Below are 128,232 nucleotides of genomic sequence, written 5' to 3' on the forward strand. Positions count from 1 at the left end.
TTACACTGAAATGACAGGCACTGTGTCAGACCAACAGCATCCCTAAAATCTAAATTGGCATCAATTTATAGCAGGTGAGGATCTCACTATCCCAAAGGTTTCATTCATTCTGATAGCACTACTGAGAAAATGACCCAGTGTCTGTGTTGGAACATGTTTTGAATTCTAAGGTAGTTTGAAAGCCATTTGCTTGTGGGCCTTTAACACATGCAAAAAACATAACAAAACAACAAAAAAAAACCAACACACGAACCTCCATCCCCACTGAATGTTCTGGACTTATATTTGCTTAGATCTTTTGAAAGGTTTTCACTGCTTTCTGCAGCATGCAGGTTATCTGATATTGTCCAATACTTCAAGTAATCTAGTTTCAAAACCGAGCAAAACAAAAAGGAAAATATCATAGTCTGGCAAAAGCTTTGCACACTGGACTAGCAAAAAAAATCTTTGGAGAAACATCATATTATTATTAGTTATTTCTTCTAATTATTATTTCTATCCTTTCACATCATCATTTGTGTTTCTCTAATTCTAAACAATAAAAAGATTTGGTTTCCAGTTGTATAAAACCCTTCTCTTCAGTTCTCCTATCATATGTAAACAGGGAAGTAAATCACCTCAAAGCACAGAGGATCCTGCCATTGTTCCTTACATGGAGCCCCAAGCACCATAGCTGGGAACCTGAAAAATCAGTTGGCTGAGCAGAAAAATAAGACTAAATAAAACCATCACAATTCTATTTGAAGTAAAGGAAATTATGTGTTTTTGGTAGTGGTGGCTGCAGTTTTTTGGGGGAGGGGAGAAGGTGGAGTTTGGTAGGGAGAGTGTTAAGTCCTGACCAAAACTTGAAAACAAAAACACAATCCTTTTGTCTCTCAGTGGTCATTTTTCCTGAAATAAGTAAATACAACTGGTTTTAGTCATAGTTTAAGAAATTCCAAAAGGAAACATTTTTTTAAAGTAAAAACTTCTAGTACTTGTTTCCAAATGACCAAATCCTACTCAAAAAAAAAAAAAAATCATGCTCTCCTTGAACAAAATAAATAATAATTAAAAAAAAATCCATGCAAAGAGTCCAAAATATACTTTTCCACCCAGAAATCTGAGCTCTGGTTAAGAACTTTTCTGATGCAACCCTTCACACGACTAGTACTCTTAAGAAAGTAGTACTCATCAAGTACTCATCAAGTCCAACCACAACCTAAGCACACTACCCTAACTAACAATGCACCACTAAATCATGTCCCTGAACACCACATCCAAACCGTTTTTAATCACATCCAGGGATGGTGACTCACCCACTTCCCTGGGAAGCCTATTTCAGTGCTTAACAACCCTGTCTGTAAAGAAGTTTTTCCTGATATCCGGATTAAACCTCCCCTAGCTCAACTTGATGCCATTTGGGGCTGTCCAATGCTCGTGGAGGTCATTCCTGCTTGTGTTTTATTAAAGCAAACACACACAAAACACCCACCCACACTACCTCACTTAGGCTTTGAGGTGCTTTTAGAGATGTGCTTCACAGCACATGGGACCTTCCTGTTGAGTCCAGCTTTATATATACCAAAACATGGTGGCAGATGATGGTCAAGACACTTCACATCTTCCTCTTCCCTGTTACATATGTTCAGTGTGGGCAGTGCCAATCAGGAGTCTGGAGACGTCACCACTTTTTGTGATACAATATATATGCTAGGATGAGTTTGACCTTGCAAATCTTATCTCTATTTCCATCTATCTCCTTACATATTTGCCCATGAAGCACAGCTTCCATGCATTCAAAAAGCAGCAAGAAATAGAAACAAATGATTCTGTGAGAAAGTTACACACGGGGAAAGACTTAAGAGAGAGCACCACCGAAGATAAGGAGAACTTTTGAAGCTTTCTCTTAAGGTTATCATTGCCCAGAACATCAATTTAAGTCCTTCGTGCTTCTTGACATGGACCAACCAGCAGCATTCCTTGCGTCAGAAGAAATGTCTTTGCCATTGGCACATCTGTTTTCACTCTCACATCGAAGCATATGTTGTGATCACTACTGGAGATGAGTCAACAACCATGGTTTCCTAAATAGTAACATCTCCCATTCTGTCTGATTACAATCAGCTGTCTCTGTTTTATGGGCCTTACTGACTCTGGCTGGACCAACAAACGTAACACTGAAAACATTCCCCTTTACTAATGAAGGGTCCAAGAACTTCTTTTAAAGGGTAATCTTCTTTTTGGACAAAGATGGCAACTCTTTGAGGCTACTTGATAACCCCTTTTGTGGCGCTCTAAGACATTTAATTTTCCCAAAACCTAGATTTAAAATAAATCCTGTTATAGACTACAAACATCAACCAATATAATCAGAACCCAGATAGAATACGTTCTCTGTATTTCACCCCCTAGCAAGTGCTGTCAAAGCTAAGACAGTAACATTATGCTTAATTTGCCAATAATTAATACAGAGACACCATAAAATGTGCTTAATCCTCAAAGAGATTCAGTTGCTCGACTCCAGATTTCAAAGAAAAGCATGCAAATGCAGTAATAAAATGCATTCCATTTAATCAACTAAACACATAACAGACCAATTCACATTGTTTTATGGCATCAAATAACAGATTCTAATATGATTCCATGTGGGAGAAAAGAGGGAGGTTGCTGTAAGTACTAGAACAGGTCACAGACAGATGATTTCTTAATGAAAGGCTTCCAAAATTTACCTCTCATGGGAAAATAAAAACTTCCCCTTCCTGCTATGTCTTTAACCAAAAGAAAAGACCACAAAGGTCACCAAAATATGCCAGTTTTAACTGGCTTAACTGTAGAAAATGCAGATTTTTTATTCTGAAGTCAATAAAGTCCGTATTATTTGTTTGTATCTCATTATGTTATCACTGCATCAGCTACACTATAAAGTTCCCTGGAAGAATTTTGAACAATGACAAACCTTTTGGAAGCAGAGCTGCAAACGGTCATCCAGCAAAGTCTATCAGAGCGAACAAAAAATAGCCACTTTCTGCTTGATTCAGAAAACAAAAGGGAAGGAGAAAAGGAACCAAACGAACCTGTGCTATTATGAAAAATGAAGTACAGCTCAGAAACATTAAGGCATTTTTACACAGCAGATATCTGAAAGAAAAAATGTTGTTCTAGAGAATGCACTGCAATATGGGTTGGAAAACATAAGAAATTAGAAGGGGAAAGAAAAAGAGATGTTGACTCATGCAATTTGGTGGTAGCAAAAAGGTCCATCACTACTGCAGACTGCAAATGGTCAGAAAAGGCTTTAGTTCCATCAAATATCTCAAGTCCAAAATTTCAAATATATTTTCACTTTATTTTATGAATGCCCATCAGATATATATCTTTGATGCTACAGCACACCAGTTGAATAAAAACCAACATAAAAACCCCTTTCATAAAAGATCCAAGAAGTGAAATCCCAAAGCCATAGCGAATTACTCCGTGAGCATATCATCTTTGACAACCATATATAAATGACATCATGACGACAAATACAATGTACAATAAGTGTGCCATGGTACAAAATATACAAAAAAGAATGCGTATTTAATATACATTCAACAATACCCCATAAAAATCTTTGTTGGGAAAGTGAAGTGCCTTCCCAAGAAGAACAAAAAATGTACACCACTTCTGTAAAGATGCCTGAAGTATCTCCCATCAAAAGAGCAATGCCTGTGTTCCGTGACAGGAGATATTAAATAACTGAGCTGAATTTTCCCTAAAGAAACAAAAAATCTAAACTTCATAAATTTTTGTCCACGCTTGTAGCATAATAAAGTATTCAGAGTGCAGAAAATTCAATTTAATTTAAATTTTACTTAAAAGCGGGCCCTCTTTTACAGATATAGCTCAGTCATATAAAACCGAAAAATCTATATTCCCTATAATACAAAGACCTTTTCTGCCCATGTGTCTCTTCTGGCTTTGATGCATTCCACAATTTACGTAATTTTAATGGAATGGAAATACGAGTCTGACCAGAGGTCAGGACAAAACTGGTTCCTCATTTTCTCCTGGCTCTATACAAGCCTTGCATATTTTTTCTTAAGTATTTTTTGCCTTATTTTCAGACTCCTTCCAGTTCGACTTCAATGAGAATTCCAGGACATGATTGGGGTGGGCTCTAAGAAGAACTCATGCTTACAAAGTGACTGATTTCATGAAGAAGTCCATCTAGCTTCCAGTTTTCAAGGAACCCTTTGTGCCCTTCTTTCAAAGAAGGTACTTGTATTGACAGTAGAAAACATTTAGATGCTGAGCTGCCTAAGTGCACAACCACACACTCAGCTTCCCTGGGCATTCATCCTCATCCCTTGCCTGGGGCCAGAAACAGATGCAGCTGAGTGTCTCTAATAAGTCTATCAACTGATAAAGATGATGCCTGATCTCCAAAAGTGGAGATTTCATGCTTTATTTCCACAGTTCAGGCTTTGCTGGCTTGCACTTGAGGGGAAGGCGGCATATTGGCAGCCCAAGGGAAGGGAATGAAACTGCCACCAACTTCTCTTTAAAGGACAAGTTCCCACAGAGAGTGATGAGTGCAAACTGTAGCTATCACTTTCCCTGTCTTTAAAGAGCTCGTTCTTACCACTGCCTATAAACTCATGAGCCCAGATCTGCAATTTACACAGCAGCAGTTAGCATGTCTAAACTCAATAACATCAACTTTTACCTCAGCCCTGTTTGCCATGAACTAGGCAACAGAATGGGTTCAACTTACAGGTACAGAAGCATTCCTCTTGCATTAGATGCCAAGGGCAGACCACCAAGCTCTCCAAACCACTAAAATCAAAAGCATCCTCTTAAGCTCAGAACTGATCTGAAGCTTGTTCCCTGTATCATTCACAACTTTGATTTTAAGAGAACTCACACGTATGCAAGTAAAGGACTACACACAACCTTGGCAGGAGGATTCAGGCCTGTCTGAAAATCATTTCCTACGAATATGTGCAGAAGGAGAGATAGGAAATGAAAGGTACCTATAAATCACATGGCATGCCTGAGCAATGCCCAGGTGAATGCAAAAAAAATTATGTTATTTGCAGTATGTATATCTCTTCCTGAGTTAAATTTCATTCCCAGTATGGAATCCAAGCATCTGTTTGGTTTTTTTTTGGCAAGGTACTCAATCACTTGGTAAGGCAATCCAATTTTATGGTTTGCTTCCTGTCTTCTTTCTTCCTAAATGGCTGAGCATTTCTCACCGAGATCACTACTGCAATGTGTGCCAGAATATGTTTAAAATATGGTCCTGTAAAAATAGAAATCAGGTTTCTTTCTTTGAAGGCAGCATTAATTCTTCATATATTCTGGGATCTTGAGGATTTCAGCTGAACAGATTCAAAGTGATCTTCTTTTTCCTGCAATGGAAAAGACAGGTTCGCATCAGCTGGGAATCTCAAATTCACTGCACCAGTTGCTGCAGTCACTTCTCTTAACAACTTCAGAGCAGCCTTTGATAAAGACTTTGTTTCTACCACAGTAATGAAGAGCACAGTTTGACTACTGTTTAATAACACCACTAATTCTGTAAAAAAAAAAAAAAAAAAAAAAAGCAAAATAATCAAAATTATGTGAAGAAGAGAAAAGCCAAAAAAATTGTCAGGAAGAGAAAATTTTCCATGGTACTTTCTTTAGAGGGTGCAGGGAAGGTTTGCATTTTGTATTCATGGCATGGCATAGTTAGCCAGAGCTAAGGAATTGTAAGATAACCATATCTATGTTTACGATTATTTAGTAATTTGTTTGTTACTTTAAAGAAAATGTTTAGAGTAAAGCCTGTGAATGTGAACGCTACTGCCCTGCTCCTGCATCACCATTCCTAATCCTCTTCTGGAAAAGACAAAAAGCCTGCAAACTCTCTGCCATCCAAAAATCAGGGGCATTAGATTGATTTCTTCCTATCTTTTTCCTGCTGGGTGACAGCCCAGCCTATCTGTCAGCAGGTATTAGGGTGCAAAGTCAGGACAACCTGACAATCCACACTGGAGCTACTGAAAATCCCAAAGCTACTCACTGGGAAGTGCTGGCTCTTGCATCATGTACCTATCTTCATGTACATCTTTGATGTACACAAACACAATGGGAACTACATTAACTCATGTTCTGGTCCTTAAAGGAGTCTCCATCAGAGATCAGGACAGTCTGGTGCACATGTGAGGAAGAGCAGGAGAAAATTGTCCTGCATTTGCCTACAGCAGAGAATATATTTCTTCTTCTGAAGGACTCGGAATTGTTATGCTACAGACAACAGATGAAACTAGAACAGCCTCCATCCTCAGGCAGTTTCATGACTCTTTAACTTCCATATTCTCATTAAAAATAATAGTTATTTCTTACTATATTACAGTCCTAGCCCTAAATTGCTTGGATTCTCAGAGCCATTAATAGCTTCATTAGATATTTTGTCTCATAGAAATGCCATTGCCAGTAGCTTGAACATATAGTTAGGATAGTTATTTCTTTGTTTTTCCATTTAAATTTCTTCTCTTTTTCTCCTCTGCTTTTCTCTATTATTTTTCTTTATTTTACATGCAAATATATCAGGAGATAATTTCCTCATCCTTTCCATAAATGAAAAATAATGCCTATAACATTTGTTTTGGGGAAATATATATTAAATTCCAGTTATCTGCAGGGATACAGGACACAGATTTCAGTAAGCTAATGAGGTACTGTAAGCTGACTTTGCCAGCTATGATTATCTAGCAGGAAAAAAGGGAATCAGCTTAGAAATATCTGACAGGCTTGTTTAAAAAGGAGAGAATACTCAGGGAGCCTGCTACAATGGATACAGAAACTTTAAAAAACTCTTTTGGAGTTTCTTTCCATTTGAGTGGTCTAATACTATAGCACTAATGCTTACTTTTAAGAAAAAAAAAGAAAAAAAAAAAGAAAAAAAAAAGAAAAAAACCCCAACATTTCTCTCACACTCTCATCTCTATACTTCTAATCAGGCAGAAACCAGTGGTTGGTGCTGCAAATTGAGTCAGCAGAGCTTTTACAGTTATCAAGCATACAGCAAAACATAACCCTCGGCAGCACTGGTCATCACGCCCAGCCACATCCAGCCAAGCCATTTCATGTCCAAAAATATACCATCCTATATCCTACAAAGTTCTACTGGAAAATTATTCCCGTAGGATTCAAAATTGAATCCATATCCATTGTTGTGAAAGCTGCATAAAATTTGATGTGCTTTCACTTTATTTACATTTTCAAAATCCTTAGGATTACATTTTTTCACCTTTCCACAAGGAAAGAGACTGACTTTACAAGACAAATAGTCAAGGCAGAGGCAAAAGGAAGTTCTGCACATTAGCTGTGTACCGTGTCCTAGGAGGGAGATCTGGGGAACAGTTATGTGGAAAGAGGAAAGCGCTCTAATAAAAATATAAGACAACCAAGAGAAAGGAAAAATAAGAGAAAAGAAAGGACACACGGTTACATTGCATTGCATTCAATAACAGAAAGGAAAACAAAGAACATGGGAAAAAAATCTCAAAATTCAACTTTCTGAAATACTACTTAGACAAGAAACAAAAAAGCCACTTTTCAAAAGATTCTATGTATTATTATTGTTGAAGAAACCTTATTTTGAAACAACCCTAAATTCAGCAGAACTGTGTGAAAGGGAAAATGTCATTCACCTTTTTCCTGTAATAACAGATTCCCCAGCTGGACTCCCTTAAAGACAACACCAACTTTCCCACTGACTGCAAAGCATTTGGAAAAAGATCAAAATGCTTGTGGGATCTACCATGACAGCTTTCTGTTGTCCCTATAGAAATAATCAAAGGACATAAAAGACCTCTGTGCTAGGAATTCAAACATACAACAACACTGCATCACATGCTGCAAAAAAATGCTTAGTGCTATTGCTCTCCAACAAAATGGAGGAGGTTGCTGTACTGGTGATGGGCTTTAGCTGATGCTTCTCTTCATCTGAATACTATAATCCTGAAAATTATGGCTCTCAAGTTAGCCGTGAAATCAGCCCAGGTGAGGCGCAAGCAGCTGACTGATGGCTGTTCCTGATATTAATTTCCTGTATCTATAATAGCTGTGTTTGCTTCAGTGGAGGTATCTGGTAGGAATCCAGGCAGAGAGGTTTCCCATGCCTCTTTTTAGGCACAGCCCTTACAATAAAGAATGCTTCAGAAAGCTCCCTGCAGAAGAGAAAGCATTTCTTGAATTCCCTGAAACACTTATCATTACTCACATTGTGGGTTTCAGCAGGTCGAGAGCAAACTGGGTGATGTGTGTGCCAGAGGCTACACAAAGCACGGTGCAAATTGGCATCACAGCCTCATCGCATCCAGTGATAAATAATGGTAATAATTATTTTTGGTATTAATAGTACTAATTACCACTTACCTTTGTTGCCAAGGACTTCAGCTTCCCCAGCAGTGACTGCTTATTTGAATATACTATTTCTTCTTCATTATCTTCGCCCTCCATTATAGCACAACTGTCAGCAGCTGGCAGCTCACACTCTTTTGAGTTCGCTGTCATCACTAATTTGGAATATTTATACTCCAGCCTGAAGACAGGAAGCCATACAGGTATTCTTTTAGTTGGGTTTTTCTTGTTGTTTTGTTTTTTTGTTTGTTTTTTTTTTACAAATGTCTCCTATTCAAATATTTTATAATTTAGATTATCTGAAGTCCTGCTGAAAGGTATGAGTTAGACTCAAGAAAAACCCTTTTGGTCTTCATACCTTGAGAAAACCATGTTGCTTCAGGACTTAGTCAACCTCAAACTCTTAGGGGTTAAAAAGACACCTCCTGTAAGGAAATCATCCCATAAAAAATTATTGGGGATTTTCTATATTTTTCATTCTAGCATTTTTGAAAACCATTGCCAGCAGAAAACTCAGCCTAGTCGATCAATAGACTGATTGAGCATGGTATTTTTCATCAACATTGTCATAAGGTCAGATCCATGACAAGTCTTTTTGTTTAATACATCAAGTTTACTTTTATATGCAACACAACTTGCAGCACTTACTTCTGGTTCTTCTTCCAAAAATAGCAGGTCAAAGCTATCAGCAGCACAGCAGTGAAAGCACCAACACCAGCTCCAACCTTTAGCCAAAAATCCACCGTTTCACAAGTGCTGGTCCTTTTCTCTGGCAAGGGAACCCCCCTAATGCAATGCTTTGGCTCATTCCATACATATAAGGTTTCCTTTCAAATAGAAATCATAGAACACCAGAAAATGAGCTGTGCATAGGAAAACAGAGAACTATTTAAAGTTGAAATAAACAAGCTGTTTTTTAGTAAATGGGTTAGACATCTTTTCAATAAAAGAAAACCAAAGCAAATGCTTGGTTTTCAGTCATACTGTCAACTCAGTCGTCGCCTTGATTGTAGTTGTAGATTCAAACATGGCAAAAGGGTTTCCTCTTCTTTACTTGATATGCTTTGGTTTGGACAGGTATTGTAAATTGGCTGTGCCTGCTTTGGAAATGTTTGTCAACAGGGCAGTTCTGAACAAGTAAAAGGATTTCCTAATATTTTATTAGAAGAGGCAGTAACAAAAACACTGCAAACAAGAAAAGATGAATTTCTAAACTGAAATCCGTCTAGTCTGCCACGATGATTATGGCTATATAAGGACTGATGTCCTTTAGGCATTCCATTCTGCAAACAGCTTGCTTGCATGTAGGAATGTATCTAGAGTTTAGGTCTTACCCATACAGACACAGGCTTGAGGAGAGCTGCTATGGGCACAAATATTCCTGAGTCTCAACACAGCCGGAGATCCCCAACTCTCCATGCACTTAACATGTCCACTTGCACAAAGAATGTCAATAGCTTTCACGTTTTACCCAAATGCACACACAACTCGGAGCTGGGGGTGCTGTACCTGAAATCCTTTTTTGCAGGCTCCCTCAATCTCATGGTAGTCTTGCTCTGTGCACAGAGGGCAAGCTTCTGCACTTTCCCACACAAAGTAGAAAGTGCATCCATCGCAGGTGCCAGCAGGGCATGAGCTAGGGGGAGAGCAAAGCATCATTATTATTTATTAAACACTCTGGAGTTTGCATCTTCACTCTATATTCTGTTGGTAATGGTAAGTACAACCAGTACAAGTAGATAAATATCCATCAAGTCAGTACATGGATAAATCTGGGGGGAAGAATTTTTCCCAGTTTACAAAATGCTCTCTCAAATAAAAATAGATGTTGCGCTGTCAAAAGTCTAAAGAAACAGTTCAGTTCCTAGCAGTGTGTGCTACCTACGCACCTACAATGAAGAGAAGAAGTCCTGGGGCAGCAGAGCTACTCTAACATTTCACCAACATGAGCTAGACTGGTGCACACCTCTCACTTTCTCCTGCACTGGATGACTGTTTCCTATTGAATGCCACAAGTTGGTTCCTGCTCTTGTTAAAATGATGCCTGGGTGATGTCGTCCATACGGAATGGACTTGTCCTGTCATGGTTAATTACTAGGAAGATGTTCACCAGTTAATGAAGAGATAACAGTTTTTCTTTGCTTAAGAGAGACTAAAGAGTTTATTATACACTCAACTGGAAGAACAAAGTTGTATTGGCAATGCTAGGGCACTCGTGCAGTAATAACAGCAGTAGTGACACATAGGCCATACAAGAAGTTGGGTTGTTTAACTGATATATGCCCATGCAGAAAAATTGATGTAAATGCGTTCCTTGTACCATCCGGGAATCTGTTATTTTGATCTAAAGGACTAAAAATCTGTTATTCTGATCTAAATAACTAAAAGCCAATTCTGGCTTACCTTAATTTGAATAACTGGTAACTATCGTCTCTGGATAATGTAATACTTTTTGCCAAACATGATCATTGACTGATCTTTTTCCTCTTTTATATCTTTCACCTTGTACTGCAACTTCATGTGATACTAAATGCTGTGTCTGTGAGATCAAAGAGGTACATGCAATACTACTTGACATTTATCAGCTACCTCACTAGTTATTTGAAAATAGCTGCCTGACTGCTGAGTTAATCAAAGTGGGGCAAAGAAGGGACATGTCAACAGGAAATGAAAGAAGGTACGTCATGTCAGCGTCAGTTGTGTGATGTTTCACATAGATGTGTCTATGCCCACGCTGTTAAAAGCAGAATTGTTTACTCTTCTCACTACTGGTGAGTTATCACAGCTCACACTGTGTTAAACACAAAATGCTAGAAAGCAAGGATTCACACCTGAAGGAGATTCACACAGCATTTGATAGATGGTAACATGTTGCCCAGCATAATTTGCAGATTGTCAAGGCCTTAAGAAACTGGATAAACATCTCCAAACATCAGTCACTCTTCTGTCACATGTGAAGCAGCTGCCTCTTTGGCTTTGTTCAGGTGGGCATGAATAACCCATCCCAAAGAGGATCCCACACATCTCAAAAGGTTAACTTTTAGGAAGGAGGATGAATGAGGGTATGTATGATCAATACAATAGTAATATCCAGACAGACATTACTGTAAATATAGTGTATAATAAAAATATCATATAAAGATAGTGTATCATATTATATATGACAGGCTTTGACAGATCTGGAGGAGAAATGAGTGAGACTTCCCAGAAGGTTAAATGAGGGAGAACAGCACTTTTCATTACTTTTAAGTATAAACTTCCTAATGAATTTTCAGGCACTACTGGGACACAAACATTTAAATACCTGGGCACTGAAAGCTCTCCCTGATCTGGCTTGTTGGGGTTGCATCTCACTGTCACAACAGTTGCACGACCATCTTCACAAGAGGTTGTTGCTGTTGAAGATCTAATAAGAAACAGGAAGAAAAATGTTTCCACTACAGTAAATACATGCTGCTGTTTCATATGTCTACATCATTCATCAACCTGCAATAATAATGTAATACTGTTTGCTATGGCACTTTTGCCATTGTCAGCTGGAAGAACAAGGAGGAGGAATAGAAGCTTCTTAGGCTTCATCACATCATTCAAATCTCAAAGTACTCTGAGATGACACTTGGGGAACTGCTCTGTTTGTCTAGCTAGCTTGATTTCTGCTGAGCAAAGAAATAAACCTGACCACCAAATAAGAAAGATTAAAAAAACAGAATTACAGACACTGTTGTGCTTGCTGTGTTACTCTGACAGAGTTCACAATAGCTTTTTCCTTGTCCAGGAACTCTATATTACACTGTTCTGAAACAGCAGGATGTAAGGAGGATGTTATTCCAAAAAAACTAACGCTGTTAGTCAAGTTTATAATATTCTCAAAGTAGGGTCACTACTGTAGGGTTTGGTCTGCAATATCTGTCAAGAAAATGTATTTGAGTATTCATGAAGTGTTGAAACCTAAAGTGGTATAGCAAATTAAGATCTATCACTGAAGTCAACATTGAGAGCCAATTGGTACAGCAAATGTAGGTATGTGCCTTAGGATAACCTGCATAGCCCCACAGCTCCAAAAAGCAAACACAGAAACTCAGTTCACATGTCTACCAGCACATAGACATCTTAATAGAGGTGATTTTTGAGCTAACTATTACCCAAATTCTTGTTATGGAGGACAGTGAGTAATAAGAAAAGTATGCTAACAACTGAGCAACTTGGAACAATTTTTTTTTATCATTAATGCATTCATTTTTATAACATCAAAAAATACAAATGATTGTGAAAGAAAATATACAATGAGAAGTGAACACACCAAAGTCACATACAAGAAATTATGGGAAAGTAACATGACAGAGGAAGTGGCACTTGGATTAATCAAAGTTCTGCTATCGCCATCTATCCATCAATTATAATTTAGACTTAAGCAAACAGTGTAGGCTGATTTCATAAAATATTCTTCAACACATCAACCCATATCTGCCAATTGTTGACTACAGCAATAAAGATTAAAGGTGCATTAAAGATCTTCCCTTAGAGCTTTAGTTTCCTTTAAACAAAAGAAAGCTGAGGTACTGGTTAGCAGGACTCTTTACCTACTTGTAAAAGAAATGTACATCAGGTACTTTGCTTGGAGAGAGAGGGAACATGTCTGTCTTGACACTGATATTTTCCAGCGTTGTTTCAACAGTAGCTCCTAAAATTTAGGAAGATAAAAATGAAAGGAATAAGATAGGGATGGATTTTCTGAGGGGCTCGTGTGCAATATTTTCTACCTGCAATGGTTCTCACTTAACATAGCATTTAGTGACATAGTTGTATATTCATTTTCCTTTATTCTAATTGAGATTGCAGATTTGTATGTTCCTCATGCTGTCTGATTTTGTCATACCGAAAATATTAATAAAAACAGTGTACATTAATTATACTCTTTTTGTCTGAATTTACATCTATCAGGAGATATCACAGAATAATAAAATAACTCAGTTTGGCAAAGGACTTCTGGAAATCATCTGATATTATCAACTGCTAAAACCATACGTCTTGCATGTGATGTTTTTGTGTATAACTGTAACACAACATAATCAAAACATCTAGAGCAATCTGTACTATCACAGGAAGAAAACTTCAATGAAAAGATTCAGAAGGATTATGGATTCGTAGGAAAGTCTTGATGGCACATTTTGGAACAAACAGGTGGGTGCATGGAATAACAAAGGTTACACAGGTCTGCATGGACTTTGGAGAAGACCTAAGAAAGAGGAAAACTCAAGTAATGCAAATTCTGAGATCCTTTTTATCCCATGAATCAGAGAAGATGGATCCTGCACCACAACATTTCAGAAGTGGGAGCTGTACAAATGGGGCAGGTGGCATCCTTCTAGTGCGGTGAAAAACTGCTAGAACTGTAAAAAGAAAAGTGGTAGCAACCAGCAACTGATGGGAAGACTGAAGACAAGAGTTTTCCCCTTGTTCTTCCAACAGTTCAGACACTCTGGCTGCATTCTTTAGTCTGTCCAAGCCTGTGATCATGTAAGTATCATGAGCATCAATGTGCTCAGTAACACTGCCTAGTCATGCAGGTGAGGGATCGCTACAGAGCATCACATCAGCACAAAGAAAAAGCAAAGAACCTTGTTGCAACAGCCATGGGGAGCATATGCAGAGAGACATCATAGTTGTGGAGGAGTCTGAGAACACAGGCTGGAGTCCCTTTAATAATAATATTTCCTCTAATCAAAGATACCATGTCTAACACAGGGCATCTTAAATTTGGATCTCAACCAAACATTCGTTACTCAATAGACAGGAAGATGTAGCTCCTAGGGACTTTAATATATTCAAGAGGCAATGAGAGAATATTCCTATCCCATACGCTGTACTGCAAAGCTGGCATCCCAAAGTGCCATTTCCAAAAATAATAACACTGGAAGCAAAATCAAGTGTGAGGAAAAAAGATGGCATTTCTCAGAAGATATTAACTAGATAGCCAAAAAGCCACAACAGTCTCTCTTGAATGACAACTGTTTTGATTAATAGTCCATTTTGGAATAAAGTAGCAGGAAAGGAGCCTTTAAAAAAAAAAAATGGCAAAATTTTCACAGAGAAGGAATAGAGAATCAGATAGCAATCTATTTAAATCAGAAGTTTCAGTTACAAAAAAAGTGATAATGGATGCTAATGACTTCAGGGAAAAGCTCATGTTTGGCAGCACCAGAAAAATTCTAAGTCTGAGAACTGTTAAAAAATACTAGAAATAAAATATTCCTTATGGATGTCAAAGGCAAACTTTGAGCATTTTAAAATGTAAATGTTTTTAAAGTACAGAAAATGCAGAAGATCTTGATACGTTTACTCTGTTCAAAGAGAAAAATCACGATTACCTGTGTCCTTTCCAAGATAATGCTTGTACACCTTATTTTTTCACTAGGAAGAGAGGATTTTGGCAACTACCTGGGATTCACACATAAATTAGTAAACCTGTATGTAAGAGTAAATCAGGCCAACAGGATTTCCCACTTAGAAATATCTGTCTTATATATCTTAATAGAACATTAATATATCTTAATAGAACATTTAACGATAGTGAAATGTCTGAAGACTGATGGAGAGGGAATACAGTGTAGAAATTCAGAATGGACAAAACTGAACCACAGATGAAAATGTGGCTAACACGATGTGGCAGATCAAAAGGAATGGGAAGTGGAAGACGACTTCAGTTAATGCACAGATACATTTAAAAAAGCAGACAACATAAATTAGTGCAGAACAGCTTCTGTTCAATAAATCTTATTTCACTCCTTGAGTGCTGATGAATTTGGTTGCTAAAAAAAATTATGTACATTTATCAAGTATTGCACTAATTAATATGAGATTTTAATTAAAGAGTTGGCAGTGTACTATCAATTAAGTGTATACTCTGAATTAAAATTTATTTAGCTAATCAATTACAAAATTATCTGTCCATGGCAAATTGTCATCAAAAGGGGTATGGCCCCAGGTTTCTCTAGGCATTGACCCAAAATGTCCAAAATGCAAGGTTTTCATCAGTGATCTGCAAGTAACAACGCAATCACTACTGGTAAAGTGCAGATGAGACAAAGATCAAGAGGAATAGAAATAAAAAACAGGGTGACTTCATTCACTTGGTAAGCTGGTCCCACTGAAACATAACATATGTTAGTGCAGCACTGCACTGCAGGAGATGAAGGCCAGTCCTAAAAAAGAGAGATTGTCTCTTGAAAATTGTAACTCTGAAAAAGAACTTGGTCTGGACAACAGAACCAAGAGGATATCACGAAATCCCATGAGTTCGGAAGGGCTCAAAGATTCAATTGTTGCACGTAAATACAAACATGAAAGTGATTCTCATTGTCTTTATAGTGAATGACATGCTGTAGTAGTATCCCAGTCTGATGCCCAAACTTTAAGAAAAGATAATAACAAGAGGCCACAGAAAGAGCCTCAAAATGTATTTGGATGCTTGAGAGAAATACCTGTTAGCAAGAGACTTTGAAGAATTTGGTCTGCTTAGTTTATCAGAAGAGCAGATGGGCAAGGTGTGATTGTGTGAGGAGGTGTGATGATCCCAGTGTACAAAAAAATTCCCCAGACAGGAGAAAGTAGTAAGTGCTGAAAATTGAAGCCAGGCAAATTCGAACAGGAAAAAAAAGCTGCTTTAATACAAAATATGGAGATGGTGTTTGTCAGTGAAATGTATAATAATAACAACTACTAAAAAACTTTCATTTCCGTTAGTCTTAGAAGTTCAGGTTTGGAATGCTCTTGCAAAGATGTGCTTCTGTCAAAAACAGGTTTCTGGGCTTACTGCCAGGGAGCAAGTACAAACATTCTGTGCCTGTAATGGACAGGTGAGCAGACTAGATGACTTCATTGTCTGCTCTGGCCTTAGACTCTGTGAACTTGTGAGGCAGAGCAATGAAAGACATAATGGTGTACACTGCCTCATGCTGCCCTCACCTAATTATGCCCCAGTAACACCTGAAATTGCCTGAGTGGGGACTTGGCATGGGCAGGAATACTTGGACTAATGGGACTGCTACAGTGACTGGTCTTGCTCTACACAAGATGGGCAGGAAACATGACAGCAGAAGAAATCCTTTTAATTACATTCTCCAGATTTTTATGCTGAAATTTTATGCACCACGGGACCCACAAGACCAAACACAGGAAAGAAATACTAATACAGACAAGAGCTGACCAGCGCTAGGATAACTCATTTGCAGCAGTATGCGAAACACAAACCACATACCTAAGAACCTGTCAGCAAGGCTATTGGACTGAAGAGCCAGGGCTGTTCGGAAGCCCTTGCTGTCTGATGGGATGATGGTGGACTGACAGACAAAAGCTCCCACAAAGTTGGAAAAATCTTCTGATTCTGCAACCATGTCCTTCAGGGTAACATCTGTGATATTGTCAGTGCAAATAGCCATCTTTTTACCCTGCAGACAATCAGGAAAAATAGGGAAGCTGTTGGTTGTTGATAGGATGTGGAAAAGCTTGGGAGGCATTGCATACTGTATGAGCTTCATTCGTCTTAGAAATAACTCAATGTTTCCATCACAAGAGAAACAAATTGCAGCAATAAACTGTGTCATCCTGAAGGTTGCGATTAAAGCCTCGTTTAGACTCAGAAACAAGATGTCACCTCCAGTATGTGTCTTATCAGAAACTTGTGCTACGAAGCACTTTTCTCTGTTTATCTTGACAGCACAGTGCTTACTTGCAGAGCATAATAAAATGGCTTGTACAAAAAAAACATATTGCCTGTAAATAATGCACTGTAGAATACCTCTTTATTTGGAATTTAAACCAGATAAAATATTCTCAAAGCACGACTACATTAAATCCATAAGCAGATACACAGCCTTCAAGACTGCATTAATGTCACATACTGAGACCAATGTAAGAATCTCAGAACAGCAGCAGTGAAAGCCTAATCAAGGAATTTGGCAGGCTTGCCCCTCCAAAATGCCTGACACAGACACCTGGTCCTCTGGGTCTGACAGTACTGTAGTACCAGGAAAAACTGCTTGAGAAATGAAGACGAGATCTACAGGGCAGTATCTTTATGGATCTGTCATCAGCTGTAATCCAGATAGGTATGTACACATTTAAGCCCAAAATTATGCAAAATTCTTTAAAGAAATATGATTACTGGTTTATCTCATCTCATGCAAACCTTTTGGTATATGGAGATTTCCTAACTTTACAGGGATAAACACTGATGTAAACTGTATGCACTGACATTCAAGGGATAATCATCTGGTACTGCTCCAAAATGTCAACTGCTGTATATGACAATACGCTCTGCAACACTCCAAATCTGACTGGGGGCAAGGTACAGAGGAAAGCATCTGCACAGTGATGATGCACACTGCCTCAGTGCGATCCCACCAAGAATTAACATGGACTGCACACTGGTTAACTCAACCCTCAACACCCACTGAGCTCACCTCATTTCCACACAGGCTGATGTTAAAGAAGTGGAAGAACTTGGTCCCACGGGAAGTGAAGCTCGGCCCACTCATCAAGGAGCCCACCTGGCTGAGGTTGCTAAAATCGTAACTCAGGGTCTGGTTATCCTTGACGTATGACACCAAGCAGTCACTGAAGCAGGCAGAGTGGTCCTTCAGAGATGAAGAGGAATTCATAAATGAGAAATTATGGAGGACCAGCAGCAAACAATATAGCTGGCAACTGTGCATTAAAGCAAGGAGGAGCAGACAGGACTGTTTTCCTTGCTAAGGACAAAAGGGAATTTGTCCTGTTTCTGTGATTCATTTTTCCCCTGAGGAAATTCCCATCCTTGCTTCAGTTCCTTGCAACCAAATCTCAGTAGGGCTTTGATGTTCCTTAACCTTGCCTTTCTGCTATCCAAGAAAATGTAGAGTTGCTTTGTTTTGTAGTGGGCATATTTACGATCTCAATGTCCAAGCTTAAAACCCTGTAGATACACCAGAACGACAGCCTTTCTTACACTTGGATCTTGCCAACCCAAGAAGCAGAACTTAAGAAACAGTAACAAAATATGAACCCAACTGAAAACAGGAAGAATATGAACAGAATGGATCTGTTCAAATACCCGTGCAATTCCTTGCTGAACAATACTCACATGGTAAACATTTATCTAGGCTTACAGGCAAGTTCTAAAGGGAAGGTAACATCATCCAGCTGGTGAAGTCCCTGAGTTTAAAATAGCAAGAGTTTGGGACAGTTTGAGGTTCAAGTAACTTAAATGTTTACTTTATTCATACACTATCCCAATGTAGCTTCTTGAAATGGATCATTTTTTGAGCCAATGTGGTCGATGCTATCATTTTATCATACATGTAGAAACAAAAATTAGACTAAGGATGTAACTGGAAGAATGAGTTCATTGGTTACAATAATACTCCCATGCTAACAAGGCACATACCTGCAGTAAAAGCAGCCAAGCTGGCCCTCTGAATGCTTATGTTCCAACCTACCCAGTCTGCCCTTCACTGAGACAATCACAGCTTCCATACCTTGGTGCTCTTGCTGCCAGGCCCGCATGGGATGCAGGCCTCTCTGCCGTAGACCTGGTGGATGGACAGGAAGGTGTTGGCTGGACACTCCTTGCACTGGCTGGTCTCCTTCTCGATGTAGTGTCCCACTGGGCAGGGCACACAGGATGAGCCAGACTGCTCAGAGCCCAGCGCGCAGGCCCGGCAAGAGGAGGCGACTCCATCCACTGCGTTAGTCACTGTGATGGAGTAGATCTTTGCCACATCATTGATGAACTGCCTGCTCTAGAACGAGACCCAAAGAAACCACCCTGGTGCCACCACACCATTGCACATGGACATTGACTTATGCATGCACTTCCAGCATGGGTGGTTTACCCACAACTCCTTCCTGAGTTACCCTATGTCTTAGTTTCAGCTGGGATGCAGTTTTTTCTTCAGAGTGTCTGGTGTTCTGCTATGTTTTGGCTCTAGGAGAAAAATAATGCTGCTAACACACTGATGTTTATAGTTGCTGCTAAGTAGTTGTTGTACAGAGCCAAGGCCATTCTCAGCAAAAGGCCCAAGGAGCAGGGAGGGAACAAAATTAGGACAGCTGACTTCAGCTGGATATTCCATGCCATATGCCACCATGAAGAAGGCATTTTGAAGTGGATAGGAGTTCACCTTTCTCTCTTTCACTGCTCAGGGGGCTGGCTGGGCACCAATCAGGGGGCAGTGAGCAACTACCTGTGCATCACTGATTATATACATTCACACAAACACACACACACACACACACACACACACACACACACACACACTAATCATAACTATTATCCTATTTCTTTTCTCTAACTGGATCAATAGTTATATCTCAGTCCAGGAGTTCTACTTCTTTTTATTCCCGATTCTCTCCCCATCTCACTGGGAAGGGCAGGAAGGGAGTGAGCAAATGACTGTGTAGTGCTGAGCCACCTGTCCACTTTAACCACAACAACCTATATGGTAACAGCCACTCACCCTTACAAGAAGCCTGTGAGCTTTAACAGAACGTAAGAGCACAGACAGTGAGTGTCCAAAGGAAGCTGTGCTGTAAAACAATACTTACATCTTGGCCTTCATTTATTCTCTGAAAGGCCCAAGTAAAGGTGAAGGAAGCGTTTTTGGAGATTACATGAGTGTAGGATTGCTTCTCTTTACTTCTTTCCCATGACTCCACCACATTAGTATTTTTTCGATTAATATCCTATAAAAGTCATAATAATTTATTTTAAGAAAACCACAAAAGTGGAGTCATACTATACTAAATATTAGCATTTTATAATATAGTCATTAATATATATAAAGGATTTTACAATTGCATTTAACATTTAATAAAAAGAAGGAAACATATTTATTCCCCAAGTCACTGACTGGACCAAGACTAAATTTCCTGATTTCCCTTTTCTTATCATCCCTTCCCACACACAACGCTTTGGAATTGATAGAGGAAAACATGACCATCCAAGAGCTACTGAGACATTTATCAGTTAGTCTAAGAAGGGAAATTTGGCTTTTTGGTGACAAATAGTCTCTTCTCAAACAAACAATCAACAACAGCTCACAATTCTAGTAGTGGAGGGATTTTGCTGGGCTATTAATTAAATCCTTTCTCCAAGGGCACCCCAGATATAAAACTAATATCATGCTTAATCTTAGTCATAATAAACCAAGTGCAACTAATCACACCTATGCAGAGGTATTAAAGTGACATGTGAAATACCAGGCTCAGTCATCAGTCATGGAGAGAGGGGTCTCACTTACCGCCATGAAATACAGCACACAATCTGCTGAACAGATGGTCTCAAAAACAAAAGTGATCCGTCCTAGTTCTGACCCAGATGCTCCTGTCACTGACGTCGGAGGTCTATTTGAGAGGAAGAATAAAACATTTACAAGGTGCTCTCCAGACACACGGCAGTCAATCCTTACAATTGCTTTCTATACAGCAGGGGAACTACCAAAATACTATCACATAAAACCTGCCCTTACAGAACTATGGAGGATAGGCCTGCACTGCAGCTCTGCTCTGCATTATTGAGCTCAGCAGGACTACTTTAAAGTGTGTGATTTTTTTATGGTACAGTTCCCTCACTATCATCAATACCCAAATTTGAATGTATTGGTAGAGAATGTTATTACTTAAATGTGTTACACAGGAGTAGCTTTAAGTGACTTTTTGCACTGATTCAACTGCATCTACTGGTGGAAGATGCAATCAGGAGTTTCATTAAACAACCAGGGTGCTCTCGTGCTATCTATTAAACACTTTAAAATACCCTTGACACTCCTAGCACTCAGCAGCAGGGACCACTTTGGAGAATTTCACATGATTACACTGGAACAATACTCAGAAACACCTGCAATGGAAATGACTACAGCTCACTAATTACTTCAGTAGAGCAATTCTGGGACACACTGAGCTTTTCCATGAGTATGTTTCTTGCTTCTTTTTTATCTATTTTGTTGTGTGGACATATTGTAAAATAAAAATTAGGGTTTGCTCATCTGTTATAAAAAGTAGCAACTTCCTTCAGCTGAGATACAGCATACCTTGCCTATCTAAGTCAGAGAATCATAGAATCATCTATTCCACTTGTTGATCATCAAAATCATCAAGCACAACTACCAACCTGACCTACCAAGTCCCATCACTAAACCATATCCCCTTGTGCTGTGTCCACTTAAATACTTCCACATGTAACTTAAATACATCCAAGGATGGGGACTCCACTGCTTCCCTGGACAGCTCATTCCAATGCTTGACATTCCCCTCCAAGTAGAATTTCTTCTTAATGCCTAATCAAAACCTCTCTTGGTGCAGCTTGAAACCATTTCCTTGCATCCTATCAATTGTCACCTGAGAAAAGAGATTAACAATCTCCTTGCTACAACTTCGTTACAGGTAGCTGTAGAGAGTGATGGGGTCTCCTCTCAGCTTCCTCTTCTCCCAGTTCCCTCTGCTCTCAATTCCATCTGCTCCTCATAACTCTTGTTTTACAGTCCCTCCATCAGCTTTACTGATCTTCTCTGAACATGCTTCAGCAACTCAATATGCTTCTTCTAGTGAGGGGACCAAAGCTGAACACAATATTCAAGGTGTGATATGTAACATTATAGTAATACAATAATAATAAAAAATAAACAATGATAATAATCATTTATGATAACAATAATATTAGGCACCTGGTCTGAGCTAGGAGCCTACGGTCAGTCATTTGAAAAAGAAGAGATACGAGCACATCCAGCAGTTAATTCATCCTATCTGTGAGTCCAGGAGAGGTGTGATGCCCTGTCCTCCTGAGGTTCCTGCATCTCTCCATTGACTCCAGGAGAAGCATAAACATTGCAGCCTAGCTAGAATAGCAAAGTCATGTGGGATCAGCATCCATTCCATGGCATGTTTAGCTTGTTTATTCACAGTGGAAAACTGAAAACTTTATTCATTCCTAGGTTAACGTGACACAGGTGTAAGACACAGAGATAAGTGAAAAATAAATTGAATAAAATCCTGTTTCTTACTTAAATCCCGGGATGTGCAAGTTCAAGATAAGATAGTCATTGTCAGAGCCTCCAGCTCCACTCTGGATGTGATCACCAGCCACTTCCCAACCTTCACAGGACAAAAAAAAAAAGGTATTTAAGAAATGGGTCACATAACAACAACAACAAAAATCTGCATTACTATACGTTTTTAATCAGTTCAGTGCTTTCATACCAGATGTCTTGTGAAAACTGTAGGATGGTATAATAATGCTTTTGAAGGAAAAATTGTAATAATTATATTAGCTGCTGACTTCATAGGCAAATGTCAATTTGGAATCAGCAAAGTAATCAAAATTCCTTGACCTGTGCTGATCATTCCATCAGATGAGATGATCCATCTGACCTCTTCCAGCCTTAAAATTGATGAATAAATCTATGCATTAAACATAAAGCACATACTTCAGTACATCTCTGCTTAACACGTATAATTCAAAGCTTGAATTGCATCAGACTGACAAGGCAGATCAAACTGAGTGAAATTTCTCAGTGAAGACTAGAGGTGAGAGAAGCCCAGAACAGAACCATTTTCACAAGTGAGCTGTCACTGCTCTCTGCTGTAATCTTAGCAGATGTGCAAAGAGAAAGCTCTGAGAACAAAATGAACAATGACCATACACTTCAATTATGTTTTCCAAAACAGTTATGTGTGTCTTTTAAAGTCACAGTTATCACAAAACATGAAAGGACATAAATTAGAGAGAAGTCAAATAGTGTTTTTATCAATGGGGATATTCAGATGCTTCAAAGTATCACAGAATCATAAAATCATTTAGGTTGGAAGGAAGCCTTATAGGTCACCCAGTCCAACTCCCCTACAATGAACTGGGACACCTACAGTTACATCAGGTTGTTCAGAGCCCTGTCCAGCCTGACACTGAATGTCTCCAGGGATGGTGCAACCACCACTTCTCTGGACAACCTGTTCCAGTGCATCACCAACCTTACTATAAAAAACCTTTTTCTTACATCCAGTCTAAATCTCTCCTGTTACAGTTTGAAACCATTTCCACTTGTCTTATCACAACAGACCCTGCTAAAGAGCCTGACCTGTTTTTTCTTAAAGACTCCCTTCAGAAACTGAAAGTCTGCTACCAAGTGCATATGGTAGTATAAATTTTTTGCTGAGGAACCTGATATAAACTGTATCTTCTGCCCTTTTCTGTAAAAGAGATATTTAGTGACTGCTTCCTGCAGGAATTATCAAGTCTGGTGAAATTAAAGGAGGAAAACTCTGTGTTGCGATTCACAGCAAAGAGGATATCCATTTTGATGGCTGCTCCACTACAACAGCAACTAGTACAGGAGAAAGGCACTTAACAGTGAAGGGAGTTTGGCTCACCATTCATTCCATCGCATTTTGAGTTGCCAACATTAAAGCAAGAAGTCTTCATGTTGCTCGGTAGGATGTTCCACCACTTGTACTCAAAGACAAGAGCAGGTTCGGTCCCAGCAGGGCAGGCTTTGCACTCTAAAGGGAGAGAGGATAGGAAAAAGGAAATCACACAGTGTAAACAAATCTCAAATAATAAGCATATAATGAGCAAATAATGTCATTAAATAATGAAAGACGTATCACAGAATCTTTTCAGTTAGAAGGAACCTTTAAATGTCATCTAGTCCAACTCAGCTGCAAAGAACAGGGACACCTAGAGCTGGATCAGGTTGTCCTGAGCCTGGTCCAGCCTGACCTTGAATGTCTCTGGGCATGGGACACTCACCACCTCTCTGGGCAAACTGTTCCAGTGCCTCACCATCAGGATTAGAAGAGTAGAAAAGAGACCCACGCCACACTACCTTTTTAGTGGCTTAAGTTGAAAGACTGAGCATGCTGGTGAACACAAGACCCCATAAAATTCTGCAGGTGACCACTGGGTCAATACATCTTAGAACCAATGGCCCAGAATTTGTGCTCAGAAAATGCTGGCTGAATATTCATTTAACAGTGCTTGAAATGAGATTTGCACAGGGAAGATCACAGCATGGACAGAAGTACGGATGAAGAGTTACCCCTAGGATATTTAAACCAGCTGAGAAACGTATCCAGAACACAACAGGTCAATTTAGAGCAGCAAACTCCAAAAAAAGGTTTCAGAGGAAAAATAGACAGTCAGTATACTCTCACTACTGGCAAATACTAAGAACTTTAAAGAAAATAAACTCTGGCTTATGACGATGTGTCATTAAACTCAGTCACATGCAAATAGACAGTTACTTCTGGAGACACAAGCCATTTTTTCAGGACTCCTACCCTGCGTCCCGTCTGAAAATGTGCCCTGTGGGCAAGGAGTACAGGAAGATGAGGCATTGCTGTAAAAGCCAGGATTGCAGGGTGGACATTCCTTCCTCTCTCCAGAAGGAGGTAGAGTCAATGCATCAGGGAGATCCTCTCTGCAGATCTTGGGTTCAATCCATTTGTACATGATCTGAGTCTGGAATGAGAAGACATGGAGCTCACATCATGTGTTAGAAAGCTTTAGGACTGCATGCACCATACAAGGGTGCATGTATATTGTATATTGAATTAGGGTATTCCCAATGTTTTATGCCAAATACAGACCTTGCACATCTGGGACAATAAGGACAAAAACAGGGAAACACAAATGACTGGATTCACAAGCAGTTTCAAGATCTCAGGTCTTAAAGAGCAAAGGAAAAAATGTGAAGCCTAAAACAATTACTACAGTGCATTACTATTTATCTTGTGAATTTTCCCACAGAAATGTTTCTGTGGAATGCTATGTAATTAATTCTAACAAGTTAATAAATAATCTGTACATTTTGGCCATAGCAACCTTAGGCATAACTTTTCCACTATAAAGTTCCTTTATCTGGAAGGCATTTGTTAGCAGAAAATGATAAGCTTTGCATTTTCTGCAAAGTGGCCTATTCTTTGCAAAGAACCCAAGTTCACAATGGTCATCTTCATCCAATTAGCAAAAGGCAAAAACAAACAGGAACTTCCCCAACTCCTCTCTAGTCCCTCTGCTTTACTTAAGGAGTAATTTATGAACACTGATACGAGTAAGTCTGTACCATTACCTATATAATGATGCTGCCTCACCATCTTCTCTTGTTGGCAACATAAGTGAGATGAATCACTGAGTTGAGTTTCAAATTTTCGTCTGACTTTAGGCCTATCCCTAAAAGGGTTTAATATCTCAAGATGAATATTAGCTGAGTTTCAGAGAAATCCAAGTGTTAATAATTTAACCTGTTCAGAGGTCACACTCTGCCTTCTTCCACTCTTCAGACTCAGCAGCTCAACCAGGAATCCTTGAGGCCAGAAGTGTGAGAACATGGTGCAGTGGGAATGCTCCCAGTGTCAGAGCATCCCAGTGTCAGCCTCTCTGCTTGCCTTGCTGTCCTCCTCAGCTCCTGTCTCCTCATTCCTTGTTGATCAGTCTTCCCTTGCTGCTCCCAAATACTCAAGGGATTTTCTGGAATATTGCTGTCTATTTTAGCAGCATCACGAGTGTCCATCCGCATTTAAAATAAAAAAGGACTAGAAGCTAGCAAAGTACCTGTGTGGTTGCCCAGAACCCAGACCCACTATATTCATTAAAATAAAACTACTGCAACTGAGCAGAGAGAAAGGGGTCAGACAGGGCCTGCAGTCACAGTGGTGAGGGTTTCTAAGACTGGGACTAAAGTGACCACCACAGGATTTTCAAAGCAGAAGATGAGTGAAAATCAATAGGAGACAAGTGCATGAATCTCCCAAGGCCACTTCCACACATGCTGTGCAGACAACAATCAAACATCCAGTGAAAAACACGGATGGTTATAGAAAGCCATGGGTCGATAAGCCTTTAGGCTGATGCTTCACAGCCACTGCTGACCTGCAGATGGCTGCAGAATCAAGCCCTCGTTGGACTCCATCATAAAGAGAAAAAGCTGGGGAGTAAAGCAAACTTTGCCAAAAACTGTAGACCACTATACCATTGCAATGCCATTGCCATTGGTATGTTCCTATTCTAACCATGAAGATGAAGAGTGTTTGCTGAAAGACCCACTTTGCATTCTGATGATGTTCAGTGAAGGGAAGGGCCACTGAGGAGACACTAAGAGAGCCAATGGTGGAAGTTTGCTCATTGCCTAGGAGCCTTGAATTGCCCATGGCAGTTACAGGGTAATGTGTAGGAGGCTGCACTTAAATACTGTTGCAAGAAGTTCAAAGAGCAAGAATCAGTGAGACAAGAACAGGTTGGAGAGTCTGCCAGAACTGGGACTAAATTCACAGATGCTTTCTTTATTAAAGCATATCATCTCAGCTGCATTTTAGAACTGCCTGACCAGGAGACCTCAAAATAGTCCACAATGGCAGCAAATATTAGGCCAACAACCCATAGGTGCTACAGGTTTTGTGTACTTCCTGTCTCATGCAGATCTGAGAAAGATGGGAACATGAAGAGGTAAAACAGGCTTGACCACGTGCCCATGTGGGCATATCCCAAAGTGGCAGTTTCTTTTCCAAATTCCTCCTAAATCTCTATGAAACTGCTGGAACAAAGGGCAGGAGAGCTACAAAGCCAGGCTGCTCCACCAACAGGACTTCCTATGAGAGACTCATTAGATTCTGAGGGAAGTAACCTACTGAGAGTTCAGGCTTTTCGAGGCATTCCATATTGCAAGCACATTACCTGCAGTTAGGCTGTGCCACAGTACATGAACACAATAACTAGCTTATGTCTATACTGTTATTCAAACAGATTGTGGACTCTTCTTTGACCCTAAAACCAAGGGGCATGTCACATATTAAACACCCTTCCACTCAAAACTGATGTGGACACATCCAGTGCTCCTGTGCCATGCCAGCACCTGAATTATGCCTAAACACTGCTGGGACAGAACATATTAACGGAAGCCTAAATTTTTCCAGGAAAGACAACAACAACATTAGGTTTTAGGGAATATTAGGATTTAGGACACCACTTCAGCCTGTGCTCCAAACTTTAGTTTTATGAGCACACAGGCAGCACCAAGGACCCAGTCAGACTGATCACAAAAGCAAGGAGCTTAGCATTTCATTACAGCAGATCTTTTAAGCAGACATGAGACAAGCAAATTCTTACAGAAGGATAAAATGGAAATGGATGCAGATGGAGAAAGCAGCTAAAGGGCACACCAGCAGCCTCAGAGAGATTCAGTTCTGGAAGCAAAATTGAGATAGCAAACCTTGTTTTCAAATCCAGACATCACAGAAAGCTCAATGAGATTATAAATAATATCAGGCTTTTTACTTACTTTTCCTTCCTTATCACACGGAGTGTGGATCTGGAAAAAGTCCTTGTTTGTGCATGGAGGACGCTCTATACATGCACTGGATCCCTCTTCTAAAAAGAAAAATACTCTTATAGCAGGTGCTATGGTTGGTAACTGATTCTTCAACAACTTTCTTATAACTGCAAGAAAGGAAACTGGAGACATTTTGACCATGAAAAAATGGATTTTGCTCATGTTGTTTCATGATCAGCAGCTAACCACAGCTGGGAAGACTTGAGATACCACATCATCCAACCACAAGAGAGGAAGGAATGGGCCAGGAGATTATTTGGCAATGAGGTTCCTAGAAACACAAGCCTGAAGGCAGCGATGGAGTCAGTAGAGGAACCACCGACCAGTAACACAAGTTACCACGAGAGGGCACAGCACACCTTCAGAAAGTGGGCTCCCTTAGAGATCGAAAAAGGTCTCCATCCATTCATGTTAGCATTTGTTGCTTTGCCCAAGATTGTAGCCTGTTTTGTCCTCTGCAGCTTTTGGGAAGCTCCACATTGATTTCCATTCTTCAGATCAACTGGACACTAAATTTCGTTGTTGGATAATTCTCACAGCTGTATACAGAAACACACCTTACATATTCACTCACTCAATATCATTTGATTTATGTACCTGCATAATAGATTTCTTCTTTACATTTGGTGCACTCTTTAGCTCCTTTCTCAGAATAAGTATTTCTTGGGCACTCTTGGCAGCCAGATGAACCAGGTTTGTCACTGTAAGTACCAGGCTTGCATGGGAAGCATTCAGATGTATATGCAACTCCTGTAAGGTAATTTGCAGGTAAAACAATAAAATACGGAGAGGTGTGCTCTACCAACTACTAACAGCCTGTGTATCTGGGAACAAGCCATTATATAGATTAAAAATCACAATCTGTAAGTACTCTAAAAACTTTGGTTGTGCTGAATCTTGATATCAATCTTTGCTCAGTGCAAGTCTTGACCCATGTGAGAACCTTACAAAGAACTCCAAGCTTGATTACCCTTAGAGAAAGGCACCAAAGAGCAATTCCAGATTAAACGAATTATTTAAACAGTAATTTAACCATCCTTGCTATGATAAAAGTGTCAGCCTATTTTTCACTATTGAGAGGCTCACCAATATGCATAGCCTTTTTTATAACAGAAAATCTCTTTGCTCCTTCCCTTTCTTTTTTATGATAGAAAACCTCCCTGCTCCTTTCCTCTCTGCTTGCCAAGCTAGTCTTCTCCAGTAGATGGCCTCGTGTACCAGCTAAATTCATTGTTCAGCCTTTTCCCTGATAGTGAAGTTTTCATGCTTCGTTTTTGCACATTAAAATAAGAGGAAGGGGACAAGGGGGATAAAAAAGCCACTTTGGTGTTAAGGGCACACAAGTAGCACTTATCAAGCACCATGACAAAAGAGTGAGATAATACCTAAAAGGCAAATATCTCTTACCTTCAATTGTGATGTTTTTCACCAGAACTGGCTTTACCACTTTGGACCCCATAAGAATCCCTGTTGTTCTCCAGTATAGTATATTACTACCTGATTTCAAGGTTACCTGCAACAATATGTACAACTGTTAGTTTGCATCCCCTCTCCAAGAAACATCTTATTTCTCTCTTCTGTTGCTCCGTTTTTGTGCATCCAAGCAGTATCTCAAGCTTTTCCTAAGCTGCTTAGTGAGACAAGAAGTAATGGAGAGACAATTAGGCAGATGCTGTGGAAACATATTTAAAAAATGCTAAAGTGGGTGTAATAAAAAAGCTGTTTGACGCTCCAGTTTTATGGAAAAACACCAAGAGCTGCTTCTGACTGTGTTGCAAATAGAACTGGGAAAAGTTCTACCATACTTACCACTACTCTACAGGTTGCTTTCTGCCAGCGCAAGTGTTGGCTTGAAGGTGCTGTATCTTTGTATGACAATCCTCACCCAAGAGAAGGGATAAACTCTACCAGCACAAGGGTCTGGGATACTGAGATTTATAGCAGTGCAGTGCACTCCTATCAGGACAGTTTTTTTCACTCAGTCCAAAAACTCAGCAAAAGAAGACACAGCACATTGTATCTCCCACTCCCCAGGCAACTTCAATCCAGGGGAGAGCTAGGTTACCCAGGTAACAGCCAAAGTTGGACCACATGAACCAAACATCATGCTGTGTGGTATAGAGATGTTGAGATGTAACAGACCTAGCATGCTGAAAACAAAGGCTGCAGTGAATGGAATACTGTGTCCAGAGAAGCTGGCAGGATTTGCAGCACAGACAAAACCTCAAGCCTCAAGGGGAGCCAGAACAGCCATCTCATCTGGCTCACGTCTACATTTCAGCCAGGCATTCAAGCCACCCTCACAGTCAGTGGAGGCATGTGCACGTTCTAGACAGTGAGCTCAAACAGCACCATCTCCCATTCAGATTCAGTCTATATCTTCTGGTTCACTTAAGCCAATGGCCTGGCCCCCGACCCACTCCTCAGTCTGTGTCACTCACCCCTTCTGATCCAGCTTTCTCACTTCCAAACATGACTCATGGGAGGCTTGCACCTGAGGTACCAGGCGCTGCCAACTAGAGCTGGCTCAGGAACACAGTTTATCCTCCAGGAAGATAAGCAGACAACAGAAAACAGAGCAGAGTGTTCTCCACGCCAATAAAAAGCCCTCTTGTTCTGGCATCACGTCATCTACAATGTGCCTTTGCTATCATGGCTCTGGGAATTGGGCTATGAGGGTCTAGTGAAAATCAGGCATTAGTATGAGCTACTAAGTCTGCACGTGGTCTGTGCACTAAGCGAGCTCAGCTGGCTGGGCCTTAGGCCAAGGAAAAGGCTGCTGTTCCCAACGTGGGCACTCATGTTTGCTACAGGAGCCACCTCAGTGTTTGCAGCTTGCTTTTTAGCAGGGTAAGTTGGAAAGCACAAGCTGGCTGCATGCACTTAGGAACAAAAAGCCAGCCCTGCCTGGCTGTGCGTATGGCTGCATGGCAGGGTCTTATGAGCAAACAAATGTTGCACAAGATTTCAATTACCATCATGTCAAGTGACCACGGCATGTGGATTTGCAAAAATCTGTTCAGCTTCATAAATACAGCACTTGATTAAGGGAAATCAATAGAAATTCTTGCACGTCTATCCTTTGCTTCGGGATCAGCTCCTTAGAGATCGTAGTGGCCTTGCCCTCAGTAGCAGACAAGTTGTGCTTCACATGTATTAACAGGATCTGATCCTTGCATGTTCAAAATAAATTACAGTCATTGATAAATGAAAAAAATATATATTTGTCAACAAATTTTTACTTACAGAATGAGAGCCCCATTCCCCATTGTCTGTCAGCTTCACCCATTTGTCTGCTGTGGATTCCATCTCTTTGCACTGGTCATTCTGTATCTGTTAATTAAAAACACAAGATCAGTGACGACAATCAGATATGTCTCTCAGTCAGCCTAATGATTGCTGGCTGGGAATGATAAGATTCAGCTTTGCTCCTGTTGCTACATATTTAGGACAGCAGCTGCATTATTTACAGGGGGAAAAAAACTCAAAACTTGCTATCAGCCTCCACTGATAGCATTCCTGATGCAGATGAAAAAAAGGGCAGGAGAGCCATACCCTCTCACCGTCTGGTCAGATTTGGATGCTGTTCATATTGTCTTGGCTGCTTCCAAGCCCTAAAAGTCCCAAGTTCTCTGAAATCTAGTGGCTGTGGGTCCCCAAATCCAGGCAGGATAACAACAGGGATTGGCATGCGGCCTCAAAGCTTTCCACTCATTTCTTCTCATAGCTATCTTCTCTAAAAGGTACTAAGTGCCTTTTAGGCATGAGTTCAAATACTCAGCCTTTCTTCCAGCAGGGAGAAAGGTCATTTCAATACTTTCAGCTGAAATTCAGTAGGTCTGAGGTCAAGACTCTTCCTCAAAGTTACTCCACATCTTGCCTGAAGTAAGTCATATAACTCCATATCTTCACACTTAATTCTCATCTAGACCCACTGCACTGAAGCAAAATGGGGAGAAGCACCTAAATAGAAGGCAGAGATCCAATTATCTTACACAGTCTCAGCATTTTGTGTCTGACTTCCTATATGGAAAATGGACATAATACATTATCTTTTTACAAGAATCAAAGGGCTTTATTATGTAGAAAGGCCTGGAAAGGGAAGCACCGAGTATTTAACAAGAAGTATTCACACTTGCATTCCATATTGGAGGACATCTCCTTTTACCCTCAGACCAGAAGTGCAGGCACCTTTCCAGTCTACTCATCACCCAGTTTGTACTTATGCTTGGGACTGCCCTGATCCAGATGCAGAACATTGTACTTGGCTTTGAGGTTTGCACAGGCCCACCTCTCAAGCCAGCCAGTCACTTAAGGATGTTGAAGGATGATGATCTGGATCTAGAATTCATGATCTTGTCATATTCATCTGACAACAGAATGCATATTTGTTACTTCCTCCCCATGAAGAAGGGCAGACTGGGGCAACTACACTGCACCACATAGCCCAGTGCTACGAACCTCCTGGTTTCCCATACCCCAACCAGTCCATCCACATGGGAAGAGCAGGATGCCTTTCCCACACAGGTCCCACCAGATTATTTCAGTAATTTGGATCCAGCACGGTGGAAGCCCAGCCAGGCTGCTCCTATTTTAGAACTATGAAAAAGCTAGTTTTGCTGCTCTTTTCCAGATTGAAAAATGCAAGGTTGGGTTCATCATAAAAAAGGTCTTACGAAAAATTCAAAGAAGATGTTGTTGTCAATGTATTGATACTCAAAGAAGACAGAACCAGACTTCTTCAGGTGCACGGCGTAGATGAGAGAAACAGTACAATCATCCCTGTTTGACTCGATGTAATTCCCTCGTGGTGTCCATGAAGAACTGATAAGTACAAACAAAACAAGCCTCAGCTCAGATCATAGGCACCGAGGAGACTTTTCTTACAATACAATACAAAAATGTATTAACACAATAAAGAACCCCAAGTCCCACTGTAGCTAAATGCAGTGGATTTATAGCTTTATTACTGAGGAGTCTTTTATTTTTCACTTTAAAATAATATTTATCATTAAAACTGTGTATGGGGACAGGTATGCCATTGAAATTTAGGACCCAATCTGCACAGAAAAGGTTTTTTAGCAAGCAGTCCAACACACTTTCAGTCATGTTCAGAAACAGCCTTCTGCAGCAATTGTGGGTCTCTAAATAGGCTGTGAAAGTACCTTTTAGCCACATTTACTATACCATAGCTTTGGAGCTTTCCAGCTACAAAAGAGCAAATCCCCAGGCTGGTCTTAGGCTCACGATTTGCTGATGAGTCCAAGGAGACCATAATTACAGCAAAAAAATGGCTAAAAATTTTCCTTCACAGTCTTGACATTACTGGGGCTGTTTGCCCTCTTGGAGAGCTTAGGCAAATCATTTAGCTGACTTCGTGCAGCTGAGAGGGACAAGGTAACCAGAGCAGGACTTTGCAGTGTCTGCAGAATTCCCTACACCTATCCTTCCCACTGCATTGTGTGGTTTGGTATGGATTTTCACTTCAGATAGACAAATAATTTCCCTGTGTGTTTATGGAGCTGAGCTTTCCAAATCTTCAGGACTCTAAATACCGTTCTCAAGAGAACACCTTGAAAAGGTCACACCACTTCACTAGTGGATCAACCGCTTACTACAGGATAAATGACATTTAAAGCACTCCCAAAATTCATGCAAGGCAAAATCCTCTCTCACACCAGCTGTGTCTACACCGCACCTGCACCCAAGGTAGGACCCCTCTTCCAAATGCACACTAAGAGCTGAGAAAAGACCTGCAGCATGTGGGCCTTATTTTAAGCACAGGCTCATCATTGCTGCATAACCCAGGCACTCACAGAACTTCTTACTTGTTGCAGCTGTTGGCTTTATTCTCAACTGAGCCCACTGCTGTATCCATGAATGTCGCCACATTGGAAAATCCTGCTGGCAGCTCGTCCCACTCATCAAACTTGATCCCACTGCCCAGCGAATAGGTTCCCTCAGCACATTTGCTGCACACCTGGTTCTTCATCTCCAAGTATTCGCCAGAGGCACAGGAGAAAGCTAGGGAGACAATCATTACCAACATATTAACGGAAAAAAAAAAAAAAATCCCAATTAATTTCCATTAGTTCTTTGCCACTTAATTAATTAAGAGTGAACTGATGGGAAGCAAATGAGAATGTCCAGATCTCAGGAACACAATAGGTGAATCCTCAACAAAGGCTACAAAATTCAGATGCTCTCCCGTGCCTACTTTTTCACCAGTATGGTGGCACTGGAACCAAATCTCCTTATGGCTCAAAGCTTATGGCACAGCTCCTTATGATTCACAGCTTGTCTCCACTGGCAAAACAAGATTTAGAAATGAAATCTCTAGCCACAAACTGTTCTCAAAAGCAATTTGTGAAAGTGAAGGCTTGTAATAGAGTTTTTCTCACTCTCATTCACTTACTTGCTACACTTTGAACTCAGTTAAAATTACTGGCACCTGAGAGACAGAGCAGACTCATATTACCCACCTTTATGGTAGCTAAGAAACACAGCATCTCATTGAGCATAACATGACACTACAAATGTAGGCTGAGAGCTGAAAACCTAATCCACAACTCTCTGCATTTCTCACGGACTGCAAAGAAACCCTTGAACATCCTGCCTGATCATAGAATCTTTAAGGATGGAAAAGAGCAGTAGAGTCATCTAGCCCAACCAACCCATTACCACCAACCATGCCCACTAAACCGTGTCACTCAATGCAACATCTACTCCTTTCTTGAACACCTCCATGGGTAGGACTCCATCACGTCCCTGGGCAGCCTGTTCCAATGCCTCACCATTCTTTCTGAGAATATATCCAACCTGAACCACCCCTACTGCAACTTAAAGCCATTACCTTTCATCCTATAGATCAGTCAAGACCACCAAATAACCCACATCTAAGAAATTAGGTTGACTGTGGTGCTATTAGGATGCTGAGAAAACATATACTTGTTACCAGGATAGCAAAGAGAGTAGTTAAACATATGTAACTAGGGAAGTATAATTTAGAAAACATATTCACAAAGTGATAATCCCACTCTTTTCCAGCCCTGCACTGCATCACATCCTCTCTGAGACTGAATGCCCTGGATGGAAACCAAATGAGCACTTTCTGCAGCATTTATCTCTTGTGTTGCTGGGTTTATAAACTCAACTCTGCCAGTCTAGCCAAAGTGGGACTCAGAGCAAATCACAAAACTCAGCCCAAGAAATGCTGGGAACTCTTACTGAATATTTCATGTGTGCTACATTGTGCAGTGGCAGACGTTCCATAAACTCACTTTACGAGACACAAAACTCACAGTCTGAGAAGCTGTCGGACTGCTAGCCGAAGTGGTGAAACTGTCCCAAAACAACTCACACCAGCTGAAGCTGCAGCATATGTGGTTTTATGGATGTGCTGACGTTTATCTAACTGCAGAAAAACTTGTTTGACTGTTAAGTACTCTGATAAAGATGTGGCTGCATAACAGCAATTTCTACCCAAATCCAACCTCCAGCTCAGGCTCCTGTTTCTGAGCTGGTTCCCAATGCATTTCTTTGTGTAATTGCCCTTGACAGGCAACAGTGGAATGCAGATAAAAGGTCCATTTTGATTGAAAGCTCTGCCAAAGGGCCATTATCTCTTCTTGGTCATATTGACATGCTCTCAATCTCAACTAGTGAAAATCAAGTCAACAAACCTGTTCTCCTAACCCATCACTCATGAGTGACACACCAAGAAGGAAAGAGCCAGCAGAGCTGGTGCTGGGATGTATGCATTCTTCAGGCACCCAGAGAAAAGCAGCAAGCACTTTCCTACATGTCTGTCTGAAGTGAGACCACCGTCTGTACAGCTTTTTACATTTGCATTTGGTGTCCCTACTCACTGCTTTAGCACTGTTGATAAATCCTGCCTTATTTTTCTCTTGAAGGTTCCAGAAAGAAACTATTAGGAAGGGAAATAAAAAAGCAAGCTCTTTTATGACATTCAGATCCTTGAACAGCTCCAGCGTTTTTTAAAGAAAGTTCAATTGCAAGGAACTGAGTGCTGCATAACCACACATCCAGATTTGTGAATTTTGAATAAGAAGACAGTAATCAAGAGAATCTTGCTACCATGAAGAAGGTGCAGCAGGCAGCAGAGCCTCCTCAATTGTACTGATGTAGATCAGAGATTATTACTTTAGCTGAACGAAGATCTTTTAACTCCTTGCAGCTTGATCATTTTAGAGAGAGTAAAAAAGTGTTCAAGAAATCAAACTGGCTGCTGCAGACTACACTGCCTATCCATGGCTCACCTCCCATGTGAGAGATGAGCCTTTTTAGGTGGGAAATTACCTTCTTTATATTTTCTAAGCATCACATTTCAAAGGCTGCAGCGCTTCCTGTCAAAACACGTACATCTGCAAGCAAACTAGCTCTGAGCATGCCAGCTGGTTGCCAGGTTCAATCTGGGGCTGAACGTGGTTAATAGCAACAAGAACCACTTTCGACATTGAAACAGATGCACCACTTGGTCCCATTCCAGGTGGTTGGTAGCAGGGGGGTGGGGAGGAAAGACTCCGTGGGCCAAGCACTGAGATGTTCTCTTCTACAGCTTGCACTTCCAGCAGGCAGGGAGACCAAGAGCTGTCTCAGCAACATCATTTCAGGAGTCTATCTCAGCTGGAGGAGAGCACACTGTACCCTTGCCAAGAGGGATCCCAGAGATTAGATGCCACTCACAATGGCTTCAGTGAGTTGGAAACAACGGTGGAAACATTAAGCATCACAGTTTGTGTCAAGTGGGTCCCATGAGTCCTCATATAGGAGCAGAAAGAACACCATACACAACTTTGTCAGGACTTATGAGGCTGCAAGTGACAGTGCCCCCGATCACATAATTACTGGTGAGAAGTTGTGGTGTCACCACTGCAAGCAAGAGTCCAAACTGCTGTTCACAGAGGGGTGATATGTGAATTCCTCATCAAAGAAGAAGTTCAAGATGCAGCCCTCAACGGGTAAAGTGATGTGCATTGTCTTTTGGGATAGAAAAGGGGGAAAGGGGTAATCCTGCTGTATTTCCTGGAACTCAAACAAACCATCCACTCTGACCACTACGTCACAACACTGACTAAGCTGGAGGCTCAAACTTCCACAGTCAGACCAGAGAAGAAGACAGTCTTTCTCTTGCAACACAATAAAACACCAGATCCCATTTCAATTTGAAGACTATGGAGCACATTGCCAATCTTGTCTGGACTGTCATCTACATCCACCATATAGTCTGGATTTGGCACCTTCTGACTTCCATCTGTTTAAGCCAATGAAAGATGGACTGGGTGGGCAACATTTTCCTAGCAATGATGCAATCATAGCAGCCGTGTAACAGAGGGACACATCTGCTGGTGCAGATTATTATGAGCATGACATGCAAGCTCTTTTTCATTGCTGATTAAAATGCATAGCTAATAGTGTGACTATGTCGAAAAATGTTTTGTGGCTGAGAATTTGCTCTATCAAATAGTGTTATGCTCTTTCCACCTGTTGTAGTTTCCAAAGAAAAAACTGAAGGCATTACTTTTAGAGCAACCTAACTGTTTTGAGTGTACCGTTTCACTTGTCATCCTCTCTTGCTTCAGAGATTAATCCTCCTGCTTAGATGTACCCTTGGTGACCACCACCCAGCCCTGGCCTCAGGGACACTTTGTTTAAGCATTTGATACTTTCTTTTTGGAGACAATATCTCTATTGAATAGTTCCTTAGATGTATATACTTTTTTGGAAAATAAAACTATGGCTGTTGAATCACATCGGCAATTTTCAAAATTTTTTTCCACAATCAATTGATCAGTTTTGGACATCGCTGCCATAAAGCACATCCTTGCAACCCTCTCCAACTGCAAGCTGTCATGGAATCATAGAATCATAGAATCATAGGATCAGAGAATCATAGAATGGCCCAGGTTGAAAGGGAACACAATGCTCATCCAGTTCCAACCCCCTGCTGTGTGCAGGGTCACCAACCAGCAGACCAGGCTGCCCAGAGCCACATCCAGCCTGGCCTTGAATGCCTCCAGGGATGGGGCATCCACAGACTCCTTGGGCAACCTGTTCCAGTGTGTCATCACCCTCTGGGTGAAATACTTCCCCCTAATATCTAACCTAAACCTCCCTTATCTTAGTTTAAAACCATTCTCCCTTGTCCTATCACTGTCCACTCTATTAAACAGCCGTTCCCCATCCTGTTTATGTGCTCCCTTCAGGTACTGGAAGGCCACAATGAGGTCTCCCTGGAGCCTTCTCTTCTCCAAGCTAAACAAGCCCAGTTCCCTCAACCATTCCTCACAGGAGAGGTGCTCCAGCCCTCTGATCATCTTAGTGCCCTCCTCTGGATCCTCTCCAAAAGCTCCACACTCTTCCTGAGCTGGGAGCCCCAGGCCTGGATGCAGTACTGCAGATGAGGCCTCAAAAGAGCTGAGTAGAGGGGGACAATCACCTCCTGCTCCCTGATATTAATGCCTCCCTGTCCTATTAACCCTTTCAAATAGCAGCTTGGGTGTAACACACCGACTGACAAAGCAATGCACATTGGAAAGAACATATTTGATCTTTTGCCTGTCTGTGAAAAAAAAAAAAAATTGAAGAAGTTTTGTTGTGGGTTGTATAGGGAACCAGCCTCAGTCACAAAGGGTGTTGCAATGTACTGTTAGGTAGACACATGCAGCTGCATACATCCATACATCTATGCAATAAAGCTGACACAAATTCGTTTCATGAAAAATTAAAGAGAGCTACAGTACTAATACCAAAACCATTGTGTAAGTCTGGGCAAACAGACCTCACTCCATTCTTTAAAAGGATTACAAGTCACCTGATAAAGGTGACTGTGTGGGTATAATAGACTTCAGCTTTCCAAAACAATTAACTAAGTTTGGCATGTCGTTCTGACAAAAAGAAAAAAAAGGTAGCACCACACAATACCAGTAAAGCACAGCTTAAACGGATTAAGAAATGCGTGAGAAACTGATCTCAAACAGAGCTGTCAGTGGGAGATCACCGCCAAGCAGGGGAGATGGAAGCAGTTCTGCCTGCCACGGCACTGAGTCACGTTTTTATCAGCAATCTGCAGAAAAGAAACAGTATTAAAATTGGCTTATGAGACTGAGTGGTAAGCCTGGAAGCAGCACAAGTGGGTCTGCTGGTGATCCCAAGCCAACTCCAAGTCAAGGAGCTCCAGCACTGCTTTCAAAAGGTAGAAATGTGTCCCAAAGAGAAGAAATCTGAAGGCTGGAGTGGACCCACCATTTATCAGGAGCTTCCACTATGTGCAAAAAGGTGCTAATAAAGTCTGCAGGCAGATGGATTTACAGGTGAAAGTAATGTGTAGAATGAAACCTGTGTATCAGAGGCAAGAAGGTTGTTCCAATACTAAATACAGTCCTGCTTTTGCATTTTTCATTCATGGAAAAAAAAGAAAAGAAAAAACAAACAAGCAAATAAAATTTTAAATGCTTTCAAAATTAGGGATAATGTGTTGCAGTGCAAAATCTGAAATAGTTAGTCTGTTTAGTTTATCACGAGATGATTGAAAGTCAATTTGATAAACATATAAATAACTCTAGAGGGAGAAGGCATAGGACCCCACCAGACTCTTTAATCAATGAGAGGACTGTATAGGGAGAGCTACCTTCTGGAAGCTAAAGTCAGACAAATTCAAAGTGGAAACACCCTAGAATGCACATTTTTAATAGCAAGAGTAACTGATCACTCTAACAGTCTGTCATGGTATGTGATGGACCCTCTGTCTTTCGAGTACTTTATACCATAACTGGACATCATGAGGAAGAAAAATTCACACCAAATTATCTTCCACACTTTCGGCATAACAGGATGCATTTGTATGACCTGCGAGGTCAAACTACTGAAACTAGTTAATCCCCCTCCTCCTAAGCTCTGTGAGTCAAGAGTGATGGTACTGTACCCCTCCTGGAACATAACATGAACATAGGAAATGCTGAGTTGGGAGCCCTGCCCCCTGCATAACTGCTTCCAAGGAGTGCATGCAATACACTATTTTTTCAGATCTGAAAGAACATTAGAATCATTTTGCAAACGTGGAAACGATTCCCCAGAGGGCAAAAGAAACCGTAAGCAGGCTTGCCTCACTTGCTCTTTGACTGCCAGGCTCCAGGGTCACGTTCTACATTTTAGTACAGCTGCAGCCCTCCCAGTGATTTCAATGGACTAAGTCAAATTTGCTTGGCATGTTTCTGTTCTAGTGAGTGATGCTAACAATTTCACATTGCTTAGTCTTCTGATGCTAGTCATTGAACAAAGCTGGACTAACAAGAGTAGATGCTCACATATATATTGCTCCTCCTGAGGTCTGAAACCTGCCTCTGTAGTGTTTTCTCATGTCAGTATCTCTCAGACACTGCTATGCTGTAAGAGGAATTGTGGGGATTTCAAGGTAAATCAAAGCTGTCTCAATGGCCGATATTCTCCAACACCAAATCCACAACATAACTCAACTGCTTCCCTCCCCTATGCAGCCCTGTGTCCCCCTTCCCTCAGCAAGTTTGACCCCATACCACTCAGGTCCAGTAATTCCCTCTCCATTGGCCTTCTCAGCAGACTTCCCCTTCAGACATTTCTTAGTTGTGATACTTAAAATTATTGCAGCTATTCTGAGCGAGGGCATGTTTGCATGCTTTCCTTCCCCTGGCTCACAATACATTCCATTAAAAAACAAAAACAACATGGGACTGGATTTTACCTGATTATAACATTAGAAAGGGTGGCAGTGGAGCTGCAGAGAGTACCTAAATCAGTGAAAGTACACACAAAGATAACCTCGAACTCTGGCTTTCTAGCTCTCTCCCTCCATTTATTTGTTCTTCATTCAGAACCCAAACCCCTGGGCTTAAGGTGCAATGCTGTCACCTCCTGCAGCCAGAGCTCAGTTATCTTAGACTCCCATAGGCAAAAGAAAAAACTGTAGGTGAGAAAAACAATATAAGGTTGGCAGCAGTTGTCCCTCCAAACAGCTGCTGGCTTCAACAGATGCATGCCACAAACCTAGAAGGGAAGACGTGACCAAAGGAAAGCAAACTGAGCCATCTGTTCAGTGCCACTTTAGGACACTGTAATCCACAATACATGGAACCAACACCCAACCACAGTACAGGAAGAGTAGAAAAAAAACAAAGGAAGAAACAACTCATTGTTTTATTATTAATGTTTCCTATAATCTCAGCCAGCTTCAGAATGTCTTCCGTGAATAATTTATATGAGGCTTCTCCAATAGACTGTGAATAATTGATGTTGGTTTTCTTCAGTCATTATATCCCAATGTTATCAGGAACCAGGCCGAATCTTTATTTAAAGAAAAACTCTGTCAAGCCTTCTTTGGCTTGAAATGTGATCACACTGAAATCAGAGGTACCCTGGAAAAGAGCAACTTCTGTGGAAGGGACGCTTCCTTTTCTTAAGTGTAAATATTTTTTCCTTTTATCCAAGAAATGACAAAATGAATCAATGTTCTCTCCAGTTCTTCTCTTTGACAGGAACAATACCACTTTCCCGAGCTGGCTTGGCATATGGGAATTTATTTTTTTTATTTACTTTTATTTCATTGGATGGGTACTTAAAGCTGTGGTTTTGGAATTGGAATATTCAGCTAATTCATGGAGTAGAACATTGAAGGAAGACAGTTATGCCCAGGAAGTTAGCAAACAGAGCTGCTGTTACAACAGTCACCCTTATGGCTCAGCACTGGAGAAGTTGGGGAACAGAGGAGGAAATGTACCTAGAGGTGAGTAACCCTCCATTCCTTACTGACTGATGCCACTTGGCCTATTTCAATTGCTCAAATTGATGGTTGGTGCAAATGACTTCTCACAACGTTTGAACTGTCTTCTGCAGTGGACTAGCAAACACAATCCAAGTATGAAAGGAAATTTATGTCTTTCTGGTGTAGCAACTGTAAACCAGATAGGAAACACTAAGAAATCTCAACAAATCCTAAACAGCTATATTTGAGCAATTGCATTGAACTTGAGGTATCCAGGGACTGGATTACAACTGGGCCTCAAATACTGACTCACATGAAAATGTCTACACTCAACTATCTCCATCCTATTCAGCTGATGTGTCAAAATTTTCAGTGTGATCACAGTCTCTCCCTCACACACCCGGTCTGTTTGCCTCTCATACCTCAACCATAGCAAATCTTAAGGTCTTACTAGTTTCCTTCCATTTAAAATAGAAATCAGATTCAGTAGGTTATGTGTCTAACTTATTGAATTGTACTGTGTACACAAATAGAGCAAAAGAAGTCAGAAGACTCTAAGGCAAATCTTCCCCTTGGAAGCCTCAATACGCACACCAACACACAGCTCTCAGTAATTCTTCCCTGGGAATTAAACTCTATGAGTTCAGTGCAAACTTTTAAAACATTTATCTAAAAGGATCTTTGAAAAGTCAACAATGTGACTTCTTACCCAAAGATACTCTATTGCTCATGCACAGAGGTAATTAACTCATTAACAGTGATGCTTAAAAAGAAATAAAAATACACATCTGTTGGAGGCTTTCAGTAGCAGCTCTCAAGCTGCCATGCACGCCACTGCCAATTCAACATCTTCAATTCATGGCATTGTTGCATTAATTCCTTGCTGTTCATATCAGAGTTAGATGTAGAGCCAGAATCTGTACTGTCTTACTCTCTCATACATCTTTAACTGCTAGATAGAACATAACAGGAAAAGGGACAAATCTAAAGCAAACAGAAAAATACCCAAATTCCCTCAGTAATCATGCCCATAAATAATCCATATTTTTGGCTTTCAGGTTTGAGAGAGCAACCTTCCATATGCAAGGATGGACTCCTATATGTTGACAAGCAGCTTCATGAAGGCTGTTCAGCTGAGAGGGGAGAAGAGGTTAAAGTGATCCCAAAGATGGAGGAATGAGAGAATTTCTGAATACTTCTCTTGAACACTGCCTCAAAATAGCACTTTCCTACAGCTCAGGGTACCCAACAACATCTGTCACCACATATAAGTATCTAAGTGCATATGTCAGATCTAAATGACATGGTTAAACACCAGCAGCTATTAATAGCTTGACCTCATTATTTCTTCCAAGGTGAATACCAAAAGCAGCAATATCTGAATGACATGAAAAATGAAGAAAAAAAAATTAGTGCATCAAGGTTGATGAAGGCGAGATCTAGTGCTTTGAAGCCATGAGAAAAAATGAGGATATATGCCTAGTCCTCAGAGCTATGCTGATGTCACCATATTTGCTCTTCACAGCTGAAAAAAAAGATATCCCAGTCATTTCAAATATCTTTAATGAGACCAAAAACTAATCCTCAATTAATATTAAATAAGCAAATAACCTCTCTGATGATTTGTGGGATATACACATTTGCTTCAAGAGGTCCTAACTCCAGATTTCCTCAAGCCTTTCAAAAAGTATGTATTATATTCATATATTAAGACAAAAAAAACTCTGTGGTGATAATTAATTTTTCGATTCCATAATAAATGATTTTGACATAACATAAATACACTTTATTTGTTAATCAAAAAATAACATTGGCACTGTTGCCCAGAGAAGCTGTGGATGCCCCATCCCTGGAGGCATTCAAGGCCAGTTTGGATGGAGCCCTCAGAAACTTGATGTGACGCGAGGTGTCCTTGCTCATGGCAGGGAGGTAGAAGCAGACGATCTTTAAAATCCTTTCTAACACAATCCATTTAATTGTTCTATGATCTATATGTACAATAATGTAAAAAATAGAGAAACTACTACAACTTCTTGTTGCTATTTTCAAGGCTTCATCAGCCAAATTTCAAAATTCTAGCTAAAAACCTGGAAGTACAAATTATGTACCATGAAGACTATATACAATTTGCTTGAATACAAGCACAAGTTGACATTGAACAGATACAAACCAACACTTTACATCAGAAGGCTGTAACACAAGCACGCTGGTATTGCCAGATGTATCCAGTTCATATTATTCATCACATTACACACAGATGTGTACGTGCGTACATCATACATAATAAAATTCACAGATGCCCAATGATTTCAAGGGAATAAGGATCTGGCTCACACCTTACTTGCTCAGGATACCAAATCTTAACAAAGATGGAAAGGATATCAAACTTTAAATGTTTTTATGAAGTTTAAACTTCTACTACATTTCTATTGTAAGAGCGGAATGGTAAAATAAAAATTTCTGCAGATCTCAGTTGCCTTAAAGAGTTACAAAACTTGCAAGTCTTAAAAAGGTCACTTGCCCTAATGGTGTTTAAAGTACACTGTAATTAGCAGAAAGATCCATATCTCCTCCTGTGTTTCCTAGAAGCAAATTACACAAGTTTGAATAAACTCAACAAACAGCACAGTAGCAATAAATCAGGACAAAATTTGCTCTTAGGCCCCAGTAAAAGTCCATTGTAATTAAGGATATTGTTTCTCCCAAAGTCAGTGGAGCTTTCCACATGATTACCATTCAGTGCACACTTACACACCTTGCCTTAAAATGGAAACACATTTCTGATTTCAAGTTTCTTTTCCTTTAGCAGTACCAAGTAAGAGTGGAATTTTCTAAGCCTTAATAACTGCATGGCATTGTATATCACTGAGTTCTTCCATATTATCAATGATTTTGTGCCTCTTTTCATATGAAAGCATTGTAATGCACACGGCATTTGGATGCTGACTCTGACAGTGACCTTAACAATCCTTTTATCCCTTGAACACAGCAAATTCAACTCCTTTTGAAATTGTTCTTTTTGTTTTCGGCACATTTTCATTACTATGCACAAAGCACTGCTAAAATTAACAGGTATTTAGGAAATGACTTCTTTTTGTTTAGGCTGGGGGAAAAGAAAAACAAAGAACAACTCATCATTTTGTGCAATAAGAGGGTTAATATTAAAAAGAATTTGAGATCAAAATGTGAACCCTGTAAGCCCTTTTTGCTGATGAAAACAGCTCTGAAGAGTGAATCAGTGCACCAGTACACAGTAAGGGCACTGTCTGAACCAGATATTTGGGTTGTACTGGAGTGAAAGGAGACAAAGAGACGTAGGGAAGGAGGCCAGGAGAAAAGGAAGACTCTGAGTTCAGACAGTTAATTTGAGTGTAAACATGCAGCATACAGTCAGGCTGGCAGAAAAGCACAACTGTGACACACTATAGCATAGAGTCAGTGGGAACACAATACCAAATTCTGCTCCTATCATCAGGCCCCAGAAGGTCCTTATTAAAAACTACATCAGCCCACACACCATAATGAACCACTTTCCAAGATACCAGCCTTATGGGTCTTCAGACTTAGCCCCAAAAGCAAACTCCTCCCATTGACTGTCACAAAGGTTTTCCATTTAAAAAGCCAAGTACACTGCTCTGATGGCAGTGATCTTTATCAGTTAAATTCTTTTGCTGCTATCAGATCCACAAGGAGATTAGAGTGAGAGCTCTGGTAATTAAAAATGAGCGAGACCAAATTAGTTAAGCACATTGCCAATCATCAAGAAGTAACGGATTCAGACTCCAAACCTCACCGACAGAAGAAGGCTCTCTGTTCTTCCACTTTCTTCTACAGAACCGAAAAGGTTGGAAAAGACCATTAAGATCATCTACTTCAACCGTCAGTCAAACACCAGCACGACCACTGAACCATGGAATCATCCGAAAGGCCCTCAATAAGGTGCTTGCAGAGGATACGTTAAGCATGAGGCAGAGATCCACGAAGACCAGCTTCAGGAGTAACACATATTGCCTTCTAACCTAGCCAAAACCTTCATTACACATTTCATTTGTATCTTTCCAGAGTTTCTTGCAACTGTGACGGGTTGTTGTCAGAAGTATGAGTCATCTCTGAACAAGCATGAGCATGGAGGGAAGAAAGAGCAAAGCTCTGGGAGAGGTGGCTGAGCAGTCTAACGTGGTCGTGCCTGGAGGTAACACAGGTGTGCTGAATGTCAAAAAGCAGGCTGGTCCCAACACGGAATCTGAAAACAGCAATGACTGCAGCCTCACAGGGCAAGGAAGTCAGAAAGAAAGAGGGGAAGGTTTCTTGCCAGGCAGGAATGAATTTCAGAAAGGTCATGTTGTCCCAGCACGTTATTGCAAGTGAGATTCTGTCCTGCAGAGCTTCTCCTGCATCATCAATCTCATATCTGGGTCATGGCACAGCAGCACCTCCTACAGCACTACAAACACCTTGTGCACAAGGGTCCTTTCTCCTTTCTACCTGAGTGTAAAGATGAAGAAGAAAGGATGGCCAGAGAGGAAGGTGGGTTATTATGCTTCTCACAGCAAGAAAAAAAGGCTAAAAATCCTTCATCCAATACTGAGATCATAAAGCAGTCAAAATATAACAGTCCTTCCTACTCAAAAGCCTGTGACTAATTCTCAGAGGGCCCCATCTTCTCTGCAGCTAAGTGTCACTGATCAGTTTCTGAAAACCCAAAAAAAGTCTCAATCCTGACATGATTTGGTGACAATAGCCACACGAGGATATGCTGGCAGGCACTCTGAGTGGGTCACCATCCACGGGTTAGCATACACTTCACAACGCAGCAGAGCTTGGAGACACCCAACCTAATTTTAAACGGGTTCATTTGAATGAAAAGCAGTAAAGCACAACATCCTGAAAATGAGCACATCCTGAGACAGCAGCTGAGCTCTGTGCCACAGTTAGATTGCTCCAGATACACGGAACACCTGAGCTAATACGTTTTTAGCGATCTCAAAGAGTCTTTGCACTCCACTGGAGACCACAGTCTAGACATATTTACGAAGATGATAGGAGATGTTTAACATATTGGTGTATCACCTTTCCGGTTCCTGGTTCAGGCACAATTTAAACAAAATGACTGCTGAGCATTTGGAAGCTAGACAGGTTTATGCAGTATTCCCCAAATTAACGACAGCTATTCCCCAAAATAACGACAGTCAGTTCTGTTTCCAGGGAGCAGCAAAGATCAACGGAAGATATTCTTAAGTGGCGAGCATTTCCAAATAGAAGAAAACAACAGCAAACAAAACATCGTGAAATCAGCAGCAACAGCAGATGTGTTCGGAAAAAAAAACCACATTCCCATTCACATTCCTCTATATCCACTGTGTCATAACACCAGCAGGGACCACTGAGGGCTTTGCCAGCCTCAAGGAGACCAAAAAAAAAAAAGGCCCTCAGAACTCATGCTACTATACAACTGCAATCCTTTCTGTAGTAGGATAGTTGGCTCAACTATATCTTAGGACTAATAGATCCTATATAGTTTCCTTCCCAGCTAACCGTGATAGGCCAGGGGAGGTTCAGGTTGGATATTAGGAAAAGCTTCTTCACCATCCCTGGAGGTGTTCAGGAAATGGGTAGATGTGGCACTGAGGGACATGATCTAGAGCAGTCACAGGCATAGGTTGACAGTTGGACTAGATAATCTTAGTGGTCTTTTCAACCCTGATGATTCTATGATTTCACATCTTCTAAAGATAATGGATATCCAAAGCTGGATCTTACCTGTGGTGATTATACTGCAGACCTTCGGTCTGTAGGCTGAAGGAAAGATAAAGTACCTAAGGGGGCCCAGGACTCTACCAAAAGTCAGGAGGAGACCCAGTCAGGACACTCAGGCATAGGGGAGAATCTATAAGATGCATCAGAATCTGAAGGATGCAGAAAGGCCAGAAAGACTCATCTTAAAGGGCATGCCAAACTTACAGCATTTCTTGAAATGCTCTGGGACAAAACACCTCTAGGCCTATGAGAAAAGGTTCAGACATCTTGCAATACAACCCATCAGGTTAGCCAAGCCAAATGGGAGGGATATTCCAAGTGTACTCTGGCAGTAACTATCTGCTGCTGGTGGAACCATATTTTCAGCCAGGAAGATTAGCTGCCCTTAAAGCAAAAGGTGAAAGACTAAGAGATGTGAAATCTAAAATGACTTTTGCAATCAGGATATAGCCAGACATCTCCGGAAGCTATAATATACTACAAGGAAAAGAGGGGGGAAAAAAAAAGAGCTACATTAATTCTGCTGCACTCCCAAAAGCCCTGAAAGCAGACAGCTCAGTTAAAAAAAAAAAATAAAATTAAAAAAAAAAAAATTCAACTATCCAATTGCTTCTCAAACCAGCTGAATTGCCATGAGACTTAAAAGCAACACTACAGGGAGGAAAAGCATCTACTGAGTTTTCCAGTGTACTGAACAGAATCCTGTATTTTGTATATTACATCACAGTCGATCAACATAGTAAAGATCTCCTCTGTCAAACAGGGAAAGATAAAACAGCCAAAGATTCATCCATGATTATAAAACAACTGAATTTTCTCTCGAGCTGATATAAGAGCAGCAACACACACAAATTAAAGAAGACAAAACAAAGTATACGAACCTTTTGTTGAAAGTTGTACCAGAAAGCTGTGAAGAATGTAATGCTTCTAGACCTTAAATCATTTTTCAAAAGCTTTACGAAGAAAGAGTGTACATCAGAAAAAATGAGCTATGCCCACATACTTCAGCATACACCAGAAGTGACTGTGCATCAAGAGGGATAACACTAACTGCTCCTTACTGCACAAAATAAAATCAAAAAGTGAAAGGCTTGAAGTTCAGCAAGGGAAATTCAAAAGCAGAAAAAAAACTGTAACTGAAGGGAAAATGAATGAACAAAATATATGAGTAAATATCTGGAGAGTTAGTGGGCATTTCATCATCAGAGGACCCTGGCAACAGCCCAGCCAAACATCAGCCACAAATTACAGTCGCAGGTATTACAGCTGTTTGGGCTGAAGGATGAATTATGGGATCCCCTGAAGCGCTACCTACTTCTACAGTTCTGTAATGGAATAACACATCCCTTAGGTTTACAGAGATCCCACACTTAAAACCTCAGAAACAAAACCCAAGCACCAGGAATGACACATGCAACTTTTCAGCCGATGCTTGCAGGCAGTCAGAAATCTTACTGTGTTCAACAGTGCTACAAAAAACATTTATGTGCCCAATGCTGGAGCACACTGTGCAATGAAACAAGCAATAAACCATTACAGGAAGAGTCAGAAGTGAATAAAAAGTCATCTCTGCTACAGCAGAACTGAAAGGACACTGCCATCATTCTTCCCGTTTGTCAGACACAGTGTTTTACAGCCCCTGTTAGAAATTACTGAGAAAATAAAGTTCTGCTAGGATTTGTTGTGAAGAGAATTGCTAGAGCAAGGATGTGAGATGGGAAAGGGCATTCAGCTTGGGAAGCTGCAAATAGCAAGGAATAGTTCACATGTACTTGCAGAGCACCAGTTCATTTATGTACCCAGGTGCAAAGATGAAGTGTTTTAACCTATTGGAAAAGGAAGAGAACCGAGTGATATGCAAACCCTCTGGCTTGTTATAAATAAACAGATAAAAATGCAAGAGCTTCAGCATGAAAATAACACTGGAAAATAGGACATTTACCATTACTTGCATTTAGCTTATTGTCAGTTAAATAATGCAGGTGATGAGAACATGGACACTACGCAAATGCAATTTGGCCACTGTTGGTCACCATTTTGGCTGCTATTACAAATAAACAGGAGAGCTGCAGCAGTTAAAAGTATAGCAGTCTCAAGACAAGCAACAACAACTCTTCAATGGATGTTGTGGTTTTTCTGTAAATTAGCATACAGGGGTACCTATGGCAGGTATTCATGAGGGTAAAACTGCACTGCAAGGACAGTCCCTGCTCTACAGCTCCAAGATACAAGGGGAAGGGTTGGAAGAGCATACAGGGTGGCCTAGAAGGGAAGGACTAACTCATGACACTGGTGACAGAGTTAAGTAGAATTATGAGTTAAAAGCTCTTCTAAAGGGCTTTGTTGGCATCACTGCCGTGTAAGGTAATCAGCACAAACAGACAAGAGATCTGTAATATGGAAAGTGCCAACATACTGCATTCCTTCCCTTTCACGGGGTCAGGTAGTCCAGAGCACTCTGCCGACGGATTCGGGACAGCCACCCTCCATCTGGAACCACTGCTGTCACACTCCGTGTACTCAAAGTGGTAATCTGTCTGCAAGCAATTACAAAGAGTTTCAGTTTCATCATAGCATTTGCATATTAAGATCATTAATCAAGACTGTGATTAGCAAATTCAGTTATAATTAAACCAGAAAGGAAGTAGCTGCCACATGAAGAACTATTACCGCTTTGATGATCACTGTGGATCATTGCAGAGCAAGCACAAAGCACAAGTGCAAAAGCAGAAGGTGGGATTTGCAAAAGAAAGGGGGCACAATTTCCAGTACAGTTTTGTTTCCTAGCAGGATTGGTCCCAGTCCTCTGTCTCTGACCTACAGCAGTCACACAGCCTTCCTCCTTGGTCAGTTTAGGCTAAGGGGAAGTCTGTGCTGGCTCTGGCTCAGGTTAGTGCATCCTTGCAAATATTTTGCTAGCTCACAAAGAGAGCACTTTTAATTCTCTTCAACAATGGAATTAATATTTCTCCTACTGCTAACCATAGCTCTCCATTTGGATGTTAATAAAGTCCTAGCTAAAAATCATTAAAGCCTTTGCTATTTTGCATGGAATTGTAAGTAACATTTTGATTGCACTGGAATTAATATCCTCATGGTTCAAAAAACGTCTTTATGGCTTAACTTGTGGTTTAGAAGCCCAACTAACAGAACACTAGAAAGAAAAACTACTGGTCTTAGAAATACAGCAAACTGTAAGAAGATTCAACCTAATCCACAGCTATACATGAAATATAACACATTATCAATATACTCAATTAAATTTGTGTTTTCCCCTCTTCACCTCATTACACAATCTTCAAAGAACAAAAAAAAAAAGTCATTAATTACTGTCATGTTGAAATCCACCTATAAAGCAACCAGAATATAAATAACAAATCTGTAGCAGATCCATCCCATCATTCATATCACATAAGATAAAAATTATCTATTATCTACTCAAGACTGGAAGAAAACAAAGCAAAGAACACTGAAACCCTCTGAAGCTGAGGGTTCACGTGCAGAACTTTTTATTTCTATTTTGTATCAGGACAAATGATTGAAATTATAGAGCGCAGATTGGTGTCAACAATTCAGGTTGCTCTCACACCCACCCTCTCAAAATACACTTGAGAGATGTGCCCCAGCATGAAACCCTTTTGCAGGCAGGAAGGGGACAGAGGGGTCCTCAAAAGTAGTAGTTTTGTTCTCTCCTTCTGCATTTGGGTAGAAGACTCAAGTCTCCATCTCCCCTTTTTCTTCTGTAAATCTTTCCAGCTTTAACCAGCCAGACGAAGTTTCCAGGAGAGATGGATCCAATAGGTGTCCTTTCCCCTGGATGCCCTAACCCTGTGTGTGGGTAGCCATGTCAACAGAGGAGTTTCAAGGTTCACAAGGGGGTTATGCAGCATGGCCTTGCTCTTGAACAGGCTTTTTCCATTGTCTTTGTCCATACTATGCTCAGTTCCTTCGTGGAAGAGATGGATTTATTTATTTTTAATTTCTTCTCTACCTGACTTTCAATTCTACTGTACAACTGAAAAGCATGGCATGGAATTTGTCACTTTTTCTGTTATTTGCTTGTAATGAAGAATCTACAGATGGATTTTTGCACATGGTCACACATATACACCCCCAAGCTCTGCTAGACACACCACCAACATCCTCTCCCCTGTAACACAGTTCTACCAAGGAACAAACACAGTTCTTGGTAGCTGTATTGCAGACATCCACTGCAGCTCACAGCTTCATCTGCGCCATTGGCCAGCTAGTAGGCTGGGTTACTTGTAGAAGGTGAATATACCTGCATAGAGCTCAGGTTCAACCAAATAATCCAGCATCATGAGATGCTTTAGCTTCCATCCTCGGCACCCAGGGTAGCTCAGATACATCCCTACAAGCTGGAAGCACACCTCAGCTATAGGGGAAACATCCCCGAAGCCAATGTGACATAGGTGAGGGCTGGAAATCTCCCATTAGCAATGGCTTACCAGGCTCAGAGTTTCTAATCTGCCTCAGCAATCTGAGCTTCCAAATATAGCAGGTTGATAAAGGAGGCCGCCCAGCACCATGGGGTGCTTACAGCTCCTTTGCATCCCTCTGAAAATCACAGCTCTGCTATGCTGTGATTTCTTCTCCTCTCTAATTGAGAAATTTCTTCCCACCAGTTCTCTGAAAATCATTTCACAGCAAAGCCATTGCCAGAAGTTATCTGCTGCCACCTATTAATCTGTTTTTGCTTTCAATGCTTTTTTTTTTTCCCCCACTATCACCCAGACATAGAGTATCTTTAAGTTTGGCCACTGTTCTGTTTTAATTCTAACAAGTCTGACTGCTTTATTACTTTTCTGGGCTTGCCCTTAATGATTTAACTTGTCCCTCCTCCAGTTCAGCTGTTTTTTCTGATAACATTTCTGGTTTATTGCTTAGAATTCCTGGGATATGAGAAATAGGCTTGAATTTCAGGCCCAAAGAATTCATTTCCATAGGAAAATCTCTCTCTGAACACTCCATACAGGGTTAAGGTAAAAATAAATAAATTAATAAATACATCATAATTTTTAAAAAAGGATAATTTTCTAAATGGAAAATTGATGCTCTTCCAAGAAGCCACTCAGAATCAATTTGTAGTCCTGAGCATTAAATTTCAAATAAAAGGTTAATAGCAACCTGAAAAATGTCTCCAAATCAGACAGGAACATTTATTTCACTCTGTGCTGAATTTCGCCTCATTGTTTTTGGAGAATCAGTGAAATCACATGTGCACTACTGCACACCAAGCTGTAAGAAAAAGCCCTCTGACGTATGTATGCTCCCTCTGAAGGACACTACATCCAAAATAGATGCCCTTGTGAATGCACACGACGTCAAAGGGGTGATGCACTGACCACAGCTCTTCCAAGGGGAGAAAAAAACAGCAGAATTGGTCCAATGAGGTATGTCCATAACTCATCAATACCAGATCAATGGCTGGGCCTGCCACCCTCCCATGCTTCCCATGCAAAAGTCCTGCAGCCAGGGCACCCACACCCCCTGCTTTGCAGGTTTAGCTCCAAGGCTCTCTTCTGGCCACCAGCTTCCAGGAGCTCTCTGAGTGACACATCAATGCAGTACCTCTCTGTGTGCAACCCCACTTCACTGCCCCCCATGTTGTACAATGCTGAGCTTAACTTGGTGAGGGGCACCTGGGACCTGGTGTACGCATCTTACAAGTCTCCAGCGCACACCTCCACATGTGGGCTTGTCACCTCACAGTCCTTTATGACAGCTGACAGATTCCCCTGTTCTAAAAGCAAAAGTCTGTTTCAGCGTATTTTTGAGACTCTAGAAGTATTGGTTTCCTCTCCATGGACTGAGTCTGCTCTCATGGGGACTGAGGCCCTACCTGCGGTACCACGTCCAGGACTGGGGACCCAGCACAAGAAAGATGAGGAGCTGTTGGAGGGGGTACAGAAAAGGCCATGAAGATTATTCAAAGGGTGGTGAGGCACTGGCACTGCTGTCCAGAGAAGCTGTGGATGCCACATCCCTGGAGGTGCTCAAGGCTAGGTTGGATGGGACCCTGGGCAGTCTAAGCTGGTAGGGGATAATCAACCAACAGCAGGGGTTGGAGTTGGATGAGCTTTGAGGTCCCTTCCAACCTGAGCCTTCTGCAGAATGAGCAGAAACACTCATTTCAATGCATCTCCTATTTTTCTGCACCAATTTTCTAATTCCATCCTTTCAACTACATAGGAGCTGTCCTGTAGCCTTTTCCACTTAACCAAAATTGAAGCACAAAGAGGGCACAGACCCTTCTAAGCAGTTCCTGATGCACCAAACATTTGATCTGGGTACAAAGAGTGGATGAAGACCAGGAGCTGTTATGAAATAACAGCAAAAGTCTCTTGTAATGTAACAGCTTGCTCTGCTCATGTTGCTTTACAAACACAGACGTCAATAAGCCAAGGAAAAAAAAAAAGACTGAAAAAAAGCCTTCTACAATGCCTGCCATAATATTACCAAGTAAGTGAACAACTGCTCTCAGGTCTATCATTTATTCCTTCCTTCCCTGAACTTGCAGTGCTTGTTCCACTGATACGTTTCCTTAAACCGATTAACTGCACACAATGCTATTAAAAGATATTGTTTGCCAAAAGGAGCACCCATAATCTTTACAGACCCATATGCTATCTATATTTACATGTGCAATAAAGATTAACTGTGGTTTTTTTTTTGTTTGTTTGTTTTTTTAAAGGGGGAAAAAAAGCAACATCATACAAATAAAAGCCTCTTTAGCAACAGAATGAAGTCAGGAGAAGGGAGTACACTAGAACATGATATCCCAAAAGATACAGAAACATGGTACTTGTAGTTCCCAAGCTATGCTTCCCCACATCTAGCCTCCATAATGTCACCACCACCACCATTCAAGGATAAAACCTTCAACACATTGAGACTACTCCAGTGTTCAAAGGGTTGCCCATCAGTCACCTTTCCTAATTCAGGTTTTGAAAGAGGAGATGTAAGTTTCTTATTAGTTTCAGGCATCGAGCCCATCCTCCTCTTTTACTGCAGTCATTATTTCTAAGTATATCCTCTGGCAGTAATGAATATTCCCACCTTCCCCCATGCTCCTACCATCCCGAGCCCATCAGTGAGCAGCACACATCAGCAGGGCTCTGGTTTACCTCATTCAGATTTCATGTCCAGCTCTAAGTTTCTCCTTCATTAATCTCTTTTGAAATTATTTATATTGGTGTTTTTCAGCTGAAAACTTGAGTTGGGCTTTAATTATTTCCTCCTTTATTCCTAAATCCCAAAATTCCTAGTCATTTCTGTGTGTTCTGCTGCACTTCTCTTTCCACAATCCCAATTTATTTGTGGCTTTTTTGGCAGGGAGAAGCCCAGCCCTAATTGCATTACTTAGAACCCCACAAGGCAGCTGTGGAGATTCAGACTTTCTGAAAATCAGGTTATTTGCATCTTGAGCCTAATTGAAGAACCAGGTTTCTACAACCAGAAGCTTAGGTTGAAATCCTGCCAAAGCCATCTGCAAATTAAAGACGAACTGAAGAGATTTACTGAATAAAAGCCAAAATTCAGTAAAAATATATCATCAATATTTGTGAGCAATCAGAATAAATGATACACTAGGTAAATTTTTATTTAATTTGTTTAAACACCATTTCTAGGATTCCAGCCCAAAACCGTTAATACAAATGGCTAGTCCTAGGCCAGTGAGTATAGTGACATGTTATCTATATTTACAGATAGACAGACCTCTGCACAACATCAGGGTACATTCAAAGAACCACAAGCAGCTCTGTCAGCAGAACAGGGACAACTCTTACCAATGTTTAGAAACAAACAGTTGATAGAAAAATGTTTGGATGAATACTTTGTCCTAGATGAAATGAGAAATGTACTGAGCTCTCACACCAACCAGGACAAAGGAATTGCCTTGCTCTTGGCCAAGATACTGCACCATGGAGTGATGTGATGATCACCAGACAGACGTGGTGCTTCCTACACATTTCTGATGTCTGGATCTGGAGAATCATAGATTCACAGACTGCCCCAAATTGGAAGGAACTCATAAGGATCATCAAATCCAACTTCTGCCTCCACACAAGACTACCCAAAATTAACTAATCTGAGAGTGTTGTACAAGCACATGTTGAATTCCAGTCAGCTTCGTGCCGAGACCACCGCCTGGGGAAGCTTGTGCCACTGTCCAGCCACGCTCCCTGTGAAACTCAGCTAGATTTGGAGGAGTTAATTGCCTAACTTAGACACATGTGTATCCACAAAGCTTCTGAAGCCAGGTGAGACAAGTTCTTCCTTAGATACTTATTGACTCAGCTGTTACATGTTGGATCACCATTTCAGTTCTGGATGCATTGGTGCAGCCTTTGGCCAACCTTTAGTCCAAGAGACATCCGCTCCTTCACTGAGCTTCCTAGAAACACTTGCCATGGAAATAGTGTGATTTTACTATTGCAGAGCTTTAAACAAGAGACAGTAAGGCTTGAAGGGTATTTTCAAAGCTGTTTAGTCAATCTTTTTATCATATCTAAACTATTCCTGATAGAAGTTTGTCTAACCTGACAGAGAACCTCCAGTGGTGGATATTTAGGAACCTCCCAGAATAAAGCTCCCAATTACCATTCAGATAAAATGGTGCTAATGTGCATGGGTCATTCATCAGGCAGCTACTCAGTTATCATCATCCAAGAGGTTGAACACAAAAGTGAGGAGACAGATATGAAAGCAAAGGATTTATTTGCTGAAAAGCACACACCTGAAGGTAGGCAGCACCATCTCAACACATAAACAGACTCAGCGAGCATGGCTGGCACCGAAGGCTGGCTGTGCTCCTCCTTGAAGCTCCATCTACTACATTCTGTACATGGTTTGTTGAGGACAGTGCATATCCATATAACACAGTGCCATTTCTTCAGCCTTTGCCAAATCCCTTTCAGTATCAGCCCAGTAATGACTAAGAAAGTTTTTATTATCATTATCTTATTTATCCTTTCAGTGATCATTTGCAGCATGTAAAGGTCAGGTCAGCCAGCAGCCCTTTGACTGGAAAACATTATTTTCCCTTTAAACAAGACTTCACAAGCAAGCTGTGTAGCGCCTGTCCAGCCATTTTACATGCATCTGGGATTGCTTGTTTTTGAATCCTAGAGATACAAGCAGTTCTTAGTAAAAGAGTGGCTCTTTGATCCAAGCTTCATCTGTTGCCCAGCTAAGCCAATAAAAGGTATTCACTGACTCTAAAGGACAACAGGATGAGTCACAGTCGATCAGTTCATGTACTCACAACACCAACTATTACATAGCAGACAACAAGCATTGCCATCTTTGCAAATAAAACTCTAGAAAAAGTAAAACATTTGCTACCTTTTAAGATCATCTCACTGCATTTCATGGGTGGTGATACCACAGACTTCTACAGTATGGTGGAAAATCACCCTAGAAAAGGTTATCTTCAGCCAGATAAAATGTATGTGTGAAAGATACTCCAGTGATAGCTTATTGACAGTAACAGGGATAGAGCAGTTTTTCTCTCTCAACACTCCTGCCCGGTGCCAGCACTACCATTTGTGCTTAGGAAAAACATTATCCATCAGAAAATCACTCTTTTTCAATAGTTTTCAGCCAGCGTAAGTTCCCTCAACCCATTCCCTCAACAGGATGGGGTGATATACCCTGTGGTAAAGAACACAGTCCCCTTCATACAAGATGCAAAGAGAAGGAAGGGAATTGCAATTTCTGGTTGTGAGCAGTCTAAGAATGTGCAAGAAGAGAACAAAGTGCAGCAGAAGAAATATGTCACAGACACGTAAGTGCGTGTCATCTGTGACTCCCTCATTCTTTCCAACATGAAACCTCATTTCCTCACACATCTTCTGTGAGACATGGCTACCCCGCCATCTGGTGCTACATATGACTGAAGATCCTATTGCTAAGGCAGTAAAACCCTAAATATTAAAGCTTCAGGGTGTATAGGAATTCTGGTTTCAGTCTCTCACAGACACAGAACAGTTTAATAAATATGGAAATTAAAATAGTCTTTGGGGGTACTTATCTCCACAGCCAGTCAAAAGAATTTCCAAATTGATATTCTGGTTTATAGCAACAAAACCATACAAATCTTCATCAAAGAGAGTCTTGTTCGTGCCAATTGGGTGATAAAACTAGCAGCTTAAAGAATAATCTCATATTTTGACTGCATTTTTTGTGAAATTCACTCTTCCTTAATTATTTTCCCTCCTTCTTTATGTAAAGCAACTCTCAGGAAAGCCTTTTCCAAGAATTCAAACATGATGATATGTGCTTGCACGACATCTTAAGACCTAAGATATTTGTTTCCTAATGGAGAAAGTACAAGTTAAACTCCCACACCGTATTCCATTGCCTCCCTGTACCTTGACTTGGATCATTCAGAGGTGCAGGAATAAAGATTGTAGGCACATCCCAGATGAAGAACATGAGATGAGGGTAGTAAGCAATACCCTCGAGGAACAGTAGGATTTATAAGCCCTAGCACAGAACAGGATTACAGATCTTTTATAAGGCATACACTGGTTACTTTGGACCAAAGGTCTGAGTTCTCTATATCAACTACTGGCTTGCTGTGGAGTCACAAAGAAATTACCTCACTTACTTGCCCCACAAGTCTAACCTCATTTTGCACATTTGCAGATGATACACTTCTCTACAGATCACTCTGGGAGCCAGACTACAATTTTGAGTGCCTTCCTTAAAGTCAATTTATGAAACAAGTCAGGAGTAGCATGCAAGGGTTGAGTTCTTGAACAGGTAATACTTTTTACTCTACAATTTAAGAGCAAAATCACAACACATCTGAATTAGCTAATACAATGCCACTGCATTTTACCCACTGTTGGCATAGCTTCAGAAGAGTGAAAGGCTTGAAACATTTATTCTCTTAACATTAAATGCTCTATAACAGTTCAGCTACAAGAGCCTTCAACAGGACATCTCTGTCAAATTGTATCTTGTGAAACAAGTAGGCTAATAACCGTGGGTGATGCCACATATGAGACTTGCCAAACACCCAACAGAAAGAGGACATAAACTGTCAAACAGTATAGCATAGAAAGCAGGAGAAGCTTCCTGCTCTGTTTCTTCACCAACACATCTCTGTCCCAGTCTGACACCAGAATTCACATCTGTAGACTGAGGGACTTTCCTTGCAGCCATTCACTTTTGGACTCCACTGCCTTGGACTATGAAAAATAGAGCTGATTAACACTCGTGGAATACTCTGGTTTTACAATGAGGTGCCAGTCATAGAACCACAGAATCACAGAATGACCTGGGAGTGATCTCAAAGATCATCTAGTACCAACCACCTGGCATGGGCAGGGTTGCCAACCACTAGATCAGGCAGTAGATCACGTTGCCCAGGGTCCCATACAGCCTAGCCTTGAACACCTCCAGGAATGGGGCATCCACAACTTCTCTGGGTAGCCTGTATCAGTAAATTAAGAGTAGATCAAAGATCAAGAAAAGAAATGAACCCAGCTCTCAGTGGTGATGGTTTGATAATTCCCTAACTTTAAGGATTCTATGACTCTCAGGTGACAACTGTTGATGCAGGACCAGATCAAGTTCCACTTTCTCATCAGAAAACTTTTTGTAATATCCAACTCCACACGTCCATACAATGTCACCAAACTTTTTAGTCAGAAGCTAACTGTCTCAAGGGTAACACAACATTCTCAGGTCATAAATACATTTAAATGATGGTACAAAACTGCCTGGAATGTTTCCAACAGCAAGGGTAGATGAGAGAAGAGAGAAACGTGTTCAATACTCAGAGCTTCTGCTGGGAGGAAAATCTGCTAGACATGAACAATTAATTCATTGCAGTAAAGAGCACTGTAACCTGCTATCGATCATTTTTGTCCTAGGCTTTGCATTGGATAGATTTCTAACACATGCATGTGCCAAGGGACTGGAAGGAATATTACTCAGCGAGTCTTTTAATTGGCTTTTTTAACTACAAACCATGAGGTTATTTTGTGAACAAGTTGGGGACATGTTAACGATCAGATGACATTACGTTTATGACATTAGGCAGGGCCTCCAAGGTGCACTAAGTACAAACAGATAAATAAACAGTTACCTTTAACTTGTGTGTGGACATTTTCATTGGCACACACAAAACTAACATGAAGGTAATTCTGTGAGCAAACAACTTTTGCATTCCATCTCTCCCTAGCCAATAAAATTGAGTAGAGCTCCACCACATCCAATAGAGCTCCACTGATTTCTGCCAGAGGAGACTAAAGCTTCTTGCTTATCTCCAAACAGAAAGAGGTCGTTAAAGATAACACACAGGTCTTGGGTGAAACAGGCTACATCTCACAATAGGATTCCCTGAACGTACAGTCAGAACTGCAAGGTTTTGTCTCTGTTTTCTAATCCTTGCAGCAATACCAGCTAATTAGATGCTGAAGAATTAGCTTTTCTCTTCCACCTGTGTGCTGTTGACTAATTGCATTCAGAAAGCAATTCCAAGCAGGCCAGTAAATCCTACCATGGACCAGCATGAGGAGACACTCGAATAACCAGACAGGATGGGATTGCTCCCACAGGGACATGGATGGCGAGGACAGCAGAGCATGGACTCGTTTACCTATCTTGGAATAAAAAGAAAAGCTCTAAAGCAGAAATTGCTCCTTCCACGATGAGAAGTGGAGTAAGAACGAGCTTACTCCAGTTGGTACCACGGCACAAATGCTGCTCCTGTAAGGCATCCCATCATGGTTCCTAAAAGTTTGTGGCACGTCACATCAAGGCAATGCCTACAAGTGCTCCAACTGAGGGCTACAACAAAATTCTGCCTTCTTCACTTGCTCACAGCAAAGTCCACAGCTGGATTTCCTCCCAACACCTGACAAACACATTTCCCTTATCCCTTCTTTCCCCAGATGATTCTATGCTGTGTTACATATTATGGAAGTGCTGGGGCTCCAGGAGGAAATTTAACATTAAATATAAACATAAGCATAACAACCAAATCCATCTGTTCTCTCTTGATTACAAATTTTTTCTCCCCATCCTACACTAACCTAGCTTCCTATTTTCCACCTGTAGCCTCTGTCAGAGCTGCCTCTGTGGCACTCCGATATATAGCACAAAAAAATAAGATAAATATAAACACAAATTTGTTGGACTCCCATTACTTTTGCCAAGGGATTACAAACAGCAAGGAAATAGCTATCCAAGCATTTAGGGTCTGCAGGGCTGGGTGTGGAGCATCCTGATGGACACTGAGGTGAGAACACATCACTGCGGCACCCTGAGTACCTCAGTTTGTGCTCAACAAGGTTAAAAGCACGCTCTGAGTTAAGTGTGTGCTGCCATGAACTCAGTTTGCCAGCAGAACAATACCTTACCCTGTCCCAAGACAAAATCAGGTATTTGAAGAGCTGAAAGGGACACAGGTGCTCCAGAAACATAACTCAGAGCAAGGTAGAAAGGCATTTAGACCTGCAAGTGAAACTGGGAGCCAAGGACAGAAGGAGCAACCAAAATCTCATCCTCTTCCTTTAAGGTCAGTAACCTAAAGCTCCAGCTAAAACAGCTGCAGTAACACTTAAATATGTAATTGTTTTGCCCCTCTCGTTATTTATTTATTTTTTAAAATATTTACACTAAAAACTCCCAGAGGAGGTCACAAAAGATTTGGACAGAGATTTCAGCAAGCAGAGCGGGAAGAACAACATTACAAGCATTTGTCTGAGCTGGTAGTGACTTTCTTCCCCCCTCCTCCATACCCAAGATACCAGTCACTTCCCAACCCTGTGTCCCTGACACCCAGACCAGCCTCATGCTCCAGCATGGTAAAGGTCACAGCCTCCCCACCGTGCCCCTTGCTGTGATCACCTCTGTGGGGTGATCCAGCAGCTGGATCTGCCACCACACAGCAACAATAGTGAAAGAAAACTGCTTGCTCCCCCAGTTCCTCCCCAGGTAGCACTGAGGAAGAGCTGAAATCCAGCCCTTGGCAAATAAAGTTCAGTCAGTCAAGGCTCTAAATAGAAACAAGACTGCATGGACCGTTGCAGTAAAACACATGCCTGACGTCATGCAGAGCTGAAACAGTCATATTTGGTCCTGAAATTGCAGAATTTTCATCTGATTCCCTCTAAGTTTTTGAAGCATTTTCAATGCATAAGAAGGTAAATTAACACTACTTACTCTAAATCAAAGCCATAAAATTTCTTGCTTTGTAAGAATTTACAAGGTTAAAGGTTTGGTCTTGGACCAGGTCACTGATGATGGATGCTTAGACTCAATGCCTTCACTGTCACAGGGAACAGCTGTGGAAGGAACTGCAGAGCCAACACCTCGACAACAAAACATACAAGAACCAACCCAAAAAAGAACCACAGAATCAGAGAATCATTAAGGTTGGAGAAGACTACTATGATCACCTTGTCCAACCATCAACCCATCCCCACCATGCCCACTGACCACGGCTCAGTGCCTTATCTCACAAGTTAAGATAAACAGTCAAGCTCTTAACCAGCTCACAGCACATATATTGATGTTCCTCTAGGCTGCTGCAATTTCCCATCCTACTCTAATCCTTGACATCAATACCTGCCTTTTACTGCTCTTCTCAGTTCCTAGATCTGAAATTTAAAGTGAAAAATTATGAAAAATCTTTTAATTCAGTATTTTGTGTGCATGTTTCCTTATGATAGAGAATATCAAAGCACACCTTAGCACTGGCACAGGCTGCCCAGAGAAGCTGTGTGCTCAAGGCCAGGTTGGATGGGGCCCTGAGCAGCCTGATCTGGGTGGGCAGCCACCAGCCCCAGAGTTGTAAATGCATGGGCTTTAAGGCTCCTTTCAATCCAAGCCATACTATGGTTCTAAGATTCTAAGACATCTCATTCTAAGATAGTCTCATAGCACCTTCCTGGGGAAAGGGAGTGTTGTTATTCCTAATTTAATGCCACACACAGAGGCTCAGGCCCAGGACTTTAAGACTCATATTTGAAAACGTACTTAAAAGCTTTGCTCCTTACCCAGGCAACAACTGTCACTGCAGCTTGGCTCCTCACCTGCTTTCAGGTATGCCCCAAGTAAGGTGGCACAAAAGGAAATTGAATGCAAGGCTTCTGAGGATCTAAATATTGGGTTAGTCTCTTCCTCAAGACCATTCTAAATCTGCAGAGAGGAAGAGGGGTGCTTCCCCAGCAGAAGAAAATCTCATGGAACAGTCCCTGCTATAGCAATCCTACCAGCACTTTAGCAGTGCTCCAAGGAGTAAACTCTGAGCATTTAGCTCCATTTTTGCAGCTCTGTGAAGCTTTCCTGATAAACAATCTGTCTTCTCACTGAGGCAAACTCACCACATAAAACCAGGGGCATGATCTTATCCAACCAATTAGGAATATGGTGCTGCTCAACGTGCTTGCATTATGCTGACAGATTCCCTCCCTTAGAAGGCAGCAGAGGTTGCTGGACGGCAACTTGGCATGCAGACCACCGTCCCCGGCCACTGCAGCATCTATCTCATGTCATCTGGTGTGATGAAGCCAGCACAAGGTTAATGTAAGCTGGATGTGGGAGAAAAAACATACACCAAAATGCAGCATGCACAGAAAGTAACTGATTTCCACACACTCTGCATTTCTCTGACTAATGCTGACCTCAGTTTCCATATCATTTTCCCACCACCAAACACAGGGCACTTCACAAGCACTGGAGTCATACAAGACTCAGCACTCAAGGAAGGAAAGTGGGAATGAAGCACTGTTCTATGGGCATCAGATGTTTCTCAGACGGCAACCAAATACATTCTTATTTGGCTTTGAAAAACAGAATTAAGCACAGGCAGACCATACTCATGTTTGCATCTTTTTTTTAAACACAATCTGTACCTACTTCAACAGTATAAAATCTACCCTGATCTGGGAGTCTGAAATATTGCTGTCTTCATTTAAATAAGACTAAATATCTCTTCTCACAGTCCACAGAGAGAGGCAAGGCTTCCTGAGGACAGTACATGTCCCTTCAGATTGGTCTCTGCCATGCTAAGTTTTGTAAGGTGAAACCACTCTGAGTGTCATTCACTATGAAGACTGGAAAGAGAGACAGAGACAGGAAAGAAGGGAGGAGATGGAGGATTGTGAACGTTGCTGTTTTTTTTCTGTTGAAAAGCAAAGGATAATATTTCATTCTGAAATATAAATTCAACAGGAGATGGTTTGTTTTCCAGATAAAAATGCGCTCGCCAAAATGCATCAGAAAACATTCCTTTTGATGTGGAAGACACCCAACAAAGAGAGAACCTCCTGTAGTTTCCTGGGAATGCCAAGGAGGGCAGCCCCAGCCCGGGCAAGTCACTGAAAGGTACCCCATGCTTCCCAGCCTGCCACCTTCCATATGCCTTTCTTTGTGCAATCCCTGTTCTACCTGTCCATGATTGTCAAACACCAAACATCTGACTGCCCAGTGCTTGACATGCCCTGCCGTAACTCAGCATTCACAATGAATTGCTGTAATTAGCCTGCTACAGCAAAGCAATAACCAACCATGCACCACAAGGCACAAAGGAAGATAATTATGACACCGCTGCTGGCTGAGTATTTTCATATAATTACAGAATCGCCAAATCATCGAGGTTACAAAAGGCCTTCAGCATCAAGTCCAACCATCAACTTGTCCTACTTCATCCAATCACTAAACCACGTCCCTCAGTGCCATGTCCTCACATCTCTTAAATACCTCTAGAGACTCTGATGGAGACAGCCTGCATCATGCTGCAGTCATGCTTGACCATGCTCTCCTTGAAGAAATTTTTCCTGATATCCAATGTATACGTCTAAACTGAAGACACTTTTTGAGAGTTTTTTTGGCAAAAACACACAAGTACATAGTAAAAGAAAAAAATCATATGCCAGCAAGTTACCTTGAAGGGAAGGAGGTTGCTTCCCTTTTCAAAACAGTATTTTCCCTCTCCTGCATTGTCCTTTCATATGAGAGATGCTTGAGCGAAACAAACTGCTGCAGCCAAGTTTCATATCCCAAGAAAATTGTTGCTTCTGATGGAAAACACCAGCAAGCAGTGAGCTACAGCTGCTCTGTCAGGAGGCATTACAATGAAGGATTACAAGCACAGGCCATCTGCCTGAGCTTGGGGCTTTGGTTTGCTTTTTTTTTTTTTTTTTTTTTTTAAACTATGTGATGCTGCAGTAAAGCACAGTGAAATTAAAGGCAGGAACAGCCAATCCCTTCAGGGCTTAGCTGAGATGCCAGGAAGTATGGCCATCCCAATGACAAGACAGGGAGCTTGAAATTTAAAAAAAAAAAAAAAAAAAGATCTGACCAGGTGATTTATGAACAGTGATTCAGCACAACACAAACTGCATGGCCGATAGGATCCCAATAAAAAAGCATCAACGCTGTCAAACAGAAAGGAGGGCTAAATCAATAGCTGTGATTTGCACCACATTAATTCCAAATCCCTTCTGCCCTTCTTATATGTTGTGGTGATTCACAGAGACAGCCTTAAAGAAATAAGTGCCTCTGTGTTATTACGCAGCAAAACATTAGGAGCTCGGGAGTCATCGAGGCAGACAGATGATTGCATTAAGCCATTTAATTGACCCTTGCAGACAAAAACGCACATGAGGAATGGCACTGCACTCACATACTCTGCGTACTTTTAAGGAAGAAAAAACCAATGTAAATAATGCTGCCAATTGCAAATTCTTTTTCTTTTTTCTCCCCAAAAACAGGCTACTCATATTGTAAATGTTAGATGATGACCAACAGAAGAAGAAAGCATTTTTTTTTCCAAGTGTTTCCTCACCCATGGGGAACTCAGCAAAAGGCCCTACCTTTGGGTCAGCAGGGAGAAACCCACAGCCTACATGACACAGTCAAGAGCACAGCTGATTAAGAATCACAGAACAACAGAATCATCTTAGTTGGAAAAGACCTTTACAGAATCATCAACCTGTCCTACAGAATCCCATCACTAAGCCATGTTTCTTAGTGCCACATCTCTCAAATACCTCCAGGGATGAGGACTCCACCACCTTTCTGGGCAGCCCATTCCAATGCTCAAACTTCATCTCCATAAAGAAATGCTGACTAATATCAGACCTAAACCTCTTCTAGCACAATTTAAGATCATTTCTTTGCATCTGGTGACTTACCACCTGAGAAAAGACATTTATGCCCTCCTTGTCGCAACCTCCCCTCAGGTAGTTGTGGCTATTTAGGGTATGCCTACTCCTAGATGCTTCACAAGCCTTGGTCCTATAGCTGCAGTAGGGCTTCTCGAGGGGGAAATCATCTAAAGACAACTCATGTAGTAAGAAGGTGAATCTGCAGCTGTTCAGCAAACAAGAAAGTAGTGCACTTAGGAAAAGCAGACAAAACTCGTCCATCGTATGTTATGCATCGGTGTAGTTGCAGGATGGTGTGAATGCATGGAAGAAGGTACACAGGGCCTTGGGAAGGCGAACTGGGAGGCTGCAGGTACAACTGCAGGGGAAAAAGTTGCCTACACAGCTATACTTGGGGTTACAGACTGAATCTGTACAGGCTCTCTAAGGAAGGCATGATGGCAATTCTGCACCCACAATTGGAGCATTTGATTTGTAATTGCCTGTGATTGGAGCTCATGTTCTTCATACAACCCTAACTGGGTGGCTCAGGGAGGAAAACGTCTGATCTAATCGGAAAATCTGAAAAGTACAAAGATTTCCTGGTACTTGCATGCAAGGCCAATTTGTCCTTTTACCGAGCAGAATCTCACATATAATTCTTCTTGCTACAAACAGTCTCATCATTCAATATTGCAATTCACAGAACCTCAATCCTTTCATCCTTAGGGGAAAAAAGAAAAATAAAAATAATAAAAAAAAAGAGCTCTTTGTAAGTATGTTCAGTCACACTTAACTAACCTTCCCCTGCAGTCCCAACAAATCAGAGTGGAAATTATCACGAGCCCAAACAGCTAAAACCGTATTCTTTATGAAAATAATTTTGAGCAGCAAAAAGAGGGAGAGACAGATTTATTGGCATATCAAACAGTGCTAAAAGTCAGGGAGCTCCCAGCAGTTCTCAGCCATCGGTGCTCAGGTTGGGTGTAGGTGCAGGAAGATGGAGGCAGGTGGGTCAGTTTTCTCTAAATCTTAAATCTTCCTCAATCTCTACTCCATGATCAAGGAGTCTCTGAAGATTTACGTAGCCAGGAAAGCAAAAAGAAGAAGAAAAATAAAAGAAAAAAAAGAAGTGTTTCTTCAGGCCAATAGGCACCGTCACTGAATTAGGCCCGTCCAATGCTCAGCTAAAATCTTCAGCCTCAGGCAATAATTTCATTTTAAATAGTTTATACTCAGCACAACCACAGTACATTTGTAAGCTCAATGCTAAGATGCCAGAGAGAAAAAGGTAGAAAATAAATTATTTCAGGAACAGAAGGAAAACTGTTAAGAAAAACAACCCTTTTTAACCTCAAGAGGGGAAGCACTTTGCACTATTTACCAAAGACCATTACCACCTCTCAGAGAACATCTTAGTCAGCAAATATAGCCAGGATGCACAAAACCACTCCTGCTCTGCTCCCAGAATGGGGAAGAATGTGAGAATGGCAGAATGGGAGCTGCACCACTGCTGCAATGCTCCAGAGCACAGCATGGGCATGGCTCTTACCCAGGAGGACCTCATCTGATGCTGGACCACGGCACAAGCTCTGGCTTCTCAGAAGGTTGGATGTATGGAGAGGAACCAGCTAGCAGCTTCTGTGTAAAAATTACTACTTGGAAAAGCATCAGTTTGCTGAGATCTTTTGTGGGAAATTACCACATTTTGGTAAACTTTTCAAACTGCAGCAATTTAGAAAAATCAGTATTGTCCCCATTTCTTCCTTATTTTATATATAGGTCATCTACATTTCACTCACATGGTGCAGAATATTTAAAATCCAAGTAGATAAACTTTCAACATTTAATCATTTCCAGATTTTTCACTTTTATTTCAAAAATGGAACTCGCTTTTATAATGAACTGGGCTGTGCTCCTTCTGAGCTTTCAGTGCTTTTACCAGCTGGCTCCAGAAACGATCAGCTTTTAACTGACTCAGAAAAGGGCCACCATCCAAATCCACTAAGTCAGTACACTTCAACCAATATCAGGCAGACCAACCATAAGTAAATTTGAACTCAGGACCAAACCACACTAAACTCTCTAAAAGAAGAGACATTTAGATTAGAGGTCAGGAGAAATTTTTCACTGGGAGAGTGGTGAGGCACTGGCACAGCTGCCCGGAGAGGTTGTGGATGCCCCATCCTGGAGGTGCTCAATGCCAGGTTGGATGCGGCCCTGGGCAACCTGAGCTGGTGGGGGGCAACCAGCCCGCAGCAGAGGTTTGGAACCAGATGATCTTTGAGGTCTGTTCCAACCCAAGCCATTTGATGATTTCTATGGTGTTAGAGAGCTGCACTCCTTCAAAGATGAAGATCTGAGATCCGACCCAACGTCATTCTTGCCAGTGGGGATTTGGCACTTCTACAAATTAGCCTAGAAACACTGTAATGTGATCCCTCAACAGAGAAACAGTTTGCAAAACCTGTGTTATCTGCGCTCATGTGGCTGGAAGAGTCCTCTGCTTTGCTGAAGAAGCAACTCCTGCTTTGCTATTTTCTATCTGACTGCATTTCGCCACATCAGTGTTTCTGGAGTCGTAAAAAAGCCAAAGTGAGCAGAGGAAAGCTGACAGCAGTAACCCTCACCCTGTGAGGGTGTACTTCTAGCACAGGCATTGCCACAGAGAAATTAAATGGGAGAAGGAAAAAAATTCTTCCTAGAAAGCAGTGGTCCAGCAGGGAAATGGTGGAGTCTCCTGGCTGACATAGCAAGATACAAGTTCAACATCATATGTGCAGTTACTGCAAGAGAAGGTTGATCCTTCACCCGGTTTCATCCGATTGGCACCTGGTCATGTTGACGAACATCTCTTCCACCACATCTTGCTACCCAGGTATGCCTGCAGTGGTGTCTGACACAGTCCCCTGGTAACAGGCATGGCTAGTGGATCACCTCAGCGTGGGGAAAGGATGCAGCTGCTGCTAGGTCTATACACTGAGAAATCAGCAGCCCTGCCACACCACAGCCTCCCATCCTGCCCAAAGCCTGCAGCAGCCTTCTTGCCAGTAAAACACAGACCAAAGACCTTGTGTACAGGGCACGTGTAAGAGAAGAAACAGAATCATTGTAATGTCTGGGATGTAGGTGTCCACTCCCCAGGGAGGTGCAAGAAAATGGACCAGTAGGACCCACTTGTCCCCACCTCATCCTCACAAAAGAAAACCCTCCAGGGCAGAAATGATTTCCAAGGGACATCACACAACAGGAACCACAACCAAAGGACAAGAGAGGTGATGGGGAGAAACTGCTCTGTTCCCATTCACAGCTCCTGAAACACCCTGGTGAAAAGGTTTAATAGCAGTAATCATCAGTGATTTCACGGCATTTGTATGCTATCCCAATCATTGAAAATGTCAGGCCTATCAGGCACCCTACTCCTGTGTTTAGCTGGAAACACACAGAATGACCAGATACATAAGGAAACACTGAAGACAAGGTTTATTACAGCTTTGAACTGTTCATACATTCTCCTGTTTCTAATCCATGTTAGTCCTAGAGCATCTTATGTCACAGTTGCAAAGCCAGCTATAAAAAGAGCAGCTCTGCGTTTCCAGTGTGAAGATGCTGTGACAGCTACAGAAATAAGAGCAGGGGCTGTAAGTGAGAGATGGAGACAGGGGGAGCACTTGGAACAGGCCCAGAAAACCCTGCAATCAGTCAAAAAAAAATCCCTCTTCAAAACACTGTGAATCCATCCTCCTTCTGTATAAGTTGAGGATGATTTGCGTTTCATACTTTAATAAAGCCTAAAAAATATTTGCTGCAGAGTTTGAAATTGTCCTGGAGTTCAACTGAGGAGAGCTTTCTCATTTCCTGTCAACTTCAAGGACAACTTCAATGCTTTTCAGGATTGTCACACTGTAGTTTGTAAATATCTATGAATTATCAGGCTCCTACAAATTGGCTTCACGTGTGTTTTCTTATCAGCTTCCTGTTAGTAGCAAGAGTTTCCTTCCTTGGATTTCCCTAATGTGACCTTTTTCTTTAATTCCCTAATATGATTTAATACGCAAATGTTAATTCTGATAGTTCAGCTGAGTTTACTGATGTCATGTAAAAGTTAAAGAGACAGAAAATTACAAACTCCATAGAATTCCCTATTTATGGCACATCAGAACTGAGGTCTTATTTTGACTGGTGGAAGTGTTCTCCAGAACAAGAACCCATTGTTTTCCAAAATGAGGAACATACCCACACACACATATATATATGCAGATATATAAAACACATTTGTACATTAACAACTGCAAGGCTCTGAGAAAGCACAGGGAGCTTGCAGTATATTCCACAGTTTGTGTACAGACGTAAGGGTTTCATCACAAACCCAGAAACAACTTGTCATTTAAATTGTTGGTATTTTCATCATGTTATTCTTCCAACAGAACATAATTCAGAAAAATATTGGCTACTTTCTCTGTCTGCATTGCCTGTTTTCTTGTTCTTTAAACAAACAACTTGTTCTATTTTGATAGCTCCTATCTGCAGCAGCAGACTGTAAAATGACCCTTGGTGCATTTACACCAAGACTAAATTTCAGCTCCAAAGAACAAGCAGTGGAAAACGTTAAATCAGAAATATTTCTGTAAACTCCCTTGATTAATTAAATTAATTGAAATTTCTTTGGACCAAAGTCACTCTGCTACATTGTTACAGAACTTATCACAATGGCTTTTCTTTTCCTAAGCATGTGTTCTTCAAAGAAAGCCACTGTCAGTCAACTTCATAATTAAAATGCAATTAAATTTACACCACGAAAATCGACAGAATTTCTTTACAGTTTGGTCAGATGACTCAACTTTAAGAAAAAAGGGGAAAAATCCAGATGTAGGCGTATGAATGCAGAAATCTCCCCCAGTTTCCCTCAGGATCGATTCTCAAGGTTAATTGGTCTTTTATGTACAAAGGACTTGCAGAGGAGCTGGCTTTTTATCTCTGTAAAATTAAAGCCATGAAATAATTTCTAGACCCAGCTGTTCTACAGCAGGGGAGAAAACACGAGGCCAGGAGACAAAGGAGATAAACAGAAGGATTGTAAGGAGAGGGAAAAAAGAACTAAGATGCAAGCAGAAGGCAAAGTCCTCACTGTCAAAGTGAAGATAAGGGGTTGTTTAAACTGCACAAAACACATTATAAAGGAGAAATATCAGCTATCATGTTCTATATTCTATAGAAAACTAAACACAGATATTACTGCAGCATGGTTATGCAAAGTCAACAGCACAGCCCACATTTCTGGTTGGCCTCATCCTACACTACTGAATTTTACATTGATTCATGATTTGTCCTTCAACAAGACTTTTTTTTTTTTTAAGCTTTTCTCACTGTGGACAAAAGCAGCAGGAAGAACCGTCTCCACAGTCACTCATTTGCCTACAAGCACAACATCCTCACAGGACCTCAAATGAGTTTTCCCGGCAAATTTAATGATCCAGACACCCAAGCACCTCCTATAATTGGCTCTTCATCTCATCTATTGTGATAGGCAGGCTCATTAAAGACTGCAGAGCTTCAGACATGAGCTGTAAGTCAGGAAGGGACAAATCCTCCAGCCTTCAGGCTGCCTTAGCAACAGGCTGCCAGGAGAGCTGAGTCTACAGGGAGACCTCATCCCCTGGAGCTCCCATGGCACCTACATGTGCCTTGATAGAGCAACATGGAAAAGACTTGGAAGTTGTTTTAGTACGTCATTTTAGTAGCAGAACCTGCATTTGCAAAGCAGCCATTCTGGATCACCCCCTACATCTCCAGTAGGTCACACTATTGAAAGTGAGACATCCTTGCCTTGTGCTGTCAGTAGTGAAGGCTTTAACTCATAAACACCAGAAGAAAACAGATGTGGTGCTTTCCTTCTCCATTACAAACAGCTGCAACCTTATTTTAAATTCACTCGGGATTTAATATTTGAATTGAGTTGAAATTCCAGATTTCCAGGTTTCTGCTTTCCACTGAGCTGGCCTTTTGGATTATTTTTACTACAGGTACTTGAATTATTCATTGGAGGTCTTTTTTTTTTTTTCTGGTTAATATAATCACCGCTTCTCTAAGAAGTCATTAGAAAGTAACTTCTTACTATTGGTTGATATCAGCTGGCATTAAAAAAACCAAGTCATTTTGGAGAGCTTTCTCACATTCAGTTACTCAGTAGAGCATTCCAGTACATTTAGACTGAAAATACAATATATTCTTCCAGTATATACAATATTATTCCAGCTCAGTCTCTGAACAAAGCATCTATCTTCTTCTACCATTTCATCTGGTTGTTGTTTGAATACACCTGAAATCCTAAACCAAAAAATGGAGCAAACGCTGGGGATGTAAAAATAATTCAGTGGATGCTGCCACTAAGCCCCCCATGCATCCCTCAAATACCGCCATGCTATGACTTATTCCTTTTTGCTCATTGTTTCCTACACCTATCAGTTTAGAACCATACACAGTTTCTCAGGATAGCCTAAACTTAGCCTTACCAATAGAAATATTAAATAGAAATGGCTTTTTGCTCCGTTCCCCTGCTATGAATCTCTGCCTGGATGCGTCACTGCTTTGTTTATAGCTCCTCAGCCACTTATCAATCCATGAGATGGGATTCAAAACACAGGCTCAATTTCTTTTATGAGCAGGTTTCAATGCAGTGCAATACAAAGTGCTTCATCACATGCCAGACGTAAATAATGGGAGCTGTAGTCACTCACATCTCCTGATTTGTCTCTATCAGAAAAAGCAATGAAATTTATCTGACATCATTTGTTCCAGTGAAATCCATGCTTTCACTATTAACTAGATAACGATTTTCTCTCCCCCATTATTTGTTACACTGTTTTAGCCAGGATTATGAGCCAGTGATAGCCAAAGCTGTCTCTTTCTCTTGAAAAAAATAGTCAAGCATTTTTTTCCTATTTCTCAGAAAATCCTTGACTCATTATTGTACCAAACTCTTTATATGCCTCAACTAAATATTTTCTAGACTCAAATCATCCTTCCAATTATTTTACAAGCTCTAGACCACACTCTAACTATATTCCATAAAGGTATTTCACAGGTTAGTATCTTTCCATCATAAAACAGTTAAGACACTATCAGTAATGGAATTAGTGTAAAGTAAACATTATTTTTTTCTCAAAGAGCCTGTAAAAGCTCGCTCAATTTCCTGGATATATTTTGGCCAACATCCCTGCCCAGCATGGCTGTTTTATATAATAAAACTCCTCCTTTTGTTCGCTGGCTTTCTACCATTAGTCAGAGATGCCTCTTTATATCTTCATCTGGTTGTTTACCTTTTCCAACATGGATATTTTTAACATCACACTTCTGTTAACACCATTACTCTTATTATTTATTTCTTATTCAGAAGAGCTCTGCATAGCTGGTCCATGATATTTTACAAAAAAAAAAAAAAAAAAAAAAAAAAAAAACCTTCCATCCTTTCTCTACTACTCAAATTTTCTAGCTGCTCTCCAGCTTCCCAGTAAAATCACAGGTGTCTGCAAGGGAATCCCCAGTGTAGCCCCACAGCCAGCTGAGTGTGTCCCATCACACAGTCCCAGCTGTGCAGAGCTCACATGAAGGTTCCATGCACAGCCATCAGCATTGCAGGCTCTGAAATCCACTTTTCCTATGGTCAATCTTTTTTTTTCTTTAAGAATTTCCAAGTCTTGCTGTAAACACAGCTTGTAGGAAAGCATCCTATCAGCGCTATTAACTGCATGCTGCAATGCCCCATACTAAAATATCTAGTGAATTGGATCACTGCAAAAAAAGCTCTGTATGACAAAGGCAGCACAACTGTGCCTGCAGACTCATTTCCAGCCATTACCACCCTACATCCAACAAAGCAAAATGCATTGCAACTCAAAGAAAATTCACATTTAGATGTCCGGTAAATTCGGAACCATTACAATCACCTGGATGGCTTGTTTTGCCCTGCTCCTCCTTAGTAGCTTCTCTATATCCCAATCTGTATTCATTTTTTTAACCTGATAGATGTGCTACAACTACTGAAACCAGCAGAGTAAGGCTGCCATATCCATCAAGGACCCGCTCGCTGGCTGATGAATGAAGAGCGCAAAGATTATTATCCACGGCAAGAACGCACACAGCTCTTCAGCTACTGGAGACTTCTTCCATCTGATCACTGCCATCTAATTTCATCCAAATAAAACTATAAAGGGAATTCTGACTGAAACAATTCCTTGAGTCATGCTTCCTAAAATGATTAAGCTACTGAGCGTGATGATTGCTGTCTATTCGGTGAATTTGAAGCTGTGTCTTTTTCTTCAAAGCAGCAACCTTCCTTTAGCAACACACTTCATTAAGAATGTATGGAGCCAGGCTTACTGACTAATGGACCCTCCTCAAGCAAGTCATTCTAGTGACTTCAGTGAAATTGCCCTTGTGAGCCAGAGGTGCTGAAAAACACCATTTCTCATTAACTGATGCTTTCAAACATATTAATCTTACTATAGATTCTCCTGTTTTAAAACTGTTAAAAGATTTACTGATGGTGAAACTGAGCTATCTAGCAAAGATTGACAGCCTGTGAATTCCCCTTGGACACATCAAAGAATGGAAAGCAGGTGGTAAGGCCTGCCTACAGCACAGGTGGGCGTAAGCTTCCCCAAGTGATAATGCCACCAGGTGATATTTAACACTAAAAGCACAACCCTCGTGGCACTGCTTTGCTCCTTCTGTTGTGGAACCGCTGACAGGACTGTCCCCAGCATCTCCCCTCCCAGATCCCTGCTGCCTGGAGAAAGGGAACAGGCACCAATTCCCAATAGACACTTGCACTTCCCTTGAATCAAAATGTATTTTTCTTGATGACTGCAGGACTGGCAAGACCAGTCCTTACCCAATCCATGCTTCCCTCCTTGACTTCTACTAGAGATGACCAATGTATTTTCCACACACCCTTACTTTTCTTGCAGTTCCATTCAAGAAGATGCAGGAAGAACTTGTACAACCCCACACGAATTCAGAAATTGGCTGCTGAGAATTAATTACAGACAGCAACAGCAAACTGGGACATGACCAGATGTGAAATGTGACAAAACAAGGAATTGCAAAGCATAGGCAGGATATGGCATAGAGGCTATAATGTATGTAGTCTTCCTACACATACATAAATCCACACAACTGAAGTACTTTATAATGGACAGGTATGATACTGTACTGCATAAAAAGGATGCTCTTTAATTACCAGCAAGTGATCATGTGGATTCACCAAATATAATGTAGCTTTTTTTGCAATTTTTTCTTATGAAACTCCTCGAAACCATTACCAAGGTTTGTTGTGGAACACTAGTTTTAGCATCATTTTCCCTAATTAAAATGTATTAACATTTCCTATGCACACATTACCCTTTAAGTACAAAAGCCATATCTATTCCCAGAAAAGATCATTTTACCTTGATATTTCTAATTAAATGAAAAACATTGCTACTAGATAAATAATAGATGAGTGTACATATGTTCCTTCCTGCATGGCAGAAGAGGAGAGGGAATTACAAGAATGCATGAATTACATACATACAATGTATGTATGTGTTGGACAAACCTGTCCAACACACACTGGGTACCATAACAACCACAGACTCAACAAGCTCATACTCTATCCAAAATCCCATCTAATCCATCACAGGTGTTTATTTTCCATCCTAAGGAGTCCTGCAGTGAGTAAATATGACCAAAATGTAAATATAAGAACACACTGTTGCTCTTCGAGCTGAAGCTGGCTGTAGTAGTCACCTTAGATTGCACATCAGCTGTATGTTTTTCCCTGGACATCTGAAAGTACTGTGAGTATTCAGCAATATTCCCATCATGTCATCAGCTTGATTGTTCACAATGGTGTAGAAGGGTGAGTCAGGGCTGTGGCTCCATATTGAATGTCTGGAGGGGCTAAAGAGAACTGACTTATAAACTTCCTGAGTTTCACTCCCTTGGAGTGCACAATGCAGACTTTACAGTTGGGCTTTGCATTAGGAAAAGACACATTTGTTAGTGTTTAGAGCAAGCCTGGGAATAGGGCTTACAGCTTCTGACCCTCATTCTGCCACCAGCTTTAGTTGTTGTGTGGCTTTGAGAGAATCCCTGGGCCACTTAAATCTCTGCACATTTAAGAACTTAAAAACATGCTTTTTTTCCTGGAGATGACCCCAAAGTTCTCAAACCATGACAACAGCTCTTAGCTGGCAACAGATCCCACAGGCAAGCACCGACCCACTGGCATCAACAGCAGTTAGATTAAAGGAGAAAAATGACACAATACGCCTCTTACGGAAAATTAAGGCAGAGGAGCCTTGCTCCAAATAAATGTTAGTGATAAACTGCTAACACAAAGCAGTGTTATTTAACATCATTTCATGTAGCGTTAATGATTGGAAGGTTGTTAAAGCAGCAAATTAGGATTAGTCACAAAAGGGCATAATTAAAATTTCACTATGGATTCATCTTAGTATCCAAAGCACTTCTTATCTGAATTCTTGTTAAGATTGTGGAGTTCAACACTCCTATCAGCAATTCCGGCTCCTATTTAACTTACTCAGATAGGGTTTATACTGGACTTCGTGCAAGTCCCTCCTCTTTCAGCAGCCTGCATGGGGGAAGGGAACACCTATGCACTGTCCTATCTCAAAGACCTAGAGATTGACTGAAAAGGCAATAGAACAAGCCATCATTAAGTCTCCAGTTTCAGTAGTGCATTGCTTAATCCTAAAGGAAAAATAACAACATACAATCAGCAATTTCCCCTGTCATTTTTATTACCATGGATGCTTTTCCAATAACAAGTGAGGACCAGACTTTACCTTTTGTTAACTCCTTTGGCTACTCTGGGAAAATAAAAGGCAAATACTGCATGACCTTGCATAGAAGACAGAGACTCTTTACTGAAAATGTCAACATTCCCCTTTTTAAGGATTGGAGGAAGAACTAATATCAGATCATGACAGCAAAGGAAAATTACAGCTTTGACATAGAAATTGCCCAAACTTGGGAAAACAACATTTTAGAGGTGAAATACTGGAGATGAAACCATGAGACCATACCAACTTGAAATGAAGAACCTCAAGACTGTCAGCATCTCTTTAAAAACCCACCTAATTAATCCTTTAATGAGGACCCATAAGGTACAAAGTTGTCATCTCTCCCTTTAGCTGCAAGGCTGAGGGAACACTAGTTTTGTCCCCAAGTTTTGGAAAGGTCCAACACCAGTGAGACAAAACTGCTTCTCTGTGGCTCAAAAATTCCATTCCATCCAAACTCCCTAGCTCACTCCTTTCTACTCCTTCTTCCATCTGCAGAATGACTAGGAGGTCTCATCCCTGCATCACTGATGGTTAGCCAACACAGCTCTCATGCTTTTGAGCAACAAGGAGAGGAGCTGGCAGCAAAGAGGAAACATCCTTCCCAGCCAGCACAGGTGCAAGCCCAAGCTTTTCAGTCCTTCCTTAAGTAACTAGTCCTTGAAACCCAACAGCATTCATTGGATAAATACAAAGAAACTTTATGAGCATAGAGTAACAGCTTATTTACATAATTAAATTGAAATTACATATATATATAATTTAGCTTACATTATAAATGTATACAACTTGTGGAAGGCGAGAAACAGCCCGTCCAACAGCCAGCCAGTCTCTGGGATGAGGGAGCAGTTCAAATGCTGCAGTGGGCTCCACTGCCCATCTCTTCCCTCACTTCCTTATAGCTCCTCATTCAGACGAACCTTGATGTAGCCAGTTCTCATCAGTCAGGGTTTTGCCACACAAATATTGTTCTCCCCAGTCCCTGATCTACTTGTAATATTTCACTAACCTGTGTCAACCTGAGATGCATCAATTCACCTTTCAGGATTCCCAGCACTAACCTCATGTATTTGATACACTCTCAACCAGCTATAGTGCTTAAGCCACTCAGGGTCTTGCTCATCCTGATCCAGATGGCCTTTCAGCCTAAACAGCATACTAGATTTGATTGTGAGGCCAGATTTTACAATTTCTGGCCTTCAGCAACAATTGCTTTGGAAGGAGTCAGCTACTTTGACATGAGCATCTTCTTTAGCGCAAGGAAGCTGGTGTAATCATTCTGTGACAGCTCTCCCACAAAACCCTTTAAAACATTTTATTCTTTGTAAAAAGGCACTGAATGCAGTAAGTCAGAGTCAGACTTGCAATAGACTTGTCAGCACTACATTGGCTTAGTACAGGGCAGCAGTATGTCCTCTTCTGCCTCTACAAACTGTAACACAGCCTTTCATCCCAGTAAGGCTCTACAAATATTGAAAGTGCCCAAAGGAGAGTTCAGAATCTTCCCTCTTGAAAATTAACCTCAGTGAAAATGATTTCATTGTTCCAAGTCCTTCTGACACTTATGCATCTCCAAAGCACAGCTCAGATGGATGAATCCCACTCCATTTCACACACAGAAAGAAGCCCGGCAACTTCAATTTCACAAAATGAATAAAACAAAAAGCAAGCACTGCCTGCGTATGTTAACTCAGTTTGGGGTTCTCTTTAGCAGAAAACCTGATCTGAGTAAATGGAAGGGGTCAACTCTTTCAAACCCTACTCTGAAAGCTTATTTCACACCCTAATTACTTCTTGAAACTGTGGTGTTTCATCTTCAAGCGTCTCTGCACCAGTGTGTGCCCATTGCTTTTGTTTCCCTCATGAAACCTAAGTTTCCTGCGCTATCTGTACCAGAGAGCTAAGGCCTAACACAGAAGTCACAGTTAGAAATTCAGGATTTGAGCTGTGGATTTTTTTCCCCTCTCTTTGGTCTCAAAACCTATAAACGTCCCTGTAAATCTCTACCATTATTCAAAAAGATTTAAGAGAAGGCTGATGAAGAAATCTTTTTTTTTTTTTCTCAGTAAGCTCTTAAATCTTCTGAAAACAATATGGTGGTAAAGAATGTTTACAGATCTTCATTGTCCTTATGTTATTGAGTCATTCAGTCTTTGTCATCTAGTAGGAATATTTGGATAGATTTGATCCAGTTCCATAAAGTGAATATTTTTCCATTAACTGTAATGAGCTTCCTATGAGCTGTAATTTTTCTCTTATACTTGCAGCCAGTACACAGTTTATAAAAGAATGGCTTTATTTATAGAATCATAGAATCACCAAGGTTGGAAAAGACCTACAAGATCACCCAGTCCAACCATCCTCCTATCACCAATAGTTCTCACTCAACCATGTCCCTCAACAGGTCTAAATGCTCCTTGAACACCTCCAGGGTTGGTTACTCCACCACCTCCCTGGGCATTGCTACCAAACAATACATAACAACTGTTATACACTACTTGCAACAAGAAAAAAAAAAAATTAAGGGTTATCCATGAGGAGGTTTTGTTATAAGAGAGTCTCACTACAAGTGTTTTAATGCAAATGTAGTAATATTTTAAGTTTAACAAACACACACATCTTTCTAATTAGTTGAATTTCTTCAGTGACCATTTCACTGCTTGTAAATCTGGATCAGCTCTTGCATGAGTTACAAGAACCCAGTGTTTCCAAACCAGCCTTCCCAGTGACAGTGAAGTGACAGTATTTTCTTTTCTTCTCTTTTCCAAAGCAGAAAGCCCTATTCCAATGTTTAATAAAAGTATTTCAAAAAGCACACATTTTCACTTGCTCTTGTTTGTGCCAAGACATTTTCAGGCAACTGCAGGTGCAAGTCTGTGATGGAGAACAAGGACATAGTGATACAGGGCAGACTTGTGCCTCAAGGCAAAAAGACCAATCCCTTAAAAACCTTGTTAAGATAGAATCTCAGAACTTAAGCTTGCAATATGGAAGTCAACAGAAAATTCCAACTAGTTTGAAAGATAAAGCATTATTGTTCACCCACTCTCATAAATTTCTAGGTTCAAAATACAAACAAACAAACAAAATTCTCATGTTTTATTGTTCAAATGTTGCTACTGAACAAAAACAGCACAAAGTAAACAGCCAGCCCTGCAGAAGGAATGATGACATATCAACCTCATGTGCCACGTTTGCAAGGCGTCTCCAAATCCTACTTTAGCCAATAGCTGGTTTGTTGTCCGTGCTGTCTACTGAAGGCACCTCACCCAGCTGATGATACACAGCTGTCTTCTCTGATAGCAAGGAAGGCTTTGGTTAGCTCAGAGACTGCCTGTGTGCTGTGGTGTCACCAGGACAATCAGTGTCCAGCTGCCCATCAGCTGCTCTGTACTGAGCACCTTCCACATACACCAGCAGAGATCTACTGTCACAAAGCAACTCCCACACAAAAAACAGCTTTAGTTTTCAGGAAAATACATTTACTTGCCTATTAAACACAAACATCACCTACATGGTATGTCTTATACAAACACTGCGTGCATATGGATACCAGATAAAGCCACCTACATGATCTCAGTGCAGCTTACTGAAATCCACATACGCTGGCACGGTATAACAAAGCAAAGCATTCTCCAAGAGCAAGATTTGTTTCTCTGCAAATACAGTTAGGCTGTTCATAAAGAACTGTGGAGTTACTGCAGCTGAGAAGGTCGACAATAACAAAGTTAATCACAGTTCTAATTATAACTTTTAATATGCTGGATTTTATTCATTCCTCCTCCTTTCCAACCTTGATGTTTTATATCCAGCTATTCAAGATTTAAGACTTGTAAGTGAAAAGAAAAGCTACTATATATTTTTTAATTTTTTTAAGCACATATATATGTTGCTGATTGTTGCTTATTCAGAAGGCAATTTGCATATAAAGAGTACAGGTTGCAACTATTTAACAGCCCACAAGCAAATCCCAAGAAGGCTGTTAGCTAAGGTACCTACAGTATCACAACTAATGTTTTAAAATCACAGGGAAACTTGTTGAGCTTTTGTTTGTGAAGGAACAAAGGCCAGCTGGAGGCTGAAGAGCTGAGACAAGACAAGATGTGTCAGCTGCTTCAAGACAACTGAGCACATTTTGGCCCCAGCATTCAGTGAGACTTTCTGAGAAGGACCTCAGTCCTTCTACAAGCTTTCCCTATGCTGTGCCCAGTGACAGCAGTTCCTCAACCAACAGCCAAGTGGACACACCTTATCATGTCTTCTCACACCCTTTCTTTATCACATATAAGGAAAGACAATAATCTTGGGCCCAATTTTGATTTTCTCAACATAAAGGACACAGCAAAATCTTTACCATGCGCAGAACTGAAAGGGTGCAGTCAACAAACTAGAAATAAATTGGATACGAAACAGCTGAGTAGGATAAATTATTACCTCAAACGAAGATCTGAGCTGATAATTTCAGTAAGAAAAAATATCCCTATGTACATGAGAAAAGCAAGATGGAGCAAACTGTAAACACTGCAGCATATTTACCTAAAAGGCTCCTCCAAACTAAGAGAAACACTTAGGACAACATAAGTGGCTTTGGGCATGTGCAAGCACATCATAGAACCTGCGCATCTCCTTCCTTCTGGTCACTGCATCATTGACCCAATTTCAACTTCTACAGTTACTGCACAATGGGGAAAACAAATCTTCAAGGACTGAGTTCGCCAACTAACGCCAAACCACCCATCCCATTCTGGCAGGTTCATATGGAGCAGTAATCCAATTTTACAAGTTGTCCACTCTCATTCAGTGAGGACCTGAACTATGGCCAGATTTCATCATCTGAGGAATCAATGGATCCCATTTCACTGCATCTCCTCTCCAGCAACAGAGTCCCACAGCAGCATCCTGCCCAATCTGCTACATAAATTAAATTTTAAAAAGCTTATAAAAGGGCATCGTCAGTTAGTCTGAAAATGTTCATTGAACGAATACAGCACGAAAGTAGTATTTGTATGAAAATCTATGAGAGACAGCATTGAACTACTATCAAACTTACTTAACATGTAGTTATTTTTAAACATCAGTAAATGCATTTTTTCTGCACCACACCTTAAGCGCAGTGGAAGGAAAAGGTTTAAATTCAGTAATATATCTTGATTATGTCAGAGTACCGACTCTAAAATTTGCAGAGATCCCTGACATTAATGCAGCACAGTTATTTAAGCAGAAACTTAATTTTAAATAAGACACCGTTCCTCAAACTTCGGTCGACAAACTTTGGTCGAATAACTCATGTATTTAAAATTAGATGCAAGAGCATTCTGCAAAACTTCAGCTTCTGCCCTTCTGCTGTTCTTATCTGTTCCTATCAGATGTGTGGATTTTTCATAGGGCAATAGATAGCAGGAAAATACTAGAAAACGAACAACACCATTATTAGAGGGAAGTCTGGGTGATGCTCCCTCATCTGATCTTGCAGCATTTTTATGCCCTGTCACCTCCTCTACAATTTCCTACCAAATGCATTCACTTCACATTTCCTTTTCTCCTCTGAGAAATGTCACCATATGGAAAAACATCAGCCAGCTCACTCAGGCAGAGCAGGAGCAGGTTACAGCCCTCATTTCCTTGTCACTATTTACACAGTTTTATGTACTTTTGGTGTGTTCCTCACTCAGGCCGTGAGGAAGGATAGATCTGGCTCACTACAGTGCTCTCAGTATCTCACTTTCAGACTCTCTCACTCCCTCAGAGGAGGAGTTCTAGGTACAGGGAGAGAGAGACACACTGAAATGAACCTTTACCATGGATGGAATTGCCCCAGCATCAGCCCATTACAAGGGCTCTCCAACCAGAGCCAGAGGATGACAGAGAGGGAAAACTGGCTCTACAAAAGATGACCACAACTAACCTCGGGAGGGAAGTAAAAATGGAAACATTTTTATTGACTCTTACTGCCAAAGCTGCATTTACTTATATAAAGACTAAGACCAGATTCTGCTTATTACAAATATGAATTTCACTCAGGAGTCTTCTGAGAAGGTGGGAAGGACTGCAAAACCAAAACCCATTCTCTTTCACAGTTAGTTGGTTTTCAGTGTATACTTTGCTCTGTAACACACAGCATTTTGTTTGTTCACTGACCAAGTGGTTGCATATTTTCAAAGAGGGACGCAGCAACTAAGGCATCTATTAGCTGAATCTTCATCTGTACTGAACTTTGGAATTACTGAATGTTTTAATGAATATTCCTGCTTTGTCCTCCCCCAAAAGTAATTAAACTAAAAAGAAAAAAAAAGCCCAATGGCACCTCTAGCATCAATCAGTAGGAGACTGGAAAAAACATGACAACCATCTAAACCAATGATTCACCTATCCCCACCATGCCAACTAACCAAGTCCCTTAGTACCACATCTACCTTGAACACTTGCAGGGACAGCAACTCCATCACCTCCACGACAGCCTGTGCCAGTGCCTAATTTCCCATTCTGAGAAGGCAGTTTTCCTAACATCCAATCTAAACCTCCCCTGGTGCAATTTAAAGCCATTACCTCTTGTCCAATGGATAGTTACCTGGAGTTCAGGAACTTCTGCCTGAATTGCAACCCCTTGCCCCAAGACATGACCATGCCAACTGTAGTAGTCCTCTGCTGCACTCCGTATCTGAAATTACCCCCTTCAGTGCATAAAGCAAGGTTTTTCAATCACAGTCTAACACAGAAAACACACAGCCACATACTTTCACAAGGAAAACTAATGTCTCCGTCTTGGGTTGCTTCCAAGCCTCCAGTGTCCATTCTCACTTTGAGAATAACTAATAAATAAAACCAGTAACAAGTTAGCAAATGAAGGCACCTTGAGTTAAGCCAGCAATGGTGAAAATGTAACTCAGGTTTAACTCAGCTTTAGGTTCTGCTTGGCTCCTAGCCTCCTTTCTGCACCCACATCGTTTAACCCCAGTCCCAACGACATTCAGTAGCACCCAGCCAAGCTCTGCTCACTGCATACCTCTTCTAAGTGCAGATTTACAGGGCTAGGGCAGCTCTGAACAGAAATTCAGCAGCAGTTCCAGCACCCAAACAATGCCAGGAGCTCCAAGCTCCCCCTCACACAGTTTGAAGGTGTGAGGAAAAGGTGACAGCAGGAGGCCCAACTCAGGCCATAGCACAATTAAACCCTTCGCAAGGGGCAGGGCCACATCTTATCGGTAGCCGGATCAGTCAAAGCAATCAGCAGTGACTCAGAAGAAAGGCAGGACAAGGAAGAGATTACAGCTCTGCTCAAGCACGGTTCCCAAGCTGTTCCTTGTTATCAATTGCGCCTGCAAGATACAATACAGTCCACAACATTAAGAAACGCATTCATAGCTGGTGTTCCTGGTAACGCAGTCAGCCTGTAATTATGCACTCTGTAAGCAACCATAAATTCAACACCTGCCTTTTCACACTGGGGAAAAAAAGAAAAAAAACAAATACAAGTCAAGCCCATTTGACAAAGAAACCACAATCTGATCTTTATACATATGCTTACAGTTTTAGTCCTGCATATGCCATAATCAAAAATTTATATTGGCTGGAGCTTCGTACTAATTATTCCTTGCATAGGAAAGGGGCACTGCTGTGTGATAATGTATTATTGGGAGGAAGCTTCTGTAATGCAGAAGAAAAAAACTTGCTAATAAACAGCCCTCCAGAACTAAGGGACAAGGTTGCACTCCTGGTGCATTTCCATTTCAATTCAACAGTTCACAGGCAAAAAATTCAGGCCCTTTCTCCACTGCAATTAGCCCACTGTGGGGACCCAGCTCCATCACAGTGATGTCCAACCCTTATCAAAACACACCTGTCCCTGCAGCTTGTAAGCAACATTGGTTCTTATTAAATAACTGCTGTAATTCTGGTACACCAGAGATTAATTGCACTGATGGGACCAGATTTTTTTTTTTTTTTTTTTACTTAACTAAGAATAGGGTGTCTGAGTGATGTTAGCCAGAGTCCCTCTGTAGTCAATATAAAAATATGGGTGCATTCAGCAAAAGAATCACACCAGCCTTTTAGGATGAGCAAAAGAAAACAGCCTTGAAGAGCAACCATCTCTTTTGACAATTAGACATTTAGGTCAGGCTACATACCTGACTTCCACAATTAAAACAGATATGTCATGTTCATGGTCAAAGATGTATACAAACATCTGGCCTTGGGTCAACAGTGGTTTGTAGATGTAACTCTCTCTACTCCGAGTTCTTGAAGTAACTGCAGAGCCATGTTGCAGCCCCATGGAATCACAGCATTGTTATGTGATACTCAGTGGATGTGTGGCAGGTCCTGGGCTAAACACAAGAAGATGTGTTGCCCCAGCTTCCATGGACAAAAACCATGCTAGAGAACATGCTAATCAAAAAAGGCCAGCTGTTTTTAGCAGGATAGAAACTGCCTAAGAAAGCAGGATATTGTCTGAATAATTTACTTTTATTCCCAGTACTTGCAGCTCCTAATGAGGTGTCACTGAGTCTCCATCAGACTTTGCACTGTAAATACTTAAGGTGAGTAATGGCACAGTTCGTTAACAAAAATCATGCTTTCATTAACAGCCATACAAAGCCTTACAAAACCTTGAGTCAAGCATCATTGCCTCCATCCCCATAAAATCCAAGCAACTTAAAGTGCCACAGTATCTTTAAAACACTACCCAACTTAGCTCCAGTTCATTTAACTATTCACATTTTCCAACTTCTCTGCAATCCTAAGTAGCAGGCTTTTTTTCTTTTTTTTTCCCTTCCTCCTCTCAATGAAAGCTATAATTCTTGCATAAGCACATGACAAGGCTTTGTGGCAATCTTTTCCCTCATTCAGTAAAGCAGTTCCAGAGATTAGCAGGTCAGTACCACAATGGACAATGCTGCAGAACAGCTTTTTGTTTTTATTTATTTATTTAAAAGCAGGAAGTAAAAAGGAGAAGCCATCAAATATTTAAGCAGGGTTGGCATCAAGCACAGTTAAAAATACTGGGGAAAAAAAAAAAGAAATTTATTCTTTTTCACGTTACAGCTCCTCTTAGGTAACGCAAGCAAGAGGGCAGGGTGAACTATTTGTGATGACTGATCCCAATAAGGATCCTCAACACTAACAGGACACGTCACTTTGGCACAGGATTGAGCAGTGCCTCTGGATCCCCTGCCTTTTGCAGTGCAGGGGTTAACAATGCTCACTGGGTTTCTAGCCAAAAAAAAAAAAAGAGAGAGAATTGAGAGTTCTGGTGAATCCTACCTTTAGCATCAAAAAACAGCAACAATGGACAGTCATCCTGTCTGGTCTAGGAGAAGAGGAGAGAGCTGACCTGAATTCAGGGGTTATTTGAGCAGCTTCAGGGAAGAGAGCCATTACTTTACTAACCAGGACACTTGACGTTAGTCACAAGGCAAGATGAGTTGCTCATCTGCAGGCCTTCAGGGTGGATGCTTGCCAGAAAAGGTAGAGTGTTAAGAGCTGAATCATTTTTTTCCACTCCAGTTCTACTCAGCAGCCTCCCCTTAGCATCCTTGAGATGCAAGTATAAATCCTGCTATAAAGGAGTCTAATTAAGGTCCCTGCTTTTTTTCTGAGAAATGTCTGATTTTTTAAAAATGGGATGAAAAAAGACCAAACAAAAGAGAGAATAAAAGAATTGTCTTGGGAAATATCTTTCTTCTTCTTCATTTGCTTTAAGGAACTACAGTGCTGGGGATAAAAAGGAGTGAACCAGAAACAAGCAGCATTTGATCAGCACTGTTGACCTGCCAGCAGGAGGGAGCCATGGATATAAAAGCCTGGGAAAAATCAGAAGGCATCCTTTTCCAATATGCATCACTCAAAAGACACAGTGCTATCCTTGCATGTTTTTTTAAACCCAAGCAGCCTATATGAAGATACTCCTTTGAGAATCTTCAGAGAGGAAGAACAAAACCAGAAGGACGTCACATGCTGCAAGAAATACTGCAAGAGTTTAACACTTTAAGAGTCAGCAGCTGAGGTCTAAATCATTTGTACCCTTGAGTTTGCTGCTGGCATTTACCATGTCAGTGCATTTTCATTTTCCAGGAGCGTATAGTCAGTGTGTGCACTGATTTCTCTACTGTTAAATGTGTGTTATACATTATGAAGCCAGCAACAGTTACATTGACAGTATGCACAGGTTTTGCACTCCCTGTTGGTTCTTGCTTGAGCTTGGTTAGCCAGTATAGTTTAGCTTCCCAACCTTATTCACTATAACAAAAGTATCTCTAAGCTTTCACAGAATCATAGGATCACTAAGGTTGAAAAAGACCACTAAGATCATCTAGTCCAACCATCAGCCCATCTCTACCATACCTACTAACCACAACCCTCAGTGCCACATTTATCCTTTTCTTGAACACCTCCAGGGACTCCACTAGCTCCCCAGGAAGCTTGCTCCAGTGCCTCATGTTCATCCACTTCCAGACATTCTGAGATATTTTCTTACAGATATCCCTGGAAAATGTTTGCACATCTAAAGTCAAATATATTCTAAGCAAACAAAAGCTGAGCTTCCTAGTATTTTTGCCCCCAAATATCAAAGTTCTTATCTTCCTTTTTTTTTTTTTTTTTTTAGATACTTCCAAAAGCCTTCAAATATCACTACAAACCATTTCAGCAATATGATGACAATAAACATGATCAGTAAATACTATACCAAATAAGATCTGCCTCCTCTTTGTAGCAGTAAATATGTTCTGTCAAAGAAATCTAGTTGGGAACAGCTCAACATCTGTTTTTTGTTGTGCTGGTTTTTTTTTAATGAAAGCACACCTTATAGCCAACACTGCTTTCCTTGCAGAGGTGCTTGCATCTCTGAAACCAGAGCGCACAGCTCCACAATGGAGGACTACAATCCAGTTCTTTTCAGACCTTTAGCAAATTAACAGACAAACATCTTATTTTCTTCTCCTTCTTTCACCAGAAAATACACTCTTTGCCATTAGCTCAGAGTGAATCCACACAAAGTCTATTCAACCACAATTTTAGATTCCACAACTGAAACTAGAGGGGACCAATCTGGTGGGTCCAAAAGGCTCCTTCCTCTACTTCTGTCCCACCAGATAAACTCAAGCTAAACACTTGAGTCATCTCTGTGATTTACACTCCTTTTTTCCATTTTTTTTGGCATTCTCATTTTCTTCTTAATCAGCATTATCAGCATTCCCTCTGATTCAGTGATAGGATCTCCAGCATCAACACACAGGAGTTTCACGTGTCATTTTCAATCATCTTAAAACATTTTGAGCCCTTTTCCCAAATACACAGAGATTACAGTCTGGCACAATTTATAAAACTGAGCATCACGAAGTTTCTGAAACAAGGTTATTATTACGTTTGGTTGATGATTTGTAATGTAAAAAGGTCATAAAGAAAAGGTTTCCAACCATTTCTCTTCTTCATGCAGACACAAATTCAATTTCAAAAGACTGAAAACCAAAAGTTTTCATTGCCAGCAACCAAAACCTGAACAGATTTTCAGGTCAAGGGTAATAGCTGAAATATTACTAATAGGGACTATGAGGGATGCTCCTTTCTAGATGAAGAGTCAGCAAAGACAACCATGTCGGGTATCAGCACAGCGCCTTCACAATAGCTGCCCATGGAAAGACCTTGACCACAACAGGGAGACAGGTGGGACATGTTCCTTGACACTCCTCAAACAAGCACTGTTCCTTTCCTATCTCAAGAAGGAAGGGCTCAAGGCTTTTACATTGATCTATCCTGCACTTCATTACTTTCATACCTCTTAACTTGTGATTACTGCCTCCTTCAGCAACATCAATGGAGACTACTGCACATTTGTAGCTCTTCATCTGAGAGCATTGGCCAAACACCCCTTGAACTCGGGCAGCTCGGTGCTTTGCCCAGTGCCCTGGGCAGCCTGTTCCATGCCCACCACCCTCTGGTGCAGACCTTTCCCTAGCACCCCCTGCCCCTCCTCAACTGGCACAAATCAGTACACAGTACTGCCGAGTTGATGACCAGAGTAAAACACAACCCATATCTCTGCACACACTGGACCCAGCACCCAGGATCCCCAACACTACTCCTCTGACCAGCAGAATTTTTTCACACAGAGGTTGGTGACACACTGGAACAGGTTGCCCAAGGAGGTTGTGGATGCCCCATCCCTGGAGGCATTCAAGGCCAGGCTGGATGTGGCTCTGGGCAGCCTGGTCTGCTGGTTGGCGACCCTGCACACAGCAGGGGATTGAAACTAGGATCATTGTGGTCCTTTTCAACCCAGGCCATTCTATGGCTCTTTGATATGATTCTATGATGTGTTGGAAATGCCAGCAGAGATCATCTCCTTACTCGCCCTCTCTAAATCTACAAAAGCCTGGAGGAACAAAGGGGTAAAAAAAAAAAAAAAAAAAAAAAAAAAAAAAAGGAAAATCTCAGCATTCCTTACAGACAATAAATACTTGTGCTCAGTGATCAAGTAGTGTTTGATGGTAGAAGAGTGTAATCTTTTCTTTGTTTAATGTCTGCTCGTCTTTTGAGTTTATAGTCTTGTTGCATCTTCCACTGCATCTCATTTTCTTATTCTTGAGTCACTAAGACCGCGGTTCAATTTCCAGTTTTCAAATTACTGTTCATCCTCCTTTTGGGTTCCAAATTCCTTGGTCTGCCTACGTGCTAAATGGTGATGTTTTCTTCTGCAGTACCTATGCCTTGGCATCTGTCTTCTCACCTTTCATGCATCTGTTTCCACTCCATCAACTTTATTGTCGACAGTTTTATAGCACGGTTATTACTCTTCTTTCCTCATCTTTACGACCTTCCATCACAGTGGCAAATGGTAGCTGTCCATTTCTCATTTCACCTCAGAGAAAGAAATCTCTGTAGCAGCAGGAGATAAAAATAACACGATCTGTCTAGGAATCTTCCCACAATTTCTTCTGCTGAATATGAATTACTCATAAATTAAGGGTCTAAAATCCTTTAGGGTGTTTAGAAATCAGGGAATACAATACTAGATCATCCCAGCAGCTGGTAAACATAGCTGCTGTTTTGCTGCCAAAATAGCCAGTGTAGATGCTTCAGGGAAAGGCAAAAGGATACCAAGAAGCAACAGAACCTATTCAGAAGCATTCCTTTCTAAACATTTAGCAACAAGATAATCCCTTCTGAGACTTCAAACCCAGCGGAGACTAAGTCCCAGAGACCAAGTTCCACAAGTTACTGAAAGCTAAATGAAAATAAAAGCATACCTTTTTAACACTAATAGTATTTAGCCATTCAAGTGCACATTTTTATTTCTACCTTATCCTACAGATTCACATCTCATTAGCTTTCTCCACCCCTTGTATGTAACAAATGTTCTTCTTCTCCTGCCTCAAGTTATACCTTTCTTATCTCAATAGCCTTAATGTCTTCTGAGATGGCCATACATTTCTTAACCATTTATACAGTTCCTCAGTTCCTGAGTATTAATAAGACACAAGAACAGTATTACAATTTATGTATTTTTTTAACTTTATATTATATAATTATATGTATAATATATATAATTATTATTATATATATATATGTGTATATATGTACATATAAATATAATGTGTGTGTGTATTTTTTTTTAAATCACCCACTCACCTTACTCCACCATGACACACTGGATGCTGTCCTACATGGCCCCCCACAGTGACCCCAAACCTTTCTCCAAGCAGCACAGTTCACTTACAACAGAAGCACACGAGATACTCAGATTCCTTCCAGCAGATGTTCTTGTTATTCCTGCCAGCCTATCTTTGGTGACAGGTGTGCTGACTTTATCTGGTTCTGTTACATAACATCCTTCCAAGACTGACACATATCTTCTCTCCATCCTTAACATACAAGGACAGAGATTCACTTCTCTTCAAACTGCTTATCTTACTACCTAATATATTGATTCAAGATACTAATATTCTTAAAGTACTTCATACTTAGCTTAGGCACACCACATTTTTTTTTAACATTTTCTCATCACAAAAATGGACATTATTTCAACTAAGTTGAAATAATGCACTTGACCCAGTTTCAAGTTCATGCTTCACATCTCTTCTCAAGATTTTCTTGGCTTTGTCTTGCAAGTAATTTCATAAAAGATTTTTTCACTGTCCAGATAAATTATTTCTATCACTTCTCTCTTCTCCAGAAGTATCCCAGCAGATTCATACAAAAATACTTTCCCATAGAGAAGGAATTTAGCATCATTCTCTCCATTCACTTATTCATTTTATAATTCTGAATCTGATTTTGCTGCTTTTCCAGAAGGCAGGTAAAATATCCAATATATCAGCATCACATGTATTACATGCATCAAAATTTATTGGCACAGACTGCACAGGAAGGCGGTGTAGTCACAGTCCATGGAGGCACTCAAGAAATGTGTAGATGGGGCACTGCAGGACAGATTAGTGGGCATGATGAGGATGGGGTGATGGCTGGACTGGATGATCTTAGATGTCTTTTCCAACCTGAATGATTCTATTATTTCAAAAGCACACATTTTTGCTCTCAATCTGCACAGTGACTAAGAGTCAGAAAAAAAATCTAAGAAAGGAAACAGCAGCTCTGATACTTCTTATCTCTCTGCAGACAGTTTGACTGAATGGAAAGCAGAAGAGTCACTCCGTGATTTTTTTACTGCAAACACAAAAACAACAGAAGGAAAGCAACGATTACATGAAGAAACTTTCTATTTAGGCAGAGCATCGGCTAAAATTTCCTTAAAGCGAAATCTGTTCATTTCTGCAAGAGTTTCCAAGGGGAAAACCAAAAAAAGACTCATCCAGGTGGAAAGTCCAGAAAAAGCGTCAAGAAAGCACTGGAATACAAGGCATAACAAAACTGCAAGCCGGGGTGGCAGGGGGATGGGCACGAATATCTCATCATTTCCATCATGATAGCTGAATGTGTATTTAATGCCAGTGAAAAACATGGGTGTCATCAACTCCACTCAAAGTCGGAATTTATGCAACACATGAAACATGTGCATTAGTATCCCATTCATCATTAGCAAACGCAGAAGAAAAAAAAAAATCATCAAGCAGTTATTCTCATCCTAATTCAAGTTACTGACTTGTTAGCAGTACAGAGTACAGTAGTGGTTCCCCAGCATCTGCACACCAAAGGTAATTCAGTCAACCAAGCCCATCTCCTAGAGATGCACTTAACACACCTGCAGAGCAGCTGCTGGCATCGCAGGGCCCTGAGAGACCTCATGGTACAAATGGGCATCACTGCCAGGGTTGAACCACGTTACTCCAGAAGGCCATGGCTCCATCAGTGTACATCATGACAGCCAGCCACAGGAAAATTCACTTGAGCTGCTGCTCATTTGGTCTGCAGCACGGACACACTCTTCCTAAATGCAGTGTGCTGAACTACTACCATTCCTGATGAAAGAAACCAATGTCAAAAAGGTTTCCAAAAAAGCAACACTGCAATATGTTATTATTTTACTGTCTACACTATCAGAGAACCATAGAGCCTCAGGCACAGCCAGATCCCACTGCTCCAAATGTTGTACCAATGCAGAAATCCCACAAACTGGCAGATACCCATATTCCTCAGAACAGTGAGGAGACAGAAAAACAAGCTGTCAAAGAAAGAAAAAGGCAAAATCCCCTGTAGATTCAGAATGAGCTACCTGCCAGTGCTCTAAGCCTTGTGCTTCTCAAGCCTTTTGGGTATAAACCAACAAGACCGAGTATTCAAAGCACCATAAGGTCCTTCAAAGAACCCTGTAACAGGCAGTGCTTCGGCCCCGAGTCTGCTCAAAGCAGAGTTGATCACAATAGGATCACTGAAATCAGGCTGAATTATGGCAAAGGACAAAGTTTTGAGACTGACGTGTAATAGCCAGGCATTAGCTGTATTCCAGATAAGCTACCTACTTTGTTCTTCCCTTTTGCAAAGCAGCTGCTCTGCTACCCTGGCTCTTTGCAAGCTGTTTTTGTTTGTTTGTTTGTTTTTTCCTCCATCCAGACATGTTTGTGATTATATTCCCTAGGATATTCCAGTGCATGGAGCACACACACACCAGTACAAGCTAACAAACAGCTCCTTAACCACATGAGTGAGGGATGTTTCTGTCTCAAAAAGCACTAAGTGAAACTTAGTAAACAATGCTGTCTGTCATTCTGTAAAGGAACAAAGGAAAAGCACTCAGGTCCAGACTCAAACTGGCACAGCAAAGGAGCCCAGCTGGGATTTTAGGCACCTACATCACAGGACGCAATGCTCAGAATTCCACTCATACCCTCTTGGTACCTCTGCTGAGGTTCAGCCATCACTTTTAGGCATCTGCAGAGACCCAACTTTCAAGCAAAACCTTTGGGAAGAGATCAGCCCTAAAAAGACCCATTTCTCTGGGTTGAAAAAGAAGATGGGTGATTCAAAGCCGATGGCTCCTTCTTTGGGACAATCAACATTTAGGAGAAGCATCCCCAAAACAGCCAATATGTGGTTACCCCCTTACTGCAAGATTCCCCACACCAGTCTAATACTGAATTTTCCCTCTGATACAAAAAACAAGAGATCTAACAGAGGTAATATTCCTGGGATTGTGTCTCAGTGCTGGGCTCCTGCACCTCCTGCTGAGCAGCACCCGTAATAGAACTGCCATCCAGAGCAGCTTGGTCTGAGGATATACAACTATTTCCTGCTGAACACTGCAACCACAGAAGGCACTGTGAGCATCGTCAGAGAGGAAGAAGAAGGAGACTGACTGCTGCCAAGCCACCAGCAACCTCCTTCTTCCCAGCCACGGAGCACTGTTTGGGATGGTAGCCCATAACCTCCTCATCCCCTGCACCTGGATTTAAAGGACACAGACCCAGCCACTCTCAAAAAGTATTGGAGAGGATACGCCTGCATGTAAGGATGAGGATGGAAACCCTGGAGTAAAGGAGCAGCCTTGAGCCCCTCCATCTAGGCCAGCAGAGCAAGCACAGGGCTGGGCATCCCAGCAGCAGCCCTGCAGCTCTCTTTGGGTTTGTCACAGCAGGACAGGGGCAGAAAGTTTCTCTCCTGATTTGACAGGCATGGGTACTCCCGGCTGACACAGGGGGGTCAGAAAAGCTTTAATCTCCTCCTCATCTGCACTGATTCAGCACAGTATTTAGAAAAGAGCAAGGGCCACCAGAATCTCCCTGTTTGATTGTGTTCTCTGCCATTTCCTCGCAGGGATGACCTCTGGAGGGACTTCGCGATGGCTACATCGACAGCACCACAGGGGGTCCCATCTCCTCAAGTCCGACCCCACGAGCAGCCCCTACGGGGCGGCAGTACCCAGCCATATCCCATACACACATATATATAGGATGCTCTCCCGCATTCCACCCCGACCGACGGCCAAAACCCCAGAGCAAGGAGAAGGGAAAAAAAAAGAAAAAAAAAAAAAAACCTCACCTCTTCGCAGGGCGGCAGCTGGAGGGCGGCCGCCTGCCAGCCCAGCAGCCAGCAGCACACCCAGGCGGTGCCCGGGCACCAAATCCTCCGCTTCATCCTCCGCTCCCGCAGCGGAGCGGCCGCTCACCCCTTTCCCCGCTCGGCAGCCGCCGCTCGGGGCTCAGCGGCCCCGCTCCCGGCTGCGGCTTCTGCAGCGGGGCATAACCCAGCGGGGAGACGCACGGAGCTGGCACGGAGCGCAGCGGCCCCGCCAGCCCCGTGCCGGCAGCCGGCACCGCCACAGCCAGGAGGAGGGGCGGGGAGGAAAAGGAGGAGGAGGAGGAGAAGGAGGAGGAAGGCGGGTAGGCAGCGCAGGCGCATGCTGCCGAGCCTCGGCCAGCCTTGGAGCGAAACGGGGGGCACCTCCTGCTTGCACCTTCGCCATCTCCAACGCATGAAATTCCTCGCTTGGGATGCCAGCCTGCGGCCCCTGCCTGTCTGCCTGCCCTGCTCCCTCTCCTTGCGCATGGCTGCAGGATGCAAAGTGAGAGCTGGCACCCATCTCCTCACTCCTTCTGTGCTAGCATTGCCCGTTTTCCTCTCTTAAGCTGGGATCCCACCCGGTGAGACACATGGTGGTTGTGCAGGTGGGACATGTGGTGGATGTGTGGTGGATGTGTGGTAGATCTCCGTGGTGGAGATCTCACCTACTCACCTACCCACCACAGGTGACTGTGACCTTTCTCTGTGGGATAGGAGAAGAGCAGCTCACCAGCTTGGATGGGGACCTAGGCAGCCTGATTTAGTGCTGGCAACCCTGCATGGGGCAGGGAGTTGGAACTGGATAATCTTTGAGGTCCCTTCCAACTCAAGCCTGACCCAAATGCATACCCAAAATTATGCAGACCTCTCTGGTTGCATTTCAGGCCAGATTTTGTCTCTCCTTCCCCAGAAATACCCTACTGCTCATTCCCCATGACATGTTTTAGTGCTTTAAATGCTCCTCACCCTGGCAGGCATCTCTGCTGTGCTTGCACATTTTCCTGCCCCCTTCTGTCCCTTCCTTTCTGCCTCCTGTTACCTAACAGCAAACCCAGCACAGCACACTCCATATCACCAGCACAGTATGTTCCTGTCCCTATTGATCTACCTCTTCTTGCTCCAATACATAATGCCTTTTTTTGTACTTCTAATTCGTTGAGTGACTTTTTTTTTTCTTTTTTCTTTTTTTTTTTTGGCAATTTCACCTCAAGTCCTGCTTACTGTGATGCAGGTTTGACTCAGCTTTTATTCATCTCTTGCAAAGAGATCAGGAGCAGACCTGTGTGACCCCTCTCACCATCCCTGCCCGGTGTCATTGCTGTGACTCCATACTGACACCAAAATGGTATCGTTAGCTCATTTTATGTCATTTGGGGATCTTGCCAGAGCAGTCTGGAGGGAGCTCAGTGATGCTCTGCTAACGTCAATGAGTCTGAAATTTCCTTTTGTTCTCAGCCTGCCTTGCTCTGCTTATAGCTCTGGCTGCTGGAAGGAAAACAGATTATCGCTTCTTAGGCTGATGGTCCTCATCCCTCGCCAGGATGTCAAATAAAGCATTATGTACACTCTTACACAAAATGACAAATTATGTTTCTCCCCAGATGAAGTAAGGAGCAGGAGAGAAACTGCGATGGTGCTTTTTGTTTTGTGAGTGTTGCATTGCTTCAGGTTCAGGGGGATCACAAAGTCAGTCCCACAGATTCACTGCTCCCCATAACTGTGGGACAAGATCCTGAGGTGAAATGTCTGAGAGCAGCCATGAAATGAGCAGAGTTCAGCAGTTACATTTGCTGAAATAAAGCACAAAGCTGCAGGCACTCCTAGGCCTGTAGCACTGGAGTAAAGCAGAAATATACAGAAGAAAATGATGTTGGTTGGACTCAGCATGCCTTTCATAGCTGGAAAGTGGATATAAGGCTAACATCCAGAAAAGTGCTCATCTTGCTCCAGCCTTGAGTCCAAGCTTGGGCTGGGAGGCAGTCTGGGGGTTTGCATTCAGAATTGCTTTCTATTCACCATCCCTGAGTGTGTTTAAAAACCATTTGGATGTAATGCTATGATTTAGCTGTGGGTTGTTAGGGTAGCATAGGTAGGTTGCAGTTGGATTTGATGATCTTTAAGGTCTTTTCCAACCTGAGCAATTCTATGATTCTGAGATTAAGAATCACTGAGGAATAACAGAGGAATTGCTGCCCCCAGTGTACTCCTGATTCAGGAAAAGGAGTGAGTTCCCAGGTGGGCTTTATCAGCTGCTCTGTTACCCTTCTGTTTCATTCAATTATTTAATTTTAAAACTCAGAAAGAGAAGAACTCAGTTTACAACTAAAGGGCTGGAGACTTATTTCCAGTAGTGAGTATTATGTCAAAAACTATTTGCTCTCCTCTAAGAAATTTGTTGTCTTCAGAGCAAGAAAAAACACTAAGATCAGAAGGTTGATTTTTTTTTTCTTGTTTTGTGTTTCAGAGTGACAGAAGATCCAGAAATTTCTTGTGCTTTAACAGCAATGTTGTCACTTTGGTTACTGCATTATTTGAATAGGATCCAAAATGCCTGTGATGTTAAATCCTGCAAATCTTACCTGAGGGCAGCATGGCAAAAACTCTGCAATGCCTACTGAGCGTGAGGACAGCAAGAATTTATATATGTATGTGTATATATATATGTATATATATATATATATACATATATATTATATATACTATTTTAAAAACTAATCAGCTCAGGTAGACTTGTACTAATGAGGCAGAGGAAAGCTGTGCTGGATTTGGGAAGCATCACATAATTAACACACACTAAAAGGTAAGAAGTATGTATACAGGAGCAGAGTTAAAGGTTTTTTGTATTTAGTAAAAATATATAGCAGTAGATGTCTCTGGGAGCTCAGAGAATGTATCTGAAATCTTAACCTAATGTGATCTAATATCTAATATCTCAATCTAATCCAAGAGAGGATACAAAAGTAATTGAGAAGAACCACACAATCTGAGTTACAGACAATTGCCTTGCCCTTCTATTTCAAAGTACATAAGAAAAAAGGAGGAAAGCCAAGTAGTAATAATTCCTAATGCAGCCACTGTGAGATTTGTTTCAAGCTCCATCTCCAGAACTGCCTGAGTTTCCTTGTGCTTCTCCGTGAGCCCAGTGTAAGCTAAAGATGCTCTTAAAAGTGTACCTTCATACTGCAGTCACAGCTGTGCTTAGAGAAACATGATCATTTTTAAGCATTAAACACTAAAATCTATAAATAGTTCTTCCTGCCAGCAATGAGATGTTAATCATGGACTTTGGTGTTTGCAAAGCTTAAGCCATGGGTTTCTCCCGTAGCCAGTCACCGTGGTGGAGGAGCTGCCATATGTCGCTGCTGTTAATGACACCAAGTGAAAGGGAAAATTAAATGGCTGCCAGCTACTGTTTGGAGACAGCAATTAGTAACTGCGCTCGGGATTAGTCAGGCCTGTAGGCTGACATTGGCTTGCGTGGGAATACATCACAGAGGAAAAGAAGCTGTTAACCCTTTTTCATTCTGCCTGCTCCTGATAAAACTCATGGCTGGTGTGGAAAGGTGATCAATATGAATGGGTTTTCTTTATTGGGACCCGTCTCTCAGTGCAACCAGACCACAGAAGAATGGAGAAGTTTGGGGAATGTCCTACACTGCAGCAGGGGCGCACATGGAGAGCTCAGTGCTAGATCCAGATGTGGTTCCCCTCGAGCTGGAGAGCAGCCATGTCAAACCTGGGAGCAAATACAAGATCCAGTCCCTTCAACGACAGTTGATGTATATACATAGCACTGTGGTGCAGTTAGGACAGCCCAGCAGCCAAGGCAGGGCACCAGAGGGATCATATCTGCCAGTCCCATTTGGAGAAGATGCCACCTGCCCAGACCATGATGCTCCTCACATCCTTGAGTACCCAACCTGAAGCTGCTACCCATCCATCAGCACTGATGAGGAATTTAAAACATGTTTTAAACATTTAGAACTTGCTTTAAATGATACCCCAAAGTGTCCAGAGCTGCAAGCAATGATAGTCTCATCTGATATGCTTTAATCACATATTTTAAGAGCGGTTGAATGTCTCCTTAGAAATGTCTTTTCTCTCCATTAACTTGCACCTAACCCAGTCGCAGCTACCTACACATAGTGAAATGAATCCCACCATTCTTTGTCTGCTTAGGTTGCTCCTTGGATGACGTCCATGTCCTCCAGCTTGGGTATGTATTACGTGGCACATCTCTGCCTCGCTTATACAACACAAACCACAGTCCCATTTGCATCCAAACTAGAGCACAGCATGGTGAGACGGACCAGGGAGAGCACGGTGTGGTTGCTGGGCTACATGATCTGGGTTATGCAGGCTTCATCACGTAGCTGTGGTGTCCTTATGTAAACCCCCACCTGCAGAACCCTGCAAAAACACTGGCTTTTTGGCTAGAGAAAAATCAGGACCAGCTTCTGCTGCCTTCTTGTAGTTGTAACTCCAGTGTGCAATACTCAGCACTCATCCCTTTCCCTCCTTTTTCAATGCCCACATTTCCAATTACTGCATTTTGACTTCCCCTCCCTAGAGATGCCCCGAATGCCTGTCTTTTACTTTTCCAGCAAACTTCATCTTTTGCATCTCCTTTAAATCTCTGTGTGTCTTCCAGTTGTGATCTGTTCATACTTTCTCTCTTTGTGACTTCAGGTGAATTTTCTGGTAAATCATGCTCGTAGCTTGGCAGTACAAGAATTCCTTGAATGCATACAATTTAATATGGGTTTTTAAAGGTTAAACACAAAAGATCTGAAGCATTCAGCTCCTGTTTAATCTTATAGATCTGAAAGAGGGAGGTGAGAGAGCTAAGCTGCCTTTCTTGAATCTGAATCAGAAGAAATTCAGCTATAAGAGAGGAATTTCTCTGCTTTTGAGACATCAACATGATTTGACAGCACCTTCTTTGCTTTCCAAACTAAGGGGAAAACACTCATGTTCCATTTTAAACTATATAGGCCAGGTGATTTTTTTCCCCAGTGTATTTAGAACAAAAAGTAGCAACCACTGCATTAAAATCAGTTAGCATGTTTGTTTTGAGTAAGGAGAACAGCAGTGGTAAATATTTCCAGGATGACTGATGACAGACAGCGGGATCAGCTTTCACACTCTTTTGCTGTTGCCATTAGAGTTTCTCAGTCATCCATCCACAGCTGCCTTTTCCCAGCAGACCTATTTATCTGCTTTTGGGTAGTAGGAGTGTTTTGAGTAATGATGATTCCCTTGACTTTGCATGTGAAAACGAGCCTTATTAAATGACGCTTGAGGCTCCATCTTGCTATGCGATGTCCAAAGAGAACACGTAGTCTGGGAGTTTGGGTGAGCCATCTGAAAAGCAATGGGGCTCTGTTCAGAAAGCTAAAAGATAAAATCCGTACGTTCCAGTTGTGTGGATTTGGTGCATGAAATATGTTGAGATGGATGATGCTGAATAAAGAACTTTTTAAGGAAAGGTTACCTGGAAGAGTCATGTTGCCATTTCCATAGTGATATTGGGAAGGAAGATGGTGGAGTCACCGTCTCTGGAGGTGTTCAAGAAAAGAGGAGATGTGGCATCGAGGGACATGGGTCCGTGGGCATGGTGGGGATGGGTTTGATAGTTGGACTGGATGATCTTAGTGGTCTTTTCCAACCTTGATGATTCTATGATTCTATGAATATTGAGGCTGATCATCTTCTTAGGTTAGTGAGGGCTCTGCAAGTGCATCTTCTTGGCCATAGGAAAGAAGAGAAGGCAGAACAGCCGTGTCATAGTGTCCCCTGGAAGGAAAAAGTGCTCATATTTTCCATTGATTAGTTTGATCTTGATCGAGACTTTAGTGACAAAAACAGTGCATCAAGGGTCTTCTCAAAGGTCTTCCTGCACCTTGAATCAATGACATTTCGTTGCTCTTCAGAATCTTTAAAGAAAGCAATGCCTGGCTCTGCCAAGGAAGTCATGTGAGCCGCAATGAGCCAACATTAAAATGCTTCTGAAAGTCCCACCTGCTTGATAAACAGGAACTTCTGTAGATATGACATATTTTATTACCATATTGTTGCTATGGTTGGCAGCAAAATTAATTGCACCAACATGCCACTAGTGTTGACACACACTGCAGAAAACAACTGTAATTCAGTATTAACATCAGTATTGATTTTCTGCTCCTGAGAGAGCTTTTTTAAACTTTCATAGAACAGTTTTTACAAATAATAAGTGCCCAACTAAATGTCACAGATTGTAAGAAAGTCATTTGAATAGAAGTCAGAGATACAATTTATGATGTGAGAAGCCCGATTCTGATCTCAGATGCATGGATGTGAAATTGAAATGACCCTACTCCAGCATGAAGCCCAAAAAGATCCTTTCAAGGTGATTCCAAGGGGATGCCATGACAGAGCAGCCTGATCTACCCTGATAAGCTGACCTACAAGTCAACCTGGAGTCCCATTTATGCTTATGGGACTTCAGCAGGAAGGAGGCTGCAGCCACACACGTTTCATCATCAACATCTGACTCTGCTGCAAGTGTTCAAAGTATCTGCAAATGTAAGTAATGCTGCAAAGTGTGCTTCTGTGTGTAGAGATCCACACAAGAAAAGCAGAACACATGGTATTAGATGGTGGTGCAGCTATGGTAGGTGTATCTTAAAATGCACAATACTTTTAGCAACTCTGTCAGTGTCCATGCTGTTTTCACCTCTATCATCAACAGTCCAGGAAGCAATAAATCCCATAAAAGATGTGCACTAAAGCAAAACCTTTGTAATGACCTATTCTTCTGTCTGTCAGTTATTGCAATTAGATGAGAGCATCCAACTGTCACCTGCATCATATATTTGAGAGATTATTACATCCTATCACTGCTACAGTCACCATGCATATTTGCTGCAGTTTGGATGAGTCACAGAGCATTTATCCAGTGCAGTGGGCCCAGTTAAGTCTAATTTCTGAAAACAACTTCTGAAGCCATTCAGGTAGTGCATGTTCAAAAATAAAGATTGCATAAACTCTTTGCCTACCTGGCTGAATTTCCAGACCTCCTGTCCTGAAACTTCCACATTTTTTCCTTCATTAACCCCATTCTCTCTGTGTTCACTATTGATCTACATGGAAAAAGGGAGACCTGGAGCCAACCCAGCAGAGTAGTAGTCCCCCATTTGGGGGCTGTTACTCCACAGGCACTTTCACCCTTTTCAGGAGGGAGGTCTGCTGATTTGGGGAAGGATTCATGGTTCTTGGTCTGGGCTTTCTGCAGGAGGAGAGAGCAGATGTAGGTGCACCTCTGCAACACTGTCTCCACTTTCAGGAGATGCCTCAGAATCAATCTCAGATGCTTCACACATGGTTTATGGACAAACCATCACTTAAGCAGATCAGTGACTCCTGCAGTTTAAAGCATATTTTGTCCTCTTTAGGAGAATAAAGATGCTTCACTCCCAGGAAATGTGGCAGTATTTGGACAGGGAATTGACTGTGCCTGTTTAGCATTTCCAACTTCCTGAGACACAAATCTCAGCTTGATTTGCTCCACAAAATATCAATTCCTCTGTCAGCTTCTTTAAGTTTGGTAACACATCACAGTATATACTTCATAATACACAAATGTAAATCTGTAGTGTAAGGGGCGAAGTAGCTTATTGCAGCCTACACCATTAATATATTAGCACTAGGCTAAGTAGAGTACTTGTAGATACCATTTTATTATAATTTTAGTTGTTTCCTTACGTATTTGCTTTTCTCTTTACTACTTCTCTTGATTTCAGATTACCCCCTTCCTTAAGCTGCAGCACAATGTATTGCTTTACCTAAAGATTTACTTTCCCAGTGCCCTCTTTGTCTACAAACTCAGTTGAAACAAAATGTTTGGAATGAAAAGCCTGGTCCTCTGTTTTATCTTAAATCACGATTCCTGGTAGAGAGTCAACTTCATAGCCAACGCCTTGGTTCTGAGATGCAGAGCAGTGTGGTAAGGAGGAGTCCCTGCAGACAACTGTATCTGCCTGGTTTCACAAGTACTACAGGGATGTGTTTTCCACACCCACTGGCTCATTCCAGAAAACATGTATTCTTTTGCATCCTATACCTTATTTTTTAGTCTCTACTTCAAGATGCAAGATGGGATTTCAATAGACTTGAGAGATGAATGATGCTTTTAATAGGTGTTCTTCTCCAGACAGAACCATGCCTTCTGATGTCTCAAGGAAGCCGTTTTACATTTCTTTAATTCAATTTCTATATTTGTAAATCAGTTTTTACCAAGCCTTTGTGATGCTGGCATGAGAAGGAGTTAACATGAAGAATCATAGAATTTTCACAGAATGGCTTGGTTTGGAAGGGACCTTAAAGCCCACCCATCTCCAACAACCTGCTGTAGGCTGGTTGCCCCCTACCTGTTCAGCTGCCCAGAGCCCCATCCAACCTGGCCTCGAGTTCCTCCCAGGATGGGGCATTCACAGCTTCTCTGGGCAGCTGTGCCAGCTCCTCACCACTCTTTCAGTGAAAAATTTCCCCCTGACATCCCTGGCCCTGCTGGCCACCTCTCTTTTGATGCAGTTCAGAATGCTGTTGGCCTTATGGGCCACAAGTGCACTCTGTTGGCTCATGTTAAGTTTTTCATCTACTTAGACTCCCAAGCCCTTCCTCAGCAGAGCTGCTCCGAAGGAGTTCAGGAGAGTTTCTCAAGGAGGCAGAAGGGTTGTTCTGCCTGGAGACTGTGGCCAAAAAAGCACAGTACCTAGTGAGTGAAGCTGGAGTGCAAGACTCCTCAATTCAAGTCTCTATAGGACCACAGAATCTCATGCTGGAGTACTTGTATGCTAGCTCTTAGCACTTGGATAATCATTCCAGCCTTGACCTTCCCAAGAAGAGATCTAGGACAACCTACCAGGAGCCTGGTGAAAGCTCCCCAGACCTCGGGTCCTTGGGAAGGACAAAGCATTTCGTGGTGGGATGAAGATAGCCAGAATGTGACCATCTCCAACAGAAGAGATAGCAGATTTATGCCTCTGTTTTACTTCTATTCCATTACTTACTGAGGGCTTGAAAGGTTTTTTAACCCCTCTGTGAGGTCATATATTAACTCATCCCTAGATATTACAGAGAAATGGTGAAGATGAGGGCAAGGTGAATCTTTAGTACCTCTGGCTTTAACAAATACAAATATTAGCATCATTAGAAACCCACCAGACCTGAAAGAGATCAGCCTGAGTGAATTTGAAATTAACCTTGCAAAGTGAATTGTGCATTTGAATTAATCTCTGAAAATGTGCTTTACTGTTCAGGTACAGTAAAATGTCAGCCTTAAGTTAAAAGCTTTGCTGAAGCAATCTCTGTTTTCAGATTCAAAGTGACCCTTGATATTTATCAAGGTAATGAAAATACTACAGGCATTTTCAAAAGCTGATGGGAGGTTGTGCTCAGCTCACACACAGTAATCACTGGATGTTTTTGCAGTAGCTGGACAATTCACTTAAAACTCAGGAACGAATCCTGAACACTGATGGCTCTTATTTCCAAGCATATCTCAGCTAAATGTCAGCATTAATTAACTACACAGAAATATTTTTTATTTATTTTTAATTAACACACACATATATATATATACACATACTATACAACATACACCTGTATACATGTGGTTTGGTCCTTTTTTAAAAACAAATATACAGAAAAGCAATCAGCCTAGAGGATGAGGGCTTTCTTTGGGTACATGCTTTTAACACGATCTCCATAAAAATTGCCTTCCATTTTTCTGGTGGCTGAAGTGGCTGAAGAAATGGAAGCAGCCCACCTGACCCCCAAATGCTCCAGACAATCTGGCAAACAAAGATCATAGAATCATGGAGGTTGGAAAAGCCCCCTAAGATCATCTAGTCCATCTGTTAAACCACCACCACCATGCCCACTAACCATGTCCATCAGTGCCACATTTACCCTTCTTCTTGTAGACCTTCAGGAATGGTGACTCCACCACCTCCCTTTGCAGCCTGTGCCAATGACTCACTGCTCTTTCTGAGAAGAAATTTTGCCTAATATCCTAATATCCTTCAAGAATCAGTGACAACAGGAATGACTCAGTCCTCATCCAGCAGCTCAGCTGAGAAAGACAGCACCTCCAGATGCATGGGTTGGGTTGACTGTGCTATAGTGTGGGGAATCCAATAGTGCTTGAGGCTGATGACGATGGGTCTCTGCAGTGCTAAGCACGACAAAAGCACAGGAGTTAAAAATGTGTGAAGCCAAACCATGAAGCCTGATGTCAGATATATCAGATGAGGAAAGCTTAATTCATTTCCAAATGCAATGTACCCATCTAGTCACTGCATCTGGCTTTCCCTGTCTTCTACTCAGGAAGTCTCAGAAAAATAATTAATTCCCATTGGAAAGAAAACAAGGAAAACCAGCCTCAGGTCACTGAGCCCTCTGACAGAAAGACAATACAAAGATTTTGTTGGCATTTATTGAAGAGGAACTGCATCCTTCCTCCTATTCCAGTTGTAGCTGGGCAGTTTTAAGCTCTTCTCACTACCTGGACATCTACACAAAACCCACATTCCCCAAAGACAACTCTCTGTGGGCATTTCTTTACGTGTCTCCAGCAAACTCCTTCAAACACAGGTGAGTGAGACATCAATAACGTAACAACCAAACCCAGGTATCTGGAGGCAGCAGAAGCACAACAGGCTTGAAAATCCCCCAAAGGTTTAATGTATCACAGAGAGAGCTCACAGCCACCATGAAGTATAATGCCACATTTTGCAGGCCTACAAGTGCGGGGTTTTATGCTAACAGACTGTAAGCTTTGGATCAGGCCAGCTGAACAGGACTTTCTCTGCCTCTGAACTCTGCCACCTAGTACTCAGACGTCCCACTGCTAGCACATAGGTAACTATGAGATATATGACTAAATCTAATAACAGATTTCTTATTTTGCATTTTAGTGCTGCTCATTTCACTCTTACCTTAAATCTTCCTTAATCATTTCAGAAAGATCTGAAAAATTCTTGGCAGAGCATCACCCAAGGAAGAGCAATATTAAATAAAGCCAGCTTTCCATGCCAAAAATCCTGAAGCAGTGTCAGGAGTCCCCAAGCTGGCACTGGCAGAGCTGCTGCAAAGCTGGCAGCTGAGCTGATGGAGAAAGGACTCCCGTCAGCAGTGTTAACCAAAGCTGCTGTAATATTCAACGAGGCTGCACAGGGAGAGTGCAGAGGAGTGGGGGGTCTCCACGCAATGGTAACACTGAGATTATAACAGATATTTACTATGCAAGACAAGTGTTTTGCGTCAACCATCGTTTTGATTGAAAAAGATCGTGGGATGATTATTATGCGTTGAGTTTCCTAAGGATTTTTGTCCCATTACAGTGATTTACTAAAAATAGACTAAAGCTGTCTATGATTTTTAAGGTGGAACAGCCTGAATATCAAACATTTCAGAGTCATTTGCTGTACATATTCTGATTCACACGGCTTGTTTGAGACATCTGGACTAAAATGGGATGAGTGATGTCCAGTAAATGCCACTGTCTCTCCACTGGAAGAGCCTGGCAGCTAGCTGGAATGCAGGTGTCTGAGCTGTAGATGTATGCTTGCTGAGGTGAATCCCAAACTAGTGCTAGTTTCAGAGGATAATTGAAAATCACTGACATTGCTAAGCTTATTTCCACTTCTATTTCATAGCTATTAACCCTACAAACTCCTACAAAATCTTTGGATAATTGAGCCATATGAAGACTGTGGTGTTCACCAAGACTGTCCAAACATGATATTACTTCTCCAAATCAGGGTCCACCCATAGAACAGGGTATTGCTAAAGCAGCTGAAAAGCATCTTCAGCAGAGATGGTGCAAAATCTGCACCTTTCCCCAAAATAAGTTGAATTTAAAATACTTTTCAATTCTTTACAGCACTCTGATTTTTGGCCACAAATTGCCCCTTCTGTTTTTATTCAAAACTGTTGTGTACAATTATATTAAAGTAACATGTCCCATTGACACAATGCCATTTTGCAGGATAGCCAAAGCAGAACCCTTGCTAATCTTACGAAGGCAACCTCCAGAGCACAGGGTCCTCATCCACATTCCAGGCACTGACACTCAGCCTCATGCTATGTGGTTCTGGGAGCTGCTTTTACAAAGATGGTTATCTAAGAGCATTATCTGTCTTAACCTCTACACAAAATGCATAGAAACAGAGCATCAAGAGCCAGGATTCACTTTACATCCTCATGGTGATAGTCTGGCACTCCTGAAGTCCTAATTATTCTGTACAGCAAAAAGAAAAATATTCTGTTTTCATTCAAATTTAGAGCAGGTGGGACAAATCCTGGCTTGCAGAACAAGTCCTGCCTGCTTAACTCAAATTCTTCCCCTGACATTCCACTTCTGTCACCCGCTGAAGTTCTGTCTTTAATTACAGCACTGCAAGAGTCACCTCACAGATCTGCAGTAACGTGGGGCTGCCCTGCACTGCCTTAGAGAGAGGCTTTGGACAGAGAATGGCATAAACTGCTCTCAGTCTGCACTGTAATCCCACAGCACACATTCCTTCATAAAATAGAGAAGCAAACCTGTAGACCTGCAAAGCTATTGAGTTGTAGTTCTGTGAACCACAATGTTAAGGAATAAATAAAGCAGAAGCAGAGTTGGTGGGGAGGGAGCAGTGTTGTTCCTGTGTCTGATTTTAAAAAAAGAGTGTTTTACAGGAGGAAAATGCAGACACATTGAACTTAAGTCTTCTCTCAGCAAGCTGATTGCGCAGGCAGAGCTTGGAATTGGGGTGAAGCCCAAATTTCTATAGAATTCAGGGGTTAATTTCACTTGATCATTAAAATTATAAGAGAATGGACTTCAGCAGGACCCTGGTAACTGTGTTTTGCTTCCTACCTACTTTCTCTCTACAGCAATGCTTAAGAACAGCTATGATGTCTTGCTCAAATTCTGTTGTAAGGAGAACACTGCTGGACCAAAAGATAGAAATTGTATGAAATCTTCATAAAGGTTAGTGTTTTAACCACAGGGAGTCAGAGGCGTCCAAGCTCTGTTGTGGAAGATGCAACAAAGAGTAATTCAGAGATGGATGATTTATCATAGTAGAAAGAGATCTGCAAAGCTAGAGTGGGTTTGGGGGGTTGTTGTTTTGTTGGATTTTTTTTCTTGTTTGTTTGGATTTTTTTTAGGAATTACATAAGAATTCATACGCACAGTATTTCCCCTAGGTAAAAAAACAGAACTGCAAGCAATCTCAATGCTTCCACACAGTAAAGTACCATCTGTTTCTGTTTAAGAAATCCATGATAATGGAACCCAAAACACTTTGATCAGATGTTTAATGTGACTTTAAGAGTTTTCAATTAGGAATCCAGATCAGCCTTACAAAAAGCTGTCAGCTCCAGAATTGCTTCTCAGTTCTTTCCCATAGTAACTGAGAAGGAAAAAAAAATACCCACAATATTTCATTCTTTCAGAGCAATAAAAAGAGACTTCCCCACAAATGGGATGAGTTTGTTACCAGCACAGAAGAAAACCCTGAAGTGTACTCAGTGACTCAGTTACAAAGAGCAGATGTGGGTCAGATCCAGAGAAATGGCTCTTGCTCTAAACTGTCTATTTGAGGAGTGTTTAAGAGTCTCTTCCTATAGACTGCAAATTGGAAGTTAATATCCCAAATAGTAGGACTGCAAAATGAATACCCTGCAAAATGAAGATTGAGTGGAAAGTTAAAACAGCAGAAATACGACCAAAAAAAAAAAAAAATTAGGAATCTAAGATACCATTTGAATCATTTCAAAATAAATGACAATGCTTGACTGCAGAAGCACTGCTGTGATTGTGTAGGAATTTCTCCAGCCTTGGTAGGATTTAGTCAGAGGAGCAGAGAACAAACAAGGTGTTTCTTGAGGCTGGGCCATGACAATGGACGTGTCAGGGTCAACTCAGAAAGCTGAGGCAGTACTTCAGCAGGGGCAGGAAGGTGAGGCAGACTAACATAGAACCATAGAATATCTCAAGTTGGAAGGGAGCTACAGGAATCATTGATTCCAGCTCTGGCTTCACACACAACCATCCAAAAACCAAATCATATTTCTAGGAGCAGAACTTCTGAAATGAAACTTTGATTGCAGCTTTCTAAACTTCTCCAGCTCATAAAGATGGGAAGTCTCTACTGTGTGGGCAGGAATACAGCTCAGTTTTCTGAAACAGGCAGATTTCCTTGACCTTTCTGGTCAGGGGTAGTCCTTTTACAGGAGAAATATAGGTTTTAAAAATCCACTACTAACAAGAAATCCCCTACTTACACCCCCGAAAGAACAGAGCAATGGGCAGAAAAGCTAACAAAATTGTACCAAAAAGTATTCTTGCAAAAATGGCACGCATTTCCATGTATTCTTGCTTATCTCAGTTCTACTGGAACAATACAGGTGAGCTCTGTTCAAAGTATCCACTAAAAAATGGCAAGATTTGTATGTGTTCAAGTTTTCCTGTGCACACAGAAATATATTAAAGCGGTAGAGTACCATAGAAGCTGGGAACATCTCTGTCTCTTTTTGTCAAAACAATGAATTCCTCTCTGTTACTCTTGAAAACAGCTTCTTTTCTTCAGTAAGTCCTGTAAATTCTGGTTATATGCCTTATTTGAAATGTGAAAGGATTCAGAAAACACACTCTGAATTACCAAAATCCCAGGTTCCCAAAACTCCATTGTTCCTTTTTCATATGCTTTTCTGTAGCTGTCTGAAAAAATAAGGAGTTAAAATCAAACACTTGTTTCCTAATCAACTCTAGGACAAATAAAGCTTCTAAAAGTAAAAGAAAAGAAGACAATGCAATTTATTACCTTTACCCAGCCAAAGCATGTTAAGGAAAAGCTAAATTAAATTCATTTTTAGATGAGTTACAGTGAAAAGCAATGCCATACGGTTTTGCTTAGAATTTGTTAACCTATATTTAGTGATAATTGAAATCAGATTACTTTTAGATAATTCCAGCTATGTTATTTTAAAAGCATATGGATATGAGTATGTTTTAAATTCTCAAACGTAATAGCAGTCCTTCCCTTTCACCCTACAAACTCCTGTGTGTAACAAGGAAGAAATGGTCACTCCCTTAGGTTACAATGGAAATAAGGCATCCAGTTCCCACCTTCAAATCTCATCTCCAACCCAGTACTATTTCATAGGATCATAAAATCATTCAGTTTGGAAAAGACCTCTAATATAATCTAACCTCTAATCTGACCTCTAATCCAGTCATCCACTTACCACCAATATTGCCCAGTAAACCATGTCATAGAATTATAGAATCACCAAGGTTGGAAAAGACCTAAAAGATCATCCAGTCCAACCGTTCACCTATTCCCAATAGCTCCCACTAAACCATGTCCCTCAACACAACATCCAGCCTTTCCTTGAACACCCCCAGGGTCGGTGACTCCACCACCTCCCTGGGCAGTCCGTTCCAGTGCCTGACCACCCTTTCTGAAAAGTAATACTTCCTCATGTCCAGCCTGAATCTCCCCTGCCGTAGCTTGAAGCCATTCCCTCTGGTCCTATCACTAAAGACACGAGAGAAGAGGCCGACCCCCAGCTCACTACAGCCTCCCTTCAGGAAGTTATAGAGAGCAATGAGGTCTCCCCTGAGCTCCTCTTCTCCAGGCTGAACATTCCCAGCTCCTTCAGCCTCTCCTCATATGGCCTGTGTTCCAGACCCCTCACCAGCTTTGTTGCCCTCCTTTGAACACGTTCCAGGGCCTCAATATCTTTCTTGCAGTGAGGGGCCCAAAACTGGACACAGTACTCGAGGTGCGGCCTCACCAGTGCTGAATACAGGGGAACAATCACCTCTCTGCTCCTGCTCGCAATGCTGTTTCTGATGCAAGCCAGGATGCCATTGGCCTTCTTGGCCACCTGGGCACACTGTCAGCTCATGTTCAGCCGAGCATCAATCAATACCCCCAGGTCCATTTCCTCTACGCAGTCCTCCAGCCACACCGCCCCAAGCCTGTAGCGTCGCCTGGGGTTGTTGTGGCCAAAGTGCAGGACCCGGCATTTGGCCTTGTTGAAACTCATGCCATTGGCTTCAGCCCAGCTCTCCAGCCTGTCCAGATCCCTCTGTAGGGCCTCGCTACCCCCAGGCAGATCCACACTTCCAGCCAATTTGGTGTCATCTGCGAATTTACTGAGGGTGCACTCGATGCCCTCATCGAGGTCATCAATAAAGATATTGAAGAGGACAGGCCCCAGCACCGACCCCTGGGGAACACCACTCACAACCGGTCGCCAGCTGGATTTGACTCCATTCACCACCACTCTCTGTGCCCGGCCCTCCAACCAGCTCCTTACCCAGCCAAGAGTGTACCCATCCAAGCCTCGGGCTGCCAGCTTCTGCAGGAGAATGCTGTGGGAGACAGTGTCAAAGGCTTTGCTGAAGTCTAGGTAGACCACATCAACAGCCTTTCCCTCATCCACCAGATGGGTCACTAGATCATAGAAGGAGATCAGGTTGGTCAAACAGGACCTGCCCTTCATGAACCCATGATCCCATGAACCCATGTCCCTCAGTGCCACATCTACACGTTTCTTCAGTTCCTCCAGGGATAGTAACTCCAATGTCTCACCACTCTTTTTTTGTCTTCAGAGAAGAAATTATGCTGAACATCCATCCTAGTGTTCCTAATGTTCCACCCCAAATGCAGTAATTTTCAGTCATAATCATTAATATGATGTGTATAGGCTATCAAAGGCTAAAAAAAACCTTTCTGAAGCAAACAGCTACTAAGGCAGTTGATGCTAACATACCAAAATAGACCAAATCAGACCAAACCAGGTTTGCTCTGATTCTTTGTGTCTGTCCTCCTGAATGTGCGTGCTGAGAACTCTTGGTGTTGTCCACTCAGCAGATAGTTTGTTCAGAAAAAACAGTTATGCCAGGTGTGCTTAGCTCCTGGATGTGCTTGTACGTCCTCAAAGACAAATACACTGATCAGATGAAATCATGAAATTTGAAAGAATGCCATCTTTAATTCCTGTGAAATATACCTTTGGGTTTTCTGATACACTGAATGCCTTCCCCTAAAGGCCTCAGGGAACAGATGGAAAACGATGAAGTTATTTCAATCTGGAAATGATTGTAGCCTCATGAAGGCAAACTCTCTCTTTTCATTTGTGCTGGCTAAAGAATTAATTTGGAATCTGCGTAATAAATCATTCCCATCAGCTTTTTTTTTTTTTTTTTTTTAATTACAGAAATGAGTATTCATGGTGATGGTTTGCAATTACAGTCTGGAAGATGCAAATTTTCTAGCAAAGTTTGCACTGAAATAACCAATTTCCTTTGCAAACACCGACAGAAATTCAGGAGAGCATTGTAAAGTAGCAAAGCTCAAAGGACACACAGATAGTTACTAATAAAGACACAAGTGAATGCTTCCACTGGAGAGAGAGGAAAGGTGAAAGTAAACTCCCTGTTAGGCTCTTCATTTCTTTTCCATTTTGGGTGCCCATGAAAATCAATGCAAGCAAAGTCAGGAAGCAGATAGTGCTGAATTGTCCCCCTTGGCCTCTGTGTGTGTCATCCTCGAGCTCCCAGCTGCACAAGCTTCCCACTTGGCAATATAAAGCCTTAAACCATTTGCTTCTCTGGGAATAAGGCACAAAGCTGAGCACCAGGCTTGCAATAGCAGCATGCCAGGCATGAAATTTATGTTTGGTATGAAAGCTAATTTGTGTAGAGGGAGCATCTGTTCAAAAAGCTCTCCTGCCCAGCTCTGCTCCTTGTAGCATCACTGATGGGAGCTGGGTGATTTGGTCTTCTGATGACACATCCTGCAGCAGAGCAATGGCTCCGTGGACAGCCCACAGCTCTGTGCAGTCCTCCTGATGTTAGTGGAGTTACAGAACACTGAAAATGACCTTCTGTTCCAAGTTCTAGTCTTAGTTAAGTGGAATTACATTGATTACATTGGAATCTTCTTCATTTAAAATCAAAAGAACACAATTGAAAATCAAGTCTATGTGCTTTTGTGCAGGGGTGATTTTAAAGTCACAAAGCTGAAGTAGTCCATGTCTTTTCATGTCAACTCAGGCTCTCAGAGATTTTCTGAAAGACAGAAGCTGAGGCTGCATTAACATTTTGGCCCCATAGAACATCCCAATGTTATTAAAAGACCCATGACAGTTAAACACAAGTAGAGATTGAGTTCTCTGCCATTTCTCTAATATCCTTTAAGCACGTCAGAGCTCTTGCTCAAAGGTCAGATCTGAACACAAACTTGCATTTCTCTTCCTCCTTTCCCTATCCATCCTTCCTCCCTCTGTTTCCATCTAAATTCCTAATACTCAAAATGGAATATAAACAACTGGACTATAATTCAGCACTCCCTTGAGAGTTTGCCAGAGAATCAAGCTATTTCATCTCCTAGCAATAGAGTCACAATACATCCTTTTTTTTTTTTTTTTTTTTTTTTTTTTCCAGAAATATTTACTGCTGCTGTGGGCCTACCTCATCTCTCTTTCTCCCAGTCAGATCTGCTGAGAAAAAGATCTGAAGATGTTGGTTGACACTTGGCTGAACATGAGCCAGCAGTGTGCCCAGGTGGCCAAGAAGGCCAATGGGCAGCCTGCTTTGTATCAGAATTGTTCAGTCATCAGGTCCAGGGAGGTGGTCATCCCTCTGTACTCTGTACTCAGCCCTGGTGAGGCTGCACCTTGAGTACTGTGTTCAGTTTTGGGCCCCTCACTGCAAGAAAGACATGTTGGCCCTGCAGCATCTTCATGGAAGGGCAGTGAAGCTGTGAGGAGTCTGGAGCACAAGTCTGATGGGGAGTGGCTGAGGGAACTGGGATTGTTTGGTCTGGGGAAGAGAAGGCTCAGGGAAGACCTTATTGCTCTCTACAGCTGCCTGAAAGGAGGTTGTGGAGAAGTGGGAGTTGGCCTCTTCTCCCATGTAACTAGAAATAGGATGAAAGGGAATGGCCTCAAGTTGCACCAGGGGAAGGTTAGGTTGGATATTAGGAAAAAATTGCCCGAAAGAATGGTTGGATGCTGGAACAGGATGCTCAGGGAGGTGGTGGAGTCACCATCCCTAGAACTGCTCAAGAAATGTGTAGATGTGGCTCATGGTTTAGTGGGCAATGTTAGTGATAGGTGGATGGTTGGACTAGATCTTAGTGGTCTTTTCCAACCTTAAAGATCGTATGATTCTCCTGCAGCCCTGCCAGTCCCAGCTTGCTCACTCAAATTAAGCCTGAGCCGCATCACATTGATTCAGCAGGGATGAATCCCAAAACTACAAAGAGTCACAGTGCATGGGTGATGAACTGAACAATGATCATCAGAATGAAACTCAACAAAGTTAAATGCTGGGTGCTGCACCTGGTATGGAGTAACACTGGACACAGGTACAGACGGAGACAAATAGCTGAGAGCAGATCACCAGGAAGGGCCTGGGGGTGCTGGTGCCAGAAGCTCAAAGTAAGCCAGCAGTGTGTACTGAACACAGCATGAACAGCTGGTCAAAAGAGTTGGTTGGAGCCCTGGGCAGCCTGAGCTGATGGGAGGCAAGCAGCCCACAGCAGGGGTGGGAGCTAGATTATCTTCAAGGTCCCTTCCAACCCAAGCCATTCTACCAGTCTACAATTCTCCCACCAAATATAGTGTTTGTGCAGCCTCTCTTTGAACACTACTTGCAGTTCTGGGCTCTTGAAAGCACACAGGGGAGGGCAACAAAGGGCTAGAAGGCGTATTCTATGAGGAGAGGTTGAGGATGCTTGTGTTGATGTGTATCTACACATCTATTTGTAACTTATGTGGAGCCGTATGTGTAACTTATGGCTCCATGTAACCTCCTGAGGTTATTTACTCCTGAGGAGTAAATAGATGTGCATCTACAGTTTCTGCATTTCACAGAATATTCGTAGGGTAAGGCTGTCAGCTCAGCCACATTTGCTAAGGTTGTGAAATGGCAGAAACAAAATGCAGGCACCTAAGAGCCCAATCATATCTGCAAATGAAAAGCATTAGACATGTCATTAATCTAAATTAGTCTGGGATGCACATCTCACAGGAAGAGGAAAAAGGAGCCAATTTTTTCCATGTTTATTCAAATAAAGTTAAAAGGTGCTTTGTCCACTGCCTGAATAACAAAAATATTTTGAATTCATGATGTTTTCTTCCCCTCCCCACCACCCCAAAAAATAAACATCATGAGCATCGGCTCCAGCTGGAAGCTGATGCTAAATAATTTCACACTGAAAATAAGATAAGGCATAGAAAGGTGACAGGAAAGGTGAGTCATGGAACAGCACATGGAGAGCTGTGTGGATTGTATATTACCATGAAATCTTTAAATCACAGCTAGATATCACTCTGACAGCCTTGCCACAGCTGAAACAGAATTTCTCACTCCATGCAGAAATTACTGGGTGTCATCTGGGGGTTTGTATTATACAAGAGCAGAGTTGGAGGCAACAGCAGACCCTTTGAGCTGAAATCTAATTTTGTGACTCTGCTGAAAGTAGACGTGGATGCCACTGCCAACAGGAACATGAGGACTCCAAGCCTAATTCATCAACTCTCTTTGATGGTACTCTGAGCACCATTTTTCCCTCTGGAAATGGAAGACATAATGGGAGAACAAGAAACCTACCAACAATTGCTGTTTTCAGCACAGTGGGTTCTGTGTGTTATGGTGGATGTCTGCCTTCATCCACACTGTACAGAGAGTTTTTGTCTCTGCCTCTCCCTCTGAGCAAAGGGAAAGGGAAGCCCATAAAACCTCCTACTGCCAACTTTGTTAGTAGAAAAAAAGGGCAAACAAGAGCCAAAGCAAATAGCATCTGGCTCAGCAGTGAATTTCAGGTGCTGGTCAGAAGCAACAGGCTGAAACCATGGATGCTAACAGAGAGAGAGAACAAAGATCAAATCTTGCTTTTTAGCAACATATTTTGTTTTCTTTGATAAGCAGATCACAAATTGTTAGGTGCAAAAAAAGCATCTTTTTTTTTTCTTCCTTATGCACTGGGCAACACATGAGGTTATAGTATTGACTTTGACACTGTGAATCGATGCAACGAGTTGTAAGTAATAATCACTCCCTCCTTAATCTCTATCATGTGCAGAGCCCCTGATAATAAATAGAAGAATGTGCACTGCTATCCCATCACTGATGTTTAGGGAAGAACTTCAACATTTAAACAGACCATGAGGATGTTCGTTTACAACACGTCAACATGCAGAGAAGGTGAGATCATTACTGCAGTTGGTTCTTCCACATCTGCTCATGTGAGATTTCGGATGCAGCTGTGCATCCTGGACAACATGGATGTCAGTTTGGCTCCTGATTGGCAGGTTTGTCAGGTGAAGCATTAGCCCTCAGACAGATAATGACCAGATTTCCTGCTTATCACAAGAAAAATTCCGTAATTGGCCTACTATCCTTAATTTCATTTTTCATATTTACTTCATTGTAGCCAGTTCCATATCCTGAACACTGACAGCCTGGAAATATTTATTTCCAACACATGACATTTGGAGTCTACTGTCATCTTGTTTTCCAGCAGACTAGCCAAGAACTCTGTATTAGATGTGTTCATTTGGGCTGGGAGAATACACCTTTGCATCAGACATCCTTGAAGCTGTCTGCTTCCAAGGCAGAGCAATCCCTGACTGCCCCAAGGGTTATTTAATTGCTTAGACAAAGCAGAAAAGATCTCACTGAGAATCATGCCATGAGCCAGCACTCACAGTGCCTGGGGTGTGCAGGAGGCAGACTGAGCTCACTGCTGTGGGTCAGGGCCAAGCCTGGTGCACACCTCCTACACCTGCCATCTCTGCCCTGCGTGTACCGTTGGGAACTTCTGCTTCTGAAACTTTGAGCCCTATATCCAGCTTCCCATGCCTGAATAAGGTTTGCACTTCCCAAATTGCAATGGACAAGGGGCTGAACCTCCACACAGCAATCCACATGCCGTTCAGCCCTACAAAAGACATCAAACTGGCAGTGGCTATTTAAATGCTCACACTAGAATGCAAAATTGAAGAAGTAATTTCAAATTCAAGAAACAAATTAATACCAATGTTTGCCAGTTACGTAGTTTGGGGCTATTACATCAGTGTTCATCAGACTTCACAGCATGTTGAGACAATAGATAATGTCACCAGAAATGGAAAACCTGCCAAACTCACAATAAGGAAAGATATTTTTATGTTTAGGGTTATTTTACTGTCAGTAAAATTGAAAAGGTTTCATTTTGGAACTTCTTCTGTGTGATCAAATTCAAATATTGTCACTAATAATGGCTTTATTGCTCTATTTTTGAGAAAGCCGTCATTTTTGGAAGAGTGAATTGAAAACTGAGCAGCACTAATTTTTGACCAGGACGAGTGACCCTATCTCTATACTGCCATTCTTCATATATATTTACAGCAACCAGAGTTTGTCACATCCAGTTGATTGTTGCAATGAATTTGCATAGAGCTGTTCAAATTGAAAAGCAATAATTACCTGCCATGAGCCAATGGAAACCAGACATTCCTAAACTCATCTGTCTATCATATATATTGCTGGTTGTTGCAGCCTATTTGAAACCTTTTCTTTGTGACAAGTATGTAAACTTGACTCACCTTTTTCTCATGGTTAGAGCACAGAATTGATTTTTATTTATTTATTTATTTGTTTGTTAATTTTCCAATCAGTTAATTCTCTTTGCCATTTTTTGAGAACAAGCAATGCAATGAAGCTGTATAGAAATTCCTGGGAAAGCACATTATGTTTCTGTCACTCTTTCAGTGCTGTATTCATGAGTCCCTCAGCTCTGTGCACATAATTGAACTATTACACACTGCAAGGATAAAGAATAGCTGCATAGAAAAAAACTGGATTTGACTGGCTGACTCCAGGAATGTTACAGGGCTGGGGACTTCACTCAGTGTCACACAGCACTCAGGTACACAGCTTAACCTGATGGATCTAGGCAGGAGTAACATCCCAACTCCTGGATCTGGATAAAACCAAGTCTGGGTGAAGTCTGGATGTAGATGCAGTCTCTACAATTGGCCTTTTCTGCCTCTCAGCCTTTACTTCACCTATAAGCATTTTTCAATTTAGAAAAAAATCAGAGCTTTGGAACACTTTGGAAATATGCATATAATTTTTATAGATGAAGTCTGACTTTCTTCTTGCAAATAAGTAGTTTCCTAAAGCTAAGGCAATTCCACTAGTCTGAGAGAGTAGGATCATGCAATCATAGAATTGTTTTAGTTGGAAGGGACCTGTAAAGGTCATTTAACCCAACTCTGTTACAATGAACAGGGACACCTACAGCTAGATCAGGTGCTCAGAGCCTTGTCCAACCTAACCTTGAGTGTATCCAGGGATGGGACATTCACCACTTCTCTGGACAACCAGTGCCAGTGCTTCACCACCCTTATCGTAAAAGACTTTTTTCTTATATCTAAATCTACCTCTTTTAGTTTGAAAGCATTTCCCCTTGTCCTGTCACCACAGACCCTGCTAAAGAGCCTGTCCCCTTCTTTCTTACAGTCCCCCTTTAGATACTGAAAGGCCACTCTCAGGTCATCTCACAGCTTTCTCTTCTCCAGGCTGAACATTCTCAGCTCTTTTAGCCTGTCCTCATAGGAGAGATGTTCCACTCCTTGGATCATTTTCAGGGCCCTCGTCTGGATGCACTCCAACAGGTCCACATCTCTCCTGTACTGAGGACTCCCCATCTGGATGCAGCACTCCAGGTGAGGCCTCACCAGCACAGAGCAGTAGGGCAGGATCACCTCCCTCGCCCTGCTGCCATGTTTCTTTTGTTGCAGCTCAGCATATGGTTGGCTTTCTGAACTGCAAGGGCATGTTGCTGCTCATGTACAGCTTGCCATCCACCAGTACCGTGATGTCTTTTTTGGCAGGGTTGTGCTCCATCCTTTCATCCCCCAACTTGTACTGATAGTTGCATTGCTGTGACCCAGGTACAAGGTTATTAACAGGCAAGATCTTCCATAGAACTTGTTCCTTAAATATTGTGTAGGGAACCTGCTTTGGCAGGGGGGTTGGACTCGATGATCTCTGGAGGTCCCTTCCAACCCCTACAATTCTGTGATTCTGTGATTCTGTGATTCATAGTGTCAGTTAGGACTTCTATTGCTGAATCCCTACTAGAAAGGGAAGGACAGGGAAAAAAGGCAGGGCCTGGGGTACATCACACCTGGAAAACAGACTGGCCTGGATCCCAGCTGCTGCCACAGTGGCTGCAAACAGCTCTGGGATTAAAGGCACAGTCCAGAAAAGCAAAAAAGCAAGAAAAAAAGAAAAAAAAATTAGACCAATGATTACAGACACATCTCTGCACACATACATGCAATACTTATTTAAGGCCTTTGAAGGCTGAGGTGCTGCAAGATATTTGAAAGGGTTGAAGTTACACACAGCATTCATGTAACCTTGCAATCAGGTTGGATATTTTTCTGGGTTTTTCATGTATGTAACCAGAACTGACTTTTCTGCTAAAAGACCAAGGAGTTGCCATGCTTTCTGCTTTCCAATCTCAAGGCTGCTTGCCACAGCTGTCCAAGATATAATGAGCAATATTCCTCAGTGAGAGGCAAAAAAAAAAAAAAAAAAAAAAGTCTAAAAGGGATTTGCAATAACTTGGCCCTAACTTCCTGGATATCAGTGGTTCTGAATAGGGTCCTAAGTGCTTAAATATTACCTAAAAACCATGCACGGCTCTCACTCCCAAAATGTTAGGCTCCTCTTGTAAGTTCACAAAACCTTCCATGATACGTAGTTAACCATACACTTCAATATTTACATGCTAGGGAACCTCAGAGCTGACATCCTTACTCTCGCATTTGGACTGTGCTGAAATAGGTGAAGATTCTGCAGATGCTGAATATAAGTGCTTAATTCTGCTTATAATGACAACACTGCAGTAAAAATCCTCTTCTATGTAAGAAGAGGCTCTTGAGATTTCAACCTTAACATTGACTACTTTCTACTTTCTTTCCAAACTAACTGATGATAGAATATTTTAACTGGCTTACTGATCATTTGAGCTATCTTGTAATTCCTTTTTCTCCTTGTCAGTCCTGTTGCAGAGATTCCTTTCTTTCCTGAACATAGATTCTTCTGATCCCTGATGCCATGCCTCATCAGCTGCAGAGATAAAAAAAGGATTTCTTACTCAGATAACAAATCCACCTGTTAAAGATAGGCCAGACAGCCTTTCACTGTTTGTTAAATTGATTGCTAATTTAATGATATAATGACTCATTTTCTGCTGGTAGCTCTACCTTGTTGTCAGTGTTTGACAAGGTTGCGTTTCCAAGTTGCAGAAATATTTTTGATTTAATGAAAGGAGATGGAAATACAGGAGAAGGTTTTGCTCCTGGCTGAAATGTCCCCTCTAAACCCTTTGTTCTCACTGAACAGCCACTGCCATCACCCTCTGCATCCTTCTCCTAGACACTGAGTTGCACTGAAAGCCGCAGTCATACTCCATCCATAGAATATACTCTTCCCTTTGACCCACAACAATTTTCATTGCACTGCAGATGTAATTTAAAAAAAAAAAAAAAAAGTCATCCATAAAACAAGTGAGCAGATGAAAAGAGAAATTATAACAGGAACCAGGATGCAGGTCACAGTACAGGACTCATCGCTACAATACAGGAAAGCAAACATATGTTCATGAGAGTAGAATTTTGTACTTTATTTTAATTGACATTTCCTCAAGGCAGTTAGAAAGATTTTACAAGAGAGTTATGTGACTTAGTATGATATCTGAAGTGTAAATCCTGCTCACTTCACTAGTACAAGTAGTTCTATCAGCTAACTGACAGTTTTGACTGTCTGATGAGTGCGTGCCATTGGGATACACCCAGCTCTACAAGTAGGGAGGATATGACACACCTGGCACGAGAAAAAATAAGCACATAATGAGAAGGTCTTCCAGATGCATCCAGATGCCTGAGGATCACTCCTTCCTGCTCATAAAATCATGTGTTTCAGTCCTACAGAGGGAAACCGCCGCTATCAACATGATGAAACACAGTGATGAAACTCATAATATCACAAACCATTTTCATAGTTGAAGCAGAGTTTTCTGCTTGGACATGATCCGATTTCCACTGCAGACAGCATGCTGACAGCACTAACGGATTAGCACTTCATTCCGCGTTGCATCAAATTTGCCACAGAAGTGTAACCTCTGGCCCCGTGCATATGGCTGCTATTTGATGTCAATGTGACTTGCATAAATGCTGCAGCTGTGTCAGCCCCCAGGTTAGCTGCTGTGTTTGTTAATGTCTATCAGAGGGGAAGGCCTCTCTGTAGCTCAGAGCAGGAAGGGGGAATCTCAGCCAATGGGAAAATCTTGATAATGAAGCGAGGTCCAAAAGCTCTAAAACTGTAAATCATTGAACTAAAATAACAAACCAAATCCTACAGGGCCAGAGTGCTCCACAGGAAAGCAGAGGAAAGCAGCTCTGTACCTCTCTACAGGTACAGAATGGGTGGAAAGCTATGGTGAGGACAGAGATGAAAATGTTGGAATACTCACCATACCTTGGTGAACAGATCCTTAAAGCTGTGGGCTAAAGCAGCCCAGAGGTTGCTATCAGCAACCAAGCTGGATAAACCAGAGCCCTGAGAATGAGGAATTTCTCCCATAGCCTGAAGTCATTTGCACAGCCCTTTACCTGGGCTGAGGGATCACAGCAGGAGCAAAACTAAAGAGCGGGACCAAGAAGTATTAAAAGCTGAAAGGCTTTTTATTGCTGAGAGCTTTATTCACGGTCCAGTTTCTCATTTGATAAATCCATAGCTGTCAGCTACAGACACTGCAGGGCAGATCCGTTGCGTAAGAGCACAACATGCCATGCCCCCAACTCCGCTCTCAGCAGATATAAAAGTGAAGAATCAATTTCTCAGCCCTTTGTTTGAAAGGCAGCTGTCCTTAAATGCTAATTTTAAACTCATTTTCTGTGAGATTCATGTTTTCATTCACAACAAAAAGGAAAACTGGACACACATTAATGTCTGATGACGGTACACACAGCTATTGCTCCACAATCCAAGCAATTCAGAACTGAGATTTGAATAAGAGTGTGCAGGCAGACAGACAGATGGCTTGCAGTGTGAAAGGACAGTTTTCACATTTGCTGTCCCAGGAATCATATACATAGTTGGTCTAAATTTGTTCAGCTCAACTAACTTCAGTGAAGCATGGTGGCTTTACATCAATCCCAAAAGGAAAAGACCTAGTGGTCTCTGAATGATCCTTTAAATGCCCTGGAACAAATACTTTCAGCCGTGGAACTTTGGAGACTGTGTTACAAACACAAGAGAGGAGTTCCTGGGAGATGCAGAAGCCCCTTCTCCATTTTCCTGCTGGGCTCAGGTCTCCTACTGGTGCCTGACTCTACTGACGGCAGTTTCAGCAGCAGAAGAAATTCGGGAATCATACTGACAGTGCACAGCTTTAAATTAACCCGATTATTTCATCCCAGCTCTTTGACAAACGAGTCTGATTTATTTAGCTCATTTAAAACAAGTTCATTTTAATGAAGTTATTTATATAGCTACTTGATGCCATTAGCCAGATTACATGCTGTCCAAAGGGCATGATGCATGATCTTATTCCCAACTTAAACCCCTTCTATGTCTTTCATCCTCTATCATAAGTAGCAGGAGTTCAGAATATATGTCCTTCCGTTTTCTCTCTTAACAAAAAGTCATTTGACAGCTGCCATGTAGTATTACCAGCTCATTTAGTCACTTTTTCTCTAGCCCAGGAAATCAGATTAGAATGTGAAGCATATTTTACTAAGTCCCATGGAAGTGCAGACTTGTTTAAGGTTCAGAAACACATCAGTCTGACACTTCTGGAAATGGATAGTGTTATCCCAGCCACTGCCCTGTAAATTGCTTCTGAAGATTATTCTCACCAATTTGTTTACATCTCCAGTAGGAAAAGACAGATTGATTATGGCTCAGGTTTCAAACCCTAATTTTCAATGAATTTTCAAAGAGATGAACTTCTCACACCAGGTACAATCCCTCTGACATCAGTGAATCAGCATATGGGCACAGAAGACAATTCTGTAGAGCACTGAGGCTTGCTCTGAACACATCAGAAAGCTCAAGAAAAGCGACATGAGAACTTCATTGAAACTGGGCACTAACGCTGGGGACACTGAGGCTCCTCAGTAGTTTTTTACTTCATCTGGTGTTGCAATTGGTGAGATAAATGTATCTGGAGAACTCAGAATCATGCAGGATTGGGCTGATGTTTTTGATGTTATTTATGAAGTGTTTGAAGAATGCTCAGAAGCCTCCCCTTTGGTCCTTCTGTGGTAAATGCAGACATTTCTGGAAATGTCTGAGTGGAGGGAAGAGTATCCCTGGAGACGCATGGAGGACTTCTGGAGAAGTCAGTTTCTGTCTTTTTTGCTTGATTCTGAAGCATCCAGAGAGAAGGTTAGGAACCTAAAAGAACTCATCCACCTGGTCATCACCTCAGAATACTTCTCTACTTGTCTGGTTTCTTGTTAAAAGGAAAGATTGTGAGAAGAGAAATGGTGCTTATGTATTTTTTAATAGAAGTTGCTGGCAAAGTCTCACTCCCAGAAGTTGGCAGGGATCAATCCAAGCTCTTACTCAGCATGGGGCATGAGCCCATTAGATATGTTCTTCTCAGTGGTAAAATCACCTGACGAGATTCCTGAAGTACTCCACTTGTAGCCAGTTCTGCTCACATGTCCTGTAGCCTTCTCCTGTGCCTTTGCTCACAGGTTTGTATCACTGAAAAGATCCAGGGAAAAGCACAAAAACAACAACAATAAAGTTATTCTGGACCATTTTGGTCATGCTGCATTCTGGCAGACAGTAAAAGCAGGGAAAGCTGCTCTGTATCCTTACATAGAGCCATATGACAAGCCCAGGGTAGGAAGCCTGATGCTTAGCTGGGCAGGAAAAAACAGAGCTCTCACATCCAGCACATTAGGATGTGAAGGGCTTTCACATTAAAGTCTTACCAGATACACTTGAAACGAATGACAGAAGTTCATTTGCCTTCCAAGTGCACTGGTTGTTAGAATAGCATCTTTCTTTCTTCTTGTCATTCCTACTCTTCAGCTCCAGTGTTTTCAGCCACTCTTCAAGAATATGGGAGCAGGAATGCTGGGGACACCTCAAGCAAACCAAGGAGACATGAAAACTTTAAACACCTCAAGGGGATTCTGGAAAGCAGATTAGATCTATCACTGCTTTTTCAGCAGCTTTTTAGTCCTTCAAATTTAGAAATTGAACAAACTGATCCTATCCTTCATTAATCCCCCTTAAACGCACTTTTTTTTGAGAAAAAAAAAGGTTTTTTTGTTGTTGTTGTTTCCCAGAAATAAAGCATTAAGAGAAATCTTTAATCACACTGTACTTTGCAAGACAACCCATCAGCAATGTGCCACAGCATCAAGAAGAGAGATAAAAGGAAACAAAAATTGGGGCAGAAGTGCTGTGAGAGATTGCTTAGGTTGTATATCTGGTACACAAAAGAAGCTGACAGAAGCTCCAAACTGCTGTTAAAGAGAGGCTGCAAGATCTGCTTGGGCCCAAAATGCAGGTTTTTTAAATACAAGAAAATCCTGCATCATGAGAATAACAACATGGATAGCTTTTATTCCAGTGCAAAGATTTGAGTTTGAAATTGAGATCTGCCAGCCAGCTCTGTGATAATCCAACAAAACTATAAGAAAATTTGCCGACCTGCAAATACACAAAGGAAGCAGAACAACAAAGAGGCAAAGAAGAAATTCGGGAATCATACTAAACATTTTGTAGTGAGTAAAGCAAATTTAGGAACAAACTAGAATGAAAATATAAAGTTGATTCTGCTTGATATCCCCCTCTGTGAGCTGAAAAAGCAGTTTCCCAGTTCTAGGATATATTGCAGCATCATCTGTCTGCAGAGAGTAGAATTACATGACAAATAGTACATTTTGCTTAAAAAAAAAAAAAAAAAAAAAATTGTCCCCTTCAATGGATCGGGAGATTTGTCAGTATTTTCATGGTAACCAGGATTTGGCAAACACTGCCGAAATGCTGACCCTAATGAAAGCTAAATCAACTTTCAGCTCCAAAACAGGTCACGCTCTTCCACTATGTAATACATCATTTTCTTCCTCTCAGCTCCTCAGAGAGCTCAGGATTGGTGTCATACCAGCCCCAGTTACTGGAATTTCATAGCTGACATGGGCTCTGGGACCAGCTCTCGTCCTCATGTCCCTCCCCTTCCTACATAGCTGCAGCTCCCCTGCCCACCCATAGCCCATGCATACCATCTCTGTAAGATACTGTGCAGAAAGGGCCTGTCCACTTAGGACTGTTCCTCCTACAGCAAGAACTAAATTTTGCCACTCTCTCCTCAAGCAGTGCCTTGTCTCCTCCTGCAATCAGCACCTCTGATGCCGGTGTCACACAGTAAGCCGCTTCCCAACTGGGATCCATCTGCTCCTCCCATCTGCTCTCTCCTTTTCTCTACCATCGATTTCACCAGCGATTCTGTGAAGCCTCATTCTCCTCTTCTCCTCATGTACCCATCCTACAGAAACACATTCACTCTGCAGTGGAGAAGCCATGCAAGTTCATGTCATGCTCCATTACTCTTTCTCTGCGATCTCTTTCTTTCATGGCGTCTCTTCAGAGCCTCAGCAATCCACAACAGCCAGCTCCTAACAAATTCTGAGCATATAGATGATCAAGTGTTTTAGAAATAGTAGATTCTTTATGTATACATAAATACATTTTTTTTGTAAATAAGTAATGAACATATTTCCTAAACTCACACATAATTATATACACATATATACAGAGTGAAATCCATGTAAATATGAGTAATCTCATACACAAACAGGAGGCAGACTGCTGGATGGTACAGTGAGGAGAGCTGTATTTTGCCTCCAGCTTGTGCCAGCTTCCACCTCCACACAAAAATTCCCTGCCCTCAGGAGTTACATCTCCATGTCTGTGAAAGCAAGATGCAGTTCCTCAGGGAAGGATGGAAGAACCCACATACAAAAGCTTAGATGGGATAATCTGTGGAAAATGATCTACTGGAAAGCAGCCCTGCAGTTAAGGACTTGGTGGACAGCAGGCTGTGAGTCAGCAGTGTGCCCTTGGGGTCAAGAAGGCCAATGGTATCCTGGATTAGATTGCATTAGGAAGAGTGTTAGCAGTAGATTGAGGGAGGCCATCCTCCCCTCTACCCAGATCTGCTGTAGCCACATTTAGAGGACTCTATGCAGTTCTGGGCTCCCCATTACAAGAAAGACTTGAGCTCCTTGAGCAAGTCCAACAAAGGGCTGAAAAGATGACTAAGGGGTTGGGGCAACTCTCTGGTAAGAAAAGGCTGAGAGAGGCCTGTTTAGCCTGGAGAAGACCAAGAGGGGATCTTACTAATGCATACAAGTATCTTAAAGGGATCAACAGGATGGGGCCAGGCTGTTTTCCACCTGGATGTGAACCTGGGCAGTGTGGTGTAGGTGACCCTGTTTGAAGCAGGAGGGTTGGACTAAATGATCCCAAGTGATCCCTTCCATCCTCAGCCACATATTCTGGTTCTACAATTCCGTGAAATAGCCTAGCTCTTCTCTGTGGACTTGCCTTTTTCCCAGAGCAAAATTACTATGGCTGACACAAAGATGCATTTTTGGAATATGAATCCTAAGCTCAGCACTCCTGATGCCTGTCATAGCCACTGGGAACAGTGGTGGATGTTTGGTGGTTTAAATGTGTGGCTTTGCTCTACAAGTTCAAAGTGCCAGTGGGAAAGTCTTGCACTAAGCAGACACGACACAAAACACAAACACATGCAGCCAAATAAGGCTCATCTGAAACTGTGGATTGTAGGAAGCTGGGGAAAAGGTATGATTTTTGCCAGCATCTTTCCATGAAACTACAGCCAAAAAGTAGTTATCAGCACAATAGACTTCATTAAAACAAGGCATATGTAATGTGCCAACAAATGTGGAGCATAAGGTTCATTACTCTGTAAGTACTGAAAGTCCTACTGTCAGCACAGAGGTGTGCAACTGAAGACCTCCATGGACAGAACCAGGCCACTTAAATGAGCAGTTCATTCTGCATTTAATTATTGAATGTGCAATGTGAACTTGTACAAGTCAAAACACCTGGGATCCCAATCCTTTCCGCATCATAGAGAATGGAAAACCTTGTTGCTTCAGAAGCAGGAGGCACAACTGGCATTTTTACCTTACCAAAGAGACTGGGACAACCTGAGTGTAACCCATAGGGTGGCTAAGGGGAACTGAGCCTGCAGAAGAAGGTGGGAATGTCTTACAGTGATTTTTTGACTGTCAATGTTCCTTTCTGACATCCAAATCAGTAATCAGAAGTTGGTCTTAAATGGTCTCTAATTAAACTAAGCAAAAAATTCCCAAAATTTGAGATCATTTTTCCCACAGCACTGAAGTGCTTTGAAGGGGATTGTCCCATATCTGTCTACAGATGAATTCTGCAGTAGAAACCTACCAGGATGTTGGTGCTCTCAGAACTGAAGAGAAGGAGCAAAACCTCCTTTTGAAAGTGGATCTGAGTGGAGCTGAGCAGGAGGTGGCCATTCATCTCAGAACAAAGGTACTCCAGGTATCCCTGGGAAACTGAAGTTAGGACATAAAATAACTTCCCAGACAGGGGTGCAGGCTGGTTTGCTTACTTGCATGTGTGGGAGTTCAATGTTTAAATCAATTTAACTAGGTTTCAGGCATGCTGATCCCAGACAGCCAACATGAGAAAGGAAGAAATAAAGAGCTGCACAAAATATCTCTATCACCTCTGCTAATTGTTCTGACATGGCATTAGGGTGATCCTTATGTCAGCTCATCTCCGCTACCCCATCTGCAACTGTCCCAGGAGCCTTTATTCCCTCCAAGCCCTCAGTTTGCACATCGTCTATGCTGAGATGCTGTTCTCCCTAAACCACGAGGCAAAAGACATTAAGCAACGTATGCATATCTTAGCCAACATAATCATATTATCCCAGCATGGCTACAGCCTCACTTCTTCCCTAATGAGGAGTGAGAGGACTGTACCTGCAGAGTAATGCTAATTTAGTTTTAATTTCAGCACAGCAAAGGGAGGAAAGTTGTGTCTCTTGGATGCAACCGGTGGGTCCAGAACACCTTGCAGTAGAGACACCTGGTGGCCACCAGGAAAATTGGCCTTATGAAAGTAAAAAACAGTACGAGTGGTTTCAAAAAAATAACTGCTGCTTAAAAAAGAAATTGTGAGGTCCAGAGCAAAGTCCATGTTTGATTCTTTCATCAACTTAAGTAAGTATGTGCACTTATAATTGTTTCTTTAGCACAAAACAAATCAGGATGCACAAATCTCACTTGTTTCACAGAATAAGAGCCTGTTACAGAGATTTCATCCTGTTCATGAAACAACAGAGAACTGAAGCCATTGTTTCTTCCACATGGGTCTGCATCGAACTCACTATAAAGTAAATGTTTCTGAATATGGTTTCTACCATTCATTCCTCAGCCCACTAAGCGCTTCAGTGTGGCCTGACAGCAATGCTTATCATCATCACATCTCACAACAACACATCGCAGAAAAACATCACCACATAAAAGCAGCCGAAGATTTTTCTGTTAAAATATTGTTTTCTACAAGGTACATTTGGATACATACGATAAAGACTTTGCATTTTTTTCAGGTGATAACACATAGAATAAGAAGCCCGGTATGCAGAGTCTTCGTGTTTGCTGCTTACTATATGAGATCTTCATAGAACTTCACACTTGATGAAGAATGAGGTATAAGAAATGTCAACATTATTGCTTTCTGTACATTCTGAACAGCTTTCAGCAATTTATTCCAGTTACCTTCTTGTCCCAGCCATACATTTCTTCCCCATTTTTCACCACCATAATTCTATGGGCAACATCTCCACCTATCCTTTCCTGTGTCACTATTAAAATTCCGTTTTCACCCCTGTGCTTCCATGAACCAAATACAAAACTTGGTTTTACAGATGAAAGCCTCCAGCTTTTCTTTATGACTACATTTTAATGTGTTCTCTTCTACAGAAAAACAGTGCAGAGAGGACCCTATTCACCCCTGGATCGTGAAGCTGTAGCATGTTCAGGACATACACAGTGAATTCAAACCTGATGGGCAAGATGCAGTTGCTGAACCATGGACACTGAGATATCCTAGACTAGATGAGGTCTCTCTCCTGCCTAGCCTCCCTCCCACCGCTGGTTCAGAAGAGTGCAGTTTCCCTGGTCATGCTCAACAGTTCCAGGTAGACACCTTCATGACTTTGAGGTTTCAAAGTATGAAGGGCCACCAGATGTCAAGGAAAACTGCATCCCTCCTGATAGCACAGGTTGTGATTTTTAGAGGCTCCCAGCGTGGTTAAATCTGGGTGGGATTTCCAACGATGTCTCCCCACTGTTTTGTCCCCACAGCACTGCACTAACAAAGAGCTACAAAGATGGTGAAGGGT

General features: G+C 41.6%; 1 protein-coding gene across 2 annotated transcripts; it reads right to left on the bottom strand.

Moving 5' to 3' along the window:
- Nucleotides 1-2,568: 2,568 nt before the first annotated feature.
- Nucleotides 2,569-93,971, bottom strand: ELAPOR2 (endosome-lysosome associated apoptosis and autophagy regulator family member 2). Of its 2 annotated transcripts, none has more exons than XM_052681019.1 (22): nucleotides 93,659-93,971; nucleotides 49,664-49,784; nucleotides 33,563-33,758; nucleotides 32,411-32,558; nucleotides 30,981-31,067; nucleotides 29,142-29,247; nucleotides 28,332-28,484; nucleotides 27,684-27,769; nucleotides 24,688-24,868; nucleotides 23,779-23,907; nucleotides 22,416-22,506; nucleotides 20,658-20,760; nucleotides 19,963-20,100; nucleotides 18,894-19,157; nucleotides 17,841-18,014; nucleotides 16,637-16,826; nucleotides 12,964-13,060; nucleotides 11,684-11,785; nucleotides 9,889-10,015; nucleotides 9,028-9,206; nucleotides 8,395-8,560; nucleotides 2,569-5,378 (listed from the first exon to the last, which is right to left on the bottom strand). In XM_052681019.1, the coding sequence occupies exons 1-22, from the start codon at nucleotides 93,752-93,754 to the stop codon at nucleotides 5,319-5,321; spliced, it is 2,994 nt and encodes a 997-aa protein (XP_052536979.1). In that variant the 5' UTR covers nucleotides 93,755-93,971; the 3' UTR covers nucleotides 2,569-5,318. The 2 variants fall into 2 exon arrangements, with proteins under 2 accessions (XP_052536979.1, XP_052536978.1); XM_052681018.1 differs by having other exon boundaries at nucleotides 2,733-5,378; nucleotides 27,684-27,772.
- Nucleotides 93,972-128,232: the final 34,261 nt, after the last annotated feature.

The sequence above is a fragment of the Tympanuchus pallidicinctus genome, unplaced genomic scaffold, assembly GCF_026119805.1.
Source record: "Tympanuchus pallidicinctus isolate F22 unplaced genomic scaffold, pur_lepc_1.0 scaffold19, whole genome shotgun sequence".
Lineage (NCBI taxonomy): Eukaryota > Metazoa > Chordata > Aves > Galliformes > Phasianidae > Tympanuchus > Tympanuchus pallidicinctus.

Bases quoted from the DNA above. Each gene is read 5' to 3' on its own strand.
- ELAPOR2 (XM_052681018.1), bottom strand. From the start codon at position 93,754: ATGAAGCGGAGGATTTGGTGCCCGGGCACCGCCTGGGTGTGCTGCTGG. The intron at 33,759-49,663 runs GTATGTTGGCAC...TTGTCTCCCTAG, and splicing joins CGTGAAAGGGAAGGAATGCA to CTTTCTCCTGTGCCTCTGGC. The intron at 18,015-18,893 runs GTATGGAAGCTG...TCATCTCTGAAG, and splicing joins CTGGCAGCAAGAGCACCAAG to GACCACTCTGCCTGCTTCAG.